The sequence below is a fragment of the Cavia porcellus genome, unplaced genomic scaffold (assembly GCF_034190915.1).
Source record: "Cavia porcellus strain 051 isolate PalLab524CR breed Dunkin Hartley unplaced genomic scaffold, mCavPor4.1 scaffold_21, whole genome shotgun sequence".
In the NCBI taxonomy this organism is placed as follows: domain Eukaryota; kingdom Metazoa; phylum Chordata; class Mammalia; order Rodentia; family Caviidae; genus Cavia; species Cavia porcellus.
The window spans coordinates 5,589,053-5,727,827 of record NW_026947504.1 but is presented as its reverse complement, the minus strand read 5'-3'; the positions used below and the strand labels follow the sequence as shown (position 1 = coordinate 5,727,827).

The following is a 138,775-nucleotide window of genomic DNA, read 5'->3' as shown; positions in this document are numbered from 1 at the left end:
ACCTGATTGTCAGTCATGTGAGACCTTAGATTTTAGCTTTTTTTTTTTTTGTCTTTTTCATTTTTATCGGTACCAGGGATTGAACTCACGACTGCCTGCTTGCAAGGCAGGCGCTTATGCCGCTGAGCTAAATCTCCAGCCCCAGATTTTAGCTTTTTAATCTTTGGTATTCACATGTGTGACCTGCAGAAATATAGAACCTACCTCAGCAGGGTACAATGAGCCATGTAAAAGCATTGTTCCTGGGGCTGGGGATTTAGCTCAGCGGCATAAGCGCCGGCCTTGCAAGCAGGCAGTCGTGAGTTCGATCCCTGGTACCAATGAAAAGGAAAAAGACAAAAAAATAAAATAAAATAAAATAAAAGCATTGTTCCTGATAGTAAGAGTTCAAAAAACCAAGCAGTAATGGTCTATCATTTTGGTAGTGGATTTGGATAGTATAATCCTTGAGAAGGGAGCAAAACCTTAATATCCGAATCCCGCTATGAGACTCTTGGTACATTTAATTTTACACAAGTGGGATGTTAGAGTTTCATCACTGTAGCAAAATACTGATGTAATCTAAAAGGAGAACTTTTTGTTGTCTTTTTGAAACAGGGTCTAGCTTTATAGTTCAGGCTGCCTTTGAACTCACTGTGATCCTCCTGTCTCAGGTTGTTGAATGCTGGGTTACAGGTGTGCCCAGCATGGAGAAAAGAATTAATTTAGCTCATGTTTCAGTCTGTGGTCAGCTGGTTCCATGCCTGTGGGCTAAGCTGAGGCCCTCTACATGGTGGAGCATGGGTGTGGTGGAGCAGCTGTGCACTCCTCATTTCAACCGGGAAGCAAAGACCATCAGGAAAAGGAGGGAATAAATTATGCTCCAGATCAGCGTCCTGTGGCCTGTTTCACCCAGTTAGGCCTTGTGTCCTAACAAGCCCACTGAGCTAAGAACTCATGTACAGCGGAATCCAGTGATGGAGTTAGAGCCTTCATGACTGCACCACTTGGTTACTTTTCTCTGTTGCTGGAATAAAATACTCAGTACCCAAAGTGAAGGAAGGGAAGGTTTATTTAGCTCACTGTTTATGGAAGTTTCAGTCCATAATCAGCTGGCTCCAAGGCAGGGTGGCACGGCACAGGGGCAACACTTCAAGGCAGCAGCCAACAAAAGCAGCCAGAGCAAAATCCTGGAAAAACAAGCCTCTTTCCCCTCTTATATTGTATGCAGCTCCCCCTCCCATATCTCCCAGGGCAGATGTAGCACTCACAAAATCTCTGTGCTCTCCTTTTGCACAGGATGAGAATATATATAAAATAAGGATCCTGGCTCCCTACTAAGTCTCTTAGTAAAAATTCTAAACTCCTTAAGTTGACAAAACGTATCTACCATAATACCACCTATGAACACTGCCCAATAGTCTTTCTGTTGCTAAGTCACAGTATCATATTTGAGTAAATTCTAGTGAAAATTCTGTAGCAAAACTCTCTTCAAAAAAGTGGCTCTTTTTTTGTTGTTTGTTTTTAAGACAGGGTCTTACCACACCTAGCTCAAAAAGAAAATGAAATAAAAGGGATTTATCTTGTTATCATGGCTCATGATTCTGGTCCAAGGCTGAGAGGCTATATTCTGGTGATGGTGTTTTTGTTGGCACATCCCAAGAATATATATGTGTTTATCTTAGAAAGCTACCAGGATGCAATCATAGGGCTCCATCTCAATGACCTTAATCTAGTCATAATTGTCTCCTTAAACCACAGACTGCAGTTTTCTTTTCTTTTTTGAGAGAGGGTCTCACTATGCTGTCCAGGCAGATCTCCAACTTAATATGTAGCCCAGGCTGGCCTGGAACTTGCAGTAATCCACCTGCTTCAGTCTCCTGAATGCTGAAATTACAGACATGTAATCATCATGTTTGCCTCCCCCTTGACCTTTTTCCCCTGAGATAGGGTCTTGTTCTGTAATTTAGGGCAGCCTTGAACTCACTATGTATAGCCCAGGCTGGCCTCAAACTCACCTAGATCCTCCTGCCTCAGCCTCCCAAGTGCTGGGATTTACAGGAGTGTGCTACCACATCCAGTAAAGCCCAAATTTGTAAACATCAAAATAGAATTAAATTTATAGCCTAAAAAAGGCTCCTGGTGGGGATTAATCCCCAACCTGAGTCTCTGCAAGGACAAAACTCTTATTTTCTCTGGGCCTGGTTAAAGGCAGTGAGGGAAACAACTGGGAGTGCGGACTGCACAGGAGCTGTGAGTGTGGAGGGTAGGGTGGGCACACCTCAGCTGCACAGGCTCACTGGCAGTATCTCTTGTTACACCCAGCCCCAGCCCCAGCTTCCTGGAAAGCTCCAGAGGGCACCTGGTGTACTTCCTTCTTCCTCTTCCAGGAAGACCCGAGCAGTAAAGGGCCCTGCCTGCTCTGACTCCATTAGCCTGGGGCTGGGGTGTGAACGGTAGTTATCCTCGATAAGGTAAGTGCTCAAGTGCTCAAGTTAGACTAACAGTCCTCAGAGCTGGCTCTGAAGACGTCCAAATTCCTAGTAAGCAACCAGCCTGAGCCCCAGCATAGGCCCAGAGCCAAGATCAGGGTGCGGGGCAGTGGCTGGGCTAAAGCTGTTAATGGTCTCCTGCTAGCTGTGATGTCCAGTGCTGCTCAACCAACTTCTGGGGAACCGGGTGGGAAGGGAGCAGACTGCTTTAAAAAAAAAAAATACTACCACGTGAACTTTATTTCTTTATGTAGGTACCAGTGGGGGGGGGAGGGGTCAAACTCATGATCTAGCTCTTAGCCAGGCAGGCGCTTATGCCATTGAGCTAAATCCCCTGCCACGCAGACTGCTTTTTAAATAACTGTCTCCAAATTGACTCTTTGATCATTCATTTATTGGCAAATCTTTAATGAGCATTTGCCCTCCACTCATCCTCAGTATTTTTAGAAAAGACAATCTCTTCCCTGCTCATTTATTAGCAACTGTGTCAAGAAAGAAACTGCCCAGGTTTCTGGCAACTGAACCCTAAATTGAGTATGAGAAATTCTTCCGTTACCTTGGTGGATTTTTCTTTTTAGTTTTTTGAGACAGGATCTCACTATGGAGCTCAGACTGGCTTTGAATTAGCAGTGGTCTTCCAGTCTCAGCCTCCTGAGGGCTGGGATTTACAAGTGTGTATCCTAGTGCCTAGGTTAAACATAGCTATTTTGTTCATCTCTCTGAGTCAGCTTTCTCTTATACAGTAGAGATTACCATAGAATACATGATTTAGAGGGTTGCAGTTTTTGTTTTGCAATGTTGTTTTTAACAAATTCAGTGTCAGCAGTTTAATTTCAGGCAAAAAGGAAAAAAACAGAAAACCTAATTGGCAATGTCAAATAGTTATATATCAATTTTAATAGTTTTTGTTGGTGAGTTTTGGACTTCCTCTTGTGAGGGCATTCATAACCCCACAATTTGCTTTTCTCTGCCCTTTTCTCTTTGAAACCCCCCTAAAACCAAGTCTTGAAAACTTCACTTATTTTATGGCCCAGAGATTATAGTTTAGATGCTTAATTAGCAGTTAGAATTTAAACATCGAGTAAATTTTGGCCAAAAACCCAAAAGGCCTCCTCTTCTCCCTTAATTGGCCATAAAAACTATGAAAAGGGAAACAAATGGATTTTATCTCAAGGTCTCCAAAACACCCAGTGTCTACATTATGTGTGTCAATTAACCAGATATATAGCAAGGTCTTATAACAAAGCAATGATAATGCTGTAAAAAGGTGGTATCAAAAAAAGGTATCCATGGTAACCCCTGACCTTGTGAACTCATACAGGGGTGTATAAGAAAAGGAACAAAGGATTGGAGGCCAGCCCACAGCTCCAATGGCCTGAGCTGACTGATGCTGTAACTTTTGAAATAAATCTCGTTTCTCAAATCTGTTTCCCATGGATGACTTTCATGACTATGCCATTACACTACGTTTAAAGATGCTTATAAGCACAAGTCATTTCTACTTATATTTAATCTAGGCAATAGTAAAAAGTATTTAAAAGCTACTCAGAGTTGTTTTGAGGACTGGATATTATTATAACACTTAACACAGTGCCTGATTCAGGATGAAGAGTCAGTAAATAGCAACTGTCATTACTTCTGGGAGGACATCTTCTGTTACCACACATTCTGTTGTCTTTCCTGGTGCAATATAAGATGACAGTGCCACCTCCCTCTCCAATTGTGGGCTGAATTCTGAGTGGGTTACTGGGCATGGTGGTGCATACCTTTCATCCAGCACTCAGGAGGCTGAGGCAGGAGTATTGCTTTGAGTTTGAGGATATCCTGGGCTACACAGTGAGATCCTGTTGGGGAGCAGCCATAGAACTTTTCCCCATAGAAAGCTTGGAAACTTGTTATGCAAGATCTGAACTTCACTTTGGCCAATCCTAAAGGCAGAGAAAGCATCACAGTCAGCAGCCTTTTGAATGCAAGTAAGGGAAACACCTGAATGACTCTGCAAAGCACCCAGCCACCAAGCAACCCCAGCGCAGGAAGTGCAGCTAGGCCTTGGGGATCAGGAGCCAGAGTGCTGAGCCCCTCATCTCAGACCACTTTCTTCATCCCCTCTGCAGACCTGCTCCCTCTGCAACCTACAATCGCTGGGCCTCCCATTCATGCTTGGGAAAATTATAAGCTCCCAGAACCAAGAAATCTGGTTATCTGAGCTCAGGTTCTAGGTTGGCTCTTCAGGGTGAAGGACCCATCTGTGGCCTACCGGCTGGCCAAAACACACAACAATACAACCACTGAAGTCGTCACAGGGTCCCAACCTGTTAGTGGAACTGGTGGGCTCAGAAGAACCCTCAAAAATATGGACCCTTGTCAGGGTTGGGATGAATCTTGACCATCATCAAGGTCTGGTTTTGCTTTTCCTGCGCTTCCTCCCCAGCCTAGGGCACCCTCTTGGGTTTTGTCTTGGGTGCTTGCCCTTGGCCAGAGAACACCCTGGGAGCCAGGGTTCATTTTGTGGTTTGGGGAGCCAGAGCTAGGGCTTCCTGCACCCTAGGTGAGCACTGGACCCCTGAGCCACCTGTCCAACTGGAATGCAGGATGTTTCAGCTGCAAAGGGAGGCTTGGCCACTGTGGGGCTTGCTAAATTCCTGGTGCTGCCTGTGGCAGAGAGAGACAAAGTGAAAAGATCAGAATAGGCCACCTCCAAACACGCCACTTTGACATCAGGATTATTTTGAGCTAGCGGCCACTGAGAATCAGCAGGAACAAAAGGAATTCTCTGTCTTCCCTGTACCTATCTGAAAAAGCTGGGCATAAATCTGCCCTTAAGGAACATGTCTCCTTGTACCTGAGAGAGAAATGTCCTTCATCATTTTTGTTTTGAGGCAGATTCTTGCTGTGGTGCTTAGACTGGCCTTGAACATCTGGATTCAAGCGATGTTTCTGCCTCAGCTTCCCAAGTAGTTGAGTACATGCACATCAGTACCTTCAGAGGAAAGTGACCCTTAGGGTCAGAAAAGAGGTGCTGACATCCAGATAAGTTGTATAAATAGGCTATCTGATCTAGCACATATTGTCTACTAGTTTTTCAGTATCTTTACTGGTCACTTCACCAGTAGTTACTGTCCCTTGGTACTCAAATACTCTTTCTTTGGCTGATAGATACATAAACCCCAAAGCCTAACTGTCGCTTTGCATTTCACATTGTTTTCTATAAGTTTCTATGTATATCATTGTTAATAATTGTGTGCAAGAAGTAGGGTCTTTTCTCCTGTGACAGAGTGTTACACATTTCTTAGCAGGTAAGATCTATTTTCCACAAAGCCCATCTAATACTTATAGGCTTTTGTTCCCATGCCTGTCTCAGGACCACTGCTTCCTAGAAATTTCAGCTTCTTTTCAGCCTGTCTGCTTCTCTTTGGTACCAGGAATCAAACTCAAGATCTTGTATCTGCCAGGCAAGCACTTATGCCTCTGAGCTAAATCCCTGGCCCTTTCTGCTTTTCTTTGACGGAATACTTTTTACATGTGGAACGTGAGAACTTTGTTACAATAAAATTACATGTTTACTTTGTATTGTTGAGAAAAGGTCTTACTATGTAACTCATCCAGGCCTTGAACTCATTATGTAGCCCAGGCTGGCCTCGAACTCACAGCTCCTGAGTGCTGGGATTTTGGCATGTACCACCATGCCTGGCTCCACCTTTGGATACTGGGCTGGTCAAATCCTTATCTGAAATAGTGTGGCTGGGTGTAGGAGTGGAAGAGAGTCAGACACAATCATAAGGAACATTTATTAGGATTTCACTGTGTACAAAGCACTATGCTAATGGCTTCATAAGCATTAGCTCATTTAATTTTCATAATTATTCTATTTCACTTCTCCACTTTTACAAGGAGGCTGATTGAGGCCAAAAAACTTTTTCAAGATGATAGAGCTATAGCTGGACTCACACCTGTAATGCAGAACTTGGAAGGCCGAGACAGGACAGGAGGATTACCATAAATTCAAGGTCAGCCTGGGCTGCTTAGTGAGTTCAACCAGCTTGGAACACGTAGTGAGAGCCTGTCTCAAAAAACAAAGCAAAGCAAAACAAAAGATTATAGACTAACAACTGGCCGATCCAGGGATCAAATCTCAGTCTCTGTGACTCCCAAGCATAGTCTCTGACTCACACTGCATTTGTCCAATGTTGGGATGAGCCTCCCACATCCTAAATTAGAGTGGAGGGCAGGACCTAGGGATGGGGTCAGAGGCAAGTCTTTCAGGCTGGGGGGATGGTTTCCTGGAAAAGCTGCTCTTTGGGCCAGGCCTTAGACAATGAGTGGGATTTATCAGGCAGAAGTGGGGGAAGGGCAGGCACCCCAGTGACCAGAGGGACAAATGCAGGGGCCAGAAAGGTCAGAGGTGATTGGGGGGTAACAAACAGTCAACTGGGCCTGGGGTTCTGTGCACAGATGTCCCTGGGTCCTCCTGTCACTCATCCCCCCACCCATGGTCTGGGGCAGGGGATTTTGGAGGACACATCTAATCTCAGAGTTACGAGCATGTGAGGCAGGTCCTGCAGAACAGGAGGGGACCTGGGACAGTGGTGCAGAATCCTGACCTGGCATGCTGGGCGCTCCATGGCCCCTTAACCTGACAGTGATATCCGGGGGCCTGAGGTCAGTGTGCGTGGGCGATGGGATGAAATGAGCCTGTGTCTGCAATGGGAACAGTGACAAGCAGAAGGGGAGAGTCCACCCTCCACAGAAGCATGCCTCAAATACAGTACACACACACACACACACACACACACACACACACACACACAGTCACCACCCAGCCCATAGCAGTCAGCTCAAATGTGAAGACATTGGTCCCAGTAGCTAGGTCTTCATAGACTTGGTTAGCCTTGAGTTTGTTTCTACAGGACACTATCTGTGAGCTAGGGAGGGCAGACAGCAAGTTTGCCAGACATGGTGGTGTGTGCCATAATCCCAGCACACAGAAGGCTGCGGCAGGAGGATTGTTTTGAGTTTGAGTCCAGCCTGGGACTCATGAACCACTGTATATATGTATTTAATATTTTAATATATGAATTTAATATTTCTCTTTATCTCAAATGCATAACTAACTTAAACTTCCACAAAGTCCTATAAAGGCAAGCACTATTAACCCTTTTTTTTTTTTTTTTTTTGGCGGTACCAGGGATGGAACTTACAACCTCACACTTGCCAGGAAGGCGCTTATATTAACCCATTTTATAAAAGGAAAAACCAGATGTCTAGAGGTTAAATCCTCCCCAAGATCCCAAAGCTAATCATCAGGAAGTGGATTCAAAACAGGTTCTGTGTTTACTGTGAAAGTGTATGTTTTCAGGGCACACTGATGCATGTCTGTGATTCTAGTTATTTAGGAGGCTGAGGCAAGAGGATCTCAAGTTTGAAGTCAGCCTCTTCAATTTAGCAAGACCTTACCTAAAAAAATAAAAGTGCATGTGTCAGAGTGGCTCCAAGATGCTTGACAAGGGGCAGGTAACTCAGCATGATGTGATCACTTACCCTTCACAGAAGAGGTAACACAGAGGCCATCAAGGTAAAGAGAGGCGCTGGGGATTTAGCTCAGCAGTGTAAGTGCCTGCCTTGTAATCTCAGCACACAAGAGGCTCAGGTGGGAGGATTGCTACGAATTCAAAGCCAGTGTGGGTTGCAAAGTGAGTTCAAGTGCACAGTTGTGAGTTTGATCCCTGGTACCAAAGAAAAAAGAAAAAAAATAAATAAAAAAGAACCTCAGTGGGCAGAGATGGGCAATGTAACTGTTTTTTAAGAAAGGAGGGAGAACAGTTTGAGAGATAAGCTGATCAGATATTAGGAGACTGACTCACCCCTCTCTCAAACAAAATGAAACAAAACAAAACAACAAAAACAACCAAAATTAAAAGCTCCAAAATTAAAAACAGAAAACGAAAACAAAATTAGAAGCCAGACGTGGTGGCACACGCCTGTAATCCCAGCACTTGGGAGGTTGAGGCAGGAGGATTGCTAAGAGTTTTAGGTCAGCCTGAGCTACATAGTGAATTCAAGGCCAGCCCAAACTATATAGCAAGACTGTCTCAGCAAACAAACAAATAAACAAACAAAAAACCAACCTCCCTCAAAGAGAACAAGATGGGCACCAGGAAACTTGCCTCATTTTCTGACTTTGCCCCAGATGGATTCTGCCTGTGCCCCTTTGTAGCCCCATCATAAAGCCCCCTTGTCTCCTGAAAGAGACCTTCTGTCTCCAGTGTCTCCCCACTGTGGGGAGACAGGGAGAATCATAAGGCAGGAACCCAGAAATGAGTCTTGCAACAAATACGTTCCATTCAGAAAGTACCTGTCGGGGATTTAGCTCAGTGGCGTAAGCGCCTGCCTTGTAAGCAGGCAGTCGTGAGTTCAATCCCCGGTACCGATAAAAAGGAAAAAGACAAAAAAAAAAAGGGGGGGGGGGCCTGGGGATTTAGCTCAGCGGCATAAGCACCTGCCTTACAAGCAGGCAGTCGTGAGTTCAATCCCTGGTACCAATAAAAAGGAAAAAGACAAAAAAAAAAAAAAAAAAAAAACAAAAACAAAAACAGAAAGTACCTGTCGGCTGTCTCAGGGAATGCAGCCTTCCAGATGTTCAGGAAAGCATGTGGTAGTACAAAGAACATAGTGAAGCCAGGGATGGCGGTGTAGGCCTGTAATCCCAGTATGCATGAGGCTGAGGCAAGAGGATTGCCATGAGTTTGACTCCAGCCTGGACTGCATAGCCAGACACTGTCTCAAAAAACCAAAACCAAAAATGAAAAGAAAAACAAAAACAAAAACAAAACCATGAGCCTCTCTAAATCTGGTTGGACACTTGAATTATTATTTCATTTTATTTTTAAAATGTTTTTGTTTTCTATTATTTTGTTTTGTTTTTTTGAGACAGGGTCTCAATGTGTAGTTCAGGCTGGCTTTGAACTCACTTTGCAACCCAGTCTGACTGAACTTGCAGCAATCCTCCTGCCTCAGCCTCCTGAGTGCTGAGATTACAAGCGTGCACCACCATGCCCAACAAGGTTTTACAGTTATTAAAGATGTTAAAGTAGGAAAAAAAGTACCTTTTGCAGGGTGAAAACAGGTCATTGAAAGAATTTACTGTGGCCTAGTTTATTTTTATTTTGGGGGTACTTTTGAGACAAATCTTGCTTTGTAATTCAGGCTGGCCTTGAACTCATTACATGATTATCATGTTTTTGTTGTTGTTGTTTTTGTCTTTTTCCTTTTTATCGGTACCGGGGATCGAACTAACGACTGCCTGCTTGCAAGGCAGGTGCTTATGCCGCTGAGCTAAATCCCCAGCCCCCATTGTGTTTTGTTTTTAACATATTTGGTTTCTTGTTTGTCTGTACTGCTTTTTTGTTTTTTCTTTTGTGTCTTTTTAATCTTAAATAAAAATAAAAATTAAAAGAAAATTTGTGATTTCAATCCCCTGTACTAACACAAAACAAAACAACCAAAAAGTGACCACTTATCTGAACTGGGTACCCAGGGAAGGAGTGTCAAAGGAAAAAGCCCCACAAACTGGGATTCAGGAAGTCATCGTGCCACTCTAACTGGCTGGATGCTCATTATCTGCCAGCTACTCCACTAAACTAAGAGCTTCCCCTAGATGCCTGGACACCTTGCAGGGTGGTCTGGGGTACAGCTCAGACTCTGAGCTCAAGAGGCTGCTTAGGAGGGTGGGAGGCCCGCAAGCCCAGTAGCTTGCTGCACGACCCCGGTCTTGGCAGTTTCCCTCCACCTCTCTGTTGCCACTATTTGTCTCCGGAATTCTTAGAATAAATCTGTCTGCTACAGCGGGTTATCCGCTTTGCCCAGTGTTAGCCCAAAGCAAGGAACAACGTAGATTACTGCTGCGAACGTCTCAGAGCTGCTCGGGTTGCAGAGCCTGCTCGCTCGCTCACTCGGGGATCCCAGGCTAGGCGGTGGCAGCTGCGTCCCCTCCCTAGGGCGCACACTGAGCCGCCGCCCGCAGCCGCGGTTTAATTAAGGGGAGGCCGGGCCCCAAAGGCGGGATCGATGCAAAAGGGATTACGAGGCTCTGGCAGCGCCACAGCTGCGCACTCTGCACTCTGCGAGGGTTGCACCGAATTCAACAAGAATTAGATACGCATTAGCTGTGGCCGGGACTTGGTGCCTGTGGCTCTGGTGGGGCGGGTGAGGGAGGGAGGAGATGAGGGAAGGAGGAGGGCTGGAGGCCCTGGGGCAGCACCGGGCCTGATCCAGTGCGGGAGGGCGGGACCCTGCGCAGGCCACTGTGACAGCCACCAGCAGTCTGCAGGAATGTCCTCACCAAGCACACCCTGACCCCACGCTTCAGGCCTTGCTGAAGTCACATGGAAGTTGTCCTAGTGAGGCGTGGTAGCACATGCCTATAATCCCAGCATTTGGGAGGTTGAGGCAGGAGGATCCCTTGAGTTCAAGGCTAGCCTGGGCTACATAGTGAGTTCAAAACCAGCCTGAACTATATAGCAAGGTTTTGTCTAAAAAACAAAACAACCCCTCACCTCCCCGTAGAAAAGCTGCCCTGACTTCCCTAGACCTGGCCAGATCACGTGTCTCCCAACCTCAGAGTACACACTTTGCTACCTGGCAGTTTTTAGTGTCACTATATGAAAAGCTGAATGACTTTCTGTTCCGTGGCTTAAAATTTTTCCAACCATATGATACAGGGCAGGATAGCAAGGATCTCTGAGTCGCCTTGTTTAGCGGCATTCAGGGCTGCAATCAGGCTAGAAAAAATGACTCTGGACAAGTGGAGAGGAAGCCAAGGCTCAGAAATGAAGTGACGTGCTCAGGGCTTCAGCACCCTCCACACTTTCCTTGAAACAAATGATTTAGTCTAAATCTTGGTTTGCCCACCTAGGGGGCAATGAACTGTTGTTGTAGCCACTTTTGGTGCCAGGGACTGTGCTAACATGTTATGTTCATAATTGTTTAATTCTGACCACAACCCTAGGAGGCAGAAACCAAGCTCCCCGCTGCTGCGCCCCTTCAGAGACTGTCACAGGTGAGCTATGCCACCCTACCCTACCCCCGGCCAGGGGTCTGTGTTTTGGCAGGACTTCCCTTGTCATTTGGCTTTGGGAAGGGTTTGGTCTGTGGAAGCCACTGGCCCGGAGGGGAAACGACAGGGTACCCCCAGCATTGGCAGCTTTGGGCTCCATTTGCTGCTGTTGGTCCTCAACCCAGGAATGGTAGTGGGTTTCTGTCCTGCTTGCTTCACTTTCCCTAAGTAGCCAGTATTAAATTCTGTTTCAAATTCTTTCCATGTGACCACTCAGAAAAGGCTGAGGCAGGAAAACTGATGTAAATTCAAGCCAGCCTGGGCTACCAAGTGAGTTGAAGGTCAGCCTGAACTGTATAGCAACACTTTGTCTCAAAAACAAAAACAAAGCAAAAAACAAAAAAACACCTTACAGAAAATGATAGAAGGGCAAAGAAGTGCAGGCTGGTTTTGAACTCACCATGTAGCCTGGGTTGGCCTCAAACTCAAGGTGATCCTCCTGCTTCAGCCTTCCAAATGCTAGGATTATAGGTAGGTGCCACCATGCCCAGCAATAGATTTTGTTTGTTTGGTGCTGGGGCTCAAATTTACAACCTCACACTCGCCAGGCAAGCACTGTGCCGCTGAGTTGTATCCTCGTCCCAGATTCATTTTAAAGAAAACCTAGTTAACAATATGCAATATTACAACCATTGTCAAATTCCTATCTTCTTGTTTCATAAATCTATACTGCTATTGTTTTGGGTATGTTGCTGTTGTTTGTCTCTTTTGCTGTTGTTTTTCTTCTCTGTGTCTTTTTTTCTCTTAAATAAAAAAATGTCATAAAGAAACCTAGTTATAGGGGGCTCAGGATTTAGCTCAGCGGCATAAGCGTCTGCCTTGGAAGCAGGCAGTCATGAGTTTGATCCCTGGTACCGATAAAAAAACGAAAAAGACAGAAAAAAAAAAAACCTAGTTACACCTGATTGTTATGTGTTTTAAATTCTACTTTTTATACTTAAAATATTGTTGACACCTGTAGATACGGGCCACAACACCAGCATCTGCCTGGTAAGAGTTGTGAAATAAGATGAAGTAATACACACCAAACATCTGTATGCCTAACTGTTCAACAATAACATCTTCCCCGATTTTTTTTTTTCTTTTTCTTTTTAATGCCACTGAGCTAAATCCTCAGCCCCTGTTTTCGGTTTTTTGGTTCCCCTGTGTAGTTCAGGCTGGCCTTCAACTCAAGGTACAACCCAGGCAGGCCATGAACTCACAGGGATCTTCCCACCACCTCGCCCAGGCTCTTGACTGCTTTCAAGAGGGAGTTTGTAGCGCTTTCCGCTTCTGAGCCAGGTGATCCCGGAGGAGTGCGGAGGGTAGCACCTTTTCAGCTGCTGGCGCTCCCCTCCTCCTGCGCTGGTGACCGGATGGCCCAGCCGGCTTCTACGGCACACACATGCGCAGTGAACGTCAACTCAGCGCGATGCTCCCAAATCAATCGCGCGCCCCTGGAGACCTTGCTGGCACTGCTGAGAGTGCGAGGAGCTCTTGACACATGCACTCAGGGCCCGATTGGAGTGAAGATGTCTGCTCTGGCCTCAAGGGCAATTTTCTCCTGATTGAATTGCAACTTTCGATCTTAATGGAAAAGAAGCTGAGGGTAAAAGAGTTTTCTCCCTGAACAAGAAATTCTTGTTGTGCTTTGTGATAGGTCTGTAAAGGGGAGGAAGAGAAGGAAGGACTGGCCGGCGGCGGCTGAAAAGATAAGAAGTATAAAATATAAGTAACCTTTATTTCGGGAATGTGGGGAGAGACACCCCCGACCCCCGGGGCGCGGCATCTCCAACCCACCCGGGCCGGGATCTCTCCCTGGAACACGTGGAGTGAGGCACATAAGTAGCCTCGGTCTGGGGTGGACCCTAAGGGGCATTAGGGATGCACAGGTAGCCCATTGGTCTTAGTTTGGCGCCAGGGGCAGGTTTCTAAGGGTGGGGGTTAGGGTTACAGGTAAATCTCTAGGGGCGGGGGAGGCAGGAGCTCCCTAATTCCGGCTGAGGCTTTTTCTGGCTATAGTGTCCGGTCTGGGCCAGCAACCCTTTCACTTTGTTTGCTTTCTGAACTAGGGGGATGGGAGGGACCAAGTCTTACTGGCTGCGAAGGGGCTTTGTGGGGCATAGTTGGGGGTCAGGATGCTGGTTAGGATGGGAGCTCAGGAGAGAACTTTTCTCTACTTTTTTTTTTCAAATACTGGAGATCAAACAGTATTGTGCATATGTTAACATGGTAGCACACGCCTATAATCTCAGCATGAGGGAGGCTGAGCAGAAGAATCACAGAGAGTTCAGGGCCACCCTGAACTGCATAGCAAGATTCTGACAAGGAAAGAAAGAAAGAAAGAAAGAAAGAAAGAAAGAAAGAAAGAAAGAAAGAAAGAAAGCAAGCAAGCAAGCTATACATTTCATATCATTGATCTCAAATTTTTTTTTCCCTCAATGCTAAGGATTGAACTGAGGGCCTTCACAGGGAGGTATATCCCCAACGTTTTCTAAATTTTGAGACAGGTCTCACTATGTCACTCAATTGCCCAGATAGAGCCTGAAATTGTCATCTTCCTCCTTAACGTCATAGAGTACTGGGATCACAGGCATACGCCACCAGTGTGATATGCTTTTGTTTTTTAGATGCTAGGGATTGAATTGAGTGCCTTTTCACTGAGCTACATACTCCACACCACCCTTTTTTTGAGACAGGGTCTTTCTATGCAGTATCAGCTGGCTGTGAACACCTGTATAGCCCTTAACTCTGGCTCGCCCTGAGCTGTCAGTGATCCTCCTTCCTCAGCCTCCCGAGTGCCGGGATTACCGGTGTGCGTCACCACACCCAGCTATGCTTGACTTTTTTTAATTTTTAATTTTGAGATAGGGTTTTGCTGTGTAATCCAGGTTGCTCTCAAACTTGTGCTGCTTCTTTCTGCTTCAGCCTCCCAGAGTGCTGAGATTACCGGAGTGTGCTGCCATGCACATCCGGAGCCAAGTATTAAATCAGATAGTATGTGTATAGTCTCTTACCTAGTACCTGGTACAAAGAGTATGTCTGAAAAGTTTTAGTATTATTGTATCTGTGAGGATATTCCAAGGCTTGCTGCTAGAACAAATGCATAAAGTTATGTTGAAATGAAAGCAAACACCAGCTACTTGACTTAGCATCTTTGCAAAGACTGAGATTTGGCCACTATGATTTTCTTTCTCTTTCTTTTTTCTTTTTTTAATACATCAGGAATCAAACTCACGGCCTCATGTTTGCCAGGCAAGCACTGTGCTTCTGAGCTATTATCCTTAGCCCAAAAGTTACTATTTTCTTACAGTTGAGATGACTGATGAATGATTTTTAGAATAAATATTGAACTCTCAGAACTTGTCACACGACTCAAAGAAGTTTGTGTAGTACTTTTTAAGAAGGATAGAGGAAAGGAGTTCACAAATATAGAAGCTCAGCATGGACATGAAAGAAACATCTATAATTTAAAATTTTTATTCTTCTTTTTCTCAATTTTTAAAATTTTAGTACATGTTTGCAGCACATAATGATTACATTCCTTGTGGAGAGTTGGTATGTGTATGTATGCATTTCAGTTATTTCCTCCTCCATTCCCTCCATCTTTTGGTTCTCTTCCCATTTGCTAAAGATCTTTATCTCTATTTCCTTTTCTTTAGGGTGGGGTATTGGGAATCAAACTCACAACTTCTCACTTGTCAGGCAAATGCTGTGCTGCTGAGCTATATCCCTAGCCTCTATCTCCTATTATCTATCTTTTATTTTGCTCTTTATATCCTAGATTTCTCATATAAGAGAAACCATGCAATATTAAGCTGTGTCTCTAATTTATTTCACTTAACACTAGAACATAAAAATCTATAATGTCTCCAATGTTACGTTTCTATTGATTTTGTTCTGTACTGTTTGTTCAATTTTATTATGCCTGATGATATAGGCAATTCTCTTGAATATAACAAGAGGCATTATGGTAACCATTATTGATCGCCTTGTATTTTGGTTTTAAGTCATGTACTATGTCCATCCTTTTGTTTTGACTGACTCCATTTTGTTTTATCTCATTTGGTTTTATTCTCCTCAAAATGAAAAACAAAACATTAGGGTCTCAAGGTGCATCCATTTTTCTACAGATGATCCAAGTTTATCCTTATTTATGGCAAAGTAGCACTCTATTGTATATAAATATCACATTTTCACCTTTCATTTTTGTTTTGTTTTGAGACAGAGTCTCAATGCAGTCTCGATGTAATTCAGTATGTCTTTGAACTCACTATATAGCCCAGGTTGGCCTTGAACTCATGACAGTCCTCCTGTGTCAGCTTCCCAAGTGCTGGGATTACGGAGGTGCACATTCACCCAGCCACCACATTTTCTCAATCTAATCATCTGCTAATGGACAGATAGGCTACCTCCAAGATTTAGTTATTATGAATTGTACTGCCATATACATGGGTATGCACTGGTCATTGAAATATGATGTCTTTAACACTTTGGGGAAGACACCAAGAAGGGGAATAGTTGAGTAAAATAGAATTTCTAGTTTTAGGGTTTTTTTGTTTTTCTGAGATAGGATCTCCCCCTCTAGTTCAGACTGGCCTAAATTCACTATGCAGTCCAGGATAGTCTCAAACTCACGGTGAACTTTCTGCTCCAGCCTCCTAAGTGCTAGGATTTATGCCCAGTTTTTAGTTTTTTGAGGAATCTCTGTACTGATTTCCACAGTGGTTGTACTGGTTTACATTTCCCCCAACAATGTAGAAGGGTTCCTTTTCTCCAAAGCCTTGGCAGCTTTTATTATTCGTAAATCCATAAACATTTAAATGTCAAACCAAGAAGTCCTAAAAGATTATGGGTTTATTGTGTACCTCATCCCTAGTTCATACATGGAGGTGCTATGTTCCTATGTTCCCAATGCCTCAGAATGTGACCTTATATGAAAAAAAAAAGAGTCATTGCAGATGTAATTAGTTAAGGTTAGTTAAGAAGTCATAATGGGGAAGAGTGGGTGCCTAATTCAGTACAACCAGGGTTCTCATGAAAAGGAAGGAACTGAATGTGGACACACACTGGGAGAATGTTATGTGGAGAGGAAGAGAGAAATCAAGGTAACGCTGCTGCAAACCAGATGCACCAAAGATTGCCAGTAATGCAGGAGGAACAGATCCTGTCTCAGCCCTGGAGCAACAAGTCCTGCAGACACCTGGATCCTGGACTGTAAGGATGCATTACTGTTGTTTAAACCTCCCAGTTTGCAGTACCATGAATTCGTGAAGCAAACTGCTCCCTGGCTCTCTCAAGGGTAACTCATGCTCAAGCCCAGATATTTACCTCTTACCTTGAGCTATCAGTACTGTACTAAATCCCACAATGCACGCCATGTCTGCCTTCAACTTCACAATCCCAGTGAGCATGGCTGGTTTTTGGTTTGCCCATTTGCTTCCTCTGACTTAAAATTTTTCCTATGGGTTTTGTTTTGTTTTTATGACGAGACAGGGTATCACTATGTAGCTTAGTCTTGAACTCACTAGGTAGCCTAGGTTGGCCTAAACTTGTGACATTGCTCCTCCTTTGGACAGGGTTACAGGTGTGCACCGTCACACCAACGGTTTTACCTATATTTTAAAAGACTACTTCTTCTGGCCCCGAGTCAAGGCCAGCAGCTTCCTGATACTGTTGGTTTCAAGCAAGACCCTAAAGAGATGTCTTTCCATGGTCTGTTGGCCATTTCAGAACTTGGGCAGTGAAATGGTCAATTCATTAGAAAGAAACAGCTTGAAGCAACACCCCCCCATCCCTACCCCCACCCTGGTGAGGGCTGTGAGCTAGCAGGCTCCCATCCTTAGCCCAGGACGGAGCCTCCGGAGTTTACTGGGACTCGCCCATGCTGGACCTGGAGTGCCAGGTAACCAAGCAACTCCCCCCCCCCCCCCCCCCGCCGTTTTGTTTTGTTGAACTTCAATATACATGAAAGTACAGACAGCTATTTTGAAGAGAACGAGAGACTCTACAACAGCCATTAGTGACTTCCCTGCCATTAGTGACTTCCCTGTTGTTTGGTTTTGAAGACCTAAAACGCCTTTCTCATTCAGTTCAGATCAGTTTTATACTCTATTGTTTTGTATGAATTCTCTATATGTGAAGACATGGACAACTATTTGGAAGAAAACAAGAGACAATATGATAGACAGTGAAGATCTCAGGTCATCTAGCTTTGAAATTTTTATCTCTTACATTGCTTTCTTATGTCCTATTTTGTTCAGTTTTGTTGTGTTTAATTTTACCCTCTTTAAAAGTTAAAAAAAAAAAAAATAAAAGACTGCTTCTGAGTTAGATGTGGTATTGCATACCTGTAATCCCAGCTGGAAGGATGAGGCAAGAGGTTTGTAAGTTTGAGCAATCTGGGCAATTTAATGACTTGGTGAGAGCCTGTCTCAAAAACTTAAAAACGAATGAATGAATGACTAGAAGGGTGCTGAAGGGCCGGGGATTTAGCTCAGCGGCATAAGTGCCTGCTTGGCAAGTGCGAGGTCATGAGTTTGACCCGCGGTACAAAAAAGTTTGCAATTACTTAGCTAATTTTACCTTAGCATTTTTACATTATTATTACATTATTATTATTTACCTTAGGATTTTGCTAATTAGTAGTAATTGCTATATATTGATTGTTATGAATCAAAACTTTGCTAAGCACTTTGCATATGTTATCTCTTTAACGAGCCCTAAGAGAGCCATGCGTGGTGGCACATGCCTATAATCCCAGTACTCAGGGCGTGCTGAGGCAGGAGGATCATTGGAAGTTTGAGACCAGCCTGTGCTACAAGTGAGCTCAAGGCTGGCCTGAACTGCAGAGTGAAACCCTGTCTCAAAAAAAAAAAAAAAAAAAAAAAATCAACTCTGAGAGATAAAAACTATTATTACTTGAATTTTATAGATGAAGAATCCGACTCTCAGAGAATTAGTTTGTCTGTAACTGCACAACTATCAGTAAAGGAGCTGATCTTGGACCCCCCACAGGCCTGAGCCACAGGCCTTTCTTGTTACAACTCTTTTACCTCACACAGAAAAAGATCAAGGAAGGCGAGACCCTCTCCTTGTCTGTTTTAATCTCTCTCTCTCTTTCTCTCTCTCTCTCCCTCCCTATTGCCTCCTCCACTCCTGACAGGGTTTGGAGAAATTGCCTGAGCAGGAATTTGATTTTCCCGCTTCAGCCTCCCAGAGTGGGAGGGTTACAGACACACCACCCACCCCAGTTGGTTGTTTCTTTGTAACTGACGTGAAAGCTCTCAATTCATTCTGCCTGCACTGTCTAACTCAAAATGAAAGAATAGGGACTGACATATAATAAAGGCTCAGTACATGTCAGCAATTATTATTATTAATATTGTATTGAACATGTTCTCTTGGGTAGGAGGGTAAATCCCTAGTCTGAAGCTAATAGCAGATACTTAGAAATGTACTTGAGTCGACAAGACTAGAGAGGTAGGACCCTGGAAAGTAAAGTTGATCTGGGCAAAAGAGAAGTGAGAGAGGCTGAAGCCAGGCTCGGACGGGGAGTGGGAGAGAAAGCAACTGGCAGAGCGCCAGACTCCACTTTGCCTTGGTGTGGCTGTCCCGGGGGGCTGGGGGTGGGGGTCACCCTCTGCTCCTGATTGGTTAGGTCACCTGCTTTAGCCCTTACTTCCTTTCCTTTGGGGTGATGGGGAGGCTGAAGCTTGTGGTTACATAAAGCTTCCTGGAATTCATCCAGGAAAAGAGGAAGCATGAGAGGCCCCAACAAACAAAGATTCAGGTTTAAAGCAGGGGAAAGCAAGTGACTGTGCAGGCTGTTGGCATCTTGGAGAGGCTGGAGGGCACTGGTTTTAGACAGATGTAGGTGGAAGTCTTAGGTAACAACTTTGTTACCTTGAGCAGGTAACATATGGGCCTGAGTCTGCTGTCCTTTTCTGTAATAATGGTGATAAACTCAGCACTCTGGGAAGCCGAGGCTGCAGGATCACAACTTCAAGGGCAGTCTGGACAATGTAGCTGCTTTGTGAGTCCCTGTCTCAAAATAAAAAAGAAGGGTTGGGAAATGTAGCTCAGTGTGAAGGCCCAGGGTTCAATATCTAGTCCATTAAAAAAACCCTAGAAACCAGGAAGAATGGTGGCGCCTACAGGCACTTTATTTTATTTTAGTTTTTCTGAAACAGGATCTCACTATGGCATTTAGGCTGGTCTTAAACTCAACTCTGTAGGTCAGGCTGGCCTTAAGTTGACTGCGATCCTCTTGCCTCAGCCTCCCAAGTGCTGAGATTACAGGTATGCATCAATCACCATGCTCTACTCCATAGTCATTTTGTGAGGGCTTTGTGAGGTGATGTGTATACACCTTAGCTTAGCAAAGTGACTCATAAATAGCTATTACTATTGTTATTATTATTCCTAAGTGTTGTTACAGTTCGGTGTCTGCTCTGCCTGAATTCAGCAGCCTTCTCCTCTCCTTCCTATTCAGTCCTGCTTTCCTTTGCACTTCCCAATGGGCCTCTCTGGGCAGCCCCAGGACAGGGAAAGTATCTCTTCGTGACAAGGAATGGCCTTTATGTAGTTATTTATTTATGATTGCCTTTTTGTTCTGCAGCTGGATAAGGGCTGCTCAAGCCTTATCTGAGTCACATTCCATTATAAAATTATCAGCTCTATCCCAATTTGCGTGTGGCAGCCCTGGTGGTTGCCTTTGGCCCAATCAGAGGTCATCATTATACTTCCTGGTGCTCAGGGGACCCTAGGCAAGGGCTGAGGGGAGGTGCTGGCAGTCTCTGGGAATTATTTTCAATTAGGGAGTGCCAGACACACACAGCAGAGCAAGTCCAAGATTCCCTGCTCGCTCTAATTTGAGGGAGCAAATAATAGGCTGCATGAGGGCAGGACAGGGATGCAGGAGACTGGCTAACAGAGAGCAGTGGGCAAAGGAATGTGGTGTGATTGACCGCAAGGCAGTCACTAAATTTCTCTGAGCCTCAGTTCTCTGTGGGTTTTTTTTTTTTTGTCTTTTTCATTTTTATCGGTACCGGGGATCGAACTCACGACTGCCTGCTTGCAAGGCAGGTGCTTATGCCGCTGAGTTAAATCCCCAGCCCCTTTTCTTTTCTTTTCTTTTTTTTTTTTTTTTTGAGACAGAGTTTCTCTATGCAGTTCAGGCTGGCCTTGAACTCACTTTGTAGTAGCCCAGGCTGGTCTCAAACTTACAACAATCCTCCTGCCTCAGCCTAATAAGTTCTGGGATTATAGGTGTGCATCACCATGCATGGCTAGTAATTTCTTATATTATATTATTCTGAAGAAATATCCACTTTTACATTTAAAAAAAATCCAAATATCTAAAACAGAGATTCCATCTTATACCGGTAAGAATGGCTGTCATCATGAAGTTGAAAAAAAAACACAAATTCTGGCAAAGTTGTGGGGAAAAAGAGCCCTTCTACATTGTTGGGGAGCATGTAAACTGGTACAGTCATTATGGAAGTCAAGGTGGAGATGCCTCAAAAGGCTAAAAATAGAACTTCCATTTGATCCAACTAAAGCTCATCTAGTATCTTCCCCAAGAGTTAAATTTAAGGCATTACACTGATACATGAATAGCCATGTTTATAGAAGATCAATTCACATTAGCTAAATCTTGGAAATGGCTTTCATGTCCATCCACAGATGAATGGATAAAGAAAATGTGGTATATATGCACAATGGAGTACCACTTGCCCGTAAAGAAGAATGAATCTAAGTACTTTGTGGGAAAATGGATGTACGTTGAGACTTTAATACTTTGCAAAATAAATCAGACACAGAAGGTTAAATATCAAAAGGCTTCTCTTATCTGAGAAACTCTAAGTATAAATAATTTAAAGAGTAAAATAGAAGATGACAGGAAATACAGAGGTAGCCCTTTTGTAGATGGGCAGGGGATTTAGGGATACAGAGAGATTGGAAGGAAGGAAGGAGAATTAAGAGGCCCTGAGATACAATATGTCCATGTGATAACTCCGTGTGATGAATGTATTTATTATGTATTGCAAACATGTACTAGTATAAAAATTTAAAACATAAAAATACCAAATACTCCTCTCTGGGGTCAGATTTAGCTGCAGGTCCAGCCTGCCCCTCCTCAGCCCTCTGGAAGCAGTGGGTGCCTGGTGTAGTATTTCAGGGGGTACTCTGGGCTGCAGAATGGGATGTCTGGGGTGAGGAAGCTCCTTTGCCTGCAGCCTCTGCAGGAGCGCTGCTCCTGGGGATCTTCCCCAGAGACAGGAAGGGGCTGAGTCGCATGGTGACATCAGCCCTATCAACCCTCTCCTTCAACAGTTCTCAGCAATGACCTGGAAGGTGAGGACCCTTCAGTAGCTTTATGGAGCCATGGAGATGAGAAGCACTGGGAGTTGGAGGGTTGGGGTACTCAGGCTGGTCCATGGGGCTGTGCTCCCATCCAGCAGAGCCAATCCTGAAGCATTGCATGATACCCTGGGCCATCACCTTGGGGAGACGGAACTGGAGTTGGATGAGCTGCAAAGAAAGGGCTTTTATGCAAAGAAAGGGCTTTTCAAGTAAATTTCCACTTAAGTATGAGCTTAGATCAGTGAAGATGGGGTCATAATAGCTTTGATGGTCATCATAGCTATTAAAAACACATTTTTCCCTGGGCTGTGGCTGCCTTGTCATCTTATCCTCCTCCCACCAAGACTCTGACTTAACCCTTCCCAAGCATCAGGGAGGCAGGTTAGCATTGATCTGTATGTTCAACGTTGCAGTCCTTCCATATGCACAGGGGATGCTGCTGACATGCGCGACATCACCCTGGAGGGAAGGTAGGGGGTGTTGGGTAGAAAGCAACACCCTCTGCGCATTGCTCACTGTGACAATGGCAGGCGTGGCTCCCTGCAGATCCGCCTGTCTTGCCCATTCCCTGCATCATCCTCAAACACACAGGGCTTTATTTTAGCTCACTGTGCCCTAACTGCTGTCCCTATGCCTGTCTTCATGCTTGGACCAGAGATCTACCTGGCCCACTTATACTTGTCCTCCAGTTTGGACCTCCCTTTTTTAAGGAAGCTTCCCTGGCCTGGACCCATTCCCCCAACCTCAGCCAATTCAGAGCCTTGTACTGTTTCAATCACAACTGTGTGTGTGTGTATATATATATACTAAATGCTGCATTGCTGGGGATTTTTTTTTTTAAATTTTTGAGACTAGGTCTTGCTATGTAGTTCAGGCTGGGCTTGAACTCACTCTGATGTAGCCCAGGCTGGCCTCAAGCTTGTGGTGATTCTCCTGCCTCAGCCTGGGATTATAGGCATGCACCACTATCTCCAGCAGCTTTCTATTTTGAGACAAGGTCTCACCAAGTCATTACAGTGCCAGGCTGGGCTTGACTTGTGATGCTCCTGCTTTAGCCTCCCAGAAGGTTGAGTTGTGCACCACCATGGCAGGTTTCTATTGGTTATATATTGATGCATGATAATCCACCCCAACCAGGTATTGCTGATGATTCTGCAACTCTGGATGTGCACAGCCCCTCCTGGGGTCAACTCTGCAGTTGAATTGGGTTGACAGGGTGCTGACTGCTCTGGCATAGCCAGAATTGCAGGGAACAACTGGGACAGCTGGAATGTGTGGCAGAACTAAAAGCTAACCTGGGACTTCCTCAGGTGGTGGCTTCGGACCAGCAAGAGGGTGAGAGTTATAGCTGCTGAATTTGAGGCTGAGGTTCACACACAAACCTGCATTCTACTGGTTGAAGTGAGTCACAGGGCAAGTATAGATTTCAAAGGGAGGCTCGCAGGTGCATCTCTTGATGCCACATTGTAAAGAGGCACTTATCCAGCGGTGGGACAACTCACGACAATCTTTGTCCACATTCTAGCATAGGCTTCTTATGTAGCTCCTTGGATTTCTCCTTCACTGCCATGTCATAACTGTTACTAAATAGTTCCCATTTGAGAGGCTGAGACAAGAGGATCATTACAAGTTTGAGACCAGCCTGAGCTAGTGAACTTAAGGCCAGCCTGAACTGCATAGTGAGACCTTAGCTCAAAAAGACAGGGAGAAGAAAAAGAGGAGGAGGAGGAGGAGGAAGGGGAAGGGGAAGGGGAAGGGGAAGAAGAAGAAGAAGAAGAAGAAGAAGAAGAAGAAGAAGAAGAAGAAGAAGAAGAAGAAGAAGAAGAAGAAGAGGAAGAGGAAGAAGAAGAGGAAGAAGTAGTCAAGTATGGTGGCACATGCCTGTAATCCCAGCACTCTGGGAGGTTGAGGCAGGAGGATCACAAATTTAAGCCCAGCTTGAGCAATTTAGCAGTTTAGTGAGACCCTGTCTCAGAATAAGAAAACAAAAAAGGCTGGGCATGTAGTTCAGTGTGAAGGTTCTGATTCAATCCCCAACACCGACAAATAAGACAAGATAAAATAAAATAAAATGTTACTTTGACTGCTTGTCTAATGTCATTCTCCTCCATAGGGAAAAATACCCCTGAGTGTAGCGCTCCGCTTCTTTTCAGTCTATTTCCAGAGCTTGTACACAGTAGGGGCCACTTAAGTACTCAACTGATCGACTGACAACGCCCATTGCTCTGCCCCCCACAAAGAAATGATAGGGGCCAAACAACACTACTGCCAAAGTGCAGGATATGCCGGGAACTGACTGTTACTTCCCCCTTCATCCGGTCAAGACTGAGTTCTTCCCAGTAGTAGCCAGCCCTCGCCCTACCTTGGGTCTCTAGTGTTGGGCGGGTCCCACAGTTTTTCAGCAAAAGCTTTTCTCATCAAGCCAGTGGAGAGCGCGGAGGGAGGAATAGTGCCACCTGCAGGCCAAACGCGTCATCGCAGCGGAGGGGTCGCTCTCGGGTTGGCCTTCTCCCAGTCTCCCAAGTGCGCGCAATGGGGGTAAACTGTTAAGAAAGCTAGGATGTGGGATAGGACCGGAAGTTGTATTTAGCAGATGGTGTCTCTCTTGTTCTTTGCTATTGTTTTTAATAATGTTCTAAGACCATGGAATATATGATCATATTATGTCATGTGCTATATATGTATATTGGGTATCAGGGATGGGACGGAGGACCTTCACACTAAATTGCCCGGGTTGGGCTCAAATTTACAATCCTCTTGTCTCAGTCTCCAGTGTGCTTGAACATGTGTCACCACGCCCAGCTAAAATCAACTTTTAAAAATATCAAAAGGGGGGCTGGGGATTTAGCCCATCGGCATAAGCGCCTGCCTGGCAAGTGCGTGGTCGTGAGTTCGATCCCTGGTACCAATAAAAAAAAAATCGAAAGAAAGGCTGGGGATACAGCTCAGCAGCATAGTTCCTGCCTGGCAAATGCAAGGTTTGTGTTCAATTTCCCATATCCTCCTCAACAAGATAAATTTAAAATATCAAAGAATGCTATTAAGTTGACTATTACTCAGATTAAAAAATAGAATGTCAGTGTTTTTATAAACTTCTTGAGACTTAACTGCACTGTTAGTCAGCTGTTTTTCCCTTTGCTTTTTTCCTTTCTTCTTCATTTCTCTTTTTTCCATTCATTCACTTTTTTTTTTTTTTACCGTTCTGCCATTTTATAGCTATGGAGCCTATAACAACTTATTTTTCTTTTTTAAAAAGATAATTTATGGGGCCAGGATATAGCTCAGTGGCACAAGCACCTTCCTGGCAAGCACAGGGTCCCAAGTTCGACTCCTGGTACCAATGAGAGAGAGAGAGAGAGAGGGAGAGAGAGAAACATTAAATTCTTATGTATCTCAGTATTCTTATCTGTACAATGGGAATACTGTATTAGCTTGTACAAGTTAATGAGATACTGATTGGGTAGGGTTAAATGAGGGTTAACTCAGTGATTGTCTTGTATTTGGCACTCAATAAGTAGAAGCTGTTTATATAATTATTACTATATTTTAAAATATTTTCTTTCCTGATAGAACTCTGTGGTCTAATGGAAATAAGTATGAATTTTGGAATCAGAGAGACTTGGGTTCATCTTGTGGTTCCAATATTTTCCAGTAGGGTGTCATTATGGAAGTCATTAAGCCTCTTTACCTATAATATGGGGTGTTGGCACCGATGGTCAAAACTGATTACATGAGCCAGATGTTGTGGTACTGTCTTTAATCTCAGCACTTGGGAGGCTGAGTCAGGAGGACTGCCGTAAGTTAGAGGCCTGGGCCTTGCCACTGTGTTATATTCCCCAAATGGAGGGATTTAATTATTTATTTGGGGAACTTTTTTCGTGACAGCCTTTTACTATGACACAGTCCAGGCTGGCCTCTGTGCCCAGTGCCAACTCTTTTTTACTTTTTTTGAAACTAGAGTCTTTGAAGTTGCCTAATTGCCCAGGCTATGATTCTCCTTCCTTGGCCTTCCAGAAATTGGGATTACAAGTGTGTGCCACCATGCCCAGTTTATCCCTTCCTTCCTTTAGAGCAAACCCAGGGCCTCAGATATGCTTGGCAAAGGTTCTACTAAGTGCATCCCCATCCCTCTTCATGTGAAATCTGAGAACACTAGAGTTTGGAGTCAGATTTGGGTTGCAGTCTGACATTAGGAGGGCTGACAGACAAGGAGGGAGGGGCCAAGACAGCAGTGTTGCCAGCTAGTTAGAGAAAGCCTCCAGTGTACCACATTTATCACCAGTTGTTGGGTCTTAGACCCAGACTGACCCCACAGGGCACACACAGGCCTTGTGCGTTCCTTCCCATCTGCATTCCTGGTGGCCACCACTGACAGCCCCTTGACACTGGGAGGGGAAATGTTCCTAAAAGACTCTTGGCTGGCATCTGGTTTAAATTAAGAACAAATCTTTTTCAATTTTCTTTCATAAGTTCCTTACATGATTAAAGTCCCTAGGAAAACACACACTGACCATCTGAAAAGGACAAAAGGCACTTTACAGTTCCAACGTATACTTTGCAAAGAATTCCACCTACACCTCTGTGTCACCTTTGTATCTTTCATCAGAGGCACAAAGAACTGAGGACAAGGAAGTGACTGGCAGATTTCTCACTGCTCAGTGATGTCAACTGTCCTCATTTTCCCTTAAGTTCTGCTTCCTTTCCATAAAATTAGGATGATAGAGCTGGATATGGTCCTGCATACCTGTACTACGCAGGAGGCAGAGGTAGAAGGATTATGAGTTAAAAGGTAATCTGGGCAATTTATGAAGACCCTGTTCCAAAATCAAATTTAAAAGAGTATGTGTGTGGAGGGCTTGAAAATGTAGCTCAGTGTTACGGTGCTTGCCTAACGTGTGCAAGACCCTGTCATCCTATGGTAAAAGAATCTGCCCAAAGTATACCTCTTCTATTCAATCACATTGCCTCTAAAATGCAGGATTCTCTCTCTATACATATCTTTTAAAAAAAGTTTTTTTGTGGTACTGGGGATTAAACTCGGGGTTTCTGCATTGAGTTAAATCCTTAGTCCTTTTTATGTATTTTTTTAAATTTAGAGAAAAAAAGCAAAACAGAAAAAAGTATAGAAATAATACAGAATTTTAAAAAACTAAGAAATCACTACTTGGTAAATTACATATTGTTATCTTAGAAGTAGTTGCTCAAGTATTTATTTTTAAAAATTTTGAGACAAAATTTGCCTCGAATTTTTGAGGCAATTAAGCGATCTAGTGAGATCAACACTAGATCGCTCAATTACCCAGGTCGGGCTCCTACTTGCCTTTCTCCTGCCTCATCCTCCCAGAATGCTGGGATTACAGGCTTGCGTCACACCTGGCTCTCTTCTCTCATCTTTTTTTTTTCTTCCCATATCCTTAACCCTAGCTATCCAAATTTATTATCTACCCCCATAACGTGCTCTCCCCTGACTTCTTATCCTAATTTTCCCGCCTCAGGGGCTTTTGTCCAATCACAAGTATAATTGTCTCTTTTTTCCCCGCCTCTTTGTTGCGTTACGATAACAAATTTTGATTGGTTATTCTAGGGTAAGCGGTGACCAATGGAAGCTACAGTTTTTTGATGCAGCCGGGCAGCAAGTATTGTCGCTGGTGATTGGCTATAATAAATAGTCAGAAAAATGGCCGCGAATACATCTGTAACCCCTGTGGCCGTGACGGCTGCGGGGATCTCTGCCCTGTGCACGAACTCAGACTTCTCAGATTTGCGGGAAATTAAAAAGCAGCTGCTGCTTATTGCCGGCCTTACTCGGGAGCGGGGCCTACTGCACAGTAGCAAATGGTGAGATGTTGGGGTTGGAAGCGACCGGTTTTGGATCCTGGCCTCCAGGGTTTGTCAACCAGATGGGTCTGTGTGGGTGTTCCAGGTCCGCGGAGTTGGCCTTCTCACTGCCCGCGTTGCCTCTGGCCGAGCTGCAGCCGCCGCCGCCTGTCACAGAGGTAAGGGCGTCTAACTCGGGTGCTCGGCATCCTCCAAGCGTCCAGTCAGCGCCGCGTAGCCAGCGGCATAGCGGGAACGCAGTCGCTGAAAGAGCTGCGTGTTAGAACTAGCGGTTTTATCCGCGAGATTATGTTGAGCCTTGAAAGAGACATTTGCTGCTCTTAAGATGTAGAGAAATAGTAAACAATCATTGCTTAAGATTTCAGCGTTCTCGATTTTGTAGGCAACCGTAGACAGTGCCCAAATGTTGAGAAAATTTCACGTTTTTGCAGCTGCACGATTTTCTTTCTTTTTTTTTTTTTCTTTGAGACAAGATTTTACGAAGTTATCCAGACTGACCGCGAATGTGCTCCATATTTCATGTAGCTGATTGGTGTCGCAAATAAGTAAATAAATAAGACAGTAGGCTTTAGTTTTAAATATCAGCCAACTGGTGACTTTGGGTTGCTTAACCTCTTGAGGCACAATTTCCTTATTTATGAATAGTAGATAATAATAATGTCCACTTCGGTGAACTGAGAGAATTCAATGAGATGTAAATAAAAGGTGGACTGTTTAGAAGGACTAGGCATTCAATAAAATTCGCTATTTTCATCATTATTTCAATTATTAACAAAGGTGAGATGGCTCGATTGGAAGGATATAGTACTCTGATTTTCAAGTGGGTTGCATCTATAGCTTAGTCATGTTTTTTACTAGGAGAATCGATGTGGGCAAATGAATTGTCCCCCCCTCCCCAGTGTCAAAATTTATTTGAAAAAGTAAAAGTGAAGAGCTAGTTTGGATCGAGTAAAAGAGGAAAAAGCAAAGTAAAAGAACACTCTGAAGAAAGCAGGGTGAATTATGAGGAGAGCCGCAATAGCCTTTTTTCTTTTACTGATATAAATTTTACATTTTGAAATTGGTACATTTTAGGAATACATAATGGTCACATTCATTATAGGGAAGTTGTACTTGTACATGATATATCTTGCTGCTGCTTTTCCCCCATTTCTCTCTCCTCCCTTCCTCCCATCTTTTCCTTCTTTATTTTCAAACGGTTTTTCATTTTTCCTTCTGTTTCTTTTTCTTGTCCCTTATTTCCTTCCCTCCTGCTTTCCTGTTCTCCTCATTTGAACACTTTCTTCCCATTTCACAATATCTATTATACATTTTGTTCCTTGTTTACACTTTCGACTTCTCACACCAGGGAAACAATGAAGTATTTAAATATGTATATTTGATTTATTTCACTGGAAATTAATAAACTGTTTCTTACATTTGGGGTTATACTGTTCCCAATCAGATATATAAACCTGTCTCTTTTCTAGGAGGATGCCCAGGACATGGATGCTTACACCCTGGCCAAGGCCTACTTTGATGTTAAAGAGTATGATCGGGCAGCACATTTTCTGCATGGCTGCAACAGCAAGAAAGCCTATTTCCTGTATATGTATTCCAGATATCTGGTGAGGGGCATTTTAAGGTGTTGATCTGCCTTTAGTGAAGTTTCCACATTTTTTTTTTTGTCTTTTTCCTTTTTATCGGTACCAGGGATCAAACTCACGACTGCCTGCTTACAAGGCAGGCGCTTATGCCACTGAGCTAAATCCCCAGCCCCCAAAGTTTCCACATTTAAAAGCAAGTGTAAGAAGTCTAATCTTTTAAATAGTTTAACAACGTGGTCACCACATAAATGTACTTTATAAATACTTAACAGTAGCAGGGCATGGTGACACATGCTTCTAATGTCAACTACCCAGGAAGCTGAGATAAAAGAATTGCAAATTTGAAGCCACCCAGAGTAAGTTATCAAGATACTGTCTCAAACATAAAATAAGTGGTTGACTGGGGATTTAGCTCAGCAGCATAAGCACCTGTCTGGCAAGCATGAGGTCATGAGTTCAATCCCCAGCACCAAAAAAAAGAAAAGTAATTAGCCAGGGATTTAGCTCAGTGTCTTAAGCGCCTGCCTGGCAAGTACGAGGTCGGGAATTCAATTCCCAATACCAATAAATAAATAAATAAATAAAGTAAATGACTATGTTCTTATTTGAATGGTGGTCTGCCTTCAGGCTGTAGGGTATGCTGCTTTTACTTGGCCGCAAGTCATTTTCAGAACCTATTTCTTGTGCTACTGTTAAAAAAATGAAAAGAGTAGAGGTGCAGTTCAGTTGTACAGCATTTGCTTAGCTGTGTAAAGTCCTGGGTTTGATTCCTAGAACCAAAAGTAATCAATTCATCAAACAGTAATTTAAAAATTACATGTCAAGGGGCTGGGGATTTAGCTCAGTGGCATAAGCGCCTGCCTTGCAAGCAGGCAGTCGTGAGTTCGATCCCTGGTACTGATAAAAAAAAAAAAAAATTATATGTCAAAAAAAATTATATGTCACGCATAGTAGTGCATGCCTGTCATCCCAGAATTTGGGAGACTGAAGCAGAAGGATCTTCCCAAGTTCGATGCCAGCCTGAGTGAGCCTGAACTATATAGAAAGACCCTGTTACAAAAAAACTAAAATCCAAACCAACCCAACCTAACAAAATGATGATATGAAAGAAAATATTTTGTTCTGTTTTGAGACAAGGTTTCACTCTGTAACCCAGGCTTTAGCCACTGTCCTTTTGCCTCAGCCTTTTGACTACTGGAATTACAGGTGTGCCCCACAGCCTCTGCGGCGGCCTTCTGATTGTAGGATTACAAGTGTGTGCCATTACCACTGGTGAAAATGTGTTTAAGAATGACTAACAGGGTGATTATTTGACTTAGGTTATATAAGGTTCTTAATGTCTATGAATTGCTACTTAAGAATTAAATTAAAGAACCTGAATTAATTTTTAAATTTATAAACTCAGGCCAGGCATGGTGGTGCATGCCTGTAATCCCACCACTCAGGTGCTGAGGTAGGAAGGTTTAAAGTTTGAGCCAAGCCTAGGCAAATTAGCAATTTAGTGAGAACCTGTCTCAAAGTGAAAAATAGAAAAAAAGGTCTGGGATGTTGCTCGGTGCAAAGGCCTTGGGTTCAGTTCTCATTACTGCCCCCTCCAATGTATAAAGCAATGCAAGTAAAGTTATAGTGAATAATAATTTAAATATAGTTTATTATTTTACTTTTGAACATTACAAATGTATTTTCCTACATTTTTGTTTATTTAGGTTTTTTTTTTGGAGACAGAGTCTGGCTCTGTAGTTCAGGCTAACTTGAGCTCACTGTGTAGTCCAGGCTGGTCTCAGACTTGGCAGCAATTCTTTTGCCTTGGCCTCCCAACTGCTGGGATGACAGGCATGTACCACCCTGCCTGGCTGCTGCTTCTTTTTTTTGGTCTTTTGGAGACAGGGTCTCCCTATGCAGTTTCGGCTAGCCTTGAACTCACTTTGTAGCCCAGGCTGGTCTCAAACTTGCGGCAAGCCTCCTGCCTTAGCCTCCTAAATACTGGGATTACAGGGATGTGCCCCCACTCCTGGATGTGGCTTCTTAGGTATAGTATATGTAGATGGGTTTTTAAAGTATTTTATAGATTCTTTACTTCCAAACTTAGCATTCCTCACTTAACATAGTTTATAATTGTCAAGTTCTATAACTTATTGTGGTCATGGGCCACATTTAATTTTTTGTCTTCCTTTCCGTTTTTTTTTTCCTTTTTTCGTCTTGTTTTTATTTATTTATTTATTTTTTCCTGGTACTGGGTATGGAACTTGCAATCTTGCACCTGCTGTGCAGGCACTTATGCCACTGAGCTAAATCCCCAACCTTATTTATTAATTTTTTTTTTTATCGGTACCAGGGATCAAACTCATGACCGCCTGCTTGCAAGGCAGGCGCTTATGCCTCGCTGAGCTAAATCCCCAGCCCCTTAATTTTTTAAATTAATTTTTTGAAGCATAATTATACTATATAGTGCAGGTTGGCCTCAAGCTAGTTATAGTTCTGGCTGACCTTGAACTCAAGTTGACTTTCCTGTCATAGCTTCCTGAATACTAAGATTACAGGCACGAGCCACTGTGCCCTGCTAATTCATCTTTTTTCCTTCCTTCCTTCTTTTTTTGGTACTGGGAATCAAACGTAGGACCTTGCATTTGCCAGGTAGGTGCTATGCCATCGAGCTATGTCCCTGGCCCTTGTTCTTATTTTGTTTTTACTTTTTTATTTGTTTTACTTATTTATTTATTTTTGGTACCAGGGATTAAACTCACGATCTTGTGCTTGTCAAGTAGGCACTTACACTGCTGAGTTAAGCCTAGCCCTTTTTTTTTTTTTTGGTACTGGGGATTGAACTCATGACCTCAAGTTTGCCAGGCAGGCATACTGCCGAGCTAAATCCCTGGCCCCTTTTTAAAAATCTTTAATTGAGGTAAAATACACATTAATTTTACTATCTTAATTTTTTTTTTTTAATTTCAATTTTTGGTACTGGGAATTGAACCCAGGGCCTCTGCATGGAGGTTCATCCCCAGACAGTTTTATTTTTATATTTTGAGACAGGGTCTTACGAAGTTGTCCACCCTGGGCTCTAATTTGAAATCCTGCTTCAGCCCTGGAGCGCTAGGATTTTAGGCGTGTGCCACCATGCCCAGCTCTTCCAGTATTTACCACAGCATTTCCCCTTCAGGGAAATCTCAAAGATCAAGAATTGCATTTAGTTGTCATGTCTCTTTAATTTTCCCACACCTAGAATAAACTTTCTTTGTCTTTTATTTCAAATCATATTTCAAAGCTTATGCTTCTTTCCTCTTTTTCTTGGTTTTTGCTTTTATTTTTAATTAATAGACTTTTTAAGATCAATTTTAGGTTCCACAAAATTGAGCAGAAAGTACAAGGGCTCCTATATACCCCCCCCCCCGCCCTCTGGTCAGTATCCTGCACCACTGATGTATTTGTTATAGTCACTGACTTAGCACTGACACATTGTTATCAACAGAAGTCCACAATTAAGGTTCAGTCTTTATGTTGTACATTTTATGGGTTTTGATCTTGTTTGTTTGTTTTATTGTCTCTCTTTTCTCTTTTTTGCAGCACTGGAGACAAAGCTCAGGGAACACTGAGCTACACCCCACCCCAGTTCTCTTCTTTCTTGCTTGCTTGCTTTCTTTTTCTTTTTTTCAAGTGCCATTTATTTTTATTTTTTGAGGCAGAGTTTTGTTATACTTTTTAGCCCAGGTTGGCCATGAATTTGCACTAATCTTCCTGGCTCATCCTCCTGAGTGCTGGGATACAGGTGTGTGCCATCATGCCCAGCCCCTTTTCATTTTTTACCAGTGCCGGGGATCGAACTCACAGCCACGCACTTGCAAGGCAGGCGCTTATGCCGCTGAGCTAAATACCCAGCCTCTAGTATGTGTTTTTAAAATAACTTGAAACAAGACCAATTTGTTGATTTTTCTCTTACAGTCCGGAGAGAAGAAGAAGGATGACGAAACAGTTGATAGCCTAGGTATGAGGTTTTTTTTCCTTTTATCTTTTGACCTAAAAAGCAAGGCTACAGACTTAAATGGCTATGGGACCAGGCAGGTCTAATAAATAGACTGAGGAGCCTTGCTACAGATTAAAGAGCACCTGACTTCTGCTTAGCTGCCTGGTTCCCACCCAGCTACAGTTGAGGCTGCCTCGTGAACATCTGGATGGGGCGTTTTAGGGTTTCTTCCCTTGCCTGGTCCCTGTTTCCTGCAAGCTGAGCTGAAAATTGAGGCTCCTAATTTTTAAACATTGATAACCAATTCAAATTTTAAAAACAAATGTGTTGTGGGCTTCATAAAATGGGACTGCAGACCCAATTGCAATTTCTGAAATAAAACTAGTGCATTGTGAAAGATATCATTGTTCACTTTTATTTGCTGGATGTTTCAGGCATAACTGATTGATGCTAAAGAGAATGTATGCATCTATGAAAGTAAAAACTAGCATCCTTATGTTCATTTCTTTCCTAGGTCCCTTGGAGAAAGGACAAGTGAAAAATGAGGCTCTTAGAGAATTAAGGGTGGAACTCAGCAAAAAACATCAAGCTCGGGAACTTGATGGATTTGGCCTTTATCTGTAAGTGTTACAATAATCCAAAACCTTTTTTTTTTTTTTTTTTTGTACTGGAGATTAAACTGAGGACCTAGGTGCTGAACTATATCCCCAGCTGGACCCCTCCTTTTCTCCATTCTCTGTCTCCTCTCTCTCTTTCTATCTCTTTTTTTTTTTTTTTTTTTTTAAATTTTGAGGCAGGATTTCCCTAAGTTGCCCAAGCTGGGCTTGAACTTGTGATCCATACCTGATTATGATGTTGAAGATTTTTTTCCTTTTTTTTGTTTGTCATGTTGGTGATGGAACTCAATACCTTCTCACTTAGCTATATCCTCAGGCCCTTTAAAATTTTTCTTTATTTTGAGATAAGATTTCATTAAATTGTTACATTTCCCAGGCTGGGCTTGAACCTGTGATCCTCCTGCCTCAGCCTTCCAAAGTACTGAGATTACAGACATGGGCCACCATGCCTGGCATAGTCTATTATTTTTTATTTTTTCCCGATGCAGCTTAGGACTTTCTATAAAATGTGTTCTTGAATGGAAAGGTATTGCGAAAGCTTCTCCTGTAACTGTTTCCTTTTTTCCAGGTATGGCGTGGTACTTCGAAAGTTGGACTTGGTAAAAGAGGCCATTGATGTGTTTGTAGAAGCTACTCATGTTTTACCTTTGCATTGGGGAGCCTGGTTAGAACTGTGTAACCTGATCACTGACAAAGAAATGGTAAATCAAGATGAGCTGTGAGAAAACCCTCTGTTGCAAATCTTACGTATTTCTGTAATCCTTTAGTGGGAAGGGGCCAGTTTGGCCAATATGACCTTCGGTTACAGCTTGCTCTTTCCCTTTCACTGTTTTAGAATGAAAATCTTCATTTGATGATACCTAGCTCTTGTTCTGTAGTTGTTGTTGAATTTGCATCCACTTATTATGTTTTTCATAATCTTGTTTTCCCATTCAAATTTTACCATAACTTGTTTTATGGAGTTACTGTTGCAACTGTAAAATTACCCAAAGATGCCATAGGAAGTTTCCTCTGATATCACAGATGATATTGAAACATTTTGCAGACTTCTTTGGAACTATCATGAGTTCTGAAGATTTTTAAATTGTGAAATAATGTGTATGAAATTTGCTTTGCAAACTGCCATCCTTTTATGAGTCACTGTTAGAGTACTTTGTCTACTGTTCATTTTGCTGTTCAGTGGCTAATGGGAAGCAGAAACACCTTACTTCTTGAATGTAGAGCCAAAGGTAAATTGATTTATGCTACTGCATGAAATCTTGGATTAATTTGTATTTACCATCTTTGCCTATTAGACTTACTGAAAGTTTGGTTTATCTCTGAACTCAAAATATGTAATATCAAATTTCTCAGCTTGTCTACTAAAGTCTTGTTCTTTCTTCCATTTTGATAGATTCTTCTCTTCATTGTTTTTCCAATAGTCAGTCTTCACACCTCAGACTCATATTTGTCTCTTTGCTTCCTCTTCCTTAATCTAGTCAGTCATGAGACAGCACCATGGTATTTTCTTGTATACCTCTCTTTCTTTTGGTTTCCTCTGCCCTCTAGTTGTCATCTCAAATACATACTTTCTCCCTAACTTTCGTAGCATTACATTTTCATTTCCAAGATATTCAGCATATTGCTTCCAAACTTATTCTTTTAAAACAAGGTCATCATTCTGTTAGAAATGTGCAATGATTTCCTACTGTGTCTCATTTTTGGTTGTATGATAGGAACCACCTGACCTATTTTCTTGTACATAGCTTTCTCAAACTGAACTAATTGCTTCTTCCTACCATACTCATCATGTCTCTTTCGCCTGTACTTATTCTGTTGGTCTTTCCTGGAGAGTGTCTATCCTGTCTCTCTTCCCTTGTTTCTCTGTTTAAATCCTACCCATCCTGTAAGACTTACTTCAGATTCTGTCTCTTCTTTGAAGCCAGTGTAATCAGATCATTCTTCTGTACTTGTATTTGTAAGTCATGTTCACTTAGTTGGATTATTTGTAATTGTTGTTAGGTGCCCTAAAAATTTTTAATAATAAATCCGGTTTAGATAATAAAGATCGTTCTTGATGTTCATTTGGGAGAGAGATCAAATTATATTATATTATGTCCCTCTCTCTCCTGTTGCCAGCTGAAGTTCCTGTCTTTGCCAGACACCTGGATGAAAGAGTTTTTTCTGGCCCATATATACACAGAGTTGCAGTTGATAGAGGAGGCTCTGCAAAAATATCAGAATCTCATTGATGTGGGCTTTTCTAAGAGCTCATATATTGTTTCCCAAATTGCAGTTGCCTATCACAATATCAGAGGTGAGTGAATAAGGATAATGAAATACCACAGACTCTTGAGAAGTCTGCTGTGTTGTTTTTTGAACTCTTATCTTCTTTCTGCAGATATCGACAAAGCCCTCTCCATTTTTAATGAGCTAAGGAAACAAGATCCTTACAGAATTGAAAATATGGACACATTCTCCAACCTTCTTTATGTCAGGGTAAACTACTTCTCTTCCTTGGGCATGATTAAGCTCTTTTGTGCTTTAACCTACTGTGTTAGGTTGTTAACCATTTGCATTACAATGAGAAAAATATTTTAGGGAATCCCTTGTCATGCTTAGATCATCTTTCTCTTTTCTCCCAGAGCATGAAATCTGAGTTGAGTTATCTGGCTCATAACCTCTGTGAAATTGATAAATATCGTGTAGAAACATGCTGTGTAATTGGTAAGAGCTAACTACACTTTTTTCATTTAAGATTTATCAATAAACATGAATGAAAAATAACAATACTAAAGTATCACTTAATAGAATTACATATCAGAGAAAATCAAGTCTTACTGTAATTGTACTCCTAAAATTTGAGCACATGACTCCAGTGCATTTAAATCTGTGCAAATGCTAAAAATTTGTGTGTGTATATATATGTGTGTGTGTGTAGTTTTCAAAAACTATATTATACATATTGTAATTTTTTTCTCAAATTAATGATGTGTCTTTGCCATCTTTTTGTGTTAGTACATCTTGATTTGTATTATTTTTATGAGTACTATTCTTTTGTGTGCTGCAGAGGATGAGCGATGGGACTGAGTATGGATCTTCCACTGAGCTATACCCCCAGTATGTTATTATAGAAATATATTGCTTTTTTTTCTTTTTTTGGTACTGGGGATCAAACTCATGACCTCGTGCTTTCCAGGCAGGTGCTTATGCTGCTGAACTAAATTCCTGGACCTTACACTGTCATTTTTACTTAGTAATTTCCCATTATGTAAGTTGTGGCTAGTGTTTGTTAATACAGTTTGCTTTAGGAAGTTGGACTCAATGGCACACACCTTATAATCTGAGCACTTTGCAAGACCAAGGTAGAAGTTTGCAAGTTCATGCCTGACCTGGGCAATTTAATAAGTTACTGAGACCTTGAAAAATCAAAAGGACCGGGAGAGTGTAGCTCAGTGCAAAGACTTTAGATTCAATCCTCAGTAATCCCCCCACTAAAAGAAAATTTTGCTTCAGGACATATTTTGTGCATGTGTATTTTTTGCCTGATTGTGCATCTGTTTCTGTGTAATAAGTTCCTAAAAGTAATAGACTGGATAATAGTTGTGTTTGTTTTGAACTTTTGTATAACTGAAAAGTTTGTAACAATTTCTAGTCCTTTAAAAGAGATGAGTCTGTTTCCCTGTATGGGGTTTTCTTTTCTTTTTTTAAATCAGGTTTTCTTAATCTTGCCACTATTGACAGATTTGGGCAGGGTAACTTTTCCAACAGGAAGCTTTGTTGTGTACTGTAGGTTTTTCTAGTATTCCTAGCCTTTACTCACTGGATACTTGTAATTCTCTTCTAAAACTGGGACAACTGAAAATATTTCTAGATGTGGCCATTGCCTTCTGTGGATGACAATAATCACTGTTGGTTGAGAATCAGGACTTTAGTGACCTGATAATTGGTTGGCATAAACAAGTGAGTGACTACTTAGTTGGTTTTGATTCAAAGTCTTGGTTCCCTGAAAATGAAAGGGATACCTGTTTCTAGGTCTTTGGTCTATTACATTAAGATCTTACATTTGTTTTGAGGTGTGGTACACACTTGTGTTTTTAGCACTCAGAAGCTAAGGCAAGAGGATTGTGAGTTGGAGCCTAGCCTGGGCAATTTAGCAACTTATCAAGATCCTGTCTCAAAATAAAACATAAAAAGGACTGGAGATACAGCTGAGTGCAAACCCCTTGTGTTCAATCCCCAATATTGGGGCAGGGGTGGTAGGGACACTGGATTATTTAGAAAACACTTCTTGAATGTCTTCTATGTAGCAAGCACTATACTTTATTTTTGTTTTTTTGGTACTGGGAATTGAACTCACAACTTGGTGCTTGCCAGACAGGTGCTGTGCTACTGAGCTATATCCCTGGCCCAAGTACTGTGCTTTGAATTACAGTTTCTACCTTCATTGCCTATTGAGGAAGACCACCAGAATAAGAAAAGAGCCCTGAGTGTGGTGGTACACACCTTAATCCCAGCTCTGCAGAAGGGTGAGGCAGGAGGTTGAGGAGTTGGAAATAGAGCTCATGGTAAAGCACTGAGAGGGAAAGAGAGGAAAGGGAAACTCCAGTCCTATAGGTTAAGTGATATATATATGGTTTACACAGAATGTTAAGGAACCTAAGAAACATAGTTAGTGCGCTCAGATTAGGGATGGCTTCATGGAGAAGGTGTTGCTTAAAGGATGGACAGGAGCAAATGAGTACAAGGGATGGAGAGGATAAAGGTTGACTTGGGAGAGGAGCAGACATTGATGTCAAAATAGTACATTGTACTTGAAACATGTAGAGGATCACCTGGACAGCTCTCCTTGAATACAGAGCAGTTACCTCCACTGTGGCGAAACCTGACCCTATCTCCATGTACTGGTATGTACAGAGCTGTCTAGCCTATTTCATGTAAATAGGGCTAGCTGAGGTGCTGATGTGTAATCTTTGAAGCCAGGCCTCAGTGTCTCCTTCTAAATGGTTGAGCCCAGTAGGATAACAGAACCAACGCTCCAGGGCTGTCAACTGGGTTCAAGCTTCGACATAACAGGCTATGACTTCCCGGGGCAGAAAAGATTTGCACGTTAGAACTGAAGCATCAGCCTTCTAGAGATGAAGTGCTACCTCAATTGTGTTATATGGATTTGTCTTCTTGCTTATCTTTCTCTCTACATATTGCAGAGGTGCTTTCTGGCCTCCACGCTAACCTAGCTCACAGTACTCATGTAACTCCTGCCATTCTCCCAGTTACTCATCTTCAAGCCACTCCCTTCTTCACTAATTAATAAAATCCTGATTAGGCCCTGGGTGGAGGCCTTTGTTTCATGAACCTTTATCTGGTCAAGACTCAGGACCCTCTGACTGCCCATAACTGTAAATATGTCTTAGTGTCTTTATTCTCCCTGTGAGCTGCACTGGAAGTGGTAGATTGGAATTAACTCACTAGAATTCCAGTACTGTTACAAATATAAACTGCCTGGACTACGACAAAGAGGGGGAAAGGACCTTTGCAGAAATAGTGTAAGAGGTAGGACTGTTTAGACAGGGCTACTTGAGGAATCTTCTATGTCTTGTTAAAGGTTTAGGTTTTCACTGGAGTTTTATTATTATTATTATTTTTAAATTTTTTTGGTACCGGGGATAAAACTCATGACCTTGTGCTTGCCAGGCAGGCGCTTATGCCACTAAGCTAAATCCCTGGCCCTCAAAAGTTTAGGTTTTGAAAGCAAATGGTGGCACATTCTTGTAATCTCAGCACTGGGAGGCTGAGGCAGGATGATACAAAGCCGGCTTGGGCTACTTAGTAAGACCTGTTTCAAAGACAAAGTTTAGGTTTTTTTGTTTGTTTTTGTTTTTGTTTTTGTTTTTGAGACAGATTTTCATTTTAGAATGATGGCTGGAAGCGATGTCCTGAGAGGATTAGTAAAAGAGCAAGATACCAGTGTGAAGGCTCTAGTCATAATGCAGTATAGGGATGATGAGAACCTAAGCTGATACTGGCAGAAGGAAGTGAAAGGTAATTGGATTTTGAAGGAAATTTAGGAAGAATAAAGAGGAACTGGTGGTTGGGTAACCAGATTGGTCATCTGTAAAGTGCCCTTTACATGATGAAGGGAAATAGAGGTGGAAGAAGTAACGAATAGTTCATTTTTAGCCTACTGACTCGAAGCCAAGGTATTCATATAAAGAAGAATGGGCCGGGCCTGGTGGTGCATACCTGTAATCCCAGCACTTGGGAGGCTGAGGCAGGAGGATTGCTGCATGTTCCAGGTCAGCCTGGACTAAATAGTGAGTTCAGGACCAGCTGAACTACATAGCAAGACCATGTCCTTAAGAATAATGACTTAAAAGGTTTTTGTTTTTTCTTTTTTTAATTATTAGAGGCAAACTCAAGTGTTTTTTTCCCCTCAGAATATCCATAATGTCTAGCAAAGTTTTGAACATATAGTCAATAAATGTTTGTTGAATTCAGCCCTCCCTTAAAATTAGGATGAAACATTAGGTAAGATAAAAAGTATACTTCCTCTCTTGTGTTATAGCCAGTTCACAAGAACTGAAAAGGAAAAAGGAGGAAACTGAGGATTTGAAAGGAAGTGTCCCTAAAAGCAGAGCGGCAGCCAGAGTGTCCTGCGTGCTAGCCCTGCTTCTGGTTTCATGTTGCAGTGCGAATCCCTTCCTGCGCTCCCTGTTGGAGAGTGCCAGACTCTCAGAGAGGCAGTGTTGTGTGCATGTGTCTTAGCATAGTTAAGCTTGAAACTCGAGCCAAGCTGCAAGTTGGTTCGTTTTCCAGCTTTGGGGTTGCAGTAGGCAAGTGCTGTGCCTCTGAGTAGTACCCCGAGCCCAAACTATACAGATTTAAATCTACCTGTATGACCTTGGACAAGTTGCCTGCCCACTCTGTGCTTTATTTTTTTCATCTATGAGGCCAGAATAATAGAATCAACCTTCATACAGAGATGAAGATGAAGTACAGTAATACATATTAAAAACTTACAACAGTTTAAGTTGTCTGATACATTGTCATTCAGTACTTATTTATTAGTTTATTTACTTATTTAGCTGTACTGGAGATTAAACTCAAGGCCGTTGTCTAAAGCTATATCCCCAGTCTTTTTTTATATTTTATTTTGATACAAGGTTTCACTAAGTGGGTAAGTTGCCCACCTTCAGCTTGAACTTGTGATCCTCCTTTTTCAGCCTCCTCATTCAGAACAAGTCTTCCATCTGGTTAAAAAAAAATCTTACTATTTAGTGTTGGTCTGCTCTGTCTTCCTTAATTTCTCCTTTTTCATCCTGACTCTGAGCAGCTGGGCCTTAGACCCTGTCACCATTCCCCTGCCTCTTCTGCTCTGTTATTACAGTTCACCTTTGGGCACTCTGCCTGGTCTGCTTTCTCTTCTGTCTCTGAGTCAGTAGCAGAAGCAGATGTCCTTGCATAGGACATAAAGTCCTCCATCAGCTTTGTTCTAGATGAACAAGAAATTGAGTTTGTACTTAATCAAGCAGAGGGTACAGACAATTGATGTCATTGATTTCTCTTGAATTAAGCTAAAAAGCTGGGTCTAGACACATTAAAAATATATATATATATATGGGAGGAATGTTTTATTGTTGTCTTACCAAAATGAAATGACTCCATAATTTAAATTTATTTTTTTGATTTGACAGTGTCTCATGTTCTCTGAAAGTTAGTGTGTGTGTGTGTGTGTGTGTGTGTGTGTATCTTATTCTATTTTTGCCAGAGGGAGTTTTTGTGAGATGGGATCTCAATATTATTTCAGGCTAGCCTTGCAATCACTATTTTAGAGCTAGGATTTAGCTCAGCAGCATAAGCGCTAGAGTGGCAAGCATGAGATTGTGAGTTCAATCCCTGCTACTAAAAACATAGATCAATAAATAAAAAGAAAGAGGCCAAACTATAGGACTGGGGATTTAGCTCGGTAGCATGAGCACCTGCCTGGTAAGCACAGGTCTTTGCCCTGGTACCATTTAAAAAAAAAAGGAAAGAAATATTTACCTCATTGAAATCTCTATATAGCCCAGTTTACCTTGAACTTTCAATCCTTTTACTCAGTGCTGCTGTGCTTGACTGTTGGTCTATTTTTATTTGTCTTATTTATATACATATAGTTTATACATGAAGGAGATTTCGTTTTGTTTTTTAAGTACAGGAGTTTTTTGATTGGTATATTGGAATCTAATTGGATTCCCTGTGTGTGTGTGTGTGTGTGTGTATGTGTGTGTATTTGAGAGTACTAGGGGTTGAACCCAGGACCTTCACATTGATTTTCATCATTTTTTTTTTAAATCTTTGGCCTTTTTTTCTGTTGCTGGGCCTGGTAGCACATACCTATAATCCTAGCACTTGGGAGGCTAAGGCCGGAGAATTACTGCAAGTCCAAGGCCAGCCTGGACTGTGTTATGAGACCGTATCTCAAAAATTTTTTTATCGTGAGACAGGGTCTCACTAAAGTCCTTGGGCTGGGTTCAAATTCTGTCTGAGCTTCTTAAAGTGTGATCATAGGCATATACTATCACACTCGACTTTTTAAATAAAGAATAATCATTCAAGCCAGGTATAGTGTGATGCACACCTGTAATCCCAGCACTCAAGAGACTGAGGCAGGAGGATTGCTGTGAGTATAAGACCTGACTGAACTATATAGGGAGACCTTGTCTCAGAAACAAAACAAAACAAACTTCATTCGTTTTTATTTTTAATTTAATTTTTTTTTTTATTGGTACCGGGGATCGAACTCACGACCACATGCTTGCAAGGCAGGCGCTTATGCTGCTGAGCTAAATCCCCAGCCCCCAACTCATTCCTTTTGAGATAGGGTCTCACCATGTCATCCAGGCTGTTCTCAGGTTCCTGAGCCCAAGTGACCCTCACAACCTCCTGAGCTGCTGGGACAATAGATGTGTGATACCAGTTTACTAATTGGCCTTCCATTGCTACAGTTCCTAGAATTTTATATAAATGACCTTTTTTTTTTTTTTTTGAGACAGGGACTCAATATGTAGTTTAGGAGGGCCACTTGCTTACGTAGCCTCAAATGCATGGACCCTCCTGTCTCAGACTCCTGAGTGTGGGATTATACTGCCAAAAAACACACACACACATTGCGTGCACATGATTACAAAAGTAGAATCAGATTATATACTTTTTTTTTGGTACTAGGGATCAAACTCACAGATTATATACTTAATCCTGCTTTTTAGTTTTTTCAACCAGAATTTGTAAAAGTCTGTCTTGGTATAGCCTCAGTCCATTTTAAAAAATAATTTAGTGCTGAGAATGGAGCTCAGTGGCAAGGCCCTGGTTCAATTCCCAGTACAAAAAAAAAAAAAAGTCACTGGTTTAAAGTTCAGTGAGTTTTGTAAATTTAGAATTTTGGGAGAGTGTACCAGGAATTGAACTCACGCCCTTGTGCTTGCTAGGCAGGCACTGTGCCACTGAGCTATATCCCTGGCTCTAATTTTTTTTTTTTTTATCTTTTTCCTTTTTATCGGTACCAGGGATCAAACTCACGAATGCCTGCTTGCAAGGCAGGCACTTATGCCGCTGAGCTAATTCCCCAGCCCCACTGGCATTAGTTTTTTTTTGAGATAGGGTCTCAATATGTATCCTAGGCTTTCCTCGAACTCTAGATCTTCCTTTCTCCACATTCAAGTGCTGGGATTACAGGCATATGGCACCATGCCTGGCAAATTTACAGTTCTGTAACTATCATCATAATCCTATTCTGAATATTCCACTCACCTCCAAAAGTTCCATGGATCTGTCTGCACTGTTTCTTTCCCACCTTGTAACCACTGCTCTGGCTTCTAATTCATAGTTTTGCATGTTCCAGGAATTTTGTATAAATGCAATTTTGCAGTATTTAGTCTTTATTGTTTGAGAAGGATCTCACTATGTAATTCAGATTGGCCTTGAACTCACTATGTAGCTTAGATGGGCCATAGCCTTCTTAGTGCTGGGATCACAGGCATGTATCACCATACCCACCTCAGTTAGCATGTTTTTGAAGTTTGTCCCTCTTGTTACATTTTTCAGTGGTTCTTTTTATCCCTGAATAGTATTCCATTGTTTGGATAGCCTACCTTTTTTTTTTTCATTTGGTTTCACATTTTGTTTCCACTGCTTTGGGTAGAGAAAGGAAGAAATCTCCAGTTAGTTACACACAGAGTTACACTACTATTTTGTCCTCAGACAAAATTGAGATGGTGTCTGTAGTTGTCTTTATTGAGGGTAGGAGCTGGGGTCAGAAGAGGCCAGCCACTGCTGCTGCGTGTCTGTACTACCTCTGTGCATCCATCCATTGCGTCATAGCCTTTAAGCTGGGTGTGATGGCACATGTGTGTAACCCAGTGCTTCAGTCCTCAGGAGGCTGAGGTAGGAAAATCACTGTGAGTTCAAGGCCAGCCTGGGCTACGTAATGAGTTCAAGCCAGCCTGAACTTCATAGTGAGACTCTGCCTCCATAAAACAAAAAACAGCTGAGTGCATACCTGTAATCCCAGCACTTGGAAGACTGAAGTAGGCAGGTCACCGTGAGTTCAAGGCTAACTCAGGCTTCACAGTGAGTTCAAGGACAGCTCGAACTACATAGTGAGGTGCTGTCTCAAAAAACAACGAAAGACAGGTGGCTTTTACATTCTCTAATAGTCCCTGATGGCATCTTAAAATCTTTCACGTGACCTTTTCATTCCTGGGGGCAAGCTCAGAGCTCTTCCTTTTTTTACTCTTGGTGTACCTGGTTGGAAACCTTGAAAGAATGTGATTTGAAAACCACCAATCTAGGATCACGGATATAGCTCAGTGGCATAAATACCCACCTGGCAAGCTCAAGGTCCTGAGTTTGATTCCCAATACCAAAAAAAAAAAAAAAAAAAAAAAGAAAGAAAGAAAAGAAAAAAAGAAAAACCTCCAATCTAAAGCATACTGTAGAACTTGCCTACCCTGTTTAAAGAAAATAATGTAAATGTTATACCCAGATAAGATAAACTGAAGAGAAAGACTTTAAAAACCAGAATGCATGATAGAGTTAAAAATATATTTTCCAAGGGAATGCTAATATTAGCATTTGAGTACATGTATTTTGACTTTACTGCCAGGGCTTTAGGGGGAATGGATTATGATTTCTTGCCTTGGTAGTATAGCAGACTTTTATTTTTTACATTTCTAGTTCTTTTTTTTTTGTTTATTTCATGTTTTTTCATTAGGCAATTATTACAGTTTACGTTCTCAGCATGAGAAAGCAGCCTTGTATTTCCAGAGAGCCCTCAAGTTGAATCCTCGGTACCTTGGGGCCTGGACGCTGATGGGGCATGAGTACATGGAAATGAAGAACACTTCTGCTGCCATCCAGGCTTATCGGTGAGCATGCAATTGGGCAGTGAGGTGGGATACACTGTCGTGAAGTCAGGAGCCTCTGTGGAGCCTGCAAGGGACTAATCTGGATTCCACCCTCCTACCAGTCTGTGTTTTCCTTTTGTTTTTCTTTTTTGTCTTTTTCCTTTTTATCAGTACCGGGGATCGAACTCACGACTGCCTGCTTGCAAGGCAGGCGCTTATGCTGCTGAGCTAAATCTCCAGCCCCTGTTTTCCTTTTCATAGACATGCCATAGAAGTCAACAAGCGGGACTACAGAGCTTGGTATGGCCTTGGGCAGACTTACGAAATCCTCAAGATGCCGTTTTACTGCCTTTATTATTACAGGCGGGCCCACCAGCTCCGGTAAGTCTGTCACTTGATAATATGCTTGGTGTGGGAGGGGGTGATATCACTTCTGTCTTCTTTTAGCTTTTTGGTGCTGGATACAAAACCTAGAGCCTCATGGCTTCTTTCCATTTTGTTAGCTACTATAAATTACCATAAATGGCTTTTGACTCTTTAGAGACCTACACAGAAACTTGCTAAGTGGTATTTGGTCACTTTTATTTAGTGTCTTTCTCTTGTAGGGTTAATTCTCTAGTACTATAAGTAAGAACACAAAGTAATCTGATTATATGAAGCATTAGACTTAAGAACAGCTGTTGCATAGATCTGAAGTGAAAGCAGTGGAGCTAGTTGCTCCATGGAAGACTTAGATAAGTGAGCCGGGTGTGGCAGTGGACCCTGTACATAAAGATCAAGGCTGAGGCAGGAGGATCACAAGTCCAAAGACAGCCTGGGCTGTCTTGAACTATGTAGTGAAACCAAGTCTCAAAATAACCAAAAGATGGGCTAGAGATATAGCTCAGCAGGATAGCGCCTGCTTGGCAAATTCAAGGTCCTAAGTTTCATTTCTGGTACAAAAACAAAAACAAACCCAAAAGGAAAAACAAACAGAGAAACTCCAGATGCAGTCTTTGCTCTGACTACCTGTTCCTCTTTCTCAGGCCCAATGATTCTCGTATGCTGGTTGCATTAGGAGAATGTTACGAGAAACTCAATCAACTAGTGGAAGCCAAAAAGGTACCTGACAATGGGGCCTGGAGAATTTGAGTGGAAATCTGTTTAGATTAAAGTTGGCTACATGTTCTCTAACTTCTCCTCTGTTCTGATCTATATGCATAGGAAAGTCCAAATAGTTACAGGTTCACAGGCCAGAAATAAAGGTGGGCTGAGATCATCAGTGGAAATGTCAATATGTAGTCTAGGCCTACCAGAACTGACTAGGAAAAAAAAAAAACCAAACTCTTCAATTCTGCAAGTCTGAATTTCTAGGAAGCTTGTGGGACTTTTTATCTTTTATGTAGTTAACTGTGGTGCATGAGGTAGTGGTCAAAATGACCAATTTATTTTTTTCCAACAGTGTTATTGGAGAGCTTACGCTGTGGGAGATGTGGAGAAAATGGCTCTGGTGAAGCTGGCAAAGTGAGTGAAAGGAAGGAAGTGCTATTGATTTTCTCTTGGCTGCTCCAGGCTGGTGGGTCCTGCACGCTCTAGAATCACTCATCCTTACACTTGGTTGTGGAAATATGGAAGGATGTGTGAATGCTGGTCTGGGAATTTATCCATCTTAACTCTAGAGAATGCCACTTGTCTTCAAAGTGGGACTAGCTTTCCTTTTAGGTAGAGGATCAAGAATTGAAAAAAAGAAAGAAAGAAAGAAATGGGCTATGAGTATATCACAGTGGTGGAATACTTGCCTGGAATTATAAGGCCCCATGTTTTATCCCTCGTGCTGCCATCAAAAAAAGAAAAAGAAAAAAATACAGTACCATGTTACCTTACACTGAGTTAAACTGCAGCTATTTATATTTCCTTTTGAAATAAGTCTTGCTCAGTTCGTGGGCAGGCTGTCCTTAAACCTGAAATCCTTGTCTCAGCCTCCTGAGTAGTTAGGATTATATGTATGGGAAATAAATTTTTATGTTAGAGCAGTCTAGGAAAACTACTTTAGGTACTTCAATAAGGGTCAAAAACTTACTAAAATAGAAATAGTTCAGAAATAGTGGGCAACAAATTCTTAATGCATAATCCTTCAATGGTGGCATAATCCTGTAATCCTAGCACTCAGGAGGCTGAGGCAGGAGGATCATTGCAAGACCAGCCTGGGCTACAAAGTGAGCCCAAGACCAGCCTGAACTGCACGGCGAAACCCTGTCTCAAAAGGACAAGAAATGAAACAAAAAAAAACTTCTTAATGCAATTTCCTTCCTGCCAGTTCTTTTCTGAATTTATATTTATTTATTTGTTTCTTGGTTAGTTGGTTGATTCTTTAATTAATTGAGACAGGGTCTTGCTGTGTAGTTCAGGCTAATAGACAGTTACTCTGCCATTGAGCTATACTCTCTGCTCTTTGTTCTAAACTACAACAGTGACCATAACTGTGGTGGGCATTAATACTCTTGGTTCCCATCGTGTTATTTATGTCAAAATTTGTACTTGTCTATTTTCAGTTCTTTTGGACTTAATGTGTTTTTATTTTTTAATTACTAATTTGCTTTGAGTTTTGATTTGTATTTAATGTCCAATTTCTTTTGTAGGCTTCATGAACAGTTGACTGAATCAGAGCAGGCTGCCCAGTGTTACATCAAATATATCCAAGATATCTATTCCTGTGGGGTATGAGTCTTGGTCTTGTTCTTACTAGTCTTTTTTTTTGGTACCTAGAATTAAACTCATAAACTCATATTACCAGGCAAGTGCTTGAACCACTTAGTAAATCCCTGCCCCATATTGGTCTTATTCTTATGGAGGCCTTATTTTTTGGAGGTCTTATTCTTACCATCTCAGTCAATCCTCTTTTCTTTATTTAGGAAATAGTGGAACACTTGGAGGAAAGCACAGCTTTCCGCTATCTGGCCCAGTACTATTTTAAGTGCAAGCTGTGGGATGAAGCTTCAACTTGTGCCCAAAAGTGTTGTGCTTTTAATGATGTAAGTATCACTTCTTTAGAAAAGGGTTTGGATTTTAGGCTAAATATATGCTGTTTTCCATGAAGTGTAGGTAGAAAGTAGATAAGAATGTCAGTGGAAAGCCTATGGAACTTACATATTATCAGTACCTTAACCTGTTTTTGAGAATTGCCTTGTACATATTTTGAAACAGTTGCCTGACTTGTTTCAGACCCGAGAAGAAGGAAAGGCCTTGCTTCGGCAAATTCTACAGCTGCGGAACCAAGGAGAGACTCCTACAACTGAGATGCCTGCTCCCTTTTTCCTCCCTGCCTCACTGTCTGCTAACAACACTCCCACACGCAGAGTGTCTCCACTCAATTTGTCTTCTGTCACTCCATAGTTGGCTACTTTCAAGGTAGCACATTGCTACACCCATGTTAAGCCTTACTTCCATGTATAGAACAACCACATCCGTTCTCCCAAGGACCATAGCTCTTATCCTTTCTACACATGGAGACAGCTCCTTGGGAAGTTTATGACCTTCAGAAGCAGACAGAATAATGCTGGCAGAAGTGTACAATGTACTCCCTTGTACCAGTTAGAAGCACTTCTGTGTCCCTTCTATTCAGAGTGTGACTATAGATCTTGCCCCCTCACCCCAACATCCCTTTTACAGCACTTTTAGCACAAGACAGTGCTACAGGAACAAGGTTTTAATGCTGCTGGGAGTGGGGCAGGAAAAGGAGAGGCCTTCTACTCTACCCTTTTTGGGCAGTATGGGCAGTGGATGCTCTAGGATGGGGTTAGGGCACTAGCCAGAATTAACTTCTTGTATTTGCTGAGCATGACTTCTATTCTGTTGTCAGAGATTAGGTTTAACTGGAGTTAATTTATTCTAATTCCAAAGACATTCTTCAAAAGTTTTGAAAAGGAGCCTCCTAAAAGCTTTTACATTGGAAGTAACTGGAGTTAATAAAAAGAGCAGAAAGAAACCCACTGAGCATGAACTGTTGCTGATCCTTTCTGAGGGCAAAGATGGCTTTATTGTTAACACAACTACCAAAGCAAGGCTAGGAACAGGAATACAGATAACGACCTATATATTTGAAAATAATTTTTTTGCATGGTACTATCGTTTGAACCCAGGGCCTTCACACTGAGCTGCATCTCCAGGCCTTTTTTTTTTTTTTTTTTAAATTTTGAGACAGGATTTGTCCAGTCACCAGATTTGCGAGCGGGCGCCATCGGTTCCAGAAGCTGGGCATCCCTCAAGCCCAGCTAGCTTGGGACCCTCACTCGGGTGGAACTGGGCCCGACACCAATGTGTCTCTTCTCCTGCTGGTCATCTGATGGCGCCCGCTCGCTCAGAACTCCAGAGTCCGTCAAGCACGACATAGTGGCAAGGCCGTTGCAGGCGGGCTCAGGACCGCCGCCCTGGTCCCGTGCAACAGGAAGCCATGCAGTTCCTTGTCCGGGGCCATGTGAGTGTCCCAAGCTAGCAGGGTAGGGGGGATGGTGCAAAGGAAACTCACCCCAGGCCACCCAGCCTCTGGAGCACTCGCTCAGAACTGCCCACGGGAAGTTGGGGGGAGGAGGGCGGCTGACTAGCAGGCCGGCTCCCCGCTGTCCGGCTCTTCCTCCCCACCCTGCCACCACGGCCACCTTCCCACTCCCTCTTCTGCCTGTGACTGTTCGTTTGTGCGTCTGCCCTCCCTCTCCAGGTACCTAGCGCATCCCAGCACCGAAGTCTAAAGATCCCTTGGGGGGTGGTCACCCTGCTGGCCCTGGGGGCTGGGCAGCTGGGTCGCGCTGGGGGCTCATGGGGGCCGTGTTGGGGAGAACATGGGCGCAAGAAGTCAGCATGTTGGGGGTGCTGTCCCCCCATGCCACTGTGTCTCTTCTCCCGCCCCCCCCCCCCCCCCCGCCTCTGTCCTTGCCCCCAAGCGAATACTCTTTCCCCTTCCCCGCCTGCCTCTCCGCTGTTTGGGCCAGGGCACAGCATGCCGCCGCCATCTCCGGGCGGCCTAGCCAGGTTCGAGGGTATACCCGGCCGGTTGTCCAGGCCATGTTGGTGTTGGGCACAGGCCCTCCTTTTCTGATGAGGGGGGAAGATGGTGGGAGCCCCCCGGGTGCCTGTGGGTTTGGTCCTCCCGTCCCGTGTGCTCGTCCTCTCCACTGCAGGCTGTGGCACCAGGCTCGGTGGATTGCCAAAAAGCCACTTCTGCACGTGAAAATAGGCTCTCATGACCCACTCGGACTTTCTGGAGTCGTCAGTTCCTTCCTGCTGGCGGGCCTGAGGTGACCTCATCCGCCTCGCGCGTGGGGGGAAGTGTCCTCACATACGACTCTTAGCGGTGCATCACTTGGCTCTTGCATCAATGAAGAACACAACTAGCTGTGAGAATTGTGAATTGCAGGACACATTGATCATTTACACTTTGAATGCACTTGCTTCCCCGGGTTCCTCCCCGTGCTACGCCTGTCTGAATTTTGCTTGCTGATCAATTGTGACCCCCAGGTTGTCCCCTGGGGTTGCACGGCTGGGGTTTTCCTCGCATGGCCTGGGTTGGTGCCCTCCTGCCCCTTAAGTGCAGACCCAGTTGGCGCATGCCTGCCTGGCCTTGCCAGCTCAGAGCTCACCCCGAACCCCATCATCAGTCCGCATGCATGGGGGCTGGGAGGGCCCGGCGTCATGTGGTGTGGTGCCACCATTGCCTGCTGCCCTCGAGAGGGAGCAGTGTTCGGAAGAGAAGGGGCGAGCCAGAGTGGTTCCTAAGGTGTTGATGTCAGGGAGGGCTGTGTTCTGGGGTGGGTCGAGGCTCAGGGTGACACCGCCCCCTGGCCAGTCCCTTACTCTAACCTGTCATCGCCCCCACACTGCCACTCAGCAGGGGGTAATTGGTTCGAACCCAGTGTTCATCTGGCTCCATGCCCTCCTGGCTCGCCCTGTCTCCTACTCCCCATGTCACCCTTGTCTACCCCCCACCTCCACCGCCACTGCTGTGGGGCGCATTCCCCCTCACTGGCTCTCTCTCCTCCTTCATTCCCTCGGCTTTCCTGCTCCTGCTCCTCCACCTCCTCCTCCAGCTTGCCTCTTTTCCCCCACTCCCCTGGCCTCGCTCTCTCCCCTTACCCTCCTTTTTGGGGGAGTGGCACAGAGTCAGGAGGACAAGGGAAGAAAGGGGAGGCTGCGTTTGCTTTGCCCGGCTGGTTGGTGGGTGGGTGACATCACTGGGGTTGTCGGAGGTTGTTGGGGGAGTCTCTGTGTCGTGGTGTTCTGCCCTGGTGGTGCAGGGTGTGGTGTTGGGGGCAGGTCAAGACTGGGGAACGTGGGCCACGGTGCCCAGAACTGTGCAGGCGGGCATCATCAGGTTCCCTTGCTTCATGTTCCTCCCCAACCATTCCCAGGCAGTGACAATATATTTGGGACATTCTGCTTTAATGCTACACACTGGCTACTGATGATTCTATGCCATTTAGTGTACTGATCTGGTTTTAACTTTTATTATTTTTATTTCCTGGACATCATTCACATTCTAACTAATGAACAGTCATTTCCCACAATGATTACACACTTTAAGTTACTAATTTTAACTGTAGCCTAAGCTGAGTTATTACGAATATATTTACAACTTCTATAAAACTAAGATTAACCACTCTCTTATCTCTTACGGGTTGAATCCAGATGTCAACACGCCAAGCCCTCAGGTAGTTTTTTTTGGAATGCAAATTACAGGGATGTGATTTAAGTTGGTTGAGCAGTTTTGGGCGTGGATAATGGAAACCCCACTATGGCTGTGGATGGCACCAATCAACAGGCTTGTAGCATGGACAGACTGTAAAGGGGCAGAAACAAGCAGGCTGCTTGCTGCTTCCTGGCAGCTCTACTACCATAGACTGTTTCACCTGTGATGCTCTTCCATGCTGCCCTGCACTGAAGCCAGCCAACTATGGACTACAACCACTACACTGTGAGCTGAAGTAAAAGTTTCCACCTTTAACTTGTGATTGCCAGGCATTTCGTCTCAGCAACAAAAAAAGAATGAGTTATGTATTTGGTTATGCCTCTAAGAAAAATATTTTTACTTTAATCCTCTTGGCTGGGCACATAGCTCAGTGACATAAACGCCTGCCTGACAAGTGCAAGATCCCAAATTCAATTCCTGGTACCAAAACAAAACAAAAACTTATAATCAACTCTTGATTAATAAAGATATGTTCTGGCCTATTTTTTCTATGAAATGTTTAAAGCTAACGGTTTTTTCCTTGTGAATTAGTGTACAAACTGATAGTTAAAATTTTTACCTTGCAATTAGCAATTCTGAGATGAACTGCCAGACACTAGGATTAGTGGAGCTCCCTCTGGTGGTAATAGTGCAGGTGGAAGAGACCTCATAACTCACAGAAACTGGAATGTTATCTTACAGTTAAGATGGTGGTCTTGGCTTTATGGACAAATTGACAAATAGAAACCTGATACTCTCTTTAATGACCTTCCAAACAAAGGCTCCTGAGTTGGAGATTTTAATACAACACATATATTCTGTTCTACAACTTTTTGCCTTGCCAATGTGGTACCTGTGACACATGGAACCAGAAGACACATCCACAAAGACCAGTATCTCGCAGCAGAAGAGCCATCTCTTTCATGTCTCTTTCTTTGCAGCAACATTCCCAGTCATGTAATAAAATCCTTAGTGTATCAATGTACAGAAGTGGCTCACTGGCTCAGTCCAAAACAACTACTAAAGACTAATATAACAAGTAATTATTTAAAAACTCAGTCATGATAAAACAATGAATAACTGTAGAATTGGGAGACAAGATCAAATCAATATAGATAAAAAGTGAAATGACTGTTGTGCTGCCAAATAACATTCTGTTGCAGCCTACTAATTAAGAGCAATTTCGTCAACTGTGATAATGGCCATCATTGTAGCAGCTTACCGCATGCCAGGTACTATCCAAAACACTAATTTACTGATTATAATAATGCTTTGTGTCAGGGTCCATTAATATGCTCTCTTTTCATGTAAAGAAAGGGAACCCCAGTGAGGTCTGATCTGAAGTCACTGGATGCTGTCAATTTACTGGGGAGGTACATTACTGGGGAGGTACAGTCACAGTGCTCTATCATAGGAAAGAGAAATATATATACTTACCAGTTAGACAGCATTCAGTCTACAGTATGATACCTATTCTGCGGTCCTATTCAAAAGTGTCAAACAGGATAAAAAGGGAAATATTCTTTTAGGGACTGCTTTTCATTAAGGACATTCACTGTTGAATAAATTAGCTCAGATTTCAGCAATGAACAATTACATGCCAGATTTGTATATTTCATATCAATGATTGTTAAGTTTATACATTACAAGAAATCTTTACTCCTTACAAGACATTTCTTATGACAATGTCCATACACATTTACAAATATTTGGCAAAAAGGAAGCAAAACATAGTATATATCTTAGACAGTATATAACAAAATATAAATAGTCTATAATGGCATTTAAACCAATATTTATTTGACTTGTTTATGCTGAGGATTAAAAATGGGTCCTCATGCATGGTAAGCATATACTCTACCATTGAGGTGTACTCTCAACCCATATTACAAAAATTATACATATGCTCTGCACAGTTATACTGGGTCCCAACAGGGAAAGTATGTTAATACAAAACACTACAATTTTATGGGATATTTTGTGCACTGTAGGCAGTTGAACCTGCATGCATGTCTGGCCTCTACTAGGTGGCAATAGCAATGGCCCCCCCAACAGCACCAATCACGTATGTCCAGTGTATTCTTAACAGAAAATACTATCATTCATATTGATATACTGGTATATAATGAAATATTTTTAAATGATTTCCAATACTAAAATTTCCATTTTAAAACTCAACATTTATATTATCTGAATTGACAGTTATCCTTCCTTCATAATTAATATCTAACATAATTTGAAGTTTTGTTGGGAAACAAATTTATGAATATCAGCTTTATTCAAATTGTTCAATGACATTTTCCTGCCTACCAAACCTATTCGCCATTTGCTACAATTTGTCAACACATGCATTTGTTTTCCATAAATTAACTTGAAAATGAAAGGTGTTAGGTCTCTCTTGTGTAAATTCTGCAGTACCAAAGGACAGGAAACATCCGAAAGCTTACAAAGTGAATTAGCCATTGTAGGTTTACACTATAATACAAACAGAAAAAACACAATCGTGCAAGAGTACTTTTCACTCATGAACTACACGGGAATTTATAGGGATAAAGGTAAGAAGTCTGCCCTTTCGGATCAACTGTTTTTCTTAAACACAGTGACCTATGGCTCTCAACACCAGCCTCGGTAGCCAAATTTGTTTCAGGCCCAAAGTATATGTAAGGATCCAAGGAGAAAAAACAAGAATGTAATAGACTTTGTGGGGGCTAGGCATGAAGTATCCACATTCTACTGTATAGTTTCAGTATATGGTTCAAAACACAGTACCAGAAGCTAAAAAATGCAAGCTGTGTATCCCATAGAAAATAAATCTTGAAAGACATATAGCCAGTCTCTGCTACAGAAGACTACTGCATGTATGCTCCTTGATGCCAGTGAATGTGCCTTCTCACAAAAAACTCATATTCATTGTATTTTCAGGTTGTCTTCTGTGTCAATTCTCTGATGTTCTGTTGGGTTGGCTTCCAGTAAATTTCTCACATTGATTATATTCACAGGATTTCTTCTATGAGTCCTCTGATGTACAATGAAGGATGACTTATGGAAAAAAGCTTTCTTACATTTTTTACTTTCTAATTGTTTCTCACTTTCATGAGTTATCTGATGCCTGGTGAGGTTTGATTTCTTGTGAAATGCTTTTTCACACTGCTGACATTCATATGGTTTCTCACCTGTGTGAGTTCTCTGATGTATAATGAGGGATGCTTTATGGTAGAAAGTTTTTCCACATTGTTTACATTCAAATCGTTTTTCTGTTTCATGTGTTAGCAGATGCCTGCTGAGATATGACTTCTGGTGAAACGATTTCTCACATTCTTGACATTCATAGGGCTTCTCACCTGTATGAGTTCTCTGGTGTACAGTGAGGTGTGACTTACAGTAGAAAGCCTTACTACATTCTTCGCATGCAAAAGGTTTGTTACCTGTGTGACTTCTCTGATGCACAGTGAGAGATGACTTATGGAGGAAAGTTTTTTTGCATTCTCCACATGCATATGGTTTGTTTCCTGTGTGTGTTCCCTGATGTACAGTGAGGGCTGCCTTATGATTGAATGTTTTTTTACACTCTTTACATTCATATGGTTTCTCACCTCTGTGTGTTCCCTGGTGTGTACTAAGGTGTGACTTCCGGTAAAAGGATTTTCCACATATATTACATGCATAGGGTTTCTCACCTGTATGAGTTCTCTTATGTACAGTGAGGTTAGACTTACGGTTGAATGTTTTCCTGCACTCTTCACATGCATATGGTTTGCCACCTGTATGAATGCCCTGATGTATTGTGAGGTGTGACTTAGAGTAAAAAGTTTTCCTACATTCTTCACATTCATATGGTTTCTCACCTGTGTGAGTTCTCTGATGTATTGTAAGGTCTGATTTACAGTAGAAAGCTTTCTTACATTTTGTACAGTCATAAGGCTTCTCACCTGTATGTGTTCTCTGATGTATAATAAGAGATGATTTATGGTAGAAAGTTTTCCTACATTCTTCACATTCATAAGGTTTCTCACCAGTATGAATTCTCTGATGCCTGTTGAGGTGTGACTTCCGGTAAAAGGCTTTTTCACACATATTACATTCATATGGCTTCTCATTTGTGTGACTTTTCTGGCGCCTGCTAAAGTTTTGCTTCTGGTTAAAGTTTTTTCCACATTCATAATCTTCATAGAGTTTTGCTTCTCTGTTGATTCTGTGATGCGTTTTTTGACAGAAGAACCTCTCATGTTCATTACATCTATAGGTCTCTTCCTCTTCATGTGTTCTCTGGTATTTTTCAACATATAATTTGCTAATGAAAGATTCTCCCAAGTCACTACATTCATAATACTTCTGTCCTTTTTGTATTTTCTCACAGTTAATGAGTTTAGCCCTTTTATATAATGCTGCATGACAAACATTATATTCAACTGATTTCTCCCTTACTTGAGTCATCTCTTCAGAAATTAATGCTACCTTTTCAAAGTCTTTCCCATATTCATTGAATTTATTGAAAGCCTCTCCCACGTGAATCCTTTTATGTGTCAATACTGCTTTCATGTTTAAGGGTTTCCCTTGTCCACAATATTGAAAATGCTTTTGCACACTTTGAACTTTATTTTGCAGATTAAGATCTTCAGGAAGTCGGAAGGAATTGCCAGTTACAGTAAGATCAAAAGGCTCCTCTCCAGTCTGCATCTCATGTGGATCATCAGGGAGAAACACACTTTGCCATATATTAAGTTCCTCAGGCTTCACTTTTGCATAGTTTCTGTTCTTTACATTCAAAACTGAAATATAGTTTGAGTTCACATTAAATGGTTTTCCCATTTCAACCTTCTCCTCAGATGATGTGGTTATAACTTGCCAAAAATGCTTCTCTTGATTTTCATGGGCTGTCTGAATATGACTAGTTAATTTCTGGACATCTAAAATGATATAAAAATAGTAAACTCCATGAAACGTAAGTATTTCTTATGGAATTCAAACAACAGTAAAGAACTGCCACATCCTAATGACATAAGATCTCAAATTAATTTGATTTATGATGTGTACATTTCATACCCAACAAATCCAAGAAATTATATTAAAAGACTACAATATCAAATCATATCACATTGTTTTTATTATTCTGAATTATGGGGAGGTATGTAGAAGGGAGGTATGGGGAGGTAGTTAGGATATTCACCTAATGCCTAACTGTAGGTTTCCACATGATTCTTATCTGTGATGTTTTCTCTATACTTTTCCCACACTGCTTTCTTAAAACAACTGTTTGTATAATCTCATCCTAGTTTGCTTGTCTTTCAGATTTATAATGGCAAAGTTTGCTTGGATTCATTATTTGTAATATTCAGTCTTGGTTGACTTCACTCTTAGCAGAAATACAATTTAAGAAATGTATTTATATCTGTTTTTTTTTCACTTTTCCCTAAGTGTAAATTATCTTTCTTCCCACACAAGAAGACAAACTTCCTCCAAATCCTTAATCTAATTAAACTTATGATTCTCAGAACCATAAAGGTTCAAAAAGCTAAGACTATCTTCCTGTTAGACTAAATTACTTGGTTCTGCCATTAAAATGTACATACTATTGTTGTAATATATTTTTCTGGATACTTCTTGGACAAATTCCCATGGTTCCTGGCACATGTATGCCTGCTTAAGAACAGCTGTTTCAGATGACTTTGGTATTAACAAGTTCAACTTTCTTGTACTCGGATAGAAAATAGGTTTCTTATGCAATCCATCATTTCTCAATGTCTTTCACATAAAAAAGTATACAACCTAACTATGAATTTCATTCCTGAAGAGAAATTACAGCCCTATAACATGAAATCCTTTGTTCACTTGTCCCTCTTACCCAAGATCTTCTGACTGGCCTACAAGTTCAGAATCCCCACCCTCTCCATGCACATATTGCTAGGTACTCCTTTTATTTGCTTAAATTCTGATGCTGTCATATCCTGGGCTTCATACTGTGATTCCTTTCTTGTTTTCTTATCAATTTCCTAGTGACTGCTTAAATAACTATGATTTAAATATTCACATTAGGCTTCTAATTTTCCAATTTGTATCTCCATTATACTCATGATCATTTATGACTCTTGATTTTATATTCACCTGTGTATATATGCTATATTTAGAAATATGTACATCTGAAAATTAAAATCATCATCTTAAAAACTGCTTCCCCCTTCTAAATCTGTCCAATTTGTGGCTCACTTCCCCCCACATCACAATTTCTAAGCAAAAGGAAGTTGTCCTGGGTCACACATAAAATATGTAATTTAGTTAATGTATTAAAAATAACAATGTATCATTTTCTAAAAATTTTTACTAAACAATTTTTATAATGCAGGCTACACATTAGAAATCATTCCTAAAATAAAATGCCATATCCTATTCTTTATCTTATCCTAATAAAACATTCTTTGTGACTTTCATCTAACAACTCAGCACTGTAAGTTGGTTCTACATTATCTTTCAACAAAATGCATTGTATAATTAGTATATATTAATCCTCACGCTGGTGATTTTACCAGGGTCTGTGAGGTAATCAAAACGCAAATGTTGAAAGAACACATTTACCTGAGAGGTAAAAATTAGTATATGAACATGGAAGGTCCAAGAACTCAGAGAAAGGATTGAAGAAAAATGTGTAATATCCATATAAGAGTTGGCTTTTTGACAAATCTAACAAAATATACATGAACAACAAAAAAAAGGAAATAAGATTTATACATGAAAGCCTTTCTTCTAAGCTGTAGAAGGCAAGCCTATAAAGTAACAATACCAGCCTCTGGTACATGAGGAAAAATAGTGCAAACAGCTCTTCTGGGCTAATATCCCTGCCCAGTGTGTATCAACTGACCTGGTAGGCACTGCCTTAGGGCTTCTCCTAACACACATGGCCCAGATCCTTGCTCCAACTTGAAGATCACATCAGGTTTGATACTGCAGTGTCCTGCTCATAGGAAATAATATGAGACATAAATAAATCCCAAAAGGATGATCACACAGATAATGAAATGCATCAAATTAGATGAAGAATTATAAAAACTGATAGATAAAATGATAAATGAGGTTAAAAAAAGACAGATAGATGAAGCAATTACTAGAATAATAAATGGGCTCAAATAAGTTACAAATCAGCTGTCTGAATTAAAGAAGACAATGCAAGATGTGAAAGATGGTGTCAGTAGAACAACAGAAAATGTAGACAATAACCAATCAGAAATCCTAGAAATGAAAACCTCAGTAAGTCAATAAAACACTCAATTTTAGTCTACAGAATGTTACACTCAATATCATTAGAATGCATTCTATTCTAGGATATCATGGATGGTCTCCAAAATATACTACCTTCTATACTGTAAAACAAGTCTCAATGTATACCAAAACTGAAAATAACTTCTTACACTTTATCACATCAAAATGGAATGAAAGGAAAAAAATCAGCAAAAGCCACAGCAACTACACAAAGCACATTAAGTTGAATAATATACTTTTAATCAATGGGCCACTAAAAACATCAAGGGAGAAATTAGTACTTCTAGAAACAAATGATACAGTCATACTATGGTACCCAAATGCTTTGAATCCCATCAAATTTGGTACTCAATGTTATTTTGGTTAAAAAAAAAAAACTTTTCTCTTAGTACTCAATTGTTTGGTACTGGATATACAAGCTTGAACTTGTCAGGGTCAATTGCTTCCTGACTCAGTACCAATTCCAGGAAAAACAATTTGGTACATATCAATTTTGGTTCTCATTCTGTCTCTTAGAAGCATTTGTGCACCAACGTGCAAATATATTTGAGGCACTACAGAGCCTCTGTGGCACAAATGAAAGCCAATTCTAAAAGGAAAGTTTATAGTACGAGTGCCTACATTAGACAAATAGAACAAGTCCAAATAAACTAATGCTGCTTCTTGAGATCCTAGAAAAGCAGGACCCCTAGAAAACCAGTAGAAAAAAAAAATAATAAACATAAGCCTGAAAATTAATCAAATCACACTGTTGGTAGAAATGTAAACTAATACAAAAACTATGACAATAGGGTATGGAAATTCCTCAAAAGACTAAACATCAAAAGTATGACTGATCTAGACTTAGCTATACCAGTCTTGAGCATATTCTTGAAAGAATTCAGGACTACATACATACTAAATGTATACATCCATGCCCATGTTTATTATATCAGTGCAATTCATAACAACTATGCTATGGAAACAGTCTAGATGCCAGTCAACAGCTGAATAAAGAAAACATAGTATATACATACAATAGAGCATTACAGCCATACAGAAAAATAGTATCATTTTATCTGCAGGAAAATCAATGGAACTAGAAACCAATATGTTAAGTGAAGTTAGCCAGATTATGAATGTCAAATATCACATTTTCTTTTATATGAGAAATCTAAAATATAAGTTAATAAATAAACATTTAAGGAAAAAGGGCAGGAGATAAGACTTTCAGAGACAGGGTCAAGGACAAGCTGGAGGAGGGAATGGCAGAGGGAAATAATGAGACTGAAACTGGTTAAGATTTCCTAAAATAATCCCTTTCATTATTTATCATTAACATGCACTTAAAAAGAAAATATTCTATTACAGTAAATATAAGATAGCATATCATTCAGATAAAGGAATTGTAGTACTTCTAAATGATAAAGAAAAAAGTAATTCTTTATATAGAAAACAGAATCCAGAATTCTACAACATCCAAAGACTGCATGAAACACCTTAATATTTGAAGTCTAATACTTAGCCAAGTGTTCTAAAGTTAAAATAGCTGTGATATCGTGAAAAGTACTCTTTAAGTACTCTTGTATCTGCTGCTTTGATCAATGCTGTGTCCTAAGACAGGGATGTTCTCTTTATTCAGCCAGCCACTGAACAGGTAGAGAATGAGTCTCTGTCTGGTCCCTTGCAGCACATCTGTGCCTTGTTCAATTTGCAGCCTATGAAGTCCTAGTTAGAAACAATATTTTAAAGACAACAGGACAAAGGAAAAATAACTCAACAGAGGTATTCATGGAATAAGACAAAAAAGGATAGCAATAAAACAAAATAAAATAATCAGTGGGTTCATAACACCTCATGAAAGTAATATAACTTCAGTATTTTCATGTGTGTGTGGGCTTTGTTTTGTTGTTTTGTTTTGGTTTTGCCTACCTGTGTTCATACACACTGTGCTGAAACACGGGGGGTTTGTCAAAAAAAATTCATGAAAGCTTACTTTTAGGAATGCACACTTTCTCTGCTATAAAAAAAGGATGATCTTAAGGCCTTTATAGGTAAATGGAGGCAACTTGAGAAAGTAAGTAGAAATCTACTGGATGTACTCTTGGTATGGGGGTGTGGCACTGTCCTTTTGTTCTCTAAGTAGTCACTGCTCACTAGGAGGGTTTTTCAATCAGGGTTGGGCTTACAGGGTTCTTTTTATCCAATCAGGTTGGGTCTTCTCAAGGCCTTGTTTAAATAGAGTCTACAGGTAACCAACACCAGTCTGTACCTTCCATTTTTCAATTTCTTTAACTAAACTTTTAAAATCTCTTGTTCTTTTTGCCTGTTTTAGAGTTCAATTAATGAATAAAAATAATGTAATTAAATAGATGTAAGAAAGAAACACAAAGGATAAGGAATGGGGGAGGCAACAGGGAGAAGGGAGGGAAATGAGGAGGACCGAAGGAGAAGAGAGGAGGGAGGAGGAAGAGGAAGAAAAAGAAGAGAAAGAAGAGGAAGAGGAGGAAAAAGAGAAATAGTAGTACTAGTTGTTGTAAATACTCCTTGACCAAAGTGTGGGTTGGTACAGTGTCCTTCCAGGACCTCTGATACTGCAGTCCAGCAGGGATGGGAAGAGTGGCGAGCTGCACCTGGGCCTTTTGTACCCCTTGCTACTCATATGAATGCTAAAATCTACTCTGCCTGTCCTGCCAGGTGAAGTGCTTTGAAGATATGTGGTCCACCTCAAGGCCATATTCACACTAAAGGCCTTTTACCGTGTTTCTTTCTGCATACCCAGAGCCACCACTAAGTAGCCCAAATCAGCTTTGCAACATGTGACCCAGTGAGGTTCCTCTGCTTACTCCAGAGGACCCAGCTCTTGCTCCATGCACCCAATAGCCAACAATCAATAAATGGAAAAGTCTATACAGAGGGGGAGAAAATATTTATAAGCTATTTATCAAATAAGAGATCAATATTCTGAATATATAAGGAGCTCAACTCTAACAGAAAAATAACTCAATTAAAAACAGCAAGCTGGACATGGAGGTACACATGTGTAATCCTAGCTGCCAGGGAGCCTAAGGCAGGAAAATTGAAGTTTAAGAACAGTCTAGATATTTTAGCCAACAATCCCTCAGACAAAGGACTTATATCCAGAACATATAAAGAATTGAAAGATATCAAGTCCCCCAAATTCAAAGACCCTCTCCAAAAATGGGCATTTGGAGATCAACACACAGTTCTCAGATGAAGATATACAAATGGCAAATAAATATATGAAGAAATATTCACTATCACTGGTCATTCAAGAAATGCAAATGAAAACAGCACTGAGATTTCATCTCACCCCAGAAAGACGGGCCACCATCAAGAAATCAACTGATAACAAATGTTGGCGAAGATGTGGGGAGGAAAAGGAACACTTCTTCACTGTTGGTGGGAATGCAGACTGGTGCAGCCATTATGGAAATCAGGATGGAGATTTCTCAAAAAACTAGAATTGGAAATTCCATTCAATCCAGCTATTCCCCTCCTGGGTATTTTCCAGAAAAATTGAAAAGGTCATGTCACAGTGATATATGTGCAGCCATGTTCATAGCAGCACAATTTGTGAAACAACCAAAATATCCATCAACCACAGAGTGGATGAAAAAAAAATGTATTTTCACACAATGGAATACTACTCAGCTATAAAAAGGATGATCTTGAGGCCTTTATAGGTAAATGGAGGCAACTTGAGAATATCTTCATTAGTGAAATAAACAAGACTCACATTAGTAAATATTGTCTCTCTAGTATAAAAAAAAATTAAAAAATGACAGAATAATGGGATCCACAAAGTATAATAGATGTTGTAAAAGTGAAAAGGAAGGAAAGTGCTATAAAGGATATAACAGTATGTATAGTGTGTAAGATAGATGACCATATTACTAAATTTCTGTCAGATCAATGAACAGAAGAGTTCTCACTATCAATGTTTGAGTGTCTAGCCACTTTTTATGCTTTGATTTTGTAACTTTGACAACTATTTTTAGGATGACAATATGTAATGTATCAACTAGTTGATTTTATGATGTTAATTTTTGGGGGGAATTGTGTATTACTCTACTTTTTTCTATTTTTTTTCTTTTCTTTCTTTAAATAAAAAAATTGGAGAAGAAAAAAGAGCAGTCTAGACAATGTAGCAAGTATATCTCAAAAATAAAAAGAGCTAAGAGTGTAGTTCACTGGTAGAGTGATTAACTATCATGAACAAGGCCCTGGGTTCAATCACTAGTACTAGCCAGATCAAGACAAACGAAAAACAAAAAAGCCAAGGATTTAGCTCAGTGGCACAGCACCTGCCCGGCAAACATGAGGTCATGAGTTCGATCCTCTGTACTCTGCCCCCTAAAAAGACCCTGGGCAAATGGTGTGGGAGTCAGCCCTGAAAATGTGTATATAACACACTTTACTTCTAGACTGTAATGTAGCCTGTCCTGATGGGTCTCCTAAAGAGTCAGCTGTTAGTAAGACTCTGAAGATAGAACATAGCACAAGTTGGTGGAAGGCCATGGCTTTCCAGCTACAGGCTATGGGAAATGTTTTCTGTACTGTTTCCTATGCTGTCCCTAATACTATCAGCTCAGCTATCCCCAACACCATCATCTCAAATGAAACATATACTTTCCTTGAACTATCTTTTGAATTTCTTTTTCATAAATGCCTTTTGTTCTCAATTAGTATAGAACGTCACTGTATTTAAGACACTGTGCTCCTTTAATAAACTGAGTGGTCATAAGCCTCTCCTCACGTCACGAGTCTTCTTTTACTGGGTAACATAAGTCATCGGACAGTTAGCACCATCATCTCCAGTTGATACAAGAGCTCAGTTATTAATTGGGGAAATACAAATCGTCTATTAACCGTTTTCAAAAGAAGACATATAGACTTCCTTGAATTATATAAACAACTGTTTAATGTCCCTAATCACTAAGGAAAAGTAAATCAAACCCATGACATATTGCATTGCCATGAGGGTAGTTATCATCAAAATGAAAACAAATGCTGGCAAGGAGGCAAAGAATTCAATGCTTTCCTGCACTATTGGTAGACATGTAAAATATATAGCCACTATAAAATATAGGACAAAAGAACCAGAACAGTTATCCCATATATATATTCACTCAAAGGAAATTAATCCTGTGTTTTGAAGAGAAATCTGTACTTTCACATTTACTGTAGCACTATTTACAAAATCCATGCTGTAAAATAACCTAGGTGTCCATCAACTGATAAATGGATAAAGAAAATATGGTAAGGGGCCAGAGGTATAGCTCAGTGGCACAGCACCTGTCTGGCAAGTGCAAGGTCCTGAGTTCAATTCCTGGTACCAAACAAAACAAAACAAAATAAAATGTGGTGTGTATACCCATGGAAATATTACTGAGCCATTTTTTAAAAACAAGGAAAATTCTTTCATTTGAAGCAAATTCTTTCATTATGTTAAGTGAAGCAAGTGCCAGGCACAGAAAGACAAACACCGCAATATTTTCCACTTCTGTGTGCAAGTTAAACTGAATCTCAGAGAAACAGAGAATAAAACATCGGTTAGTGGCTCCTAGGAAACATGTAGGGAGAGGACAGGATGGAGAGAAGATGGTTAATGCATACACAGGTGTAGCTAGATAGGAGCAAGAACTTCTAATGTTCTACAGTATAATTTAACTAGCAATATTTGAATATTCCAAAAAACTAGTAGACAGGATTTCACTGATTCCAGTACAAACCAGTGATACATATGCAAAAGACTTTTCGATTACCCTGATTTAATCAACATACTTATATACATGTATTGAAAGCCATGCTCTACTCTATAAATGCACAAATGATATGTGACAGCTAAAAATACATAGCATTAAAACTCAAACAAGGTTCCTACATTTACTAATCAAAAAGAAAGTAACTGCTACTCAAGAGTTATGAGGGGAAGGGGTTCACTCACCCAAAGCCACCAGATTACTGTAGGTTTCCAGCATCACTTCTTTGTAGAGGTTCCTCTGGGCATCACTGAGGTCCTTCCACTCCTCCCAGGTGAAGTCCACAGACACATCATCAAATGACACCAGGCCCTATAAAGGAACATTTCTCATCAACCCAAATCTTCAGCACTGGGCCAAAAGAACAGGAATGTGAGATTAGCTCTTCTAGAGGAACCTGTGTCTCACATGTATTTTTTTAAGATGCAGCTTAATTTGTACTCCACAAAAGAAAAAAAAAATCAAAAATATCTGCCTCTGTACTTCTTTAGTATTCAAAAATAATCCCAGCACTCATTTGGGCTACAGGTGACTTAGCAAGGACCCTCGCTAGAAAGAAAAATTTAAAAAGGGCTGGAGACGTAGGTTAATACAATGGTTCGGGGTTGAATCCCCAGAACCCAACCCTCCCCCAAAACCAATCTATTACAGAACTTCTTTTATAGATTTGTTTGTCTGTTTGTTTGAGAAGTGACACTAAGTAGTTCAGGATAACCTTGAGCTCACCATGTAGCTCTGGCTGGCCTTGAACTCACAGTGATTCTCCTGGCTAAGCTTACAGAGGGCTAGGACTAGAGGAATGCACCACCACACCCAGCTCTGCTTTATACACTTAGAACCATTCCGTTCCTAGCAAGAACAAGATAAAAAAAACACTCTGCTTCTAAAAAAAGCTAACAATCTAGTGTAAATATTTAAACATAAACACACACTGGAAATAATGCATTCAAAACCTATGACATCTGTTCAATGTATAAAAAAGCACTAATGAGGCAGGAAAAAAACGGAGCTGTGGGTCACAGATACAGCTCAGCTGGCACAGCACCTACGTAGCAAGTGGAAGGTCATGAGTTCGATCCTGGTACCAAAATAACCCAAACAACAAACAAAGCTTGTGTTACCAGGTTGTGCTGAAATGACAGTCTTCTACATGAATATGTTGTCATGAATATGACACAACTGAAGTGGTGAAAGCACAAAAAATATATCACAGGTTGTGTGTGTTCTTGGGATAAGATAAATATGAAAGCAGTAAACATATTCAATCACTGATAATCTAGTGCTTTTACATTTAAATACCAGCTAATTTAAACAACTTAATCTTCAAGTATCCTCCATTACAGGTAAATTCTAAATTACAGTTATGGGCATGCTTCTACTTCCTTTCTAAATCCAAAACAATTTCTAGTACCCATCTAGAATATTACCCACTTCCTAAGACAGAAGGTAAATAATAAGGGCCAATACAAAGTGGTAAATTACTTGAACAGATAAGTAATTTGAAAGTCATCCTATGAAAGGAGAGTGGTGTAAGATTTAAGAGAGAGTCTTTTAAAGGGGAAGAAACCAAAGTAATACATTACTGCTTATATTAGGCAATACAGCATGTGAGGCACTGCTCCAGATAGACTGCTTCATGCTTTGAAGATTAAGGGGCAGAGAAAGATGCCTCTGTCCTGGTTTAGGGACACAACACCACTGTCTAGCACAGGCACAGACTGGGGAACAGTTATACAAGAAAGACTCAGCAGTAGACAACTATACATGTATTAGTGTAGTCAACATGCAAGAATGTAAATATATGATAACCACCTGTGTAAAAGAGTTAAACAGTAAGGACACAGGCTGCTTTCTTGCTGCTTTCAGCCTTTGGAATTAATGTCTGTCCCATGTGCATTCTTTTTCCTGAGGACCTTAAGATACCAAAGTACCTCTTCAGGCCTCCAGCCACAACACAGTATTAAAAACACAAAATAGGGAACTTATCCTAGGAAGAGAGAAAAAAAAGCAAGACTACAATTTGATACTAATTGGTTGTGTTTAGGTTGAAAATGGAAGTCTACTTCCAAATTGTTTGCACGGGTTCAAACTTGTGCTATAATCTAAAATTGGGGGAGATGCCAATGAACACAATGGACAGAAGTTAAATCGATCTTACACACAGTGTTTGAAATTTCTGTGATCAAGTGTGCAGGAAAACCAAACAGGTACTAAAATATATGAGCTAGAGCTCAGCAGGAAGATTTAGGCTGAAGATTAAGAAGCAGCAGAACCTCCATGGTCAGTGAAACCATCTCAGTGATAAAAAACAGCTCAAAAGAATCTACAAGATTGAAAGAAAAATAAAAACAAGTACGGAATGTGACAAAATAGTAATTTTCAGTTTGAGGAATAGAAAAAGATCACGAGAACAGATATAGACTTTAATATTTATTCTTGGAATAAAGAAAAGTTCAATATTAAGAAATTAGTGCACTTCATTATATCACAGAGCCATGAAAAAATCCTATAATTATCCACATAAACATGAAGACAGCATTTTTTATAATGTTACCTATCTGTAATAAAAGCCTTCAAAAAAAGAATTCAGGGAATCTTTTCTTAACATGATAAAATGTACGTCTCCTATCCCAAAGACAAGATGGCAGCTAAAGAGTAAAGATAGAGGTATAAAAGATGCACTAGACAGAGGTACTAGTCAATCCCAATGAAAAGAATGAAAAAGGAGAAATATTATGATTTGCATGTAATTGCATCTCAAAACTACTCCAAATAATTCAGTAAGTTAATAAACAATTAAAATAACAATGTTAAATTCATATATACAAGAACATTCATTTAATAACAAAAACACCAAAAAATAACAACTGGAAATACACTTAACAACAGAAATATCGCAGGCTGAGGATGTGACTCATTGGTAGCACTCTTGCCTTGCACACACAAGGCTTTTGGTTTGATCTCCAGCACTCAAAATAAATAAATAGATAAATAAGTGAATAAAATCTTCTGTATTGAAGGCAGAGAGTGAAGAAAGCAAAAAAGAATAAGCAAACAAAAAGGCTACGATTAATACTCCATCATAAAGATATCATCAGCAAACTCATGTAACAATCTTAATGAAAACATCACATTCGAGTGCCATCAGTTCAAGAGGCTGGGTGGCCTGGAGTGAGTTTCCACGCACCATCCCCCAAGCCCAGCTAGCTTGGGATCCTCAATCAGCCCTGGATAGAGAATTTCACTGCGTCCTGTTGCACTGGACCAGCTTGGCAGGTCTTGAACTGGCCTGTACAGGTCTCACTGCTCCCTGCCAGGCTTGGCAGACTCTGGAGTTCTGGGCCTACCAATGCCATTGGTTCCAGAGGCTGGGCGGCCTGGGGTACGTGTCCCCGCACCATCCCAGGAGCCCAGCTAGTTTGGGACACTCGTTCGGCCCCAGACAGGGAATTTCGCAGCTTCCTGTTGCACTGGACCAGCTCAGCCGGTCTTGAACCGGCCTATACAGGTCTCGCCGCTCCCTACCGGGTTTGGCAACTCTGGAGTTCTGGGTTTGCCAGTGCCATCGGTTCCGGAGGCTGGGTGGCCTGGGGTAAGTGTCATCGCAATATCCCCTGAGCCCAGCTAGTTTGGGATACTCGCTCGGCACCGAACAGCAAATTTCATGGCTTCCTGTTGCACTGGACAAGCTCGGCCAGCTCTGAGCCAGCCTGCCTCAGCCCCAGTGACCCTTTCTCAATCCAGGGAACTAAGTGCCCAGAGTCCCAGGAGCTTAGGGCATAGAAGAGGATTTCCAACAGGCCCTGGGAAAGTCTTGGAATAACACTTGAAACACAGAAATATACGAAAACGACAAAACGAAAGACCAAATTACAATCTCAAACCTCCAGCTCATGCGAAAAAACCTTAGGAGCTATGTACATAAGAATATATATGCCATACACCAGAAATATCAGACATAATATCAACTGAAATAAAGAAGCAATCCGGGAAGCTTTAAAGGAATTCAAACTAGAAATAATCTCCTAGATAAAAGAAGAAATCATAAAAGAAATGGGAGATGCTGAACATATCTAAAGAAGACACAGTTAAAAAACTGGAGGAACTAAACAAAAAGATAGACTGCCTAGATGAACAATAAAAGAAACAAACGATACAAAAAGCAGATGCAAAGAGATATACAGGAAATCAAAACTTCCATTGAGAGTTGTAAAAACCACCTCAATGAAAGTGAAGATAGAATTTCAGACCTCGAAGACAAGATTGCAGCTAGCGAACAGGAAAGGAAAGATCTTTTAAAAATAACAAGAAATCAGGAAATAACAATTCAACAGCTGCAAGATGATGCAAAGAAAAACAACGTAAGATTGATAGGGATAAGTGAAAAAGAAGGGGACAACATAAAGGATGTCAAGAGGATATTTAGAGAAGTAATAGCTGAAAATTTTGCAAACATGAGATTGGAAACTGATATCAGGATCAGTGAAGTATACAGAACTCCAAATAGCCATAACCAAAAAAATAGAATATTAAAAGCTGTCAGAGAAAAAAGACATATCACCTATAAAGGAAAGCCTATCAGAACTATAACAGACTTCTCAACACAAACAATAAAGTCAAGAAGAGCATGGAGTGAAGTATTTCAGATCCTAAAGGAAAATGATTTCCAGCATAGACTGATGTATTCTGCAAAGCTGTTCTTCAAAATCAATGGGAGAAATAAGATACTTCTATGACAAAGAACAGCTGAAAAACTTCATGATCACCAAGCCAATGCTGCAAAGAATACTGAAAGACAGTTTAGATACACTTAGGGAAAAACCACGAAGCAAAGCAGACAATTAAACAGAACAGAAAGATAAAGACGCAACAGCAGAAAGATAACATGTCAAAAATAAACCAACATATAAACAGTTATAACCATTAATGTAAATGGTCTCAATGCACCAATTAAAAGAAACAGACTGGCAGAATGGATCAAGAAACAAAATCCAATCATATGCTGTCTACAAGAAACCTATCTAACCCAAAAGGATACTCACAGACTGAAAGTCAAAGGATGGAAAACAATACTTCACGGAACGAGTACCTAAAAAAAAAGCAGGGGTAGCTATTCTGTTTGCAGGCAATGTGAATTTTAAACCAATAATGATCAAAAGAGATAAAGAAGGTCACCACATACTGGTTAGGGGAAAACTTCAAGAGGAAGAGATAACAATCTTAAATACACATACACCAAATTCCAGAGCACCCAGTTATATAAAACAAGTACTAACAGAAATGAAAAACCAAATTAGCAGTAAAACAATTATAACAGGATACCTTAACACACCATTGACACCAAGGGACAGATCAACCAAAAAGAAAAGCAGCAAAGAAATAACACAACTGAATCACACCTGTGAACAAATGGACTTCATTGACATATACAGAGTGTTCCATCTAAGCAGAACAGAATACACATTCTTCTCAGCAGTACGTGGCTCATTCTCTAAAACAGACCATATATTAAGTTGCATATTTAAATAAATGCAAGAATTGAAATTATCCCTTACATGTTATTGGATCATAGTGCTATGAAATTGGAAATTAATGATAAAAGATTCTGCAAAAATCCCACAAACACATGCAAACTGAATAACACACTCTTGAGTAATCAGTAGGTCACAGGGAAATTAAATAAGAAATTAAAAATACCTACAAGCAAATGAAAATACAAACAAAACTTACCACAATCTGTGGGATGCAATGAATACAGTCCTCAAAGGAAAATTTATAGCACTGAGTTCACACATCAGGAAAACAGAACGAATACAAATAAATAACCTGATGTTACACCTCAAACATCTAGAAAAAGAAGAGCAAGTCAAGCCCAAAGCCAAAGAAGAGAAAAAATTATAAAAATCAGAGCAGAAATCAATGCAACAGAGACTAACAAAACAATCCAAAGAACCAATGAATCAGAGTTGGTTCTTTGAAAGAATTTATAAAATTGATAAGCCCCTAGCCAACTTTATTAAAAAAAAGGGAAGAAAAAGCACAAATTCATGCAATAAGAAATGAAAAAGGTGAAATCACTACAGACTCCATAGAAATACAGAAGATCATCAAAACCTATTTAGAAAACCTCTACTATCATAAGTTTGATAACACAGAAGAAATAGACAGATTCCTAGAAACATATGAAGTACTAAAACTAGGTCAAGAAGATGTAAAACTGCTGAATAACCCAATTTCTATTAATGAAATTGAAAATGTAATTAAGTCCTAACCTACAAAGAAGAGCCCAGGCCCAGTCGGAGTCACTGCAGAATTCTATCAGAAGTACAAAGAAGACTTAATGCCAACATTCCTCAAACTCTTCAATGAAATTGAAAGGGAAGCAATCCTTCCTAAGTCATTCCTGGAAGCAAATATTACTCTAGGTACCAAAACCTGAGAAAGACCCAACTAAAAAAAGAGAACTACAGACCAATCTCCATAGTGAACACAGATGCAAAAATCTTCAATAAAATATTGGCAAATAGGATGCAGCAAATCATCAAGAATATTATATACCATGACCAAGTAGGATTTATCCCAGGCATGCAGGGATGGTTCAACATATATAAATCAATAAATGTAATCCACCATATCAATAAAACCAAAAGTAAGAATCCCATCTATAGAAATGATCATTTCTATAGATGCAGAAAAAGCTTTTGATAAGGTCCAATGTTCATTTATGCTAAGAACCATACAGAAAATTGGAATAGATGGTCTTTACCTCAATATAATAAAGGCCATCTATGACAAACCAACAGCCAGTATCATACTAAATGATCAAAAATTGAAGGCCTTTACTTTAAAATCAGGCACAAGACAAAGATGTCCCTTATCACTGCTCCGATTTAATATAGTACTGGAAATACTAGCCAGAGCAATTAGACAAGAGAGAGAAATAAAAGGGGTAAAGATAGGAAAAGAAGACGTTAAATTACCATTATTTGCAGATGACATGATACTCTACATAGAAGACCCCCAAAACTCCATTGAAACACTTTTTAAATATAATAAATAAATTCAGCAATGTAGCTGGATACAAAATCAATACTCAAAAATGAATAGCATTCCTATACACTAAGAACAAAATCACTGACAGAGAAATAAGAGAAACCACACCCTTCCCACTAGCAACCAAAAAAATGAAATATTTAGGAATTACTCTCACAAAAGAAGTGAAAGATCTATACAGGGAAAATTGTAATACACTGAAAAAAGAAATTAAAGAGGATCTCAGAAAGTGGAAAGACATCCCTTGCTCATGGATAGGAAGAATAAATATTGTGAAAATGGCCATTCTCCCAAAAGTGTTCAATGCAATCCCAATAAAAATACCATCAACATACCTCATAGATCTCGAGAAATCACTCCTAAAATTCATCTGGAGCAAGAGACCCAGAAGAGCAAAGACAGTTCTAAGTAGCAAAGGCAAGGCAGGAGGCATCACAATCCCTGACTTGAAGTTATACTACAACCTACTGTAACAAAATCAACATGGTACTGGAACCAAAACAGAGCCGAAGATCAATGGAATAGATTAGAAGATACAACCACAACTACAAACACACTCAACCACCTTATCTTTGATAAAGGGGCCAAACATGTTTACTGGGAGAAGGACAGTCTCTTTAATAAATGGTGTTGGAAAAACTGGCTCTCCATATGCTAAAAACTAAAACTAGACCCATGCCTATCACCATGTACTAAATTAAAATCTAAATGGATCAAAGATCTGAATATTAAAACAGAAACACAAAATCTATTGGATGACAAATTGGGTTAAAAACCTTGAAGACATAGGGGTAAGTACAGAATTCATGAACAGGACTCAAACTTCCCAGAATTAATAACCAGGATCACATCTTATTAAAGAGTTTCTGCATGTCAAAAGAAATCTCCAGCATAGTGAAAAGAAAACCCACAATTGGGAAAAAATCTTAGTGAACTGTCCCTGAAACAAAGGACTTCCTTTAAAAAAAATGAGACCCCCAAAATTCAAAGGTCCAATCCAAAAATGGGCACCTGAGATGAATACACAATTCTCAGATGAAGAAATACAAATGGCAAATAAATACATGAAAAAATGATCTTCATTACTCATTAGAGAAATGCAAATTAAAACCACATTGAGATTCCATCTCCCTCCTGAAAGAATGGCCAGGATCAAGAAAACTACCAACAACAAATGCTGGAAGGGCTGTGGGGAAAAAGGAACTATCCTGCACTGTTGGTGGGAGTGTAGACTGATGCAACCACTGTGGAGGTCAGTCTGGAGATTTCTCAAAAAGCTGGGATTGAAGTCCCATTCGACCCAGCTATTCCACTTCTAGGCATATTCCCAGAACTGAAAACATCATACCACAGTGATATATGTGCACCTATGTTTATAGCAGCACAATTGTAATAGCCAGATCTTGGAAACAACCTAAGTGTCCATTAACTGCGCAATGGATAAAAAAGTTGTGGTATTTTTAGACACAGCTATAAAGAAGGATCACATTGAGATATTTATAAATAAATGGGCACAGCTTGAGACCATACTCATAAGTGAAATAAAGCACACTCACATGTATGAATACCGAATAGTTTCCCTAGTGTAAGGAATGATACAAATACAAAAAAGTATGTGGTAATCATGATTCCCCATTATATTGGTTTGAAGCCTTATAATGTTCTCATTAATTGGAATGGTTTTATTCTGGGTTGTTTGATTTTATTGTCTGTGATAGTATGAACACCTCTTTTGAAGAAAACAAGTCATCATAATAACTAGTGCTGATTTAGTATCATCTGTTGTTCTTCTGTTGATGTTCTTCCCATCAAGCTGTTGTTCTTCTGTCTCCATTGGTTTTATCATGTTGCACCTTATTGGATTTTATTATATGTGATAATATAAACAAAATTTTTTATAGGCAAAGAGATAATATAGAAACCATTGTTCATTTTCTGTTAGCTGGTTCTAAATACCTTGTAATACTTTCATCCTTTTAAATGGTTTCACACTGTCTTGATGTTTGATGCTATCGTGTATGAAGTTATACTTAAATATTTCATGGAAAGAGACATTATGGTAACTACTGTTATGTCAGGTTATCTTGTGGTGAAACACTATGTTGCTTGAATTGTTTTGTTTTAACCTGTTGTTATGTTATGTCCTCTTTTATCTCAATCTATCCTTTTCCCTTTTTATAAAATTTTTATTATTTTTTTAATTAAGGGAAAAAATAAATTTAAAAAATAGCAGGATATATTATAGTAACTTTTTTGTTTTCCTATTAACTCAGTTTGAACCCCTGTATTACTCTCACCATCTTGTATTGAGTGATTTTACTCTTCTCTGTTTTGTTTGGTAGTATCAAGTTTGAGAGTATAGGCAAGTACTTTGAAGGCAATAAGATTCACTATGATGCCCATTCTGGTTTGACTATTATCTTCTTTTGAAGTCCTGTAAGGTCTCCAATGTTTAGGTTTTATTGGTTTTGTTCTGTACTGTTTTGTTCAATTTTATTATACCTGATGATAGAGGCATTGTTGATTACCTTGTATTCTGTTTTTACATCATGTACTATGTCCATTCTTTGTTTTGGCTGACTGCTTTGTTTTGTCACATTTGGTTCTACTATCTTCCAAAAAAAGTAATAAGAACTGTGGGAGTAATAAAACCCAAAATGTGTAATTGTTATTGTAAAAAAGAGAGGAAAAGAAAGTGCTCTAAAGGATATAACTGCATATATATTTAAGCGTGTAAGATAGAAAACCATATTACTAAGTTTTTGTTGGATCACTGAACACAAGTTTTTGCAGTCTCACTGTTTGAATGTCCACTTTGTATGCTTTAATTTTGAACAACTATTTAATCTTGAACAACTATTTTCTAAGATGACAATATGTAATCTGTTAACTAGTGATTTCTTACTGTTTATTTTTTTGAAATTCTGTATTACTTGTACCCTTTTACTGTTTTGTCTTGTTTTTTTCTCTTTAAATACTAAAAACAATGAAAGAATTAGTTTTTTCATAAAATAGTATTTTAAGTGAAGACATGGAATAGGATAACATGATGGCAGTGCACATTTCTAGTGAAAGACTTGTAATGCAGAACATATGGGGTACTACATATTTCTAAGGAGAAAATAAGACATCCCAAAAGACACAAGAATAGCTGAGAGATTTCAGAGAAGTCATTCCCATGACAAAGATAAATGTGGCTGACGGTATAGCTCAGCAGAAGAGCAATTGCTTAGCATCCACAAATCTGTGTTGGATCCCCAGAATCACAAAAATAAAACAAAATAAACCAATCAATTACCAATCTATTACAAATCTAATCTACCAATTAGAGAGGTTAAAATTAAAGCCTCAAAATACTATTGCATACTTATCAGAAATGTAAAGACAATCACAACAACAAAATAAACATTAATAATCACAAATATGTTAACTGACTGGAATTGTTAGACATTGACGATAACAATGTAAATAAATTAGTAGAGTACTCTGGAAAATGGTTTGGTAGTTAACTTCCCAGGCATTCTATATGAATTCTACAGCAATTTTACTCCTAATCAGAACACAAATTCACCGAAAATTCTACAAGAATGCTCTGATCACAAGTTGGAACACAAAAATAGATACTGCTAGGGAAAATAGGCAGTATATTAGTACAAATAGGGCATGAAGAAGTTTGCTAGGCACTACTAATATTCCATTTCTTTATATAGGTGTTAGCCTTATGATGTATTCCTTCTGTGATAATTTATTGACCTTTACAATATTGAGGTCGATTTTTTTTTAACTCAATGAAATCAAACTTACCAAATAAACACTGGTGGGGAAAAACAGGAGAGACTATAAAAGGCCACCAGGCAAAACTTTAGTGTACTTAAAATGCTAATTATGTAGACTGGTTTCACTGATGTACATGAGATAAAAAGATATACCATATATATATGCAGATTATTTCAGTATACCTCAATAAAAGTGTAAAAAAGTAAAAGACAAGGTGCACTAACACATGAAGTTAAAAAGAAATAATTTTAAATATGTAAAGTAAAACAGATTAAGAGTTCACTAACTGGGGCTGGGGATTTCGCTCAGCGGCATAAGTGCCTGCCGTGTAAGCAGGTGGTTGTGATTTCGATCCCTGGTACCGATAAAAAACGAAAAAGACAAAAAAAAAAAAAAAAGAGTTCACTAACTAATTATCTGTCTCAATAATCCAGAAAAGGCAAAGTTTCTAAAAGAAGTAAAAGCAAAATTAAAACATATTGAAAGTGAACATACCACTAAGAGTATTGGGCTGGGGATTTAGCTCAGGTGCAAGTGTGAGGTCGTGAGTTCAATCCCTAGTACCACTGAGAGAAAAAAAAACAAAACACCAGAACCACTGAGAGTATCAGAAAATGCTGGTTCTTTTAAAAGATTAATAAAAATGCTCTGGTAAATTTGTAAATTATGTATTATTTATCTGTTACTGATCGTAACGTGTGTATACACACAGTCATGCCTCCCTTTCATGAGGATACATTCTGGGAAATGAATCTTTAGATGATCCCCACACTTTACTATGCTACTTACACATTTCTGGACAGCACAGGCTCCAAGGACCTGGGCCATACCTTATGGCCACCTCTATATATGAAGTTCATAACTGGCCAAAATGTCATTCTGCAGCATATGGCCATGTTATAAAGCTACAACAATCAGTGTAGACCTGGCAAAGATTTGAATAATTAAAATTGCGGAATTAGAGACAGAACTCTTAAAGAGATCATTTTAAGTATCTTTTCTGAGACTGCAGAAAAACAGAAAAAGATTTCCCTTTCCCATGGAAGCTGCTGGGAAACTGGAGTACCTGTGAGGAAAAAAAAAAAGCTATTGAACCTAAAGCAAACCACAACTATTCAAATGTTATAGGAAAAGGAGTTACTTTAAAACTGGCTTTTGTCCTCACTGAAAGTGCTTAGTCCATATGTGAGGGAGTTTCTCAATTACACATATTATATGAGTAGATTTTTTTATAAAAGTCACTACAAAGCCCATTTTTCCTCAAATTAATCTGCACTACTACCCCATCAAAATTTCAATATACTTAATGTTTAATGCAAGGTACTAAAAAAATTCTAAAATTCATCTACAAGGTTAAATATAAATATATATTAAATTAGCCAAGAAATTTCTAAATTATAAGAGCAACAGCAGTACCTATCATTATCTGACACTAAAATATATCATGAAATATAATTCATAGCCGTGATGACCCAAAAAATTCACAAAATGAATAAAATCAACATACTACTCTATACGGATGGTTCCTTAGGAGCAACAAAAGGGCTCATATAATTCAAAGATCTCAAGAATAACATTAAATGTAAATGCATTAAACAACCTAATCAAACAATGCTGGGCATAGGAGTACATCTCAGAGAATACACAGGGCAAGAATATGTAAGGCCATGGGTTTAGTCTCCAGCACTGTTTAAGCAGATCTTAAGGATGACACTGTTGAATATTGAAAACACAGCAGTGTAAGGGGTTCCTGGCTCTCCAACAGTCTACTGACACAATGAATAATCACCTTTTCATGTTTCAAGTCATAAATCTGTTGAGAAATTTTTAAACACTGGGCAACAGAGAAAACAGATCAAATGAATAGGAAAATTTAGGACCCACTTGGACATAAATCCTGACTTGGAGAATGGATGTATCATATAATTGCTAAAGAATACCAAACACAACACCTAACATCACACTGAGCGGGAAGACGAAAGCCATACCTAAAGTAACCAACTCTAAAGTTCCCTGTGCTTTGTATCTTCACACCTAGGCCTGGGAGAGGAAGGAAAAAGGCAGGCCCAAGGCCACAAAACAAAATGGTGGCTTTTTGCGATCACACAAGTACCCTGACAGACGTCACCCCTAGCGTCAGGGAAGATAAAGGGATTAAAACTCAAGAGGTCCCATTTTCGCCCTGGAAAGGATCCGTCAGCACCCAGTGCCAACTGTTGCTGCCTGCATTAGGGAGTTACCTACCCTCCGCTACCAGACTCCAGCGATAGCTCTGGATCGGCCAGTTCTCCCTGGAAGGAGTGTGGCCGGGCCCTGAGTGTCTCAGCTCTAACCTCTCCCACTCCAGGCACAAGTCCTAATCCCCACGTTCTAGGAGCAGGAGGACTGAGCTTGTACAAATCTCCCGATGCCACGGAGAGCCCCACCCGCAGCCTAAGCGGCCGAGAGTAGTGTCACAGCCCGAGAGGACCCGGGACTCTGGCAGTGGCAGCCAGAATGGGACCCAAGGCCCTGGCATCCGCAGGGCTCAGCTGTCACAACTGAAGGGAAGCGAAGGGCAGCCGTCTGCAGCTAAAGGAAACCCAGGGCCCGGAAGCCCACAGCCTGAGGGGTCTGGGGCCCAGGTGTGCAGAGGACACCGAACCCAGCAGACTCCCGAGCGGATATCGGGGGCCCACTGCCAGTTCCCACGGGTTCCAAGCCGCCTCCCTCGCTGGTCTCAAGACTCCAGGCCGCGAACTCACCATTTCCGGTTTCCGATATTTCCACACCTTCCCAGCGGATCTCCGACCCCCGCAGGTCACCGGAGACAAGGGCTGCGAGGTAGCGATCTAGACCTCCCGGCCCCAGGCGCACCAGACCCCAAAATGGCGGGCTGTAAGCGAGAGGGACTGCCTCATTGTGGAAGTCCCACCTTTCGAGCTGTGTGTCTCAGCGAACAGGTCTCATTCCCTGCTTCTGATTGGGCAACTCTTTGGGCTCCGCCCCCTTGTGCCTGAATGACAGCAGATGCTAGCAGCCCTAACGCAGAAAAAAAAAAAAAAAAAGACAGGTTCCTGGCTGCAGGTTTTTTATGTTTCTCTTGTACGAGAATTTGAAGGCAGGGCAACTGGCTAAAACTAATCTAAGGCAAAATATTCTCTGTGAAGGATAAGTTACTATTATAGGCAGCTAAATTAGATAGAAATTAATATAGAGAGAGGAACTGGACTGTTAAGAAAGTCAGCAGAAAAAATAAAAGATAGCAGAATTGCTGCAGGTGCATCTGAAGAATGCCAAGCCTTAAGATAAAGATACAAGTATCAGGCTTTACATGCCTCCCGAAGGGAAAAGCAGTAACTTGGAATTGTACTGTAACAGGTGCCACCTAGCCCAGTAAATTCCAAATAGATATTAGTCACCTGGAAGGGTAGCCAGGGCATCTGGACCATCTCTTTACCAAAATGTCTTTGTTCTTTCCATGTACCTTTGCTATGTGACCCACATCCCTATTGTACCAATATTAGCTAATCAAATATACTTGTAATCCTATAGGTTGATTACAATTTGACCCACGTTGTGACTTTGCTGTATAAATTACTCCTGACAAAGGGCCTCTGTGGCAACCCACTTCCAGAACCCCTTTGTCTCTTAGGAGTCATTCCTATTCCCCAGTAATCCTTTCCTAATTTTAACCCCTTTGGTCCTGACTATTTTTTTCTTCGATTTCAGGAGACACAAACTCAGTATATCTGCCATCTATCAGGTTGGAAGTTATATTTTCCCCTATATTATTATCCCTCCACAGGGAACTTCGTATTTATCTTTGTTTATAAAGTCATATGTTATTTACATATAGTGTGTACATTACTCACAAATTTAAAACCACTGCTTTTAAATTTTACTGCACTTTTCTGGCCTGTGAAGAAGCAACTTGAGCTTTGAAGTAGGAAGTGATCCTTTTAAAGCAGCAATGTCCAATATACATAAAATGTAGGCATCAGTGTGACTTTTAGTTTTCTAGTGTTCACTTAAATATTAAAAGAAACAGGTGATAATAAGATAGAATAGTGACCTTCTTAGGCACAGGAGAAAAGATTCTTGGGCCTTAATACATGACCCATTTCCTACAAGGTGGTAAAGATGGGTGTTATGGCTTTAAAACTGATGGTCAGCTTAACACTAGCTGAATTAAATCAGCATAGTGCTGAGTGTAGATGGTCCACCTGAGGAAAGTTGCCAGCATAAATAGAGATGTGAAGAAGACAAGTGAGGCACTGTGGATTTCTCTAAGTGTTGTTGTTTTGAGCCTTGAGTTGGTTCTCCTGGAGGAGTTCATCATGACTAGGTTCCCCAGTGTGAGTTTGACCATTGTCATTGGAGGAGCTCCGAGACCTTGTTGGTGTGAGTGGCTGTGGTTCACTTGGCGGGGAGGGGCTCTGGTCCTTACATTGAGCATCCCTTCCTGGCTTCACAGGGGAAGATGTGTGCCATTTAATCTCCAGGAGAAACTTGTCACGTTGGCTTTTTGGCATGTACTCCACTGTTCTTATCAGAGGAGCTTGGGACCTCTGTGTCACTGAGAGTGGCTGTGGTACTTTTCAGGGTAGCCCTGGTCCTTGTTTTGAGGGTGACTTCTCAACTCCAGCGTAGAACCCTCAACCTACCAGCACAGCTCCTTCACCCTGCTGACATAGACTTTCTAGCTTCCACCGCTGATCACTGGGCCTTCCCAGCACAGATCCATAAAACAGACTGGCTTGCGTCCTTCTCATGGATTCTAGACCTCCAGTTAGAGTCGTGGGAGGCATTGTCATGGGCTCTAGATTTTTAACTGGACTCATGCAGGACATTGCTGTGTGATCCAGACCCTTGGCTGAATATTCTGAGCAAATGAAGCCAAGCTCAGCTGGGCTCTTTCTGTTATACTGTCAGCTGATGGTTGACATGTGGCAGTTTAGGGAATGAACTAGCTGTCAGCTGGAGCAGCTGATTCTCCTGTGATATCTTATCCTCTGAAAGATTAATATTGGCTTGTTTTCAGAAAGATAGCAGAGTTCTAGAAGAAAAAGATTAAGATCTTTTGAACCCAGCTTTCAAATGAATACATCTCCACAGTCATGGCTTTATATTTGCCACACCAAATAAAGCCAGCCCAGATCCAAGGGTTAAGGAAAATATTATGCCACTTAATGGGAGCAACAGTAAATGACATCATCAAGGTAATAGATATAGAAAAGGATGAAGTTTTGCTGACATTTTTGCTCTCAGTACTGTTCTGCATTTTCTTATAAATGAGATTTATGTAACTGTTCCAAGTCAAAGAACTTATCCAAAACTCCACAGGTATGAATCAGCTGCATTAGGATTCAGGCTCAACTCTTGTCTCACCTTAAAGTCCCAACAACTCTACTAGGCCACATGATTCATGCAACTTCACTTGAGCTTTTAGGTCCTGGATAGTGATATTTGTTCAAAATCATAGGATTTGGGTCTATCTAGTACTCTTTATCATTAAAAATAATCTCTTTGAGAGAATGCTTCTGAAACATGGGAAGGACTCAAAATAATTTGGGAATGCCTGAAGGCTGAATTTAGAAAAACGAGGGTCAACAATATATTTTTCATTTCCCATCATAGGAAAAATCTGAACACATATATAAGGCTTGCCACAGGCATGCAAATTATTTTCATCCCTCTTTGGAATTTGTGGGCTGTTTATAATATTCAACTCAGAATAATTGAAATTACTGTTCCTGGAAAAAAATCTCCTATTCTGAAAGCAGCCAAAACAACATGTATCTATGGAAAAGAGATTTCATCCAACTGCTATTTTGTCAGACAACTGAGTCTGTCTTGATTTAAACAGTGCAAAGCTTTGTCTTATGACCCCCTAACTGCTATGCTGCCAGGGAGCAAATCCCCATAGCACATATGGAAATCATACATTGCTAATGTGCCGTGGAACATAAAGCAGTAGTTCTAATCCCTTGCTGCACATTAGAATCTTCTGGGAGAATTTTTAAGTCTTCCAAAATCAAGTTGAAACTCACCAATAAAATCAGAATCTGGGCACTGAAGCCCAGGCTGAAATATGTTAAATGCATTCCAGGTAAATCTAAAATGAGACCAGTCCCCAAAACCATTATTGTAAACCAATCTTTCTTTTTTTTAAAAAAATTTTATTTAAAAGGAAAAAGAGAAAAAACAAAACAAAACAAAGCGGTGTAAGGGTACAAGTAATACAGAACTACAAAAAAAAAAAAAAACAGTAAGAAATCACCAGTTAATAGATTACATATTATCATCTTAGAGATAGTTGCTCAAGTCACAGTATCAAAGCATACGAAGTGGACATTCAAACAGTGAAACTGCAAACAGTTGTGTTCAATGATCCAACCAAAAACATATTAATATGGTCAGCTATTTAACACCCCTAAACACACTTGCTGTTGTATCTTTTAGAGCACTTTTTTTCCTTCTCTTTTTTACAACAAAATTTACACATTTTGGGTTTTATTACTCCTTAGTTCTTATTACTTTTTTTGGGGGGGGGGAATAAAGTCAAATATGGCAAAACAAAGCTGTCAGTCAAAACCAAGGATAGACATAGCACATAATGTAAAAACAGAGTACAAGGTTATCAACAATGGTTACCATAATGTCTCTTGTTTCCTTAAAAAGAATTGTCTATCTCATTAGGTATTATAAAGTTGAACAAAACAGTAGAGAACAAGGCCAATAAAACTTAAACATTGTAAACATTACAGGACTTCCAAAGGAGATAATAGTCAAACCAGAATGGGCCTCTTAGTGAATCTTATTGCCTTCAAAGTAGTTGCCTATACCCTCAAACTTGATACTATCATACAGACTGGAACAGAGTCTAATCAGTCAAAACAAGATAGTGGGAGTATTACAGGACTTCAAAACAAGTTAATAGGAAATCAAAAAAAGTTACTATAAAATGTCCTGCTAATTTTTAAAAATTTTCCCCTTAATTAAAAAAAAACATAAAAAATAACTAAATTTTTTTAATGAATAAGGGAGAGATTGAGATAAAAGAGGACATAACAACATAACAATACAGGTCAAAGCATGACTGTTTCAGCAACCTAGTGCTTCACCACCAAATAACCCGATTTAATAGTAGTTACCATAGTGTCTGTCTTTTTCCTTGAAATATTTGAATATAACTTCATATACTATAGCTTCAAACATTTCCATATCAAGAAGCCCAGAATAAAGCCTTTCCAATTAATAAGTGAAAACTTTGTAAGGCTTCAAGGCCACATAATGGGGAATCATGATTACCACATACTTTTATATATTTGAATCATTACTTACATTAGGGAAACTATTCGGTATTCACACATGAGAGATTGATTTATTTCACTTATGAGTATGGTCTCAAGCTGCGCCCATTTATTGATAAATATCTCAATGTGATCCTTCTTTATAGCTGAGTAATACTCCATTGTATAGAAATATCACACCTTTTTTATCCATTCCTCAGTTGATGGACACTTGGGTTGTTTCCAAGATCTGGCGATTACAAATTGTGCTGCTATAAACATAGGTGCACATATATCACTATGGTATGATGCTTTCAGTTCTTCTGGGAATATGCCTAGAGGTGGAATAGCTGGAATAAATGGGACTTCCAATCCCAGCTTTTTGAGAAATCTCCAGACTGACCTCCACAAAGGTTGTACCAGTCTACACTCCCACCAACAATGTAGGAGAGTTCCTTTTTCCCCACAGCCTCTCTAGCATTTGTTGTTGTTGGTTTTCTTGATCCTGGCCATTCTTTCAGGAGTGAGATGGTATCTTAGTGTGGTTTTAATTTGCATTTCTCTAATGACCAATGATGATGAACATTTTTTCATGTATTTATTTGCCATTTGTATTTCTTCATCTGAGAAGTGCGTATTCATCTCAGATACCCATTTTTGGATTGGATCTTTGAATTTTGGGGGTCTGAGTTTTTAAAATTCTTTATATGTTTTAGACAAGAGTCCCTTGTCTGAGAGAGAGTTCACTAAAATCTTTTCCCAGTTTGTGGGTTTCTTTTCACTATGCTGGAGATTTCTTTTGACATGCAGAAACTTTTTAATAAGAAGTGGTCTCAGTTATTGATTCTGGGAAGTATTTCCCGTGTGGTTTGAGTCCTGTTCATGAATTCTCTACCTACTCCTATGTCTTCAAGGTTTCTACTCAATTTGTCTTCCAATAGATTTAGTGTTTCTGTTTTAATATTCAGATCTTTGACCCATTTAGATTTTAATTTAGTACATGGTGATACACATGGGTCTAGCTTTAGTTTTTGGCAAATGGAGAGCCAGTTTTTCCAGCACTATTTATTAAAGAGACTGTTGTTCTTTCAGTGAACCTGCTTGGCTCCTTTATCAAAGATAAGGTGGTTGAGTGTGTTTGTTTGTGTTTGTATCTTCTAATCTATTCCATTGATCCTCTGCTCTGTTTTGATTCCAATACCATGTTGATTTTACTCTGTTGCTTTGTAGTATAACTTCAAGTAAGGCTTGTGATGCCTCCTGCCTTGCTTTTGCTGCTTAGAATTGCCTTTGCTATTCTAGGTCTCTTCTGGTTCCAGATGAATTTGAGGAGTGATTTCTGTAGATCTATAAGGTATGTTGATGGTATTTTTATTGGGATTGCATTGAATCTGTATAACAGTTTTGGGAGAATGGCCATTTTCACAATGTTTGTTCTTCCTATCCATGAGCAAGGGATGTTTTTCCATTTTCTGAGATCATCTTCAATTTCTTTTTTCAGTGTATTATAATTTTCCTTGTATAGGTCTTTCACTTCTTTCGTAAGAGTAATTCCAAAATATTTCATTTTTTTTGCTTGCTAATGTGAAGAGTATGGTTTCTCTTATTTCCCTCTCTGTGATTTTGTTGTTCGTGTATAGGAATGCTATTGATTTCTGAGTATTGATTTTGTATCCAGCTACATTACTGAATTTATTTATTGTATCTAAGAGTCTTTTAATGGAGTTTAGGGGTCTTCTATGTAGAGTATCATGTCATCTGCAAACAGTGATAATTTAACTTCTTCTTTTCCTATCTTTACCCCTTTTATTTCTCTCTCTTGCCTAATTGCCCTGGCTAGTACTTCCAGTACTATATTAAATAGGAGTGGTGATAAAGAACATCCTTGTCTTGTGCCTGATTTTAAAGTAAAGACTTTCAATTTTTGGCCATTTAGTATGATGCTGGCTGTTGGTTTGTCATAAATGGCCTTTATTACATTGAGGTAAAGACTATCTATTCCAATTTTCTGTAAAGTTCTTATCATGAATGAATGTTGGACCTTATCAAAAGCTTTTTCTGCATCTATAGAAATGATCATGTGATTCTTACTTTTGGCTTTATTGATATGGTGGATTACATTTATTGATTTACGTATGCTGAACCATCCTTGCATTCCTGGGATGAATCTGACTTGGTCATGACGTATAATCTTCTTGATGATTTGCTGCATCCAATTTGCCAATATTTTGAGGATTTTTGCATCTGTGTTCACTAGGGAGATCAGTCTATAGTTCTCTTTCTTAGTTGGGTCTTTCTCAGGTTTTGGTACTAGAGTAATATTTGCTTCCAGGAATGACTTAGGAAGGATTGCTTCCCTTTCAATTTCATTGAATAGTTTGAGGAGTGTCGGCATTAGGTCTTCTTTGTATTTCTTGTAGAATTTTGCAGTGAATCCATCTGGGTCTGGGCTCTTCTTTGTAGGCAAGGACTTAATTACATTTTCAATTTCATTAACAGAGATTGGGTTATTCAACAGTTTTACATCCTCTTAATCTAGCTGTCATACTTCATATGTTTCTAAGAATCTGTCTATTTCTTTTGTGTTATCAAACCTTTGAGAGTAGAGGTTTTTGAAATAGGTGTTGATGATCTTCTGTATTTCTATTGGGCCTGTAGTGATTTCACCTTTTTCATTTCTTATTGCATGAATTTGAGCTTTTTCTTCCCTTTTTAAAATACGGTTGGCTAGGGGCTTATCGATTTTATTTATTCTTTCAAAGAACCAACTCTTTGATTCGTTGATTCTTTGGATTGTTTTCTTAATCTCTATCGCATTGATTTCTGCTCTGATTTTTATAATTTCCTCCCTTCTTTTGGCTTTGGGCTTGACTTGCTCTTCTTTTTCTAGCTGTTTGAGGTGTAGCATCAAGTTATTTATTTGTATTCATTCTGATTTCCTGATGTGGGAACTCAGTGCAATAAATTTTCCTCTGAGGATGGCTTTCATTGCATCCCACAAATTCCGTTAAGTTGTATCTGCATTTTCATTTTCTTTTAGGTATTGTTTAATTTCTTCTTTAATTTCTTCTGTGACCCACTGATTACTCAAGAGTGTGTTATTCAGTTTCCATGTGTTTGCGGGATTTTTGCAGTATCTTTTATCGTTAATTTCTAATTTCAGAGCACTATGATCCAATAACATGCAAGGGATGATTGCAACTCTTTTGCATTTGTTTAAATATGTTCTGTGAGCTAATATATGGTCTGTTGTAGAGAATGATCTATGTACTGCTGAGAAGAATGTGTATTCTGATGTTGTTGGGTGGAACATTCTATATATGTCTATCAAATCCATTTGTTCGCAGGTGTGATTCAGTTATGTTATTTCTTTGCTCATTTTCTGTCTGGTTGATCTGTCCCTTGGTGTCAATGACATATTAAGGTCTCCTGTTATAATTGTGTTACTGATAATTTGAGTTTTCATTTCTGTTAATAGTTGTTTTATATAACTGGGTGCTCTGGAGTTTGGTGCATATATATTTAAGATAGTTATCTCTTCCCCTTGGAGTTTTCCCCTAACAAGTATGTAGTGACCTTCTTTGTCCTTTATGGTCATTGTTGGTTTAAAGTTCACGTTGTCTGCAAACAGAATGGCTACTCCTGCTTTTTTTTTGGATTCCTGCTGCATGAAGTATTGTTTTCCATCCTTTGACTTTCAGTCTGTGAGTATCCTTCTGGGTTAGATGGGTTTCCTGTAAACAGCATATGGTTGGATTTTGTTTCTTGATCCATTCTGCTAGTCTGTTTCTTTTGGTTGGTGCATTGAGACCCTTAACATTAATGGTTATTACTGTTACTGTGTGATCCACACACCAGACAGAGGTGTCTGGGGACAGTGCACCTGTGAGGGCTGGTATCCAAAGCCCAGGATAGAGTGGAGAGACCACAAAGGACAGACAGTGCATGCTGAGACCAACTTCTCAATCTCAGCCACCACTGGTCTCTTGGCTGTGGTGTCCAGGGTAGCTCTTCAGGACGGGGATGTGGAGGGCTTGTCTTGCTCCATCTGCAATCCCCTCCTCCTTGAGAGGAAGGTGGCTAATCGTCTTCAGTTCTGTTTGCGAATCACTGAGTACAGGTTTCACTGCCATGTTCTTGGAGACATTCTGCGATAACTGTGGGGCTTGAGCGTGAGGAGAGGGGTGGCTTAAGGCTATATGTAGCCAGGCCAGGAGTTCTGGAGAGGCACTAGTCTTTCATGGGACAGAGATGTAGATGCCAGGAGTCTCCCCTGGCGGGCCTTGCATTTCAGAGAAAACAAAATAGGTACATCCCATTATTGTTTTTACAGGTTTTTCTGTCTTTTAAAATGTATTTTTAGAGCAGTTTTAGTTTACAAAAACTTTGAGCAAGAAGTACACAGATTTTTCATATACCTTTAAGCCCATACATGTATAACTTTCTACCAGTATAAAAGTCCTATATCCATGGTCCACCTGGTCATCCCCCCTTCCTCTCACTCCTGCAAACCACCACTATTGTCCCCACAGTTTTGCCATTGCCATGATGTCACTGAGCTAGGGTCACACATGATATAACCTCTTCAGACTAACTTTTTTCACTTAGTAGTTTATATTTAAGGTTCTGTGTTTTTCATGGCATGTAAATCATTTCTTTTGAGGACTAGTAATATCCACAGTTTATCCATTTACCTACTGAAGGGTCCATTTAACTCTTTATTAAAAGTTTTGTTTAAAAAAAGACAAGTGCTCACTTGAGCAGCACATATAATCTTTAAAAAAAAAGAAATTTCTGGGCTGGGGATTTAGCTATGCGGCATAAGCGCCTGCCTGGCAAGCGTGAGGTTGTGAGTTCGATCCCTGGTACCAAAAAAGACAAAAGATCTGAAAAAAAAAAGAAATTTGCAGATGATTTGCAAGAATGGAGAACTCTATCCTATACTCAGACTCACCACATTTTTAACATTTTTCTATGTGTTTTAATCATTCTTTTTGCTTATGCACAAGTAGGCAGATATCTACCTTCTGTGTATACAAAGGGTAGGGTATTTGTTATGTTGATACATGTGGGTGATGGCAGTTGAGTCTATCCTTACCTCAGCGACTCATGAACAACAGAAATGTGCTGCTCACAGTCCTGGAGGCTGTACATATACATTTAAGATATTTTGCATATTTTGCATCTGGCAAGGGCAGCTTCCTAGTTCACAGATGACTCTTTCCCTGCTATGTCCTCACATGTGCAGGGCAATGTGGGCACTGGGGTCTCTTTTATAAGGGCCCTAATCCCATTCATCAAACTTTGTCCTCATTATCTCATCATCTCTCAAAGGCCCCACCTCCTAACTCCATCACAGGGTAGAGAGGATTTAGCATAGAAAATTGGGGAACATAAATGTTGTCTATTGCATCATATATACAAAAATATGTAACGCTTTCAGAATAGTTTGTAACGTCAAGCCCCTCAACCTATGAACCCTGAGAACAAAGATGCTCTCTCTCCTGCTAATCTTGACCACTGAAATCCCCCAGCACATCTCTCCAGAGTGTCTCAGATCATGAAATGGAGACTAGCCCTGCCTCTTTCCCTCCTTGCCATGGGATTTGAGATGGCCGGAGTTATCTGCCTCTTTGGGACACGTCAAAGGGAAGCACACAGAACACAGCTGGAGAAGAAACAGACAGGAGGCGAGGAACAGAACCAGCAAGCCAGCATGGCAAGGGCAGCACCTCTCCATGGTGAGTAGGGAGCTCTACCCCCTCAGATGATGAACCTCCATGCCAAGCTCTGAACCAAGGCTCCACCTGTTTCCTCAAACCTAGCAAGAATGGAAAGGCTAGTAGAGGTCCCACCTCTAAAATAGCCTGATTACACACCATCGGTGAAAATGCTCATCTTTCAGGGTCCCCTGGTTAGCTATGCACTGGATAATCCTGGTAGGTTTTCTATCTTCCTGTTGGAAATGAACAAATCTGACTATGAGCACTGTACCAGTTCTTTTCCCATTTTTATAATAAAATTTAGAAGTTTATGAAGAAAAGAGTTTTCTGTAGTTCCTGGTTCTGGAGACTGAAAGTTCAAGATCAGGTGGTCCCTCCAGTTTGTCTTCTGGTGAGGCTATCATGGGTACAGGTGGTGAAATGGGCCCCTGGCAGCATCATAGCAGGAGTATGTATAGGAGATCATATAGCAAGACAGGAATGAAGAGGAACTGAGAGAGCAAAAATAGTCTTCTGGAAGACATCTCAGCACCTGGGAAGGTGAACCCCTCCTGAACCTGTGGTGGAAGTCGACAGCCAGATATAGCTGTTAACCACACTGAAACCGTGGCAGGCTATTCTCATGCCACCCTGCAAGTTTCACCTGTCACTATCTCTTCAACTGCTTCTGATCTTTCTCTTTGTCATTCACTGTGTATCTCTAGCTCTCTGGCTATTTTAATCTTTGTCTCTCTATCTCTGTCTCTCACTGTGTCTTTCTGTCTCACTCTATCTTTCTCTTTCTGTGTGCTCCTGTGTCTGTCTCTCCATCTCTCTTTATATATGTATGTCTCATATTTACCTGTGTCTTTTCTGTCTCTCTGTATTTGTTTCTGTCTCAGTCTCTGTATCTCTCTGTCTTTCTGTCTGTATCTATTGGTCTATCTGAATCTCAGTCTCTATCTCTCTGTCTCTCTCAGCATCTAACTCTTATCTCTGTATCACTGTGTTACTTTCTGTCTCTGTCTCTGAGACAGTATCTGCACCTCTCAGTCTGTCACTATCTCACCATCTCTCTGCCTCATTTATCTGACACTGTCTCTCAGTCTCTCTCTATATATGTCTCTTGGTCTAGGTCTCTCTCTCTGTATCTCTGTCTCTTTTACACACAGCATTCAGGAGACCCTGAGCAAAACTCAGTACACACACTGGCACACTGGGAGATGACCTGGGTATGCCTGCCATCACACTCACACCTCTCTAGCACCTCCCAGCCTCCTGCCTGTGTGTCCCCCTACTGGGCACAGGCTGGTGGAATGGGCCCCTGGCAAAAGACATGGAGCAGCAAAAGCAGTCCATAGATGAAGGGGACACATTTGGGGATGTGGAAGCACAAGGTCAGTATCTAAACCCCTCTCTTTTCACAGTGAACCCATCCCTGGACCCCGACACCACAAGTCCCAAACTCATTGTGTCTGAGGATCAGAAAAGTGTACTGATAGAATTTTGGCACAGCTGAAAAGATAAGAAGTATGAAATATAAATGACCTTTATTTTAAGAATATGGGGAGAGATCCCCTGACCTTCCGGGGTTTGGCATCGTCTCCGGGGGCTGGCATTCTCTCCATCGGACACGTGGTGTGGGGGCATACATGTAGCTTAGGTTTGGGTGGTGCCTAAGGGGCATTAGTGATGCACAGGTAGCCCACTGGTATTCATTTCGTGCCACAGGTAAATTCCTAGGGATGGGGAGGATAGAGCCCCTTGGTTCCACCTCCCAGCCTCCTTCCAGCTACAGTGTCCGGCCAAGGGCAAGATTCTTTCATGTTCACGGCTGCTGCTCGACCAGGACCTGTCCCCCAGCCCTAAGAGATTTGAGCAGGATCCCTGCATCCTGGCCCAAGAGCAGTTCTGGGCTGGGTGAAAGGATTTTGCCCCATTTGGGACACTGTAGCTGGTAAAAAGCTTGGAGGCATAACCAAGGGGCTCTATTTTCTCCACCTCTAGGAATTTACCTCTGGAGCAAAATGAATACCAATGAGCTATCTGTGCATCACTAATGCCCCTCAGGCACCACCCCAAACCTAAGCTACATGTATGCCCCCACTCCACGTGTCCGACGGAGAGAATGCCAGTCCCCGGAGACAATGCCAGACCCCAGAGGGTTGGGGGCTCTCTCTCCACATTCTTAAAATAAAGGTCATTTATATTTCATACTTATCTTTTCAGCCATGCCAAAATTCTATCATATGGTTCCCTGACCAGGAATCCAGTTCTATCACTGGGAAATATTATTGGGAGGTCAAGGTGGGAGACCAGAAGGCCTGGATTCTGGGTGTGTGTCTGGAGAGCATGAGTTAGGAGGGGAGGGTTCCCAAGGCCCCCCAGCATGGCCTCTGGGCAGTGGAGCTTTACAAGAAGAAATTCCAGGCCCTCTCCTACCCCAAGATTCGCCTCTCTCCATCACAGCCTCTCCTCAGGCATTTTCCTGAACTGTGATGAAGGGAAGATTTCCTTCCACAATATGGCTGATGGCTCCTTGGTCTATGCATTCCATGGAGTGACTTTTTCTGGTCCCTTGCAGCCATTCCTCTGCCTCTGGACCCATGACCCTATGCCCCTGACCATTTGTTCAGTGGATGAGAGAGATGCAGGAAGCCATCAGAACTCCTGCCATCAGAAGTTCTCTGAATTTCCCCAGGGGACTCCTAGGCATCTGTTAGGTACTCAGTAGCACCCATATTCTCCTTGCTCTTGCCTCTGGTGATGGCTATTACAGCTTTATGTAAAATAATGTTGCCATCTCAGGAGCTGAATTGTATCTCTCCTCTCAAATCCACACACTGAAGTCCTGACCCCCAGAGCATCAGAAAGTGGCTGCTCTTGAAGAATGAGCTTTTAAAGAGGTGATTAACGTAAAAGTAGGTCATTTAGGTGGACCCTAGCCACATAGGTGTTGTATCTTCTTAGGAAGAAGAGATCAGGGCATATAATATACACAGAAGAAAGATCTTGAGAGGACTCAGAGAAGGGCCATCTACAAGCCAAGCAAGAAAGGCTTCTCTCCTTCTTCCCTTCCTCCTCTTCTTCTTCTTCTTGCCTTCTCTTTCTCCCATCCTTTCTTCCTTCATCTCTCTTCCCCATCATTCTTCTCTTGCTCCTGCTCTTTGGTCTCCTCCTACTCCTCCCAACAATCAGTAATCCAGTCAACCTCTAATCCTTTTCTCTCCCTCCTATGCCATGACAGATTAGTACAAGCCATGTAGAAGACAAACCAAAGACCCCATGATTCCCAAGATTAGCATTGGCATTGGTCAAAATTCAATCAGGACAGAAACCATACCAGCTGTTCAACAGAGAGAACAGACTAAGCGTGTAGTAACATCAAATCTCTGTCCTCTGCCTGTCTCTGAGCTTCAACTCTCTCTAGCCTTTCTCTTAAAAGGATACATCATTGGGTTCCAAGCCTACCTGATGGCAGGATAAACTCATCTTGCAATTCATACCTTAATTATGTCTGCAAAGACATGTTTTTCAAAAAAGTCCCATTTACAAGTGCCAGGGTTGGGACTTAGACATATTTTGGGAGCCCACACTCAGTCCACTGCAGCCAGAGCCATGACATTGCCACACCTCTCCCCAGGCAGAAAGAACAAGGATCATGTAGGAATTCTTGATGTTGTATGCAAAAGTGAGTAAGTCCTAGTATTCCAGTCTCAGCATCAAGATGTGGTTGGTGAGTAGAATGGCCAGGAAATTCCACTGAAACAGGTGGCTCTGAGCTGAATTTTAGAGAAAAGCTGGGATTTGCATGGAGAAATAGAGAAAAGCCCTTGCTACAGGGTGAGCCCAGGGCTTTTTTGCTGAGCTACACTCCAAGCCCTTTTTATTTTAAGATAGGATCTTGCTAAGTTGCTAAGTTGGAAAGGAAGGCTGAACTCATCCTCCAGTCTCAGCCTCCTTTTCACCATAGCTTACTGCATCCTTTAGGTGATATAGTTCTAAAATATTTTATCCTCTCGTTTATTAGTGTAATATTTACATGAAATGAATTTGCTCATTTTACAATCATGTCATGTAGTGACATCACCAAGAGCTTAGCCATTTCCTCATTAAAGATTCCCTGGAATCTGTCAGAATTTTATCCCTGCCCCTGACTTCTTCCCTAGGCAGGCACTGACCTGTCCTCTACAGTTTGTTTTGGTTTAGTTTGGTTTCTACTCATTATTGTTCTTAATTTGGAAAAAGAGGTCTGTTGGGAGCCGCGTCTGTGATAGCTCGCCTTGCGCGGCGGACGTGCGGCCTGTGGTAAAGAGCAAAGCCTGAGGTAGATTACCCCTCCCATCGAATATGTTAGTTTCCTGCTTACCGCGTAAACAACCCGCTCAACAATATAGTCTGCCTGGCAACTGATGATGTTAGCCAATCAGCTTGCCTTGCTTACTTTAACATGATTGGACACTATACCCGTATATATACCGGTGCCACCCCTGGGCGGAAGAAGAAGCCAGGTAGAAGCCCAGAAGTAAAAGCCCAAAAGGAGCCGCGGAGAGCGGACCGGTAGAGGCTTTGGGGCAGACTGAAGCACGAAAGGAGCCGCGGGGAGCGGACCAGAGGAGGCTTCAGCTGGGAGAACCCAGGGCAGGCTGTACGGAGAAGGAAAATAAAAAGAAAAGGTTGTCCACTACCAGACTTTGTCGTGTGTCCTTCCTGCCGGCCGGGAGCGGACATCGACATTTGGAGGCCCGCCTGGGGACTGATCACCCCCGAGACGTGGAAGTGGACAACGCTCCAGTACAGAGCTGCGAGACAGGTGAGTTGGGGATAAGCCTGGGCTCTGGGTGGCGCGCACCTACAGGGCTTTTAGACTCCCCTCAGGCTCACGCGTAAGTGGCGGATTCCTTGGGCCTCACGCGGTGAGTAACATATTAAAAGATGGGAAACATGTTAGGTAGCAACACTAAGAGCGAGGGTGGTTGTGGAGAAAGCTCTCAAGAGCTTACAAAAGTACGCAGGGTATCTGAGCAGGCCCAGTCAGAGAGCTCCCGAGAGGGGTCCGTCAAGGGGAACAAGGATGCTAAGGAGGAGGACGGGGCTCTAGCCTCGGAGTCGTCTGACTCCGAGGACGAGGGAAAGTTGAATGGCAAGGAGGCCAAAGAGACCAGCTGTCAGGAGCCTAAATCGCTCAATAAGGAGTCGCAGGGTTCTTTTCCAGCGTTGCCCCGCGAATTGCGCTCTGCTCAACCTGGTCTGCGGAGGAGTAGAGAGCTCCTGAGCGCTCCCCGGCGCGAGAGGGAGGCGAAGCCTTCCGCCCCACCTTGGGGGCCGTTTCCGGAGGCGATTCCTCGCCACGAGGCGGCCGCCTGGGAGCTCTCTCCCCTTTCGCCAGAACAGGAAGTGATGCACGGGCCCCCATTTTCCGCCCAATCACGGCCGCTGTCTTATGCTCCGCCGCCGGCGGGTCGGTATTTTTACAGGCGGCTTTGGCAGGGGGGACGCTTGTCTCATGAGGTACATCCACCTGGGATAGATAGTGGCCCCTACGGGATATTTCCTGTACAAGTAGCTATGGGCCAGGGACGCAATGTATGGGAGCCTTTTGAGATAAAGCAGATTAGAGAACTTAAAAATGCAGTTACAACCTTTGGGCCGACTGCGCCTTACACCATTGCCATGCTGGAGAATCTGTCTTCTGGGCCCCTCACCCCCGCGGACTGGATTCAGCTGGCAAAGGCGTGTCTGCCCTCGGGCAGTTACCTGGATTGGCGAGCCTGGTACGCAGAGTTCTCTGCAGAGCAGGCTGAGAGAAACGCCAATCGGGGAAACCGGGGGTGGAACAAGGAAATGCTTATGGGAGAAGGTCGGCACGCTGATGACCAGACCCAGTTCCCCGGCGCTGTCTATGAACAAATCAATGCCATAGGGCTCCGCGCCTGGAAACAGGTAAGTGGTGCCGGAACAGCCTCCTTGTGTCTTTCAAAAATAATTCAGGGTACCACAGAGCCATTTGTTGACTTTGTGGCCCGAATGCAAGATGCTGCCGATAAGATATTTCCTGATCCGGGAGTGGCTCAACCGCTGGTAAGACAGCTGATTTTTGAGCAATGTACAAAGGAGTGCAAGGCAGCGATAGCTCCTCATAAGAACAAGGACCTCAACGCCTGGATTAGGATATGCAGAGAGATAGGGGGGCCGCTCTCCAACTCGGGAGTGGCTGCTCTCCTGGCCGCGGCTGTACAGCAGAGGGGACCTCGCGGGTTAGAAGGGGAATGTAAGGCTAAAGGGCGTTTTGCCTGCGGGGAGCCAGGACACATTAAACGTCATTGCCCAAACAATGCAGATGCTAGGCCTCGCCCTAGGAATGAAGAACCATATGTTTGTGGGCGATGCAAAAAGGGATCACACAAAGCTGAGGAGTGTAGGTCGGTCTTTGATGCTCAGGGCAACCGTATTTGTGGACAAGATGCTAGAGAGCCAAAAAACGGCCAGAGGGGGCCCCCTTCACAGGCGGGCCCCCGCCCCAGAGACAGGACAGCTCAGGGTGGCAGCCTTCAACAAGGGCCACCCCTGGGTCAGCAGGTGTGGACCTCAGTGTCGCCTCCAGACTTATACAGAAGGTCACCATTAGGATGGATGGCGTTAGGACCCTAAATGACATGCAAAAGCTATTGGGAGACATTAATTGGATTAGGCCATATTTACATATACCAAATTCAGATCTCAAACCCCTGTTCGACCTTCTGAAGGGAGACCCAGATATAGCCTCCCACAGGAGGCTCACTCCTGAAGCAAGAGCTGCCTTACAGAGAGTGGAAAAAGCCTTAGGTGGGGCTACCTTACACAGAATTGAACCAGGGCGACCCTTTGATGTCTGTTTGCTACAGACTAGTCTACAGCCTACAGCGGTGATTTGGCAGAAAGGACCACTACTGTGGATACACTCTAAGGTCTCACCTGCAAAAGTCATAGAGCATTACCCGGAGGCAGTCGCTTCATTGGCCCTTGAAGCGCATGATAGAGCTGTCCAACATTTTGGCTCAGGACCACAAGCCATCCGAGTACCCTATACCGCCAGCCAGATCAAGACCCTGGCTGCCTGCATAGATACCTGGGCCATTCTGAGATGTGTTTTCCATGGGGATATAAACAATCAATACCCTAAAGACCCTATCTTGTCATTTGTCACTCAGCACCCTATAATTTTTCCAAAGGTTACTGCCTCTGAGCCATTAGTCCCAGCAACCACAATATACACAGATGGCTCCAAGACGGGGATAGGCGCCTATGTGATCCTAGGCAAGCCCCCGGTTACCATACAATTTAAACCAGATCAGCCTCAGGTGGTAAAACTGCAGATCGTTAAAATGATTCTTGAACGGTTCTCAGAAGCCATTAACATTGTCTCCGATTCTAGGTATGTGGTCAATGCTATGCAAGTGCTTGAGACTGCCAGTTTAATTAGATCCACTTCCACAGTGGCTGGACTGTTCCTGTCTATCCAGACATTGCTTCAGAACAGACACCATAAGGTCTTCACCACCCACATAAGAGCACATACATCCCTGCCGGGGCCCATGGCACAGGGGAATGCGGCTGCTGACACTGCCACTCGCCCGTTATGGATTTTTACCTTACTAACACCAATCGAGCAAGCCCGTGCCTTCCATGATAAATTTCATGTTAATGCCAGGACACTAGCAAACCATTTCCATGTTTCTAGAGCAGATGCACGAGATATCGTGCGACTATGTGACTCCTGTGCCACATACAAACCTGCCATACCGATGGGAGTAAACCCTCGAGGTTTGATCCCTGGTGATGTTTGGCAGATGGACATCACACATATACAGGAGTTTGGGACTCTTAAATATGTTCATGTTTCCACAGACACCTGTTCTCACGTCATATTCGCAACAGCAGAAACAGGTGAAAAAGTGTCTAATGTGATCAATCATTGCCTGGCAGCTTGGGCCGCATGGGGCAAACCAAAAATATTAAAAACTGATAATGGACCAGCCTATATAGGCAAAGCCTTCAATGAGTTCTGCAAAATGATGGAGGTTCAATTAAAACATGGTATCCCATACAATCCCCAAGGTCAAGGAATCATTGAGAGGGCTCATAGAAGCCTCAAAGAAATTTTACAAAAACAAAAAGGGGGAGTAGGCCAAGGCCTGGCCCCAAAGGCACGATTATCCATGGCACTATTCACACACAATTTTTTAAATTTAAATAATGATAATCGCTCCCCAGCTGTGGAGCACTGCAACCCTTCCCCCAACCATAAAGGGTGGGTGAAGTGGAAAGATGTCCTGATAGGACAATGGATGGGCCCGGATCCAGTGGTCAGCTGGAACCGAGGCGCGGTTTGTGTTTTCCCACAGGAACCGGGACGAGAACCACTGTGGATACCAGAGAGACTGACACGGGCAACAAAGCCCTCGACTGAAGATCAGACCTGCCCTACCGGAGATCCATCACAGACCAACCAATAAGATGAATAGAAATAGCGGTAGCCCGAAATGGACAAGAAGATCCTCAGGCATATGCATGGCTTGCTCAATTGGCCCACGACCGAGTCTAGGTATGGCGGGCATCCCTCATTCTCCTCCATAAGGTGACAATACACAGCAGGGTAGGTGAGTCAATGACGGGTAAGAGCGTACTCCCCCGGTGCGACTCAACCTAAGCCAGGCCCTACCCCATCCTGCACGTAAGCCGCTGGACTGTTAGATGCTGCCCAGGTCTAAATTTCTCTCCGAGGGGATTTCTTTACGGAGAGGAAATGAGTGCAAGCTTGTGTGCATCCAGGTTCCGTCCAGTTTGTGCCTGGCCCTAGAAAAAGGACGAGGGCCTCAGGGCCTTGGCAGACCATGGCATGGCCAACCAGGGTCTAAGCCAAGGACCTACGGTGGACCTACACATAGGGCATAAGCCTCTGCACCCAGTCCAGGAAGGGCTACGATGCGCACATTCATAAAAAATAAAATAGGGGGAGATGTTGGGAGCCGCGTCTGTGATAGCTCGCCTTGCGCGGCGGACGTGCGGCCTGTGGTAAAGAGCAAAGCCTGAGGTAGATTACCCCTCCCATCGAATATGTTAGTTTCCTGCTTACCGAGTAAACAACCCGCTCAACAATATAGTCTGCCTGGCAACTGATGATGTTAGCCAATCAGCTTGCCTTGCTTACTTTAACATGATTGGACACTATACCCGTATATATACCGGTGCCACCCCTGGGCGGAAGAAGAAGCCAGGTAGAAGCCCAGAAGTAAAAGCCCAAAAGGAGCCGCGGAGAGCGGACCGGTAGAGGCTTTGGGGCAGACTGAAGCACGAAAGGAGCCGCGGGGAGCGGACCAGAGGAGGCTTCAGCTGGGAGAACCCAGGGCAGGCTGTACGGAGAAGGAAAATAAAAAGAAAAGGTTGTCCACTACCAGACTTTGTCGTGTGTCCTTCCTGCCGGCCGGGAGCGGACATCGACAGAGGTCCCTTTAATTTGTTGTTGGATGGAGACTAGAACTATCATTTTACTGTTTTCTATGTGACATATCTACATGGTAAACCTTCTTACCTGTTCTGGATACAGAAAACTAAATATTGCATGATTTCTCTTGAATGAGAATCCCAAAATACAAAGAGTAAATCAAAGAAGAGATGGTAAGAAACTGACAGGCACACTTTTTGGAGATGGGGAGGGGATGGGGGAAAGGTGAGAGGTGTTAGTAGGGAGATGGCAAACGATCAAGATATGATTTATATCTGTACCGATTTCCCAACGGGAATATAAGCATTCTGTATAGCAAACATAGACAAACAAATAATACCAAAAGTTCTCCTCTTGCCTCTTTTATTACAAGAAAATTTATTTGTTTTAATTTTTGTGTCAGAACACTCAAGTCTGCTGATCAGCAACTTGAAGTATGCAGGCCAGTACTGCTTCTGTCAGTCCCATGCTGTGCAGCTGAGCTCTGTACCATGACCCTCTTGCTCCCCTCTCTCAGCCCTAGAAACCACTCACTCATTGGCTCTCTCCTGCTCTAACTTTGACCACTTATAAGTAGGATCATAAAGTATTTGTGTCTCTGTGTCTGGCTTATTTCATTCAGGACAGTGCTCACCAGATTTATCCAAGTGGTGGTAAATAAAATTTCTTTTGTTAAAGCTAAATAAAAACTAAACTGCAATATCCAATTATAATAACAACAACAATAAAAATAATCTGATTTTAAAACAAAGTAAATGCTTAAATAGACATTCATCTGTTGCCAACAAATTGCATGAAAGTATCACTAATCATTAGGTGCTAGTGCTATCACTTGGCATCTGTTAGATTGGCCTTTACCAAAAGACAACAGCAAACTCAACATGTGGTGGGGATGGGAATTAGTTCAGCCTTTACAGAAAACAGGAGGAAGGTTTCTCAGAAAGTTAAATATGGAGCTGCCATGTGATCCAGCAGTCCCAACAGGTATAATTTAGAGGAAATAATCAGCATGTTAACAAGCCCACACACCCATGTTCACTTCAGCACTGTTTACACAAGACACAAAAATGTCTTTACACAAGACACAAAAGGTGTCTTTTGATGAGTGACTGAATAAAATAAACTCATATATCCCAAGATCTGTCCCTATCTTCACTCACATCCTGCCTGGCAGGGCACAGACAGACACAGTCCCTTCTGGGAGTGTACAGGCCCTGCTGGCCCCTGCTGCTCCTCTTCAGCAACAGGATGTCTCCAGACACCAGTGCTCACTGAAGGCAACCTCAGTCCTGGAAAAGTCCCTGCCTGCTCAGGGGACTGCTCAGCCAGACTCCTGGTAGTCAGGTCAGGGCTGCCAGGTCCTCACAGCAGGAGGAGACACAGGCCACTCTGACAGCCCCTGGCCAATGATGGCACCAATGTTCTACTCTGGCATCCCTCATTGGCACACTGAACTGTGTACTAGTTCCCATGAAAGGCTTAACCCCAAGACTGGCTAACTCTGGACCCTCGTGCTACTTCCTTAATGGCAAAGAGCTTGAGGTATCTTTCTGAAAAGCCTTTTCTTGGCACTTTCTGAATCAGTTCTAGAAGTCCTTTTCCCTGAGTTTCTTTACAAGATGAAAAAAATAGTGAGTGCTGCTGCCATGCACCATCCAACAGAAAGGCAGCTCTAAAAACATGACACTGTGTCCTCATCCACCTTATTCTTTGGATTTGGCACCATGCAACTTCTAGCTCTTACGCAAAGTCAAAATTATCATGAAAGGTAAGCACTCTGAATCTATTCAGGACTCCAAGGCAACCACAATAGTACAACTAAAGACACAAAAGAGAAGGGGCTGGGGATTTAGCTCAACGGCATAAGCGCCTGCCTTGCAAGCAGGCAGTTGTGAGTTCAATCCCTGGTACCGATAAAAAGGGAAAAGGAAAAAGACAAAAAAAAAAAAAAAGACACAAAAGAGGACTCCAGGGTTGCTTCAGGAAGCAGGAAGGATGATGGATAATGTGTTTGAAGTGAGAGGGAGGATTTTGAAAGGGACTCATAGCAATGTGTCTTTTACTGTAATGATTTTTAAATTTAAAATTCACCATATTTTTCAGTCACATCTCTTATACTCTTGGTTTAAAACTGCCCTTAACCATGTCAGTGTTTGGATTTAGCATTGATAGGAGAAAGTAAGAAGTGAACATCATTTACCCAATATTTTATGGGGCATTCATTTAAAGTCCTCCAGTTTCTGGCCCCTCAGCAGACATCCATGGTATCTCTCCATGTCCCTAACTTTTGTGGCTACTGTTCACTGCAGGCGAGGTGTGGAAGGAGTCATAATGTCCAGGGTTAAAGGACAGTGAGCACAGTGAGGAAGAGGGAAGAGGTGTATGTAAAGAATGTACTGATAAACTTAATTAAAAAAAAACTCAAACCTGCAAGGTATCTGATGGGAACACAGATTAAATATTCCAATGAGACACTGAACAAAAAGAAAAAAGAATGCAGGAGGTATCAGTAGCTGGCTGAATTTTAGAAACTTCTCTGTTAATGAAAGATGATATATCATAGAAAGAAGAGTATTATTCTTTGTAAAATTAAAAACATGTTAAAATATAAGTTGTTAATGTCATTTTCATTTCTTTCAATCTATATTCTTTCTCTAGGCTGTTTGTTTATTCTGGTCACCAATTTTGGGGGTATATGATTCACTTTTATCAATAACCTAAAAGTTAAATTATTCTCAAAATGAACTATAACACAATTGACATGGAAATGAAATCAGCAGTTTAGTGTTTCAGAACACTGCCAGGATCTGCAAGAGAGGAGGCCACACTCAGAAACCCTCAGAGAGGCAAACATCACTATTAACAAGCTGTGGCACTCTTGTGGTGTTTTCCTAACTCTGGATATAAATTGTAAATGGAATAGCAAAGAATGCATCTTTTCCTTTTTTTTTTTTTTGTCTTTTTCATTTTTATCGGTACCAGGGATTGAACTCACGACTGCCTGTTTGCAAGAGAATGCATCTTTTCTAAGCCAGAGGGCTCTAATCCAGAGAGCTGTGTAGGGCTAGGCATTTGGACTTTATGTTTGTAGTGCTTAGACTGGTACAAGAGTTGCTCAAAAAGTGCAGCAAGCCAGTCTTCTTGGGGTCTGGGCTGGGGTTTGTTGGCAGTTTGTGGAAGTACCCTATGGGGCACTGGTCTACTTATATCTGGTCCCCCACCCAAGGCACTCGGGTGCAGGATGATGCAACCCCAAGATCTGGAAAGGCCCACTGAGGTCCTGCCAGTTGGAAGTGGCTACAACTGCAGCTTCTGGCTGTGGATATTCTGCCTGTAATTGCAGGAAGGAGCCTTCCAGTGGAGAGCATGGGGCCTTGAAGTTCTCATACTGGCTGAATTTTTCAAGTGCTTCTCAAACTTGGTTTATAGGATGGTATTAAAATAAGAGGGAGGAGAAAAAAGCTGGGGATTTAGCTCAGCAGCATAAGACTGCCTGGCAAGTGCAAGGTCATGAGTTTGGTCCCCAGTACCAAAAAAAAGTAGGAGGGGTCAGTGGGAGGGGCAAGCTGAAATGCCTCCATTCCTGTTGTCCAGGGATGCAGGTGATTCTGGTTTTCTTTGGACCACACTGGGAAGTGGTAGGAATTAACAGGTGCAAGGGACAGTTTTGTTTGTTTCGCCTTTTATACCTGTTAGTATAACAGAGAAATCAGTACCAGGACCTGCAAGGACTTCCATAGAACCTGGAGACTAGAGCCATCCCTGACAGCTCAGGATATAAGAATGCTGTTTTAAACAAAGTTGTTTTTAAGACATGGTACTAAAAAGGTTCCAGTTTATTAAAATACAGTCATCAAAATATTTTAAGCATGAAATGTGACAAACACTGTGCTTCCCTATTACTGAATAACAACTGATCATTGCCACAGTTCTATAGTAGTGATAATTATAAATGAGATACCAACAAATGCTATTGCATAACAGTATTTGTGATTTGTGCTGGCTGTAGAGATAATAGTTCTACCAATACTACTACGGTTTGTTGCCTGCATTCAGGTGGGAGGGAATACTGAATTATACCTAGTTACTAAAAATAAAAATGCAGTTTCTCCCCTTGTGAGTTCAAACATGCTTGAATCAATTTGGGTTAAATAAACTGTGCTTGAGAGGTGCTCAAGCAAGGAAACTGAGCTAGCTGGAAAGGAAACCTATTGTTGGCAGAGCCTGTGAGGAAGGCCCACCAATCATCACAGCCCAGAGCTGGCAGGGATGGTGCCCATTCAGAAGACCAGAACCCCAGGGCTGACCTCAGTGCTAGGAGTCTTAACCCACAGCCTCAGTTCTCCATCATGAAAATTGGGCCAGCATCTCTGCTGCCCTAGCACATAAAGCAATGGGAAGCTTAGTGGAAGCATCAAAGCATCTAAAGTACCTGGTCCTTGACCCCAGGGGAAGACTCTCAGAAATGGACCCACACAGCCTCAGGCTCAATCTCTGTTGTTGAAGGCTCTGAGTCCTACTACATCTGCACCAAGAGACTTTAGTTGGAATCGGTGCATTGTGAGACTTCTGCAAAATAGGTGAAAACATCACTTCAGAGACTACCACTGGAAAGTATCTATAAAGTGCAACGCGTTCTGGCAACAACGAACAACTCACATGAAAGGCGAATACGACCATGCTATTGTATGGAAAAGCAAACTGCCTGCTTCTCATCGCTCTTACACCACAGCAGTCAACACTGGAGATTTCTGCATGCCCAAAGGTACAAGGATTTCTACCCACCAGCAAGCAAGCAATTCTTTAGGGTGTATCAGTGGGTGTCCTTCAATCCAACTCAGCCCCACACTGCTTGTCTATAGACAGCACTGCCCACAGGTGGGGCTCCACACTGAGGCCCCCACTAGCCCAGGCCATCTTACCTGGGATTCTGACCCCATTCCACTGGCTATAAAGCAGGGTCCTCTCCGCAGTCCTTGGGATGGATGGACTTGCTCCCCAGCTCACAGGGCTAGGGACACTGACTCACTTCCTCATTTCTCATCAGGATGGCACCAGGCTGCAGATGAGGGGTGCACAGGGGCAGGTATGGGGAGGCTGTCTTCCCACCCTCCTTGGGCCCCACCCTGCCCATCTCCAGTTCCCAGAAAGCCCTCTGAGTCCTGGCCTCAGGGTTATGGAGGTTTCATAACACCGGTAGGACTGAGTGAGTCTATGACCCCTCTGCCCTTCTGGAGGCCAGGCAGGGCAGGGAGTCCCAGACCTGGGACCTTGCCTGGGTCTTTCCTTGTCAGCCTATGCTGAAGTCACCCAGAGCTGCTGGCCAGGGCTAAGCTCATTAGCACACAAAACAGAATCACTCAAGATTCCTGGAATTATTAGGAGTTGTAAGAAACTGGAACAAAAACCAAACATATTTCACAGTATCACAATTATCATGGATAACAATGGTAGGCACCAAAACTAGGACTTGAACAGCAAGCAGCTGGATAAAAAACCATTCATGACTAATTAGCCATAAAAAGGAAAATGTCACCTGAATAAATTTGGAGGGCATTGTGTTAAGATCTATAAACCAGGCACAGAAAGGCAAGTAACCATAATCTTACTCATACATGGAAACTGGACTTTATTTAGGCCACAGGCTCTCTGAATGGCCAAGAGCACTAAGTCAGGATTTCTAGTTGTATAATTTACACCACAAGGGGAAAGGAGGTTAGTTAGCAAGAGTTTTATACTGTCTGGTGGGAGGGATTGAAAGAGACTAATGGGAAGAACTAAGTAAACAAAGAGAGTTGGACCCAGCAGAATCCAGCACTGAGCCCTTCTTCTATAGGCTGGCTCAGTTCCTGGTATGTTTAACTTTCCCACGTGCCTAACACCATTGGCAGGATCACATGTGCTTCCCAGGGAGATGACTTCCACTCTGGAGACGATTCCCTCAGCTGGAAAAATTCATTCCACAAGTGCTCATGCCTGTCCACCAGCATTGTTAGGCTAAAAGACAGCAGAAGGTGTACAATGTAACTTGTGACTATGGCTCAGGTTCATACAGCCAACTTCCACCAGTGGAAGAACCCTCTTTTGTCCCTAAAAATCAAGGCAAGCTCCACAGGGGGATGGCAGGTGCACAGTGACACAGGGGCTGGGGGAGAAGGAATGAGGCATATCAGCAGTTTCTCTGTTACTTATTTGGTACCCATCAAAGGGCCCTAGGCCTCAACTGTCTGGCTAGGATTTGCGGAGGTTCTTCTGTGATGGCTGGGATGTTGGACACAATGGCCACATGCTCTGCAACCTCCTCATCCGTTGCAGGTGGGTGGTCTGCTGCAGGCCACCTACAGTCACTAGGCCATCAAGTGCTGCAGCCTCACGCAGGATGATCAAGCCTGTCCCTTCCGGGCACCCTACCTCTGTGAGAGCCACAGCAGGCACAGTGAAAGAAGGGGTGAAGGGTTAGGGTTAGCGCTCGGATACGGTTTGTGAGAAACTGGGTTCACATTGCAACAGGGTGCTCACAAAGCTTTGTATAGAGCAGTGGATACTGCACCTTCCAAAGGCCTAAAAGCACTCTGAAGCCCAAGATTATCATTGGCTGCTCCACGGAACGCTTTGTCAAATCACATAAGGTATCATTTCCATACTGTCCTGCGCACCGCACCGTGGCTGGAAGACAGCATTGCTCTTGTCGCCCTGTCACTCCTGCAGGTTGGAAGCTGCAGTTTCTGCTTAGCCCACTTCTGAGGTGAGAGGACAAGGGAGGGGACTTCATTTCCTCTAGTCTCGGAGGACCCTTGGCACCTGAACAGGCAGTCAGGAAAGGGGACTTCAATGCATTACTTCTGAGGGGTCTCAATGGAAGTGAATGCTAAGCCTGCTCTGTGCCCAGTCCACAGGGAGTGAGAAGTGTCCTTGACCCAGTGTTGATACGCCTGGGAGGGCTGACCCCAGAGGGATGGGCTGTGCTGAGAAAGAAAGCCTCTTTCTGTAGCTTGGGAGTTCACATGCTTTCAGCGCTGGGTGTGCGTGAAGGGCAGTGCCTCAAGCCCCCCACGCTGGAGGACCGGGAAGGGACAGCCTGGTCATCAGACAGGGTGGGGGCTCACAGGTCACTCCTGCCCTAGGACCTGGTTATCTTCTATAAGAAGGCAGCCTGAGCCTCTTCCTACTATGCACCTTCTGTTTTCTTCCTGTACTGTGATTCCCTTCATTCTCCCCGCTCCCTAAACTTTTGCCTGCACAGGCATGGGATTGCTGTGTTTTATGCTTGAGGCATCCTTTCCAATCAGGGACTTGTGTCTGCCCACATTTACACTGGGCCCTGTTGTCACAACTTTCGTGGTGTCCAGAAACCCTGCCTTGCAGCGTGCATCCAGCTCACACCCTCTTCCAGAGCTGTAGTATCCAGGTGTTAATCCCACTTCACCTCCACCTCTCCTGAGAAGGGCGCTGGTTGCCATCCTGCCTGCCATTGACTACAATGGTGCACCCACTGTGGACTTGGGAGGCGAGAAAAACTGCTGTTCTGTGCCCTTCACCTGATGAAGTCTGCACAATGAGATACCCCTCTGCACCCACCAACAGAGGCTGGGAGATAGGAGTCAGCAGCTGCTTTCTGGCCTCCCCCATTCTAACAGGGTTGAGTCATCACGCATCAGTGTGCACTGTTCACTGCTCAAAAATCTAATGAGCACTTTTGAGGCAACAGGGTCACAAGCTCAAGCCCTGGGCAACTCAGTAAGACCCTGACTCAGAAATATGCCAGGCATAGTGGTGCAGGCCTGTAATCCCAGCACTCGGAAGCCTGAGACAGGACAATCACTTTGAGTTGAACGGCAGCTTGGGCTAGTGAGTTCAAAGTCAGCCGAGGATGTACAGTGAGATCCTGTCTGAGAGAAAAAGAAAGCAGAAAGCAAGAGAGAAAGAGAAAAACAAAGACAAAGGCAAAGGCAAAGGCAAAGTGAAAGAAAGAAGGAGAGAGAAAAAGGGAGAAAGGAAAAAAGAAAAACATTTTTTCATATTCTTAGGGTTCAGCAGATGTAGTTCAGTGTACAAGCCCTGGGTTCAATCTCCAATAAGATAAAGAACAACAGCAACCCCCACCTCCCATGAAGTATCACTTCCTAAAGACTTAAGCCTTTTTGGTTTCTTCTACAAACACAAATTTCATAATGAAATCCTCCCACCCACAACCCTTGATATTCAACCCCCCTCACTATCAGTGAGTTCCTCACCACCACCCCCCACCCCAGCTGGTGTCTGGCCCCCGGCACCTTCAGCAAGAATTCTCTTCACTGGGTTCAGCCAGACCCCTCACTTCCTACAGATGGACCCACCCTGAAGAGAGCTGCAGGTTTCCACTCCCATACTGGGTTTAAGGTAAGCCTGATCTCCCCAGTGTGGCCACACAGTCAGCTCAATGCTGCTGGAGGAGGTCTGCCCTGCTGTGCCTTAACCAATGTCACTGAACAGTTTCTCCTTAACACTAGGACCTGCCCAACAGCATGAGAAGCAGCCTAAGGCATAACAGGAGGCAAACAGGCTGGAGCAAACCCACTTTATTTGGTTCTGAAAGCCTAGCCCACAGAAGTAGGTGAGACACAGCTACCATATCTAAGCCCAGGGACGCCTCAGGACAGGAACTGTCCCCCCAAAATGGCCCCACCTGCAACCTCATCAAGCCTTGAACCATATGTTGCAGTGAATCTAAATTCACATCTGTATCTGTGTTCACTGGCCTGGTCACTCCGTCCATTCCAGGCTGGATTTTTGTTGTCTGAACTAATCTATCCACAATACTGCAGCCAACAGCGCAATGACTGAGAAGCAAGCCAGGGACACGGCAGGGTCATACCCCAGGGTGGGCCTGCAGATACCTTGGGGATAGTCTTACCCCAACCCCTCTCTGGGACAGGAGGCCTTTCCACAAAAGGAGGGAGGGTGGGACTGCGAATGTGCTGGAGTCACAAATAGCAGCCAAGGGGCACAAGCTAAGGAAAGAAAGGAATAGTCCAGAAGACCAGGGCTACAGCTCTGAGCATAAAATGCAGCAGGACCCAAGGGAGAATCCTCAGGGCCAAGGGTATACCAGTCTTTCCTTCCCTTCCTGCAAGAGCTGGGTCACATCCAGTGGGATCTTTCCTTAGTACCAACCTCAAATCCAGTCATGAGCTGTGTGTCCTTGCCCAGGGAAGAACATCCTGTGACCAGCCCATCTTGGGCACTGGGAAGATGGCCAAGCATGCCAGGTGCCAGGCTCTGTGCGCAAGCAAGGAGCAGATGATGCACTGGGGAGGGCTCAGGACCAGACTTCAGAAGGCAGTGGTGCAGCCTGAATATTTACAGCTTGAGGAGGCGAAAACAATGCTTGGCTGAGACCTGGACCTTCAGGCACCAGCACTGCTTCAGCTGCTCCATCCAGGTGGCGGAAGAGGGTAGGTGGGGCTGCTGCTGGCCAGTGATGCAGAGTGATTCCTTCTGCCCTCAGGCATAGGGGGACCCAGCTGAGTTAGTGCTTTCACTGCAGGAAGGGAGAAAAGGGAGAGAGACAGAGATGGAGATGGAGACAGAGATGGAAACAAAGAAAGACAGGAGAGAAAGATGAAGACAGAGACACACACAGAGAGAGAGAGAGAGAGAGAGAGAGAGAGCGCAGTAGACAAGGAGACAAAGATACACGGAAAGACAGAAAAAGTTATGAGATATATACAGAGAAACAGTGAGACAGAGACAGCTTCTATTCAGGGCATCACAAAACCAGACTAGAGGCAATGTAACACCCACTTGAAAAAGCCAGCCCTTTGACCCTGTCACAGCTGGTGCACATGTGGCATACATATAGTACTGGCCCCAGGCCAAACTCAAAGGCTGTTCTGGCAACTCCAGCCCCTGGAATCCAGGGTAGGGACCTCTATAATCCCACACCCAGTCCCATGTGAAGGATGAGGACACCTGTTCCCTCCTCAACCCCTGTCTATACCCCACATGCAGCCTGAGGCCATGACCACACAAGCAGAATGCCTGCAGCTTCCTATAATCAGTCAAGGCCTTCTTTCTGACAGACCTCCTGCCCCAGGCACGATACCTGCAGCAACATGCTCAGGCCCAGGCTGTGGTGTTTCTTCTCCAGCTCCAATACAGCCTGCAGCAGAGAATGGAACCGCTCCACCGGGTCAATAGTCTCCTCCACTGGGGTACCTTCCTCCTTCCCAGCCTCTTCCAGGAAGTGCTCCTCCTCCTCCGCGAAGAAGGCACGAAGCTTCCGGTAATCAGTCAGGGCCTTCTTCCTGCGGTCCATCACATGCCCCTGGAGGCAGGCAGTGGAGAGGACACCTATGTCCCTGGGCCCATCTTCCCAGCTTCCGGGTACAAGAAACCTGTTTGCACTCGAGGGAACCCACACTGCCATCCCAAAATACTTCCACTGTGGCTCCACTGTTTCTCAAAGTGGACAAAATTCATAGAAATCCATGAATATACTCTCTGTTGTGGTCTTCATATGTCCCAAGACATGCATGCTGGAGACTGGTGGCAGTGAACCAGTGGGACCTTTTAGAGGGGCCCAGGGAAAGGGCCTAGGACCCCTTAGTTCCCCAAGAGCAACCTGGTGTCAACAGGGCAAGTCTCTAGCTCCCTATAGCTTCCACATCCCCCACTGCAATGCCACTCCACAGGGCCCTCACCACAGCTAGATACATGGGGCCACCTTTATGCGGCCTTTCAGCCCCCAGACCTGTGAGCTACAAAAACCTCTTTTCTTTAAAAAATACTCAGCCTTGGGACTTTAGCTACAGAATTAGAAAATAGACTGGAGTGATAAAGGAACAATGGGCATTCCTGTGATCTACACTGAAAGGACTCCTCACAGACCTTGTTAAAATAGCTCTTATCTTTATACCTCTCAGCATCATTCTGTTGCTTTTTCACCACCCACTATTATTGAACCAACTTGGTCTGAAACAATTGCTGCTTTGGTTCTTCTTTTCCTTAGGAAGGCTTTGTGCTCTCCCTCAAACCTGTGTCAAGGATGTCTGTTCTACCCCATGCATCTGACTTACACCAATTCAACACACTGGCCCAGCCTGGAGAGTGTCCTTCTCTACACAGTCATCCATTGGTCTCCTCCAAGGATGAGTTCCAAGATCCACAACCCCAGGACACTAACTTGTGTGGACCCTTGGGCTCTTTCCATAAAACGGTACAGGATTTGCACAGAATCTATGCACATTGCTCTGTGTACCTTAAGTCATAACAACTAACACAATGTAAACACTGTGTGGTTATTCCACTGCCTTGCTTAGGAAATAATGACAATAAAAGTCTGTCCATGCTCAGCACCATTGTAAGATATGCAGCCAGCAGGACACCCAGGGCCCACTAATGTGGCTAAAGACCCTGCTGTGCCTCTTCCTCATAGCCCAACACAGAGCTGGCTGTCAGAGCACATCCACCTTTCCAGGACCCTCATGCCACCCTCAACAGAGCACGAGACTCCAGTCCATATTTAGTCTAGAAAGCAGGAATAAGGAATGATCTGCTCAGACTCACAGGACACCCATTGATGGAGGTGAAGACAGAGATGGAAACAAAGAAAGAGAGGAGAGAAAGATGACCATAGAGCCCTGGACCATACAGCACACACTCAGCTGTGGTCATAAGACCAGAACACGGAAAGGAAGAGGACTGCTGGCTTTTCCAGATTCTATTTAGGAAATACCAAAAAACAAAACCACATCCTAGAAAACATCCAAGCTCACTGAGTCCACCCAAGGTCCCTCTCCAACCATGCCCGGGGGACCCCCATGCCTCACATTCCCACTTGCCTTCCACACAGCAGCTGCAGATTCTGCCTGGCCATGCAGGTCCCGAGCATCGTTCAAGTCCTTTCTCATGATTTCCACAGACCCTTTGTTCTCCTGGGAGAGAAAAGCTGCATATTGGGAGACAAGTAGAAGGTCCCAGGGCCCAGCCCACACAGTCCAGAGACTTCATACCACTGATCCCACTGTCTGCTCTAGAAATAGCCATGGTACAGGATCTCTGGCTGCCACATCTCAAACAAAAGGGGAAAGGCTACAAGCACCATAGGGTATGGCAGATGGTTCCATGATCCCCATCTTCCCAGAAGCTGGCTACAGCCCAGGCAGCTCTTCAGGGTGGCCTGCCACCCGTATTTTTAAATGGGCTCCCTGAGGAGTGAACTTATTCCACACAGGGCCTGCTCAGCCTCCTTGGCACCCTTCCTCAGGAAGGGGACAACCAATAGCAATCACTCCAGGATGGTAATGGGCACAGCCTGGGCCTTTCTTCCAGTGTGCCTGGGTAGCAGCCCCAGGTCACCATCCTAGCCCTGCTTCTTCCTCCCTGTGTAGGGCCCGGGCAGGTTGGTCAACACCCAGAGACCTGGTCACATAATCTCAGAAATGACACTGATCCCTAGCTATACTGCAGAGGTGCAGCTCCAAGTCCCAGAGATCCAGCTATGGCCAGATTCAAGGTTAATTTCTGCACAATAGCAAGTTTAAGAACAGGGTGCTCAAGGATGGCCCTAGGGTTAACCTCAGAGGGCAGAGGTGCTGGGTCAGCCACACTGGAAGACTGGGGCGCCAGCCTCGTACCCAAGACAGAAGCTGGCACCCTGCAAGGGTGGAGAAGCCCCCTCAGGGCAGTGGTGGGGGCATCCCTGGGAGAACTACAGAAAGGGAATCTGTGAGCCTCTAAGATGAGAGAAGGGAGAGAACAAGGTCCAAGGTGGAGTGGGAGATGTGGCACTGCAAAACCAGTTGCTGCCACGGGGAGGTGGACAGGGCAACCTCTGGAGGAGAGACAGCATCCAGAGTGGGGAAAGCAAGGACCCTAAAGTAGGTAGAGGTCAGGACTCAGAGAAGAGGACAGAGGGGCCGTGGCTGCCAGAAAACCATAGGGACCTGGGGATGGAGAGGAATTCGGGTTCTTCGGGAACCCAAGGAGAGGTCTGGACAGGGGTCTGAGCTCCAAAGGGACCCAGGGGTGGGGTGGCATGGTCAGAGCAAGGGTCGGGGCTCCGCAGGGACGCCCCCATCTCGCGCACCTTGCCACGCAGCGCCCTCCTCCAGCGCGGCTCCCACTCAGGCGGAGCGGGGCCAGCGGCAGTGCGACACGCGGCACACAGCGGGTCGCCGTCGGCGCGACACAGCAGCTGCAGCGAGGCCTCGCTGGCCGGACCATCGCGCATGGGCCGCGCGGCCGCTTCCTCCAGTGCCAGCAGGCGGCGGCTGAGTGGCGGGCGGCCCGACTCTACCGCGCGTTGCCAACAATCGTCGGTGCACTCGGGGCATGGGAAGGGTCCGTCCTCCTCCGCCCAAAAGCGCACCACGCAAGCCCGGCAGTAGCGGTGGCCGCAGTCCGCGCGCACGGGCTCCCGGGGCGCGTGCTGGCACAGAGCGCAGGCGGCCTCGGCGGGACCAGCAGGGAGCGCCAGGGTTGCGGCGGCAGTGGTGCGCGGAGGGAGAGAGTAAGGGGTAGCGGGTTGCAGCCGCGGACCCAAAGCAAGACAGCAGCGGTGACAGCAGCGGCGGAAGCGACGCAAGGGACGCGCGCGGGGCGGGTCTTGGAGGCCGCGCGCTCAGAGCGGGGTCCCGGAGGCGGGGCGGTCCGAGCTGGGTCCTGGCAGCTTTGCAGTCCCACAAACAAAGGGTTCTGGCTGCTGCGCGCTCCATTATTCTGTGAATAAGCGTCCTGATAACCGTGTGCTCCAAGCCAAGGCCCTGGTTACTATCCAGTCCACAGGTCAAGCTATGTCTTCACATTATTGCCTTACTGGAGCCGACATTAATGCATACATAAGTGAATCATAGGCAAGAGGGAAACAACATTTTATTATTTGGAAAGCCCACGTTTTTTGTTTTTTGTAAGCTGCTAGGACCTGGGCAGTGAGGACTCGCTGCTAGGCTCCAAATTCCTTAGAGGTGGGGGTGGACCTGAACAGGCTGCGGCACGAGTCGCGGATGTCCCCAGGAGAACGTGCTCTGGTGATCCTTTCGTGCGTGCACTGGCCCCGCGTGGATGTGCTTTTCGTTCGGAGGCCGAGGGCCGTGCTTTCGCTGGCTCTCCCTGTGTGGGCACGGATTCCCCGCACTAGTACTGAACATCCTGCCCTGTGTGGACCTCCACGGGGGGGGGGGGGTCCAATCTGGCACACAAAATGTCTTGCCCAACATCCCATTTTGGGGACCTCCCCGCGTCGACCTGTCATACCAGGCAGTGCTTCCCTCCAGGCTTCTAGGAGCCGGCCTCGGAGTCTACTCTCTGCCATTGTTCTCCCCAGGTCCAAGGGTGGATTCCACCACCAGGAATATGTCAGATGAGCATGTGTTACTTTTTTGGAAGGAGCAATCTATTTTTTAATTTTGAAAACAAGCAAGCAAGCAGTTTTAAAAGATACTGTACAAATTAAGTCTACGTATTCTGTTATTTTTTTAAATGTCTCTTGTGAAAGAGTTGTTGACGCAGACTGGACACTGTAGCCAGAAAAGCCTCCGCCGGAATTAGGGAGCTCCTGCCTCCCCCGCCCCTAGAGATTTACCTGGAACCCTATACCCCCACCCTTCGGAACCTGCCCCTGGCGCCAAACGTGTGCCAATGAAATACCTGTGCATCTCTAATGGCCTTAGGGCACTGCCCTAAGCTTAGGCTACTTATATTCCCCCACGCGACGTGTCCATGTGAGAGAGATCGCCAGATTCCAGCGGCCAGTGTGCCAGTCCTCTCTCCCCGTGTTCCCAGAATAAAGGCCTCTTTTGTTTTATACTCCTCATCTTTTGGAAATATTTTTCATCTTCTGGAAGTAATCCTATCATCTTGTTCCATACAAGTGCAAGGTATATGAAACCGCGTTGTGTGAGGTGTGTGTGTGTGATCAATTTTGTGTAGATTTGGAAGTGCATTAAATGGGTAGTTGATAATGTGAATAATATACTAGTTGTACCAAAGATGAGAAGGCTTCAAGTTGAGCCTACTCTTGTGGCCCACAAACGAGCCCCCGAGACGCACCCCCCCAACTTGGCGTCCAAAAATGGGGCAAGACATGTTTTTTTTTTTAATTTAAAGAAAAACAAAACAGTAAAAGGGTACGAGTAATACAGAATTTCAAAAAAAAAAAAACAGTAAGAAATCAATAGTTAATAGATTACATATTTTGATATTAGAAATAGTTGATCAAGTTACAAAATTAAGCATACAAAGTGGAAATTCAAACAGTAAGACTGCAAACAGTTGTGTTCAATGATCGAACAAAAACTTAGTAATGTGATCATCTATCTTACACACCTAAACACACTTGCAGTTGTGTCCTTTAGAGCACTTTCTTGTCCTCTCTTTTTTTACAATAACGTTTACACATTTTGGGTTTTATTACTCCTACAGTTCTTATTTTTTTTTTTGGAGGATGATAAAACCAAATGTGACAAAACAAAGCAGCCAGCCAAAACAAAGAATGGACATAGTACATGATGTAAAAACAGAATACAAGGTAATCAACAATGGTTACCATAATGCCTCTTGCTATCTTAAAAAGAGTTGCCTATATCATCAGGTATAATAAAATTGAACAAAACAGTACAGAACAAAACCAATAAAACCTAAACATTGGAGACCTTACAGGACTTCAAAAGAAGATAATAGTCAAACCAGAATGGGCATCATAGTGAATCTTATTGCCTTCAAAGTAGTTGCCTATACCCTCAAACTTGATACTATCAAACAGTATCAAAACAGAGTAAAATAAGTCAAAACAAGATTGTGAGAGCAATACAGGGCTTCAAATCAAGTTAATAGGAAATCAAAAAAGTTACCATAACATATCCTCCTAATTTTTAAAATTTTTCCCTTAATTAAAAAAGATAATAAAAAAATTTTTAAAAGGTGGGAGATTGAAATAAAAGAGGACATATCAATGTAACAATACAGGTCAGAAGAAAACAATTTAAGCAACATAGTGTTTCACCACAAGATAAGCTGACATAACAGTAGTTATCATAGTGTCTCTTTCCTTGAAATATTTGAGTATAACTTCATACACTATAGCATCAAACATCAAGACAGTGTGAAACCATTCAAGAGGATGAAAGTATTACAAGGTATTTAGAACCAGCTAACAGAAAATGAACAATGGTTTCTATATTATCTCTTTGCCTATAAAAAATTTTGTTTATATTATCACATATAATAAAATCCAATAAGGTGCAACATGATAAAACCAATGGAGACAGAAGAGCAACAGCTTGATGGGACTTCAAAACAAGATGATACTAAATCTGCACTAGCTATTATGATGGCTTGTTTTTTTCAAAAGAGCTGTTTATACTATCACAGACAATAAAATCAAACAACCCAGAATAAAACCATTCCAATTAATGAGTGAAAACATTATAAGGCTTCGAACCAATATAATGGGGAATCATGATTACCACATACTTTTTTGTATTTGTACCATTTCTTACACTAGGGAAACTATTCGGTATTCATACATGTGAGTGTGATTTATTTCACTTATGAGTATGGTCTCAAGCTGTGCCCATTTATTTATAAATATTTCAATGTGATCCTTCTTTATAGCTGTGTCTAAAAATACCACAACTTTTTTATCCATTCCGCAGTTGATGGACACTTAGGTTGTTTCCAAGATCTGGCTATTACAAATTGTGCTGCTATAAACATGGGTGCACATATATCACTGTGGTATGATGTTTTCAGTTCTTCTGGGAATATGCCTAGAAGTGGAATAGCTGGGTCGAATGGGACTTCAATCCCAGCTTTTTGAGAAATCTCCAGACTGACCTCCACAATGGTTGCATCAATCTACACTCCCACCAACAGTGTAGGAGAGTTCCTTTTTCCCCACAGCCTCTCCAGCATTAGTTGTTGGTAGTTTTCTTGATCCTGGTTTTAATTTGCATTTCTCTAATGAGTAATGAAGATCAACATTTTTTCATGTATTTATTTGCCATTTGTATTTCTTCATCTGAGAATTGTGTATTCATCTCAGGTGCCCATTTTTGGATTGGACCTTTGAATTTTGGGGGTCTGATTTTTTAAAAAAAATTCTTTATATGTTTTAGACAGAAGTTCTTTGTCTGAGGGACAGTTCACTAAGATTTTTTCCCAATTGTGGGTTTTCTTTTCACTATGCTGGAGATTTCTTTTGACATGCAGAAACTCTTTAATAAGATGTGAACCTGGTTATTAATTCTGGGAAGTATTTCCCGTGCAGTTTGAGTCCTGTTCATGAATTTTGTACCTACCCCTATGTCTTCAAGGTTTTTAACCCAATTTGTCTTCCAATAGATTTTGTGTTTCTGCTTTAATATTCAGATCTTTGATCTATTTAGATTTTAATTTAGTACATGGTGATAGGCATGGGTCTAGTTTTAGTTTTCAGCATATGGAGAGCCAGTTTTTCCAACACCATTTATTAAAGAGACTGTTCTTCTCCCAGTAAACATGTTTGGCCCCTTTATCAAAAATAAGGTGATTGAGTGTGTTTGTAGTTGTGGTTGTAACTTCTAATCTATTCCTTTGATCTTCGGCTCTGTTTTGGGTCCAGTACCATGTTGATTTTGTTACAATAGGTTTGTAGTATAACTTCAAGTCAGGGATTGTGATGCCTCCTGCCTTGCCTTTGCTACTTAGAACTGTCTTTGCTCTTCTGGGTCTCTTGCTCCAGATGAATTTTAGGAGTGATTTCTCGAGATCTATGAGGTATGTTGATGGTATTTTTTATTGGGATTGCATTGAACACTTTTGGGAAGATGGCCATTTTCACAATATTTATTCTTCCTATCCATGAGCAAGGGATGTCTTTCCACTTTCTGAGATCCTCTTTAATTTCTTTTTTCAGTGTATTACAATTTTCCCTGTATAGATCTCTCACTTCTTTTTTGAGAGTAATTCCTAAATATTTCAATTTTTTGGTTGCTAGTGGGAAGGGTGTGGATTCTCTTATTTCTCTGTCGTGATTTTGTTCTTAGTGTATAGGAATGCTATTGATTTTTGAGTATTGATTTTGTATCCAGCTACATTGCTGAATTTATTTATTATATTTAAAAAGTCTTTCAATGGAGTTTTGGGGGTCTTCTATGTAGAGTATCATGTCATCTGCAAACAAGGATAATTTAACTTCTTCTTTTCCTATCTTACACCTTTTATTTCTCTCTCTTGTCTAACTGCTCTGGCTCGTATTTCCAGTACTATATTAAATCGGAGCAGTGATAAGGGACATCCTTGTCTGGTGCCTGATTTTAAAGTAAAGGCCTTCAATTTTTGGTCATTTAGTATGATACTGGTTGTTGGTTTGTCATAGATGGCCTTTATTATATTGAGGTAAAGACCATCTATTCCAATTTTCTGTAATGTTCTTATTATGAATGAGTGTTGGATCTTATCAAAGGCTTTTTCTGCATCTATAGAAATGATCATGTGATTCTTACTTTTACTTTTATTCATAGAATGGATCACATTTATTGATTTACATATGTTGAACCATCCTTGCATGCCTGGGATGAATCCCACTTGGTCATGGTGTTTAATATTCTTAATGATTTGCTACATCCTATTTGCCAATATTTTATTGAGGATTTTTGCATCTGTGTTCATTAGGGAGATTGGTCTGTAGTTCTCCTTTTTAGTTGGGTCTTTCTCAGGTTTTGGTTCTAGAGTAATATTTGCTTCCAGGAATGACTTAGGAAGGATTTCTTCCCTCTCCATTTCATTAAAGAGTTTGAGGAGTGTTGGCATTAAGTCTTCTTTGTATATCTTGTACAATTCTGCAGTGAATCCGTCTGGGCTTGGGCTCTTCTTTGTAGGTAAGGACTTAAATATACATTTTCAATTTCATTAATAGAAATTGGGATATTCAGCAATTTTACATCTTCTTGACCTAGCTTTAGTACTTCATATGTTTCTAGGAATCTGTCTATTTCTTCTGTGTTATCAAACCTTTGAGAGTAGAGGTTTTCAAAATACGTGTTGATGATCTTCTGTATTTCTATGGAGTCTGTAGTGATTTCACCTTTTTCATTTCTTATTGCATAAATTTGAGCTTTTTCTTCCCTTTTTTTTACTAAGGTTGGCTAGGGACTTATCAATTTTATTTATTCTTTCAAAGAACCAATTCTTTGATTCATTGATTCTTTGGATTGTTTTCTTAGTCTCTATTGCATTGATTCCTGCTCTGCTTTTTATAATTTCCTCTCTTCTTTTGGCTTTGGCCTTGACTTGCTCTTCTTTTGCTAGATGTTTGAGGTGTAACATCAGGTTATTTATTTGTATTCACTCTGTTTCTCTGATGTGGGAACTCAGTGCAATAAATTTTCCTCTGAGGATGGCTCTCATTGCATCCCACAGATTCTGGTAAGTTGTATTTGTATTTTCATATTCTTGTAGATATTGTTTAATTTCTTCTTTAATTTCCTCTGTGACCCACTGATTACTCAAGAGTGTGTTTTTCAGTTTGCATGTGTTTGTGGGATTTTTGCAGAATCTTTTATCATTAATTTCTAATTTCATAGCACTATGATCCGATAACATGCAAGGGATAATTTCAACTCTTTTGCAGTTATTTAAATATGTTCTGTGAGCTAATATATGGTCTATTTTAGAGAATGACCCATGTACTGCTGAAAAAAATGTGTATTCTGACATTGTTGGATGGAACACTCTGTATAAGTCTATCAAGTCCATTTGTTCACAGGTGTGATTCAGTTCTGTTATTTCTTTGCTCATTTTCTGTCTGGTTGATCTGTCCCTTGGTGTCAATGGTGTGTTAAGGTCACCTGTTATAATTGTGTTACTGATAACTTGGTTTTTCATTTCTGTTAATACTTGTTTTATATAACTGGGTGCTCTGGAATTTGGTGCATATATGTTCAAGATAGTTATCTCTTCTTCTTGAAGTTTTCCCCTAACCAGTATGTGGTGACATTCTTTATCTCTTTTGATTATTACTGGTCTAAAGTTCACATTGTGTGCAAACAGAATAGCTACCCCTGCTTTTTTTGGGTACCTGTTGCATGAAGTATTGCTTCCCACCCTTTGACTTTCAGTCTGTGAGTATCCTTTTGGGTTAGATGGGTTTCCTGTAAACAGCATATGGTTGAATTTTGTTTCTTGGTCCATTCTGCCAGTCTGTTTCTTTTAATTGGTGCATTGAGACTATTTACATTACTGGTTATAACTGTTATATGTTGGTGTATTGTTGACATGTTATCTTTCTGCTGTTGTACCTTTATCTTCTGTTCTGGTTTGATTGTCTACTTTGCTTAGTGGTTTTTTTCCCTAATTATATCTAAACTGTCTTTCAATATTCTTTGCAGGGTTGGCTTAGTGATCATGAAGTTTTTCAGGTTTTCTTCGTCATAGAAGTATCTTATTTCTCTATTGATTTTGAAGGACAGTTCTGCAGGGAACACCAGTCTAGTTTGGAAATCATTTTCCTTTAGGATCTGGGATACTTCACTCCATGCTCTTCTTGACTTTATTGTTTGTGCTGATAAGTCTGCTGTGATGCTGATAGGTTTTCCTTTATAGATGATCTGTCTTTTCTCTCTGACAGCTTTCAATAGTCTATCCTTTTGTTGGATTTCGGGCATAGTGATTATTATATGTCTGGGTTTATTTTGGTTTATTATATGTCTTGTGTAGTTTTATTTTGGTTATAACTATTTGGAGTTTTATATGCTTCACTGATCCTGATGTCAGTTTCCGCTCTCATGTTTGGGAAATTTTCAGCTATTACTTCTCTAAATATCCTCTTGACATCCTTTATGTTGTCCCCTTCTTTTTCATTAATTCCTATTAATCTTATGTTGTTTTTCTTTGCATCACCTTGCAGTTGTTGAGTTGTTATTTCCTGATTCCTTGTTATTTTTAAAAGATCTGTCATTTCCTGCTCACTAGCTGCAATCTTGTCTTTGAGGTCTGAAATTCTATCTTCACTTTCACTGAGATGGTTTTACAGCTTTCAATGGAATTTTTGATTTCCTGTATATCTCTTTGCATCTGCTTTATGTATTCTGTTCGTTTCTTATATTGCTCATCCAGGGATTCTATCTTTTTGTTTAGTTCCTCTAATTTTTTAACTATGTCTTCTTTAGATATTTTCAGCATCTCCATCATTTCTTTTATCATTTCTTCTTTTACCTGGGAGATTATTTCTAGTTTGAATTCCTTTAAAGCTTCCTGGAGTTGGTTCTTCATTTCAGTTACTATTATGTCTGATATTTCAGGTATATAGCATATATTTTCTTCTATGTACATCACTCCTAAGGTTTCTTGGGATGGGCTGTAAGTTTGAGATTGTAATTTGGTCTTTTGTTTTGTCATTTTCCTATATTTCTGTGTTAAGTATTATTCCAAGACTTCCCCAGGGTCTGTTGGAGACCTCTTCTATGCCCTCAGCTCCTGGGACTCTGGCCACCCAGCTCTCCGGATTGAGAGACGGTCACTGGTGTTGGGGCAGGCAGGCCTAAGCCCAGCCCCCAGAACTGATGACACTGGCTCACGCAGAACTCCAGAGTTCTCCACGCACAGTCAGGAGCGGGGAGGCTGACCTAGGCCCACCCAGGACCTGCCGTGCTGTTCCAGTGCACCAGGAAGCCACAAAGTTCCCTCTGCAGGCTAAGTGAGTGTCCAAAACTAGCTGGACTACGGGGAAAGTGCGTGGGGCACTTACACCAGGCTGCCCAGTCTCTGGAACCGATGGTACCCACTTGCCTGCTCAGAACTCCAGAGTCCCCCAAGCACTGCCGGGAGTGGGGAGACTGCTGCAGGCCTGCTCAGGACGCCCAGGACCACAAGACATGTTTTTAAAAAGCAGCGCTGATTAATTTATCCTGGGCCCAGCACACAGTGCAGTTGGAGTTTGCAAAAGCTGTGTGTCTCGCTCAAAACTTTCCAGACTTTTTTGTAGAAAGCATGATTTACAAAGTAAGGGGTTTGGGCATGGATCAGGAAATGAGAAAATCTTTGATCTGCTAAGGAATGAGGAAGACCTTTGTTTCCCTTTGCAGAAGACAGAGAAGTCTCGCAGGAATTTACAATCCTTTGTCAACTTATTTTAGCACTCAATTTTAGATAACATCTTTCATTTGCTGAGGATAGCAATGGTTAGCATATCAATTAGATCAGATTCCCAGGAGTTTACAGTCCTTTGCAAAGGGGAGCAATGATTAACATATCAATTAGGTCACCCAGAAAAATGGCACATACAGAACAGTATGATGGCGCTACAGGTACTTTGGTCATATAACTTGGGCATAACACAAACATAACAAAGCTCTTTTTGTTAGTATACAACACCTACATGATTCGATAAACTAAGAATGCTGTAAGATAAAGTGAAATGATTTAGTTTAAAATGGACAAAACTCAAACTCCTAAATCAGATTTCTTATCTGTGTGGACAAACTGCGTTTCCCAAAAGATACAAGCAATGTATGGATCTCTATTTCACTACACTCTTACAAAATCCAGTTCTTAGCATTTAGCATTTACAAAGTCATTAGATCTTTCTAAAGTTTGTTTTGTTTTGTTACTGGGAATCAAACTCAGGACCTTGTGTTTGCCAGGCAGGCGCTGTGCCACTGAGCTATATCCCTGGTCCAGTCCGTATTTTTTTTTTTTTTAAATATGTGGGAATTCCTTGCTGGTGAGTTCAGGTTACAGAGGGGCAAAGAAAGGGGGCACTAGGGCCTACCACTCCCACTGCGCAGAGGGCACTCAAGCCCACCCATCTGCTCCTTCATGGTTTTTCGAAGCTGTCCATTATTCTGTCCTCTCACAGTTTTGTCTCTGAGTATGAAATCTGTAGTATTTGTGCACATTTGAGCCAAGCCTTGGGGGGAGGGAGCTCGAATGCTTTCAGCAGCCTTAAAGGGATTTAATGACTGTGTTAAGGGAAAGAAATACACGACATCAGTGGAGGTGGGGAAGGCACTTGGGTTGAAGAACACATCTCCAAAATCCACTGTGGGAGTAGCAGCGGTGTCTTGGGGTCCACGGAGTCCCCTGAGGATGCTGCTGGGGAGAGAGAGGCCTTGGTGGCTGTGTGGTGCCGGTGGCACCTACTAAATGCCTCACGGGCATGGTCAGAAGAAGCTGTGGACCCCAGTTCATCCCCCCAGCCCCACGTGGATCACTGGACTCTTGTTAGCCCCTGTGACTGGCAAGTGCAAGGCTTTCATTTGCTGAAATACAATGGATAAGTGTCACTCTTTGGCAAACAAGGGTAGGGGCTGTGCATGACCTCACATGGTCTGCACCTGGGTGTCTACCTTGTAGCTGCTAGGGTTATTTCCAAAAGATGAAAAATATTAACAAAAGATGAGAAATATAAAATAAAAAGCGGCCTTTATTCTGATAACACGGAGAGAGATGACCAGCACCCCCACCGCTGGCGTCCAGCGATCTCTTCGGCAGACACGTGGCGTGGGGGCCTGTAAATAGCCTCGGTTTGGGGTGGAACCTAAGGCGGGCATTAGGGATACACAGGTAGCCCATTGGTCCTAGGTTTGGCACCATATGTAAATTCCCAGGGGCGGGAAGATGGCATCACAGGTAACTTCCTAGGGGCAGGGGAGATGGGGCTTCCTGCTTCCAGTTGTGGCTTTCCTGGCTACAGTGTCCTGTCTGGGCCAAAACCCTTTCAGTAGCACCTAAGAACCAGTGAGGCTGGGATACCTGCGCCCAGTCCCCAGTACACCAGACGCCCCTAACAGCTACAAGTTACATGGAGAAGGTCACCCAGACCCTCTTACCCCTCTTCACAGTCTCACGATCTCTATAAACCACACACATGCCCTATCATTGCAGTTGCTCAGCTCTGAGTCCCCACATGTGGGAACCTGTCCTTGGGAAGTCTGTCCTTACCTTGTGCTGCAGGGGCAGCCACCAGACAGAATCCAGCTGGGGCCTGAAGTCCTGCTTTCCCTTAGCTGCTGTCAACACTGGGGAGTATGGCTTATCGCTCCTGGTTTTTAAAAAAATGTCTTGTGTTTTAAAATTTTAAAGGGATATGGCTTCTATTTATTGAAAGGGTTGTTGACCCAGACCGGACACTGTAGCCAGAAAAAGCCTCAGCCAGAATTAGGGAGCTCCTGTCCCCCCCCCCCCCAGAGATTTACCTGTAACCCTATATCCCCCCACCCTTCGGAATCTGCCCCTGGCGCCAAACGTGTGCCAATGAAATACCTGTGCATCTCTAATGGCCTTAGGGCACTGCCCTAAGCTTAGGCTATTTATATTCCCCCATGCCACGTGTCTGCGTGAGAGAGATCACCAGATTTCAGCAGCCGGAGTGCCAGTCCTCTCTCTTCGTGTTCCCAGAATAAAGGCCTCTTTTGATTTATACTCCTCATCTTTTGGGAATATTTTTCATCTTCTGGAAATAATCCTATCATTTATTTCATTTATTTTTGTATCAGGAGTCAAACTCAGGACCTGGTGTTTGCCAAGTGGTTGCTGTATCACTGAGCTAAATCCCCAACCCGGACATACCTCTGGACATACCTCCTTTTTTTTTTTTGTACTGGGGATTGAACTTAAGACCTTGAGCTTGCCAAGCAGGTGATTGTGTCACTAAGCTAAACCCTCAGCCCCTGGACATAGCTTCTTGGCTGTAGTGGAAGAATCCATCATCCAAAGAAACACACACACAAGCTTCAGGTTATTAAACGCACTCACTTCAGGCCTGCAGTCATTCATTCAGCAAATACGGCATATTGACTGGCTTCCAGCAGCACCAGGCACTGTTCTCTAGAACTAGTGAAGAAGGGAAAAGTGTGTGTGTGTGTGTGTGTGTGTGTGTGTGTGTGTGTGTGTGAACATGGGCTGAGGATTGAAGCCTGAGGCTTTTTACATGCTTTACCACTGAGCTACACCCCAATGCTTAGAATTTATTGTTTGTTTTGTTTTTATTTCTAAGAGAGTGTTTCACTATGTTATCCAGGCTAAACTGAAACAGGTTACCCCTGCCTTCACCACTGCACCCAGCCACCCTCAGTCCCTTAGGAGCACATGTTGTGTAGGATCATAGTAGGCTCCACAGGCTTCTGGCTCTGGAGGAGTCTTGTGTGACTCGTTATCAGGCACCAGTGCATAAGAACTGTTCCTTCTGTGTTTACTTGTACCTCTTAGGTGCACACAATTGACTCCATTTGATTCTGACAAATTTCACATTTATTTTACACTTTATAAAGTACTCAGCTGGTCTGGGGAAGTCGGTCAGCAGTGTAGCACCTGTCTGACAAGCTTGAAGCCCTGCATTCAATTCCTGGTGGCAAAAAAGAAAAAATAAAGTACTCAGTCTAGGTATTTTGTTGTAGTAACACAAAAAGGTACAGATACCACTACATGAGTATCTCTGGTTAAAGGAGAGATTGGTCTCCATTCTGCATAGCATGGATAATTGCAAATGCATAACCAGCAGTAGGCGTGGTACGTGATTGGAAAACGACCAAGTGGGGACACCAGGTATGAGGAGAACTCTGAGTGGACCCACCAAGCAGGATTCTTGCTGAAGGCTACCAGGGCAATCATGTAACATGGACTTAGGGATTGGGCCTTCAGATGTTCAGTGTGTAACTAGAGGCAGGATGAAGCCTGGTACCTCTGCCTTCATCTTATATCTGTCTTACGACCTTAAAAGTTTGTGTCAGCTTCTTACTCAGCTCTGCAAGTAAGCATGCTAATCATTACAGAGTATTATGAGGTTTATTGGCCCTAAATATTCCAAGTCTATCTCATCCCCCTTCCAGACTAAGGACACCAAGCATGAATAACTTAAAACAATTTTCAGGACTTGTAGGAATACACAACTGCCAGCTTTTACAATGTACAGTCCACACCCTCTCGAGTGATACGTACAAGTTTTCATCGTCCTAAACCTAGAGCCACCTGAGACTTTAGGAAAAGCAGAATGTTACATGATAGGCCACAAACAGTCCCAAATAGGAAGCAATTACCCTATGTCAGAAACTGAGGCTGCCCCCCTTCAAGCAGGAACCCTGAACTCATGACAGAAGCTACACTGTTACTACAAGCATAACATGGATCTCCCAGAACCTCATGGAAAAGTCCTGAGATAACCATTGACTAGATCACACTAAACTCGGATGACCTATACTTTGAACTACGTAAACCCAACCCTTGCCTTTGGAAATGGAGGCTGAGTTTGCTTTCTGAGGACCCCTGAAACCTAGACTTTTGCCCCCAAACCAGTAACAACACAACCCTTAAGGGTAGGAGAGAATAAAGACTCTGATTAGATATTGAGGGTGGGGGAATTTTTGTTTGGCTGCCTTACCAGAGTTTCTTTAGAAAACTGGATTTTATAAGACCATGCATAGATGGGCCTATAAAGAGTTCAGCAGCCTGACCAAAGTTAGCTCAAGCAAAGGATTGATTATGGTGTATATACCTTGAAAAATAAATTGAACTGAATGTTTAGTAAGTGGCTACTCAGCTCTGAGTGAACATCCCTGAAATGCTTGTTAAATCAAGCACATATTTTAGGAGGAAAGCAATATTCTCATTATTCTTTGGTCTGAAGGATGAGTGCCTGCATCAGATTTGTCAGATTCGTGCTACAAAAAAGCCAGAGTTATGTTTAAAGTTCACAGAAAAGCCATCCTTTTCAGTAAAATAACCCCATTTAAAGGAAACAAGAACCTAAAGATGGTAAACTTGAAAGAGTATTCTGAGGAGAATTTGAGTGAATCTGGATCTGCAGATTCTGGTCTTAGCATGAATTAAACCAAAGAACTTGACACACCTAACTTGAAAAGAGCAGACAGATCTGTTGGTGAGCTGTGAAAGTGTCACAGGGTCAGTCTCAGACCTAACATGTGCTGTGCATCAGGCTGGCCATAGTGAAGAGGATGAGTACAAGCATTTTCCAAAATACATGGAAATAATCTCATGGAGTTTCATTTATCACCCCAGGGTAAGCCTAAACATCTCTGTACCTGGAAGCCAGGGGACATGGATGTGACAATACAGTTCTGTTTGCTTATTCTCTCTTTATTTAAAAATATGTGTTGGGCACAGGCGCTCAACATACCATACCCCACCTGGGACTAAGGACCACGCCAGCTTCCGCAGTGCGTTAGGTCCCTCTCTAAACTAGCCACCCCCTGCGCACCTCCTGCTCACTCCGTATTCGCCCCATGCCGACTCTGTGGCAACCCCTGATTGGCCACAGCTGGATATAGTAGCCAGAGCCTGCGCCCCATTCCCGCCCTGCTTCCTCATGGCAGCCTGTGATTGGTCACAGCCGAATATATAAACCAGAGCCCGCGTAAATAAAGCGGCAGTTCCTGTTACCCACAAGAGCGTCCTCTGTCTCACTGGGGGGCTGCGCCGGTCAATATGTATCATGTGCATTCACTCTAGAAGACATGGAGGAATGAGAATAATATGGAGAAAAAAAATTAAAGCACCTACATCAAGAACTGAGCTCAGTAATTTCATTTCATTTATCAGATTTGGATTTGGACTAGTAGACTGTTTATTCATTTGTGCATTCATTCATTCAAGAAATATTCAAGTGCCCATCATCGGCAAAAAAAATGACTTTGGTCCAGTCACAGTAGTGCATACATGTAATCACAGCACTTTGGGAGGGTGAGGCAGGAGGATCAGAAGTTCAAGCCCATCCCAGGCAATTTACTAAGGCCTGAAAATAATAAATTTGAAAGGGCTGGGGATATAGATTAGTGCAAAGGTCCTGGTTTCAGCAAAATAAAAGGAAGAGAGAGAGAAGAAAATGAGAGAATGTGACTTTGTGGGATGGAGATAGGGTTGGAAAAATAGCTGAATATCCCAAAAGACATGAGTGAAGCAGCAGAGAAAGAGAAGCTAGATGGAGGGGCAGTGTCCACAGCAGCTCAGGAAACCCAGTCTCAAGCTGCTGCCCAAAGAAGCTCAGAAGTCAGCTAAACTCAGCAGCATTGACTGACTCACACTTTTTCTTAGCCAAGCATGACCGGGCATTTGCCAGGTGCCATGTGTATCTCCCCAGAAGTGCAAGCAGGAAAGACATCTTGGCCCTGAGGATTCTGGCAGGAGAAAAAAGCCTGCTCCATACTTCTGTGATGGGGTTGGGTGAATCTAGTGAGTCAGCCCAGCTCCTGGGCCAGGGCCAACTTTACCAAAGGAAAGAGCTAGTGGGAATGAAGCATAGGACATATATTCAGCAACCCTGCTTACCAGACAGGCACGACGGCTTCTCTACAGAGGACAAAATTGAGGGAAGGGAAGGTAACTAGTCACCCAGAGAGGTCAGATAAGTAGCCTCCAATCAGATTTCTAAAGATAGAACGTGCTGGAGTATAATGCTAAACTTCAGATTCTGACTCTACTCCTTTGGGGCCAGGCCTGAGACTTTGATTTTTTAAGCAGCTCTCCAAATTATCCCTGACAAATTGCACATGTGACAATTTATATTACCTTGAAAGTTACTGCACTGGGGTGGCATCCTGAGGACAATTTCAACAGGCCTGTGCGCTGGCAGGCCATTCAGTAATTAACATAATGGCAGTAATTAACATCACTATGGAAACAGCAAATAACATAAAAGTGGCTGTTGTTTATTATGGAAACATCAGTTAACACAAAAGTGGCTGCTGTCTGGGGAGACACAGGTGAAATCCTGCCATCAAGCTGTCATTTAGCATATGGCTGTCACTTTAAAGAGAGTTCATGGGCATGGATAACAACACAAAGAGCTACCAGTTTAGTCAATTTTCTCCAGTTAAAACCTATGCTTCCCGATGGAAATACTTTAACCGTTTGGATTTACTCTTGAATTATGTAAGGAACCTATCTCTGGTGTTGAAAGGTGACGGTAAACAAATGGTTAATGCAGTAGAAAGCTGCCATTCACTCCCTCTTGTTAAATAACCATCAATCTTCCCTTCCCGAGCGGTTGGCTTCAGAAAGAAATGTCCCAGTGTATTTCTTATGGCCAAAGTGAATCAAGACTCGAGTTGTAACAGGGTTTCATTTTACTTTTAGCAACCTTCACATATGCCGCGGACTCAAAGATCTCCTTCCAGCTTAAAACAAAGGGCCTGAACAAAGATTTGCGACCTGGGTACCAGAGCTCGGCAGACGCGCTTTTGGATTGGTTGGACTACAGTCCAATAAGGAAAAGGAGCCACATCTAATATTCGTCCAACCAGGTGCCAGACATTTGAAATCCTTATTTGCATATAAAGATGACAAATAGGCCTGGCTGCGACCGTTCCAGTTGGTCCACTTTCGGTAACCGCCTGGCCATGCCGGGGTTTCCCGCTCCTCGCTCCTCGCCAGCCCACGAAAAGGGATCCAAAGAGGCCATCACCGAGGCTCAAAAGAAGGACGGGAAAAAGCGCAAGGGCGGCCGCAAGGAGAGCTACTCCATCTACGTGTACAAGGTGCTGAAGCAGGTGCACCCCGACACAGGCATGTCTTCCAAGGCCATGGGCATCATGAACTCCATCGTCAACGACATCTTCGAGCACATCGCCATCGAGGCGTCGCGCCTGGCGCACTACAGCAAGCGCTTGACCATCGTGTCGGGAGAGGTGCCGACGGCCGTGCGCCTGCTGCTGCCCGGGGAGCTGGCCAAGCACGCCGTGTCTGCGGGCCCCAAAGCCGTCACCCAGCACAACAGCTCCAAGTGATCGCGCCTCGGGCGCCCGAATCCAAAGGGAGAGCCACCCAAACGGTCAAGAAAGGGTTTCGAACACGGTGAAGAGTTATTACTTAAACTCTCATATTGCCGTGCGCCCTAGCAGCTTCCTGCTCCTGGGTGCGGGTCTCAGTTTCCCTGGAGTTTCATGTGGAAATGTGTTTCATTTAAAAATGGGGGCAAGGATGATGACGTAAAGGCTCGCTAACAGATGCGGGGCGCTCTACCTCCTACCCTGGAAGACTCGTATCCCCATCCCCGTGCCCGTTCACTCCCTAGTGAGGGAGGTCAGGGGCTCAGCCCAGGAGCTTGGTTAGGCCCCTGGATCTTGCGCAACCTTGCGGCGGGGCGTAGCTCTGCGGCTTCCTCTGATCTCCCAGTCTTGGCATCGATGAGACAGGAGTCTTTATACTCAAGCAGTGAACATCCCAGGAGGATGTTTGCTGGCAAAATACTGCAATAGCAATAGGCTTGAACGCCGGGCCACGGCCCGCGCCCTGGGCCCCCGAGCTGCATGCTTTAAATGACTGTAGCTGCCCGCAGCTTTGAGCTTAGTGGTTATTTTAAGTGTCAAAGAATTCTTTCGTTTTGAACAAATGTCATCTCAGTGTGCCCACTGTTTTCTGGCAGTGTTCCTAAAACACAATAACCTTTTCCTTCACGTTCGTGATATTTACTTAGAGTCTGCCATTTTGGTGCTAGGAAGGAGTTTTGACATAAGTCTTCACTCCGGAGCAGATACAGATTGACTTTATCTTTATTTGACTTTTTGCATTTATAAAAAGAGGTTTTGTAATCACTGGAATTGCAAGAATTAAAAGAATTTAGCATTGGTTATAGTCTTGACAAATGAATGTTAATATTTACTTCCAACCCGTTTCTCCACAGGGAGCCTGTCTCCTGTCTGGGTTGGTGTAGAGGGGTGCGCCTGGGGAGGAAGTGCTTCCTGCAATGGCTGTGTTACCAGCTCCCTTTGGGTTTGGGCCATTCAAATAATTTCTGAAAATTAAAAATTTTAATTTTAAAGTATTTTTATCGGATGTTCAAATAGTTGAAGAGTGCATAACCTTATATATAGCACCTTCTTAACAGATAGTTCTAGAAACTACCTTCTCTGAACTCATTTTGCCATTTTTTCCCTTTGCCTCAGAAAGTCACTGCACAGCAGTTATGTGTATGTCTTTGTCTATTATCTTTCTTTCAAAAACAATATATTCATTGAAATTTAAACATTTTAGTTTGAGAGATCAAAGGTCTCTTAGTGTTAGAAAAACAACTGGATGGTACAAAATTGTTTAAGTCAATGTAAGTAAATTTTTGTTTCAATGAGTGAGTGCAAGGTTCTTCCATCCTTTAGATTTTCTGCCTTGATTACTTTATGCATCTATGGGCATATTTAGATATGGTTACCATCCTAACAATATACAATATCACTTTTATTCTGTTTTCTTTTGGTATCTAGGAAAATTATGGAAATAAACACATAGGAATTGAAATTTTTGTCATAGCTATTTTACCCAATTCTTTGCCTTCCTTGTTACAATTCAAACCTTAAACAGTGATCCATCATTGAAATTAAGTAGTGCCTGTCAACAATGACTGAAAGACATCCAAGCCACCACTCTAACCTATATTGGAAATGAAGTTTGTTTTGGTTTTGTTTGCAGTGCTGGTCAAATATGTGAAGTTTTTTTGGATGAGAGGGTAACAATAGTATATACATTGCATATTGTTATCTTCAAATCAATTACTCAGAATACAAGACATCTGCATTTAATTGTCTGAATAACACTAGCATAAAACTTTCTCAGTGAGCTCAGAGAAACCAGTAGTATAACTATCTTAACTTTTATGTATATAGTTTCTTTCAGTTTCTCACATTAGTGAGACAATACGATATTTACATGTGTGAAACGTGTGAAGTTTTTTTTAAACGTGTGAAGTTTTAAAGAAGAACCTGTAGCCAGTTGATGTAGGCCTGTAGATCCATGTGGGTCTCTACCTGAAGGAAACCAACATACAGGTTTAATAAATGAACTTGCTTCTAGCAGACAGAGGAGTATGACTGTATTAATGGTACACTGAATCACTGTGCAAAATGAATGCATCATAATTTTGAAATATAATTCTATAAGAATACATTTTGTTGCAGATAATTGCAAGATATGGATTACTTTCTATTTTCATAGCTCTTCTGGCAACAGCTTGAAGTGAGAATAGAAAGACTTTTCTTGCTGTATGGTAGCCCCAGCCCCAGAATTTATACAACTGGTCCCTCCCTCCTTGGACAAAAGTCAGTTAGGGAAAAGAGTCTTGGTATTGAGATTGCTATAATGAAGAAAAGTGAGAGAAATTGTATACAAACTCATACCTGTAGTGCCACTGTTACTGAAAGGTTCTTGCCCTAGTATAAATTACTGTACAATTATGGCCATGGTCTTAGGGTGGCAGAAGGCCAAAGCAGGAATGCTTACCACTTCCTGCTTCTTCTTCAGCCTTAATTGCAACTCCCCTTCCTGTTTGCATGCACAGAGAATTACAATCAGTTCCTCACATGTCCTCAATATCCACCCCATGTGCCACTTCCAATCAGAGGTCATATAACCCTGTGCCTCTTTGTATCTGGTCAAAGGAGACAGGCCAACTGCCATGGGTTGTGTGCTCCTTTCCATGTCCTCAACTCAATAAACCTGTTCATTTTGTACTTTTTGTTTCTCAACTGCACCAGAATACTCTAACAGTTACAACAGAGAAGGAAATATGCTCTGTTTAAGGTGAAAGTTAAATGAAGGCAGAAAGTGCCAAAATAATGTGAAAATCTGAAGAGACTAGGAGAATTGGAACTTAATTCGGAGACTGAATGAACCAAGCTATCTTTTAAAATGGATTCTAGAAAAAGTGGGAGAGATTTTGCAGGCACATCATCTGAAAAGCATAGAAGAGATTCCCCTTTCTGCTAGGACTTTCAGGTAAAATTTCCAACCAAATAAGTTATAAACCTATTTGGAGGAATAGGAAATAGGAAATAAACCAAGGAATTTGGAGAATGAGAAACAACTATTCCTTTGGGAAGAAGCCTCAAGCTCAAGGAAGTGAACTTACCACATTAGACAATACGAGGCTAAACGTTGACAGAGGTATAGCTGACAATGTCGCAGACTTGAGAAGTAAAACAGTCATTGTCTATTGTCAGACAATGGCTACATATCCAAATCCAAGCTAACTATGAACTCTTGGAAGGAAAGGGTCACTATGAGGTGTTTGTGGCTGAGAATATAGCCTGGATCTCAGCTAGGACTGCATGCTTTGGAAAAAAAAAATATGTCACTAAGCAAACATTGCACTTGTGATAACTCAGACCCAGTATAAAATCCAAGGAAGCAAGAAATTAAAATTTAGGGAGCAAAGGCTTTATTAGGTCAGGCCTGGTGACGAGTCTCCGGGAGCCAATTTGGAGACTGTGCACCTGACAGCTAAAAGTCAGGGCTTTTATCTTGTAAATCCACCAACAGCTGCTGGTCACACAATGTAAGGAAAGCGATGGGGGTGTGGCGCAAACAGAAAGGGCAATTACACGTCTTGGGAAGAGCAAGATCAGGTAAGGGTTGTGCTAACAAGCAAGTCTCCCTGCATACAAGCAAGTTTAGATAAGAAGAAATCTTGTTTTTCTTAGCAAAGAATAGAGAAGTCTAACAGCAATTAAGGTTGTTACCTTAGTTGCCTTACTTTAGCACCACAAATGTTATTTGTAGAGGGCAACAATGGTTAACATATCAACTAGGTAAGCTTTTACAGTTCTTTACACAGGAGAGCATTGATTAACATATCAATCCTTTACCCAGAGGGAAAAGGAAAACACATATACATTAAGGCCAAGTTATAGGTATTGCTATGATACAAATATAAAGAAGCTATTTTTGTGAAGAATAGTACAATCTAATGCAATCTAATGCAATTAACACAATTTGTGACGGACCACTGGGTAGGGAAGGGGGTTGTCAGGAGCTATTACCTCAGGCCTTTGTTTTATGGCCTTTTGGGAAGTTAAAACTTAACCTAGTTAGATGTGAAGGGGGAAGAGGAGGGAAAGCAGCAGGCGGCGCTTATACAGAACAGACCTTATGGCGCGATAGTTAGGGGGCCTTAGGTTATAACATTTCCCTCTGATGTTGTGACTGAGGTCAAATCTTTGACCTAAAGTTCTCAGGGGACAAGTTCATATGTTTGTTGTTTAACCATCATTAATTTTATGCTCTGCATCTGACACCTGATATATGCAGTTAGCCTATTTACTATGCAGGGACCTAAAGTAACTAACACTAGAATCATAACAAGAGGACTGGCTACAGTTGCTATTATGTTTGTCATCCATGATGGGAAGGAGAACATTTGTTCTGCCCATCTCAGAGTTCCTCACCTTAGTCTTTCTCTTTCTTGTATGCCTTTTTGGAGTTCGGCTAAATTTTGTTTTACCACCCCAGACTTATTAGCATACAGGTAGCATCGTTCCTGCAATGCCACACAGATCCCTACTTGTTCTGCTGTTAGGAGATCTAGTCCCTTCCTGTTTTGGAGAACTACTTCAGCCAAGGAGTCTATTTGGTCTTGAATAACCTGAATGGTACTAGATAATGCCTGCACATCACTAACAATCTGGTTGGAAGGTTGGACAGAAACCCCTACTCCTGCTGCCCCCATACCTAAGACTCCTGATATTTCTTAGAATTACCCTCTTTGAGTGGCCTGTGATGTAATCTAAACTAGGAATGGGGACAGGCTCATCCCTGGGTAGGTAACAGGTAACAGGACAGCTGTTACATGTATCCCTGTCCAGTTAGTTGGGAGGAAAGTATAGGCCATATTTCCTCCACAAATAAATACTTGTCCTTTGGTGGGATAAAGGGATGTAGTCTGGTTAACTATGGAACTACAATTAGTAAATGCAATGAACCCCACGTCAGTGTCAGAGATATCATTATGAAAACCTCCTTGGAGACAGAGAGAGTCCTTGAAGCCTACTGGTTATACTCTAAAGGGGGACCAGCACTATAATTTAAGTAATCTTGTTTCTCCAGTGTAGCCAGAGAAACACTGCTGGGGATGGCAGGGGCATGGGGGAGCCCTGTGCTATGCATAACTAGCAATTCTTCAGCCAAAGTTGGGTTGGAAGCATTTAAGGCTTTATGAGTGGCCTCTAGAATATCAGAAGTTTGAGCATCCAGACCAACTCCCCGCAATTTAGGCAGCATCAAGGGGTGGGTAATGTATCTGAGGAAACACTATTTTTATTAGCAGCTTGACTCGTTCCTCAATCACCAGAACCTCAACCAGAGTTCTCTGATCTTATCTTGCGGCCCGCCCCTATCAGACACATGTATAGGGGCCACCCTGCTCCAGCACACTGATTTATCAACCATGCTGAGACATGAGGCTTGGGCATACTTAAGAAGTGATTACTTCCTAATCACTGTCGGATTGGTGGACCAGTCACCTCTAACTCTTCCAGCACTTGTCCTCATAAGCTCAGCAGTGAAGTAAGTTTTGCTATCTATGCCTATACATTCTTGTACAGAGTCATAGCAGGAGGAATGCATTTCTGAATACTAAGAACAATTCTGAGGGCATGGCCCTCGCTGGCTACCTTTGTTAGGTATCATGCGGGTCTTTAACATACACATCCACCTTTAGTCAAACCCCCTGTAACTGAGGGTATAGCAACAAGGAATGTTAACTTGTCCCCACAATCTGTCTGAAGACTGTATGTATACAATTTATCATTTGTGTGGGAAGGATCTCAATCCTTGTTTCCTATTGTATGTATAATTTCCCCCAGTTGATATCTTTACCTTTAATAATATAGCCCCCTCCACAATCACAGGAACTCCCAAATAAAGATCTTAACAATTGTTCTTTGCTTACAGGGGGACCAAAGCCGCTGTGCAAGGTCGGCATCAATGTTATTAAAATCAAAGCAAGCAAGCTAAAACAGTTCATGACCAGAATAATCTTAACTATGCTTTAGTCAATTTTAACTTTAAGGGGTTACCAGTCTGCTGTGTAGTCCACTGAGTATGTCTCTCATTGTCCGCTGTTTCCAGTGGCTTTACGTGAGTGTAGTGAATCCACGCAGTTTTTCCTGCTACCTTGATGGCAGTGGGGGTACTGAGCACCACGGTGAAAGGTCCTTCCAGTGGGGTTCGAGGGAGTCATGGTGGTGACATTGCACCAAGACTTGAGTTCCTGGCTTGATCGGCACCTTGTGAGGTGTCTCTGAAGGCAGATCCAGGTGTTTTTGTCTAGTCTAAACAGCTGGTGGATTGAAGTCAACATGGGTTGGAGAGTCTGCCGGGACTTAATGAGATCTTGATTAGTTATTTTAGCTAGTTTGTTTTCTGACAATCTTGGAACCAATTGCAGGGGCCTCCCAACATGGCTTCAATGGGGGAAATTCCAGAAACATATGGGGTACATCTAGCTCTTAACAGTGCAAAGGGAAGAAGGCTCACCCAATTATCACCAGTTTTTGAAGACAGCTTAGCTAAAATGTCCTTGAGACTTTGGTTCATATGTTCTACTTGCCCTAAGCTTTGTGGCTGATAGGCACAGTGGAGTTTTAATTAATCTTTAATGCCTGGGCTAACTTTTGGGTGACTTGGGCTATGTAAGCCAGGCCATTATCGGACCCCATTGATAGTGGGAGGCCAAATCAAGGTATGATCTCATGCAATAGTCTTTTAACTACCACTAAGGCTGACTCAGACTTAGTAGGGAAAGCCTCTACCCAGCCAGTAAAAGTGTCTATTAATACCAAGAGATAGTGGTACCCGTGTAAATCAGGCTTTACCATGCCATGAATTCTACTTCCCAATGTTCTCCTGGAAAAATTCTTCAATGTTGGGTGGTCTCTAGCATAGAACTCTTGGCTGAGTTGACTAACAATCACTGTAGGCATCTGGAGCTCAAAGAGGCAGTCAGTTTGCAGAGTTTTGGAATAAAAACCGAGTTCTGAACAATTCTACAAGTTTAGTTCCCCCTAAATGGGTAGTCTGGTTAGCCCGGTGTAACAGCTCCCGCCCTAGTGCCCTAGTGCCTCCGGTAACAGTACTCATTTATCAGGTAACTGGTACCAGCACCCTGGGGTGGGGGACTTTACTCCAAGCTGAGATGCTAACTGTAGGTCTTTCTTTGTGTAGACTGGTTCTGACAAGGTCGGAGGGACTAGCATCAGAGCAGTCACTTCCTTGGTTGGCCCCTCTGATGTGGTTGCTATTTTTCGAGTGGCTTGATCTGCCAAACTGTTTTCTAAGGTGACAGTGTCATTTCCTATCTGGTGAGCCATGCAATGATTAATAGTAACTCGTTGAGGCAGCCAGAAAGCTGCCAGCAAGTCTAGAATCTGTGGAACATTTTTAATCTTAGTCCCAGCTGAGGTTAAGAGACCTTGCTCCTGATAGATGGCTCCATGTACATGTACAGTAGCAAAAGCATATCTACTGTCAGTAAAAATGTTTGCCCTCTTCCCCATGGCTAGTTTTAGCCTCTCAGTCAAAGCAAACAAGCTCCGCCTTTTGGGCAGAGGTGCCAGGCTCTAACCGCTTAACCCAGAGTACCTCCTTATTGGTGGTCACTGCTGCCCTGGCCATTCGTTTGCCATTCTGGATGAAGCTGCTTCCATCGATGAAATAGTTGTCAGCATTTCCCAAAAGCTGGTTGGTAAGATCAGCTCGTAGGTTCTGCTGCAGTTCGAGGATATCGGCACACTCATGGAGAGGTGTCCTTTGTTCCTCCAGGTCATCATCAGGCATAAGGGTGGCTGGGTTTAAAGCTGAAGAAGTTTTGAATATCACTGACTCTGGGTCTAGAAGCAGGACTTGACAGTGTAGAATTCTGGCGTTCAAGAGCCTTTTTTTTTTTTTTCAGGAGGGGTTTTGATAAGAGTCTCTAAACTGTGAGAGGTTACCACAGAAATCACTTGCTCAAAGTGAGTTTCTTCGCCTCCTTAAGTAACATTGTCACAGCAGCTAGTATTCTTAGACAAGGGGGCCATACTCCTGTCACTGGATCAAGTCTTTTGGAGAGGTAGGCTATAGGCCTCTTCCAAGGGCCAATGTCCTGAGTTAGGACCCCTTTGGCAATGTCCCTGAGTTTATCTATGAACAAGGTGCATGGCTTGGTAACATCAGGGAGTCCCAGGGCTGGGACCTCTGTCAAGGCTGCTTGAGCTGCTGGAAGGCCTGTTCACATTCATCAGTCCAGTTCAGTGAGTTTTGAGTTTCTTCCTTATGGGAGTCATATAGAGGAAAGCTTTTCAGTAAAATTTAGCCTACAGTATCCAATCGCCCCCAGAAACTCTCGTCTGTTTTTAAAAATTTTCTCTCATAGAGCAATTCTAACACCTTGGTTATCTTTTTGTTGGTAGCTTCTTGTAAACTTTCTAGTTCTCAAAGACCTTTTGTGCTGCTATCTCTATTAACTGGCTGAGAGGCATTCCCTCAAACCTCTCAAACCTTTGCAATTTTTGTCTAATATGTGGGGCTGACTGAGTTGCAAAGAGAACAACTGGCGATACTGGGAAACCTCCTTACCTCTGTCCCATGTCCAATTGGGGTGGGACAAAAGGAGAACATGGTTTTGGCACTCTGGATCAGAGAGCCAGCTTCATTTGGATGGCACACTGCTTTTTTGTCCAAGGATGTCATGTGGCAGGCCATCATTTTACTGAAATTATATTCTTAACAAAAAAGGGCTTTTTCATAGGTAACAAAATTGTGCTGCATAATCTCCCAGATGTTCACAGCACATGCAAGAACTTGTATCTTATCTCTAGTATCACCTATAATCTCATTTTAATGGAAACATTTTGCAGCAAAGTGCAATCTTATGAATACTTTTACCAAAACTGATCTAATACTGTCAAATTCTGAACACATTTACTTCTTGTCAAACCTGTTATTTGCAGTACTATAAACCAAGACAAATAAAATTCACATCCTCTTGAGTCTTCTACAACTTACAATATACCCCCCAAGTTAAGCTTTTATCTTTTTCCACATTCTGGCACAGCCAGACATTTTTACTTGAAGACAAAACCACTTTCTTTGTCCCTCTTTTTTTACTATTACCAGTCAATTACCTTTCCTCTCGCTTCTCAGACAACATCAAAACTCTCAAAAAAACCCTTGAAGTCACTTTTTAGTAGTCTAAAACATACTTAATTATTTTATGTCTTTTTACCACATAAAAATGCTGTATTTTAAAAAACTGTAACTTTTTAACTGGCTCAATTACAGTATGACCTGGTTTTTACTTGGTAAAGTTGATATGATTCTTAAAAACCATATATATACATATATGTGCACATATGTTTACATTTTAACCAGAAAGAAATACTCTTTTTAAAAGGCATGCAGAGGTTGCAAGTAATCAATTGATGACTAAGACATTAAACAAGGCGCTACAACATTAAAGACACAAAGTTTGCTTCGTGCACAGTTTGGTGAGCTAAAGGAAATAATTTTTCTTATTATGAACCTTGAATCTAATAAGCCATATGGATGCTGCAACAGAAATGGGCAACAAGCCCTAAGTTAGTAACAAATTCAAACAGGCAAACAATTCTAAAGTACAAAAACTCTGAACATAAGTATCTAAATCCCTTTGTCCATTTTGGGCTCGTAGAAGGGGTTCCTAGGAGAGAATGTTCTGTTAGATTTGGGGTAACCAAAAGGAGAACAATTAGAACAAATGGACACACAATCAAACATACAAGACAAGACAAGCTGAAGCAAAATGGCCTTTGCTCAAAAATTAGTCGAATTTTGGGATCTGGAGGAATTAACAAATTAACCAACAGAGTGGTTCCCCACCAGGGGCAGAGTCACAAATGGCCCAAAAACCAAAAACCAATTGACTCTGTCCTCGGGAGGTTCCACTCCCCAAAATGAGGGTGTCCCCTTCCCAACGGAGCGATTCCCCACATGGGGCAGAGTCACAAACGGACAGAATTTGTCCGAAAAGCCAATTGACTCTGTCCTCAGGACGTCCACGCTCCCAAAGTTTGAGGGCATCCCCTCCAAGAATACAACTACAACTGACTGCGGCCCAAACAAACCCCTCCAAAGTACTTACTTTCAGATGTTCAGAAATAGGTCTGGGGTCTTGCTCCCATCCCGGACGAGCCCCCAAATGTGATAACTTGGACTCCGGTATAAAATCCAAGGAAGCAAGAAATTAAAATTTAAGGAGCAAAGGCTTTATTAGGTCAGGCCTGATGACGAGTCTCTGGGAGCCAATTTGGACACTGCGCACCTGACAGCTAAAAGTTAGGGCTTTTATCTTTTTTTTTTTTAGGGCTTTTATCTTGTAAATCCACCAACAGCTGCTGGTCACACAATATAAGGAAGGGGATGGGGGTGTGGTGCAAACAGAAACGGTGATTACACGTCTTGGGAAGAGCAAGATCAGGTAAGGGTTGTGCTAACAAGCAAGTCTCCCTGCATACAAGCAAGTTTAAATAAGAAGAAATCTTGTTTTTCTTAGCAAAGAATAGAGAAGTCTAACAGCAATGAACACCCTTAGTTACCTTACTTTAGCACCACAACTGTTATTTGTAGAGGGCAACAATGGTTAACATATCAACTAGGTAAGCTTTTACAATTCTTTACACAGGAGAGCATTGATTAACATATCAATCCTTTACCCAGAGGGAAAAGGAAAACACATATACATTAAGACCAAGTTACAGGTATTGCTATGATACAAATATAAAGAAGC

The 138,775-nt window shown here is 42.2% G+C and overlaps 4 protein-coding genes, 1 non-coding gene and 1 pseudogene across 7 annotated transcripts; 4 read left to right on the top strand and 2 right to left on the bottom strand.

Annotated features, from left to right (window-relative positions):
- The first annotated feature begins 17,201 nt into the window (after window positions 1-17,201).
- On the top strand, window positions 17,202-17,338 carry LOC111753732 (small nucleolar RNA SNORA2/SNORA34 family). The gene has a single exon (XR_002788526.1). It is a non-coding gene; the product is annotated as a small nucleolar RNA SNORA2/SNORA34 family (small nucleolar RNA).
- Window positions 17,339-27,595: 10,257 nt separating this feature from the next.
- Window positions 27,596-49,263, top strand: Cdc23 (cell division cycle 23). Of its 2 annotated transcripts, XM_003477371.5 has the most exons (16): window positions 27,596-27,768; window positions 27,854-27,926; window positions 29,238-29,375; window positions 33,294-33,336; window positions 33,830-33,935; window positions 34,501-34,633; window positions 36,051-36,228; window positions 36,313-36,410; window positions 36,557-36,638; window positions 45,163-45,316; window positions 45,557-45,676; window positions 46,321-46,396; window positions 46,737-46,798; window positions 47,914-47,992; window positions 48,187-48,306; window positions 48,497-49,263. In XM_003477371.5, the coding sequence occupies exons 1-16, from the start codon at window positions 27,608-27,610 to the stop codon at window positions 48,665-48,667; spliced, it is 1,794 nt and encodes a 597-aa protein (XP_003477419.1). In that variant the 5' UTR covers window positions 27,596-27,607; the 3' UTR covers window positions 48,668-49,263. The 2 variants fall into 2 exon arrangements, with proteins under 2 accessions (XP_003477419.1, XP_023416215.1); XM_023560447.2 differs by lacking the exon at window positions 36,557-36,638 and having other exon boundaries at window positions 45,216-45,316.
- Window positions 49,264-51,732: 2,469 nt separating this feature from the next.
- On the bottom strand, window positions 51,733-78,784 carry LOC100729486 (zinc finger protein 39). Of its 2 annotated transcripts, XM_003477141.5 has the most exons (4): window positions 78,583-78,784; window positions 65,194-65,320; window positions 58,846-58,938; window positions 51,733-56,899 (listed from the first exon to the last, which is right to left on the bottom strand). In XM_003477141.5, the coding sequence occupies exons 1-4, from the start codon at window positions 78,583-78,585 to the stop codon at window positions 54,900-54,902; spliced, it is 2,223 nt and encodes a 740-aa protein (XP_003477189.2). In that variant the 5' UTR covers window positions 78,586-78,784; the 3' UTR covers window positions 51,733-54,899. The 2 variants fall into 2 exon arrangements, with proteins under 2 accessions (XP_003477189.2, XP_063088895.1); XM_063232825.1 differs by lacking the exon at window positions 58,846-58,938.
- An 8,113-nt stretch (window positions 78,785-86,897) lies between these two features.
- Window positions 86,898-93,504, top strand: LOC134471893 (butyrophilin subfamily 1 member A1-like; annotated as a pseudogene).
- A 13,337-nt stretch (window positions 93,505-106,841) lies between these two features.
- On the bottom strand, window positions 106,842-125,497 carry Rnf187 (ring finger protein 187). The gene is made up of 5 exons (XM_013140862.3): window positions 125,482-125,497; window positions 111,368-111,900; window positions 110,121-110,213; window positions 108,383-108,604; window positions 106,842-107,818 (listed from the first exon to the last, which is right to left on the bottom strand). Exons 1-5 carry the CDS (start codon window positions 125,495-125,497, stop codon window positions 107,816-107,818), a joined length of 867 nt encoding a protein of 288 aa, XP_012996316.2. The 3' UTR covers window positions 106,842-107,815.
- A 2,108-nt stretch (window positions 125,498-127,605) lies between these two features.
- On the top strand, window positions 127,606-128,056 carry LOC100728920 (H2B.U histone 2-like). The gene has a single exon (XM_003477139.3). It carries the CDS (start codon window positions 127,608-127,610, stop codon window positions 127,992-127,994), a length of 387 nt encoding a protein of 128 aa, XP_003477187.1. The 5' UTR covers window positions 127,606-127,607; the 3' UTR covers window positions 127,995-128,056.
- The last annotated feature ends 10,719 nt before the right edge of the window (window positions 128,057-138,775 follow it).

Excerpts from the sequence above, each read along its gene's own strand:
- Cdc23 (XM_003477371.5), top strand. The coding sequence starts at position 27,608 with ATGGCCGCGAATACATCTGTAACCCCTGTGGCCGTGACGGCTGCGGGG. Across the intron at positions 36,229-36,312 it reads TGCCTATCACAATATCAGAG|ATATCGACAAAGCCCTCTCC; the intron begins GTGAGTGAATAA and ends TTCTTTCTGCAG. Across the intron at positions 45,317-45,556 it reads GCTGCCATCCAGGCTTATCG|ACATGCCATAGAAGTCAACA; the intron begins GTGAGCATGCAA and ends TCCTTTTCATAG.
- LOC100729486 (XM_003477141.5), bottom strand. Across the intron at positions 58,939-65,193 it reads CAGTAATCTGGTGGCTTTGG|GACACTGCAGTATCAAACCT; the intron begins GTGAGTGAACCC and ends TCCTATGAGCAG. Across the intron at positions 56,900-58,845 it reads CCTAAGGCAGTGCCTACCAG|ATGTCCAGAAATTAACTAGT; the intron begins GTCAGTTGATAC and ends ATATCATTTTAG.
- Rnf187 (XM_013140862.3), bottom strand. Across the intron at positions 110,214-111,367 it reads GGAGGGCGCTGCGTGGCAAG|GAGAACAAAGGGTCTGTGGA; the intron begins GTGCGCGAGATG and ends TTTCTCTCCCAG. Across the intron at positions 108,605-110,120 it reads CTGCAGCTGCTGTGTGGAAG|GGGCATGTGATGGACCGCAG; the intron begins GCAAGTGGGAAT and ends GCCTGCCTCCAG.
- LOC100728920 (XM_003477139.3), top strand. The coding sequence starts at position 127,608 with ATGCCGGGGTTTCCCGCTCCTCGCTCCTCGCCAGCCCACGAAAAGGGA.